Source organism: Adiantum capillus-veneris, chromosome 5 (assembly GCF_014529385.1).
Source record: "Adiantum capillus-veneris isolate H3 chromosome 5, ASM1452938v2, whole genome shotgun sequence".
Lineage (NCBI taxonomy): Eukaryota > Viridiplantae > Streptophyta > Polypodiopsida > Polypodiales > Pteridaceae > Adiantum > Adiantum capillus-veneris.
The window spans coordinates 4,265,789-4,387,684 of NC_140935.1; the positions used below are offsets into that span (position 1 = coordinate 4,265,789).

A 121,896-nucleotide genomic window follows, 5' to 3' on the forward strand; every position below is an offset into this window, starting at 1 on the left:
CAAGCAAGAATTCAAATCTTTGCTCTCCAATATTGATGAAGCGTTCTTGGAAGCAGTTTCTTATCTACAAAAGATCAAGGTCCGAGAGAAACCACTGGTAGAACAAGAGAAGCTTACGGCAGAGACAATCTTGAAGAACACCTTCCAACAAGTGTCCCTCTATGACATGCTGCGGCTACATGCAAGTTTTAGAAGTGACACCCTTGCAGTTATTCAATCACTTTACCCCCGGAGGAGAGAGAGAGAGAGAGAGAGAGAGAAGAGAGAGAGATGAGATTATGATGATTATATCGTCTTCAAAAAAGGCCTAAATGACCTATGAGACCAATCTGTTACATACTAGTGAATCTGATACCATGTCTAAGTACAAAAAAAGAGATACTAAAATGAATCTAGAACTATGTAGGGTATGTGTGAACACTGATACAATGGGTGCCCAATACAAGAGAAAGATACAATGGGTGATGAATCCATCCTCATCTGTACTCTAGATGTCCAAATAGTATGGCTCGAATCCTCTGTTGTAGTCTCTGTCAATGTTGTGAAGCTCCTCTCCTCAATCGCGCGCGTCTCGATCTCCCTAGCTCCAATGTTCGATCAATGAGAGTACCACGGGTGAGAGTATCAGTAGCTGAGCTTTGCAATGGTGGTTGCTTCTCTGTCTATCCACCAGTGTCTGGTGTGAAGAAATCGGTAATCTGTCTTTGGGATTGTCTCTCTTGAGATCTACTCAGTAAACTATATTTGTGTCTGTGTAACTAAAGTAGATATAGTCCAAGACATCTCTGGTCTTGATAGTCGCATGACTCTGGAGAAGGGTCCAAAATCCTTCTTTGAATAGATAGTGGAAACAACCCCGTATCTCGCTCGTAGCTCGTACTACATTATGCACTGACATATATAATGCATCTCCGTCTCTCGCTATGTATGGCATATGCGGCATATCATGTTAGCTGTTGATATCCCTCTGAATCTACCAGTCTCAATCTCAAGCTGGTGGGAAGATGTTCGTATCTAACCAATGGCACACCCTAACCCATGAGATAGATGTGTATCCATATTGATGGGTCTAACCACAAACCCATCCCCTGTGAGTTGGAGAGGATGCTCTCTATAGACAGCCATCTTCGTGCCCAACTCCTGTGTCCGCTCTATCCATGTCCTCCTGGTGTGCAACTGGTCAGGTACTGGCGAATGAGTCTAGTAATCTCCATTTGTGTAAGAGACAACGATGGTCATCAAGGGAGTATTGGAAGGAAAGCAAGATATCCATGCCAAAGCCATGTATTTGAAACCATGATGACATATGTGCATACCAGCATGATCTGTTCCTGTAAAGCTAATTGTTTGGAGGACTCAAGGGCCAATATGACATATCTGTCGCTAGTAGTATCCCATAAGTTGTGTGTAAAGGAGACTGATCTGGTAAGTGTCTCTATCTCCATGGGGGGGCTTCTTGTTGAAGATGATGAAACAGGAAACAGAAGGAAGATATCAACTCAGAGTAGGAAGAAGATGGAGAAGGAGAAGACACAGAGCTTGCGTACGAGATCTATGTAGTCTATCTCTCTGTATTAGAATACTAGAGTCTATACAAACTCAGAGCTAAAAAGCTTATATGAGACCATAAGAGATAAGGTGTCCTTTCACACCAGATGTCCAAGGGGAAAAACCCAGTGGGAGAAAAGTGCCCCTGGTGAAGCGCGTATACACACTAACACTACTACATGTCTACAAATCCCCCCTGTAGTGATAGTGTGAATCCGTACAAGGTAGCAGATCATCATGTGTATGAGAGTAAGCCCAAAGCTTTTCGGAAAGCTTCAAACTTTTCTCGTAATAACGCCTTCGTAAATAGATCTGCAATGTTATCCTATGTAGGACAGTAAGTTAGTGTGATCTCCCCTGCATGTAGCCTTTCCCTGACATAGTGGTAGTGAACCTCTATGTGCTTTGTTCTTGCATGAAATATTGGATTCCTTGCAACTGCCATAGCACTCTGACTGTCAGTGAAAATGGTAGTGGGTGCCTGTTGACACTCACAAAGCTCTGCCAATAACCTGCGTATCCATACACAATCAACTGTTGCCATGAAAGCTGCCCTGTACTCAGCTTCACAAGTTGATGTAGCCACTGTGGGTTGCTTCTTGCTTAGCCAAGATATACATGCATTTCCCAAGAAAAAACAATTCCCACTTGTGGAATGTCGTGTGTCAAAATCACCAGCCCAATCTGAATCGCTGTAACCAAGAAGCTGCATAGAATTGTGCTTTCCATACATATCCCCCCTTGGAAAGAACATGGAAGGATTAGGGGTACCTGAAAGGTAACGAAGTATGCGCTTCACAGCCTGCCAATGATGCATACCTGGGCTGTGCATAAATCTGCTTGCTTGTGAAACCCCAAATTGAATGTCTAGACGAGTGTTGTCTGCCAAATATATCAAGCAACCAACCGCTGCTGCATAAGTATATACATCAAAAGGTTCTCCAGCATCGTGCATGCTCAACTTTGATCCAGTTTCTACGGGTGTAGAGATTGGTTTACAATTTTGCATACCAAACTTGTCCAAAATTTTATGCAAATATTTTTCCTGCAACCTGTATATTCCATCCTCTGATTGCACAAACTGAATACCCAAGTAATAATGTAGCAAACCAAGATCAGACATCTCAAAGGTTTTTCTCAAAGCATCTTTAAACGCTTCAATTTCATCTGCAGTATTGCCTGTAAGAAGCATATCATCCACATAAACTGTTAGCATAATGAGAAATCCATCTCTCTTTTTGACATAAAAAGTACTTTCTGTTGGACTATTCTGAAATCCCTGGCCAATCAAATAAGTATGTATCTTCTCATACCATGCTCTTGGAGCCTGTTTGAGACCATACAAAGCTTTATGCAATCTACATACCTTTTGCTCTTGACCTTTTACAACAAAACCACTTGGTTGACTTACATAAACTTCTTCCTGCAAATCACCATTCAAAAAAGCAGTTTTGATATCCAACTGATGCACTTTCCAACCATGATGAGCAGCAATTGCAACTAGTGATCTAATTGTGGACACACGAGAAGTAGGAGCAAAGGTTTCATCATAATCTATGCTTTTCTGTTGCGCATAGTCTTTTGCCACAAGCCTTGCTTTGTACCTGTCAACAGTACCATCTTGTTTCCTTTTTACCTTAAAAACCCACTTTGTACCAATAGGTTTTTAACTTGTAGGCAAGTCCACTAGATCCCATGTATGATTCTTATGAATAGAATCAATTTCTTGCTGCATAGCATCTTTCCACTGAACACACTCTAAAGCTTGTTCAAATGAATTAGGCTCATCTGCATCACAAAGAGTGCTAAAGTAAGCCAAATCTACTTGCTCTCTGCCAAAAGTAGTACCAGCACGTGTTTTTTGTGGCAACGGTGCATCCAACTTGCTATCCTGCAAAGTTTTTTGAACCCATTTAGGCAAGGTTCTTTCTTCCCTGAGAACTTCTTGCTCTTCACGCACAATTTCCTCTACATCATGAGGTGTCACATGCTGATCAAAAGATTGATCAAGATTATCAACCTGTTGTGATTCTTGATTCTCCACAAAAGAAGGAAGCAAACCTTCAAATACATCATGTGGCTGCATATGAGGTACATCAAAAGCAACCATAGGTTGAGCAGTAGTTTCTACAAAAATTACATCACGACTTTCAAAAATCTTGTTTGTAGCAGGATTGTAAAGTCTATAACCTTTACTTCCACTATTGTACCCCACAAATATACATTTGATTGCCTTATCATCAAGCTTCCCACGTAACTGCTGAGGGATGTGAGCATAAGCAAGACAACCAAAAACACGAAGATAACTGACTGAAGGTTTTCTGTCATACCAAGCTTTATATGGAGTAATGGTCTTCAAGGCACGAGTAGGACACCTGTTCAAAACATGTGTTGCACAAGCAACTGCCTCCATCCATAGCTTATGAGGCAAACTCTTAGCCTTGAGCATACATCTAGCCATCTCCGTTAAAGACCTGTTCTTCCTTTCTGCAACACCATTCTGTTGTGGTGTGTATGGCATAGTGCATTGGTGTTTAATGCCTTTCTTTCCCAAAAAATCCTTAAATGCACTTGACATGTATTCACCTCCTCGATCGGTACAAAGAGTCTGTACTTTGCAACCTGTTTCATTTTCAACCATGGCGACATAATGTTGAAAAATTGCAAACACATCTGACTTTGCTTTGAGTGGATACACCCAACAAAACCTGGAAAAGTCATCAATGAAGGTCACAAAATAAAAGTTGTTTCCTATAGATGGCATCCTCATAGGACCACATACATCACTGTGTACAAGCTGCAACTTTCGTGTCCCTCCAACTGAACCATCCTGCGAAAATGCAAATCTGTGCATCTTTCCAAGAACGCAACCTTCACATACATGTCTTGGTGGCATCTCCAATAAAGACAAATCATGCACCATATTATGACGTTGTAAAGTCATCAAACTGTCATAACCAACATGCCCAAATCTAGCATGCCACAACTCAGCATCCTGCATGGCCTGAGTCTTTGTTTCTGCAATACATACATGAATCTGCTTTTCATAACGATCTAGCACAAATAGTCCATTTTCCAGCGTACCTGTAGTGATAAGAGAATAACCATTCTCTCGATCTCGTACAACACATCTGTCATCCTCAAAAATGACCCGAAGACCATTTTTTGCAAGAGAGGATACAGACAACAAATTCTTCTTGATCCCTGGAACATATAAGACATCTGGCAAGCATAAATCTGAACCATCTGAAATGGTAATCAAAATCTTACCAACGCCTTTGATTGGATAAGAAGCATTATTTGCACATATCACCTTCTTTCTTGCTGGAGCTGCATCCAATGAACAAAACAAATCCTTCCTTGAAGTAATATTCCTGGATGCACCACTATCAAAGTACCAAATCATTTGTGTCTCGTCAACACTGTAAGCAAAAAAATCTGAACATACTACGAAAGCATAAGAATCCTGCACAAAGTTTGCAGACTCTTCTTTAGTTGTAGAAGAATCACCAGAAGCTGAAACAACCAAACTTAACTCTTTTTTCTTTTCTTTAGCAATTCTCTTTTTACACTCACTAATGTAGTGACCAGGTTTCTTGCAGTAGTGACATGTACCTTTCTTCTTGGACTTGTCAGAATCACCTTTAAACTTCTCTGAAGACTGTCCTGCACCAGACTTGCAGTGATGAGCACTCTCTTTACCCTTGTTTTTGTTCTGTACAACAAGAGCATGATCCATACCATCCACCTGTAAAGACTTGTTCTTACGTGATTGATCCTCCTGCAATAGCAAAGCCACTAACTCTTCAAAACGAAGAGGCTCAGGATTAGCTCGCAAAGACAGAGTCAAAGAAGTCTGAAAAGTCAAATAAGATGGTGGTAGTGAATTGAGTGTTTTGGAAACCAAGTCCTTCTCTGGAATCACTTCATCAATGCTAAGCAATTTCTCTTTAAGATCCCTGATTTTTGTAAGATGCTCGACAATATCGTCACCTTCGTCCATCTGTATTTTGTCAAGTTGTTTCTTCAAAAACTCTATTCTGGCAGCGTTTCTTCCTCCAAACATAGCTTGCAGAGTGTTCCAAGCATCCTCAGAAGTTCTGCAAGATCTGATATGTGGTGTGATTGTCCTCTTTATGGTTAAGGCAATCACAGCCATAGCCTGTGCATCTTTAGTATCCCATCTCTTTTGCTCTGGAGTGACTTGTGAGGGTCCTGCACCAACAGCTGCACCACGACCAGGCGTGGCAGGTGCAATGCTACTTGGACGAACTTCATCTCCAGATACATAATCCCACAATCCTTTACCAACCAAAACATTTTTGGCCATAAAAGACCAAAGAGAATAGTTGGTACCATCCAATTTGTCTTCGGATGTAAACGTACCAAAAATCTCTTTCTCCGTAGATTGAGCCATACTGTAGATGCACACAAGAGAGCAAAAGAACCTCCAAGAGATTCACAAATCTCCTCTCCAATCCAAGCAAAACTCTACACAAAATGTCAGCACAAAGCTAAGACAAGCTGCTTCCCAAAAGAACTGTTTACCTGAAGAAAATCTGTCAAAAAGCACACCCTCTTTATCTAAACGCCTCCGAAAAGTAACTTCTGCTACGCTGCTCAGAACAAAATTCTGAGGGCTCGAACGGCTTCGAAAGGGGGGTAAAACCTCAGGTCACCTGTTAAGAATACTCCCGGAACGTCGAGGATGCTCCCACGAGCAAATTTTCCGAAAACTGCCTGAAAACTGCAATTGCACACGCGGACGCGAAAACGCAAGTAGAGGCTCTGGAAATCACCTTGCTCTGATACCAATTGTTGAAGATGATGAAACAGGAAACAGAAGGAAGACAGCAACTCAGAGTAGGAAGAAGATGGAGAAGGAGAAGACACAGAGCTTGCGTACGAGATCTCTGTAGTCTATCTCTCTGTATTAGAATAATAGAGTCTATATAAACTCAGAGCTACAAAGCTTATATGAGACCCTAAGAGATAAGGTGTCCTTTCACACCAGATGTCCAGGGGAAAAAACCCAGTGGGAGAAAAGTTCCCCTGGTGAAGCGCGTATACACACTAACACTACTACATGTCTACACTGCTAACTCCGCTCTAATGATCTCGTGTGGCACAGAGGCCTTGGCTCTAATCAGCCAAGAGATCATAGATAACAAGGGCCTCTCCATACCTCTCCACCTATCCTCACCCACAGAGAGAGAGAGAGAGAGAGAGAGAGAGAGAGAATCTTTGCTGGATTTAGTTAATAGGTAGAAGGTGATGGCTCATAGGATAGACAAACAGTAATTTCATTGCATTTTCCATCTCGTCAAAGTAGTACTAGAGTGGAGTATGCTTGGTCCCCTCCTGCATGGCCAGGGCTAGGGCACTTTCCTAAGGGCTATTAAAAATCAGCACGGACTCCGGTCAGTGAACCATCTTCATTTCTCTCTCTCTCTCTCTCATCTTGTTGGTGCACCTGTGTGTGTGTGTGTGTACGCGTGCGCGTGCGTGCGTGCGTGGGAGGGGGGAAGAGGTCCCTTGTGAAGCATGGCCCCATCATCTAGCTTGTATAGAAGAACTTGTCTTCAAGGATCATTTCAAAGATTTGTTTTTGCTTTTCAAGAGTGAAGAAAACGTTCTTGAGTTTATTGGTAGATAGCCTCGTCTTCGAGCATGTCTGCACACGGGGGTGCTATCCTTGCCCACGTCAACAACAAAGCTTTTCTCTTTCACTTTTGCCGATGTTGATAGTAGCATGACTTGAAAAAATGATGCATGGTGTCTTTCAATGGGTCTTTTGCACTGAGAACATCTACCATGTCATCTTCACCAATCTCGAAGCCCCTATTTGCTATCCAAAAGTGATTATATGTGATAAGCCATAAGAGTTAGGCACTTTAGGATTTTCAATTATAACAAAAAGATTTATATTTCCATGTTATCCATTAAAAAATTCCTCAAATCCAAGCCCAAAATGTTAGACATTGTTACTGCTTTCTTGAATGGTGATATATTCGAGGAAGTTTATGTAATGTAGCCTCGCGATTTTATCATTAAAGGGTAGGAAGATAAAGTGTGAAAATGTGAGAAAGGTTTGTATGCGTTGAAGCAATATCCTCATGCTTGTTGGTATGAGAAGGCTGACATTCATTTGGTCAAACGAGGCTTTCGTAACAGTCCAATAGAAAGCACATTGTATGTAAAGCGTGAGGGTGATTTACTTCTCATTGTCGTTCTCTATGTAGATGATTTGTTGATCGCTAGACCAAATGAGACACATATTGCTGAATTTAAAGCTGATTTGAATGCTACTTTCAAGATGAAATATTTGAGGCTGTTGCAATCAGTAGCTGGGCATACAATTAAAGCAGTGTGATGGTGGTATTTCCTTGTGTCAGACAAGTTACACAGAAACATTGCTATGTAAGTTTGGACTTGAGGATCACAAAAATATTGCCACTCCCATGGAAACAGGTTTGAAATTGAGTCTTCATGATGCTGGTGATCCCGTCAATGTCACTCTTTACCAAAGAGTTGCATTGTATCTGCGAGATTTTCATTTCGTTGTTATAAAAAGAAAGCACCCTTTTGCAGCTTTTTGGAGAGAGAGAGAGAGAGATCGATAAGTCACCACAAAACGAAACTTTCAAAATTTCAAGACCAGAAGTGTGTATCTTAACCTAGAACTTTTCATGAATTGTACTTAAAAAACCAATGTGTACCCTAGGTCACCACAAAAAGAAAGCTTCAAAATTTCAAGACCAAAAAGTGTGTATCTTAACCTAGAACTTTTTATGAAATGTAAGAGAAAACCAATGTGTACCCTAGTAAAAATACAACAGCATGGCTTCAAGAGGTTGAAAGAGGAAGGGAAAATCTTGCTCCTAAATGAAAAAAGGTCCAAGCGCTACAACTCGTCGTGCAAAATTCGACGTTTGTACCGACGCAAATAAACGTGGTTTAAAATTAAAATGCGTCGGAATTGTAGCGTCGGTATACTCGTTGGTATAATCACTTTCTATACCGACGCTCATACCAATGCCTATATCGACGCTCATACCAGTGTTGTACAGACGCTCATACCAACGTCTATACAAACGCTTATACCAACATCTATACAGACGCTTATATCGATGCTTGTATAGACACCTGTACCGACACCTGTAGAGACACTTGTACAGACGCACATACCGACGTCTATACCTGCAAATTTTTTTTAGGAGAGTGTAGTGCCATTTGTTGCTACATGTGCTACAATAACAAAGGCACAATCTCTTTACTCAAAAGAAGAAGGCAAATCTAATCGCACTTTGCATTAATATAGATTGATAGTGCATCATAAAAAAGTAAAGAAGTGTCTATCAAACGACCATAAATATGAAATTAGAAATTGCAATAATCAAAACCATGATAATTATAACTATTACCATTGCCATATATAAACACAAAACTATAAGTATAACCGTAATGATAACCGTAAGAAAAACCATAACCTTAAAATTAAATATAATGATTACCTTAACCATAAAAAACAGATAATCTTAACCAATGCCAATGACATAATTATAAAAAAAATAATGACCACTGTCACTATCATAACCATAAACATAAGCATAAGCATAACCATAAAAGGGTGTCAAAACCATAACCATTGCCACTGACATAACCATATAAATATCATATCCAAAATTGTTGTTAACACCATAACCGTTGTCACTATCATAAGCATAAACATAACCATAAAAGAGTTATCAAAACCATAGCCATTGTTGCTAGCATAATAAAAAATCAACAATAACCAATGTTAGTGACATAGCAAAAAATAAAGCATAAGCATAACAATAAAGGTATTGTTAGAACCATAAACATTTTCATTATGTGCATCATAAGCTTAATCATAATCATAAAAAGTTATGTGTGTGTGCATGAAAGAAAAAGAAGAAGCACTCACATTTAAAGAACGTGAGTGTGCGAGAAGTACAGAGAGTCAAGCAAATACGTGCAAAAACAAAGCATAAACATTTTTACCCACACATAGCAACACAAATATTTATGTGTGTGTGTGTGTGTGCATGAAATAAAAAGAAGGAGCACTTACATTTAAAGAATTGAGTGTGTGAGAAGTACGAAGGGTCAAGCAAATACCTGCAAAAATAAAGCATAAGAAATTTGTTATCCACACACCCAAACACAAATTTTCTCACACAAATACAACGAAAAAATGTACCTTCTTTGTGTAGAAATGTGTGGAACCATAGATGAGAAGTCGGAAGAGGCAACTCCATGAAGGTCTGCAAGGAGGGAGGAGGAGATGGGGAGCAGCTATTGAAGGAGTACGAGCGGAAACGCGACGCGAGAGAGAGTGCGAGAAGAAGAGCATGAGGATATGGTGAACTCGCTCTACTGTAATGTGTAGAGCATAGTGAGTTCTTATTAGGTTTTTACAAAATAATATGTGTACATACCTGGCGGCCCGCCCACTTACCTGGGCGACCACATTGGGCTTTATACCCCAACAACCTCCCACTTAAAGTCCAATGTGGTACTTTAAGTGTGAGAGAAGCTACTATACAAGCTAATATACAAGAGATGTAGAGAAGTGATGTACTACCCTACACCTAACTGCTTGCGAAAATGCGCAAAGCTCTCTGAGGGAAGTCCTTTTGTAAGTAGATCAGCAGGATTTTCTGTGGTGTGAACTTTGACAAGCTGAAGTTGCTTATCCTCGAGCATTTCCCTGATGAAATGATACTTCACATCCACATGCTTTGTCTTTGAGTGATAAACTCGATTGCGAGCCAATTGTATAGCACTTTGACTATCACAATATAACACAGGCATCTCTTCTTTGATTCCCAAGTCTGTTACTAGTCGATTAAGCCAAATTGATTCTTTGCATGCCTCTGATGCTGCAACATATTCAGCCTCTATAGTAGACTGAGTAACACAATCTTGTAATCTAGAACGCCATGATACTGCTCCACCAGCCAATGTAAAGACATACCCTGATGTAGACCTTCGGTTTTCTAAGTCACCTGCATAATCTGAGTCTGTAAAACCCTTTACACTTAGCTCCTGACTCCCATAGCATATACGCATACTCTTTGTAGCTTTCAGGTATCTCAATATTCCTTTCACTGCCTCCCAATGTTTCTTGCCTGGGTTTGACATGTATCGACTTACTACTCCCACTGCAACTGCAATGTCTGGGTGAGTAGCAATCATTGCATACATCAAACTACCCACTGCATACGCATATGGAATCTTATCCATTTCAGCCTGTTCTTCCTCAGACATGGGACAATCTTCTTTGCTAAGTTTCACATATGGTGGCAATGGAACACTCAGTGGCTTTCCCTTCTCCATATTGAAACGTTGCAAAACCTTGTCAATATACTATGTTTGAGATAACCAAATCAACTTCTTTGATCTGTCTCTCTCGATACGCATACCAAGTATATGACTTGCCTCACCCATGTCTTTCATGTCAAATGATTTTGCCATCTTTGACTTCAAAGCTGAAATTTCTTCCAAGTGCTTGCCAGCAATCAACATGTCATCCACATACAAAATAAGGATCAGCCAACTGCCATCCTTAGTCTTCTTTGTATATAGACAGTGATCGAACTCACTACGTTTGTAGCCTTGAGAAAGCATAAACTTGTGGAATTTATGGTACCATGCCCTCTGTGATTGTTTTAAGCCATAAAGACACTTTAACAACTGGCATACCCAATCTTCCTTGCCTTTCTCAACAAACCCTTCTGGCTGCTGCATGTAAATTTCCACATCCAAATCACCATGCAAGAACGTTGTCTTGACATCCATTTGGTGCAACACCAAATCTAATATGGCAACCAATGCAAGAAAGTCATCTTGACCACCGGAGAGAAGACTTCATCAAAGTCAATGCCTTGTTCTTGCTTAAAGCCCTTCGCAACAAGCCTTGCTTTGTACTTTGGCTGACTATCATGAGCGGTGATCTTATACCTGTAAACCCATTTACAAGGTAGAGCCTTTTTGCCCTGTGGTAATTTAACTAGCTTCCATGTCTTGTTTTTATGCAGAGCTGTCATCTCTGACTGCATGGCCAATTGCCAATTCCCGGAGTCCTTCATTTGCACTGCTTCCTTGTAACATGAAGGCTCATTGCAATCAGTCAACATGACATAGTTCATAGATGGAACAAACCTATCAGGAGGTCGCGTGACACGTCCAGATCTACGCACAATAGGTGGCTCAGGCTCAGCCACAACCTGTAGTTCCACTCTATCCTGTCCTTGCTCCTCTTGAGCCCTGACATTTTGTCTTGCACGTGCAGGTCCATCTTCTTGGAAGACAACTCTTCTAATCTCCTCAACCCTCTCTGGTTTAGAATGATATTTGGATTCATTAAAGTGAACATCATTGCTGTGGACAACCTTTCTGGATTCGAGATCCCAAAGTCTGTACCCCATCTCACCAGAATTACCATAGCCTAGAAAGATGCACTTTCTACTCTTTGGCTCAAGTTTGTTCCTAAATTCCTTTGGAACGTGAGTATATGCCTCACAGCCAAATACTCTGAGATGCTTGTATGAGGACATTTTGCCTGACCATACCATCTCTGGCACTGAATCCTTCTGCAAAACCTTGCTAGGAGATCTATTTACAAGATGAACAGCTGTTGATACAGCTTCAGCCCAAAACCCATTTGGCAGCTGTGCATTAGACAACATACTTCTGACCTTCTCTGGTATGGTCCTATTCATCCTCTCAGCAACACCATTTTGAGGAGGATTGTAAGGAGCAGTAAGTTCACGTTTTATACCTTTTGACTCACAAAAGTCCTGAAAGGCCTTTGAAACATACTCTCCACCATTGTCAGTGCGTAAGCATTTAAGCTTCTTGCCACTCTGATTCTCCACAAGTGTCACAAACGTTTTGAAAACACTAAACGCTTCATCCTTGTGCTTGAGAAAGTAAACCCATACTTTCCTCGAGTAATCATTTATAAATGTCATAAAGTAAGAAGCTCCCCCTAGAGATAGGTTAGGCATAGGTCCACACAAATCACTATGAACAAGTGCCAAATGTGTATCTCTTCTACTGCTTCTATGCTTATGTGGCTGCTGTGTTTGCTTACCATACAGACAATGTTCACAGAATTCAAAATCATTAAATGAAAAGCCAGGGAAATAACCAGAACGAGACAAGATTTCCATTCCCTTCTTGGACATATGTCCTAACCGGCTATGCCACAAAGAAACGTTCGGCTGCTCGGTTACATTGATTACATTTTTAGAGACATTTGATACATAAATCATGTAAAGTCCTCCAGACTTTACTCCATGTGCTACTGTCATAGAACCCTTGGATATCTTCCACATGTTCTGTCCAAAAGTGGTGACGTAGCCAACATCATCAAGTAAACCTGTGCTGATCAAGCTCTTTGTAATTGCGGGAACATGTCTCACATTCTTCAGCATGAAAGAAGAGCCATTCTGAAACTTCAATTGAACATCTCCAACACCTAAGATCTCACATGTATGCCCATTGCCTAGCCGAACATGATCTTTAGTGGTCACATAAGAAGTAAACCACTCCTTGTTTGGAGACACATGAAGTGATGCCCCTGAGTCTATAATCCAGTCACTCAGTGCATTTCCATCAGATGCTATAAGAAGAGCTGAGTCCATTGTATTCTTCAAGAAGTAGATGTCTCCTGACACTAGACTGTCATCCTCTGCAACAGTGTTTGTCACATTTATTTCTTGAATCTTCACTGAGGACTTGTTCTTCTCACCATGGTCTTCAGCTTTCTCTTTGCCTTTTTCTGCTTTACATTCTCTGCAGTCTCTTTTCATGTGACCCTTCTTGCCACAATGGTAGCATTCTATGTCATTCTTGCCTTTAGCACTGCGGGACTTGCTACGAGACTGATTCCTCTTTTCACCTTTGTACTTTTCTTTGGTCCTTCCCTTGACAACTAAGGCTGTTCCTTTGCCTTTGTCCATTGTCTTTCTATTGGTTTCTTCAGTAAGCAGACTTCCTTCTACACCTGCTATGTTCAAACCATCTGGAGGTGCAGAATTACTCAAAGCTGTGCGAAAAGTGTCCCAACTTTCCGGCAATGTGATCAACAGGAACATAGCTCTAACAGGTTCATCAAACTTGACACCTTGAGCTGACACCTGACTATAGATTGTATTGAATTCATTCAGATGATTGGACATAGGTGTCCCTTCTTTCATCTTCAATTCAACAAGCTTCTTAAGCCAGTATAACTGTGAAGCTGCACTCTGCTTCTCATAAAGATCACTCAGCTTTAACCATGCTTGATAAGCCGACATCTCGTCTGCTACATTGAAGTAAACGCTTTCTGCCAAAGTCAGCATAATGGTAGAAAGTGCCAATTCATCCATTTCGTTCCATTCATCTTCATCCATATCTTCTGGTTTTATCCCCTTGAGATTTATAGGTTTTATCTGCTTCTTTTGTACCAACACATGCCAAATCTGCTTCTTCCACAATGGGAAATTGGTTCCATCCAGCTTCTTGATATTGTAAAGAGCAGTGTCCTGTGATCCAGCCATAGCTACGCTTCACAGTAGTTTACTTTTTTGGGAAAAATTCGGCAGAGTTTCCCCTGTAAACTGACCTCTGAACCAATATCAACCTGTCAAATGAACCAAGAAAGCTTCAGATTATGCAAAAATTTTGGCAAAGTCTCCTTTGTAAAATGGCTCTGGTGTACTAAAAACAGCTCAAAAACCCACTGTCTCTCTAACACTGTAAGCTGTGGGTAAACCTGTCCTGAACCTGTACTGTCTCTCACTGTCCTGTCACTATCCTGTAAGCATAGACTGCGACAATGCCTCAACGGCAGTAAAGCAAAGATGCAATCCCAACTGTCTAACTCACAGTCAATACATCCTAGCTGCCTATCTAAGGGTGCTCGAGGGATCGCTCCAAGACCTGTATCACCGAAAGGATCTCAACATTCGAGAATCCCCCAGCTCAATAAAACCTCACTCGACCCTCAACAAAGGCTGCAGTAAATCTGACAGTACATAGACTTCCCACAAAGTCATACATCCACAAATTTCCCACTGTATGCTGTAACCGCTGCGGCGGTTGTTTGCTGCGTGACTCACAGCCAGCAAACCCTCAACAAACATACATCATCTCTGACAATACATCCCATGTGGAAGTACCTGCAATGTCAGGATGAAATCTGGAATATCAAGCAGCAAACACAAGCTACCTGATGAACTAGTCAATGTCGCCTACAGTCTGTGTGTAGATGCGCCCGTGTCGTATGTGACACGCCTCCAAGAACTGTGAGCTGTCCTTCGATGTGTAGACAACCACAAATCAACACTCTGGGAGTGTCGATATCCTCAGCACCTACAGTCGTAGGCCGAAAACCCCAAATTTGCAGAGTCGGATCTGCACCCGCTGAGACCACGTAGTCGAAAATGGCCTGCGCAGAACGTTGTCGAAGCCGAACGGTGACCGAGATGACCTCAGAATGAAATTCTGAGCACACAAAGCCCTACGGGTCTACGCACAAGATTTGGGGCCGTGTCTTTGCCTGTCGAATTTCACTCCAATCTGAGCTGGTGACTCTAGCCTCCTGCAGTGCTGCCCCGAGCCTCAATCTGAGTTCTGATACCAGTTGAAGGAGTACGAGCGGAAGTGCGACGTGAGAGAGAGTGCGAGAAGAAGAGCACGACGATATGGTGAACTCGCTCTACTGTAATGTGTACAAGATAGTGAGTTCTTATTAGGTTTTTACAAAAGAATATGTGTACATACCTGGCGGCCCGCCCACTTACCTGGGCGACCACATTGGGCTTTATACCCCAACAGCTACGGAGGCGGCCGCGGTGTGGAGAAGAGAGAAAACACAAAAAATGAGCTCTTGGGTATTCTAAAGCAGCAGGTCGTCGAAACAGATGTCTATAAAGGCGTTGATATAGACGTCGGTATACACGTGGTCCATACATCGATTAAAAAAAACGTTGGTATAGCTGTCGATATGAGCGTTGGTATATGCGTTAGTATTGGCGTCGATATAAGCGTTGATATGAGCGTCGGTATACGCAACAGTATACGCGATGGAACTTCAAATTTGAATTTTGAATTCAGCAATGTCTCCATCTTTATCAACGCTTATACGGACGCCCGCCATCGACGTCGAAAAAATGGCGTCGGTAACCAAGTGATCCCTTGTAGTGAAGTTTAAAAAGAATTAAGACAAGGAACAACATCCATATGCTTGCATGTAGAAGCATTAGCTGTTGTCATGGACTATGGAAAAACACATCCAAGCTAGACGGTGGCATTGATCCCAGTGAGGAAACTTGAAGGAATTCCTCTAGGTGGAAGCACTCACCCCAAATGAGGAAATTTGAAGGATTTCCTCTTCTTCAAGGTCATTGTTTTGAACTTGCTCCATGAGCATGAGAAGGATGCTAATGGCCATCTTTAGAAGGAAAAATAAGGTCAACAATTCCTCACCATTGTTGGATGGGGGAGTAGGTAGACGATCCATGGGAGTGTGGTTTATATGAAAAATGTGGGTATTACAATGTTTGACTGCAAAAAATTTGATTGAAGATGTTAGATTGATAACCATAAGATAAAGAAAAATGCAATCCATTCTGTTGTATAGTCCTAAATGGTAGGAGAAGGTTTGGAAATATCCCATAGGATATACAAGTCAAACTAGGATGAAGGAGAGGATAGACATCTAGTGCAAGAAAAAAACTGAACAGAAGGTCCTTCATTCCAAAGCTTAAACTATAGAGGGACTAGGGTGTTTAAACAGAATGGCAAAAATACATTTCACCTAAAATTGTGAGGTCAAAAGGTCAATCAACGATTAATGCGGGCCAGAAGCATTTTAGTAATGGCCAAAGGCACTAGGCAAAGGTGACAAGGTAGTAAACTAGGGTTCATAACTACAAAGTTTGATTGAGTGCTCATGGAAGATGCATCATTGACAAATATTGCATCCTTGAAGAAGCTCTATAAACGATAGACATCCAGAAGCACCAAGGGGAAAGAGGCTTTATTGACACATACAAGAGTTGACATGCAGTGAGCACGTTGAGTGCTCATGGAAGATGCATCATTGACAAATATTGCATCCTTGAAGAAGCTCTATAAACGACAGACATCCAGAAGCACCAAGGGGAAAGAGGCTTTGTTGGCACATACAAGAGTTGAGATGCAGTGAGCACGCGAAGTAGATTTTTATATATAGTCTTACCTTATCTTAGTTAAATTTCATTACAACCTTCTATTGGAGCACTAACAGCACTGTAACGTTAGCTGTGTACAACCGTAGTCGAGGGCAAACACAACCACCATATTCTTTCTATGTAAGAATTCGTGATTTGTTGATAGACTTACAATGCAATTCCTATATTGCAAAAATTAGATAAATATATTAACTCCTTTAAGTCTAAGACTGTGTCTATGGCAATGCTCTCCTCCAACATGCCCATACTACATGCTTTTTACCATATAGAGTTGATTCTACGTGAACGCCCTCTGTAGGGTGAGCTACTCCCTGCTCTCCATACCCGGTTGTGTGCTCAACTCAATGCTCTATTGCAGGCGCATGAACCACATGATGCCTGTGTTTCTACTCCTCTCCTTCCTTCTTGTGTCTGCCAATGTGTATCTTCTCGCTAATCTTCTCAACAAAGTTCAACATTGTCACATGCACACTCAAATGAATCTCTCCCTCTCTCTATCAATGACCCCTATTGCACGCTTGTGCTTGCCCGCTATTGTGCTGACATGGGCAACGGCATGCTCTAGCATTGGAGCTCAAAACAAAAATTATTTGGGGACCATTCAGGCTTTTATTTTGATGTGCATTCCAACCAAAATGAGCTGCCAATGCCATAGAAAACTCAGAGTAGTCATACGACAAGTGGGCACAAAAGTCCCTTCATAATCTATGCCATTTTGCTGTGCATAGCCCTTTGCAACCAGTCGAGCCTTATAGCGATCAATCTCACCATCCGGCTTGCGTTTCAACTTGTAAAACCACTTCGTACTAAGTGCATCATATTCAGATTGCATGACAGACATCCAATTTTTTGAATTTTGTGCTTCATCAAAAAATAGAGGTTCCTCAACATCACATAAGCTAGACACAGTCAAAGCATAAGAATCTACTGCATAAGATGCATGGTGAGAACCTGAACGAGTACAACTAGACCAAGGTGCATCCAATTTACTTTCACACAAAGTATGCACCATCCATGTTGGCATAACTTTATCCTACTCATTCTCAACCCTTTCCTCATTAAGTACATCATGTACATGTACACCAGTAATAGGCTGATTTGTAACATTTTCAAAAATCCTCATAGGTTGGTTGTACATTTGCCTCATTGGAACTAACATTCGAACTTCACCACTGAAAAGAGACAACAATGGCATAAATGTCCTATGAGCTTGCATTATTGTCTCTACTAAGTGACAACAAGGGCTACTTCCACAAACAAAACATCCTGTGAGACCAAGATACGTTGTTTGTGGATGATACAACTTGTAACCTTTGCTTTTAGCACTATAACCAACGAGCTCAACAACACCATTTTGCTGAGGTGTATATGGCACTGTACAATGGTGTTTTATCCCACGACTAGCCAGAAATGTGTTAAATTCATGAGACATATACTTCTACATTTCGAGACATTTTCAGCTTAGCCAGAAATTGCTTCAAGCACATAAACACTTCGGACTTAGAATAAAGTGAATACACCCATGCATGCCTAGAGTAATTATCAATGAAAATTACGAAGTAAAGGTAGTTGCCCAAGGACGGAGTTTGCATGGACTCACAAACATCACTATGCATAAGTTGTAACCTGCATGTGGCCCTAACTGAACCATCCTTTGGAAACTTCGAACACTGCATCTTACCCAAAATACAGCTTTCACAACATGTTTGACAAGGGATTCAAGAGACAACAAAGAAGAAACCATATCAGATTTTTACAAACGCAGCAAACTCGCAAAATTTAGATGTCCAAAACGTGCATACCAAAGTTTTGCATCTAAAACAACCTTTGAATCCACAACAGAATTTGCAAAATTCTTCCCACACTTGTCATACAAAGTGAGCTTGAATAGCCCACCACATAAAATGCCATATGCAACAATTTTATCATCAAAACTGAGATCATATACTGTACATCTGTCATCCACAAATTTGACTACAAGACCAAGTCTAGCAAGTACAGACACAGACAAAAGATTCTTCTTGATCCCAAGTACATACAATGCATCAACAAGTGTGAAAGAACTATCATTTGTAGCAATAAGCACAATATTTCCAACTTCCTGAACCCGATAAAAGGCATTGTTGGCACAAGTGATAGTATTCCCAGGAGCGACAGACTCAAGAGAGGTAAATAAATCACGATATGACATAATGTGTTTTCTAGAACCACTGTCAAAATACCACACCTGTGAATCTATAGCAACTGACATGCATGCATCATGGACAGCACGGTCATAAGTACATTCTGCACTAAAAGCCCATTCTGCATCAACATCAGCATCACAATCTCCTTTCAAAGAAGACCCTACAATAGCTACACTTGTATTGGACCCTGTAGTTGATCCAACATCTTTCTTCTTAGCCTCTCTTGCCTTCAATTTTGGACATTGCTTGATCAAGTGATCATTACCTTTACAATAATGGCAACACACCTTCTTTTTCTCCTTATCACCAAAATTCCCAAACGAAGGCAGAACCATTAGGAACAAAGCATTTTTCACTCGTAGAAGAACCATGAGAAGTGGTTATATTGCTGTTACCACCTTTTCTTTGAGCAGCAATAAAAGCCTGTTCAACAGCAATGTGCATAATGCATCAAACTTAATAACTTCAAGATTTCCTTGGGAGAAAAAGTCTGGTACAAATCTGGCAAAGCATCAAAAACAATCTGCATAAGTGTGGCGCGGATAATGTGTCGTACTCTATACAGTGGGTGGTCCTCAGTGCAATGTGCATGACAATCTCACTCAAACAAACTGAAAAGAAAGGAAACAATAGACATCAATTGAGCTCACAAAAACACAACAGCAGAGCAGAACATATGACTTCACTATCTCAAAGAACTGATACAGACTTTGGCATGGCAGCACACTCAGCTCCAGCCCAGGACTCATAGGTACAATGGGGGTGTCGAGGCTCAGATATGCCGGGATGGTGAAGACGTGCTCTGTGTATAGACTCACTCTAGACGACTACGTCCAGATCAGATGTAAAGAAGATAATCATCCTAATGACCCAAAACGACTACTCATATGTACAATCATAAAGAGCCACCAACGGCTCATAAATGTACAGTCAACTAAGTCTATCTCCAAACTGAGTGGTGGTGGTGACCTGGCCACGATGTCCACTAGAACACTGTCGGTACCTTGCCACGTGTCACTCCCCAGCCCAGAGGGTCCGTCCAGTGTGAACCAGACTAACTGTAACCAACTGTCAAAGTGTCTGTCCTATGAAGTGACACTGTAGCCCTGCTACAATAAGGGAACTGTCACAAATGATTTTGCCTACAGAAATAAGTTGCTCATTTATATCCTTGACACCAGCAAGCAAAGTGTCCATTTCATCTTCCTCATACATAATCTTTGATTCCAGCTCTTTACACAACAATGCAATTTTTGCCTCATTGCGACTAGAATAAAGACCAACCAGAATATCCCAACCTTGTTTTGCAGATTTTTCTCAACAAATGTGAGGAGTATTAGTGCGCTTCAAAGACAACACAGTCAATGCATGAGCCTACGTATCTCTTACATCCGAACCAGCTTGCTCAACCGTAGGCAAAATAACTCTGGCAGCAGCAATCCTGCTATTAAAATCTGCAATATCCTCAACATTGCCTACATCCTCATAACCAGGACGTACATCAATGCCTTGCACAATATTCCAGCCACCCTTTGACACAAGGACATGTCGCATCATGTAAGCCCACATAGGGTAATTGTCCCCATCCAATCTATCATCGACAACAAACATCTTGAAAACATATGTGTAAAAACTTGATGTAAAAACGACCCGAAAAGAGGAGAAACAAAGCGAAAACAACACGTACTATATAGCACAAACCGTGGAAGACTATAAGGAACCTGTTATGCAGAGGACGGCACTGACAGAAATTATGCACAAAATGACAAAATAGCCTACACAAGACTGTTTATAGTGGAAACGTTGGCCGAAATGAGCCCGAATCGAAAATCTACGGAGATTAAGCTCTATGAGCAGTCCCCAAGTATTTGTTGACCTGCTGACACTCGCTAAAGTTACTGGTGATTGTGCCTAGGACGACGGAGCCTGCTTTGATACCAACTGTTGGAATTAGGGTTGTAGTAAAAACACACGGCTTGCAGAAGATGAAGGAAGCTCAAGGCACACAACCTAGAGTGTATTACTTAATGTACAATGGAATGATAAGATAGCCCTAGAGTGATGGACGTATACACAAATGTGACTCTCTTCCAAGATACGTTGGCTCTCTAATTCCCACTATATACACATCCTTTGTGAACACATGTTCTGCCCACTCATGAGCTCTCACATTCATACTTTGGGGTACATGCCATATTTGGAAAGAAGCAAAAGACTTTGACAACGTCCTCACTTTGAGCTTCATGCCTTCTTGATTCACCTTCCATGTACCTTGAACTTGGTGCACAATCCAACGTAGCATCACCTTTGATTAGAAGCCTCCTTACATGTCTCTTGACACATTCTTCCAAGCCCAAACAGAGGCTTGCATACTCAGTCTCAATATTACTCTTTACATCCACTTCTTGGCTTCCAAATCAATGTTCAATGCCATCTTTATCCACAAACACATAACAAACAGTACCCTTATTAATGCTCCTTTTGAAAGCCCCATCAAACAAGCTAAGACTAGTTTAAGCTATGCTTGAGTGTGTGCTATGCATTAAGCTTGAGGGGGAGTTTTTGAGATATCAAGCTTAGCACATCCATCTTTATCCACAAATACATAACAAACAGTACCCTTATTAATGCTCCTTTTGAAAGCCCCATCAAACAAGCTAAGACTAGTTTAAGCTATGCTTGAGTGTGTGATATGCATTAAGATTGAGGGGGAGTTTTTGAGATATCAAGCTTAGCACATGGTATGCATGGATGACTATCACTTATATTGATCACTTGGATGAAGTAGCGTACACAAGGATCGTTTTCAATGGTATTAGAAATGATCTTCACTGATATGGTTTACCTACCGAGGATTATGGACACGTCTCCTCCCAACTTTCTTACTGGTGGTTTCACATTGAAAGTTGTACATAGTCTCTTGTTATGTATTTACAACTTAAGTTAGAATGTGTGTGTGTGTGTGTGTGTGTGTGTGTGTGTGTGTGTGTGTGTACACGCGCTCATTAAGAACGCAAAACTAGAGTATAGCTATACGAAAAGGGTGCTATCTTACAAAGGATTTTCAAGCTGCTTGTATTGCCTCTCTAACCAATAAATCTTAATATACGGTTTAACATGTGAGAATTAACATAGTCTTTGCTATTATTGCAAAGTTCAAAAGTAGCTATTTTTGTATTGGAAGATGAACACTCATGATGAGTAGCTAGATTATTTGGACTCGATCTTGATTGTGGAGTAATCTTCCATTAGTTATCTTTGAAGACCCCACAAGACTCGAAAAATATGTCTTGCTTTGTGCTTAATAGAAGCCCAAGTTTAAACTAATTTACGTGTTTCAAAGTTCTCAAGTGTAATTAGCCCAATATGAGTTGAGCTTTGTAGTGTCAATTACTATATGCTAATTTTTATATTTATTTGTAAGCTTGAAATAAGAATAACCATCAAGTGGTCCATCCAAATGCATATATCCTTAAACTTTGATTCAGTTGTATAGTTGTTAAAATTGTGACTATACCACCACAATATTTGCATTAATTGCACGGTTTATACCTGCATTTCTACGTGCTCATAGTCATTGGACCATAGCCACAAATGTGACGAATAATAACCATTGTTAATATTTTCAAAGGTGCTAACTATCCTATTTGTAGAGTTTCTTGTTAGTTTCTGGCTCCAACATGCTACTAAGTACTCATTCTCATAGTACATAAAGTGGCTCATTCTTTGTTATAATAAAGTGGCTCATATATAAGGATTGGGGGGACTAAAAAGTTAATACATTAAAGTTCATGAAATTGTATGTGTGACTCGCAGTCGACAGCCGCATGGGACTTGCATATGAGATGCTATGTACATCAAATGTGTTATTTGTTTTGTTGCAGTCTGAACTTCGGTGCTATTTTCGTTTCGTAAAAAGGCTCGAGACCAAATGCTCATCTAGGAGGAACTGGGCATGCTTGATATTGTAGATTTGAAAGTGTTGTTTCAAGGTTTTTCTCTCAAAGGGAAAATGCTTGTTTTAAGTGGAATGCAAGAATCAAGTTTGAAATTGCATAAGTAACTCACCTATTCTCGTGAAATTCTGGACAGACTTGTGCAAAAAGAAAATTCCTTTACTGGCACTATCCATAGTTGCCACCCTCAATGTTTCTTTCGTCTTGCCATAGCAAGAGATGCATTCCAAGTATATTCATAGTGCATTTTAGCGAGTCCCATCCCAATTATCACTCGATGTCGAAGCTCCTGCAATGAGGATTGCAAGCTTTACATACATTTTTGGTTTTAGAGCATTGTGCAAAGACTGTCGGCATCTACAAACCATTATTGTAATGCAAGATGTTACATTAATCTTCAATGGTAACATCATGATGCATGGCACTCAAACCACCAGAATCTAGAAGCATGCAGGCTCAATACATAACAAGAGATAGATTACAAAGGTAAACCACAATGGACTGCTAAATAGTGTGAAGAGCTGCTTACCCCTATCTGCAAACTCCCAGGTTGCACGTTGGATTGCATAAGAGAACTTGATAGTACTATAAAAACACGGCTCGGATAGTGCAATTTTAGGCAAATAATAGCGAGTCCTATGTACATATAGCTATTAGTCTTGAATGACAATTAGTCTACTATGTCAATTGCTCATGAGATTTATGCTAGGGTGTTCATTCTTCTTTTTGGCAATAAAACAAAGTTTGAAATCAAAATTCACAAATGCAGTAGAGGATAATGCATCCCCAAAAAGAATCTGAATACAGGACATCATTATAGATAACTAATAAAGAAAATCTTCTTTGCAAGAAAAGTAACGCAAACCATCTGTATCTTGTCCGCCATCGTTGTAGAAAAACCCCGAAACATATCTAAAAAGGGACTTCAAGATCTCATGGCAACCAGAAAAAAATGACATTTTCGTGCCTGAAAAGCTGACTAAGCTTGCTTGGCATTGCAGGGGTGGACATGCCACCAAGAAAGGGCTTGGCCTATGACAATGATTCTATACATCCATTTAAGCCAAGGATGTGATGAGGTATCATGGTGACAAGCATACAACAATACCTGCAAAGACAAAAAACCTTGTCAGGATTGGCAAAAGATGACATCAGCAACAATGAATCAAACAAAAACTAGCCTGCAAGGTTCTGTTTTTTGTAATTTAACGCCTATAAAGAATATCTTGTTTTACAAGTGTCCTTAACAGACCGCATATGTTTTTCAGCTTTGCCATACAAAACTCACCGCTTTAATATTCTTCCTTGTTAACTCTCTGTATTTGCCCTAGCCAGTTTTCTCAAACTTAAGGTAGTGAGGGACACCTTGTGCTCACCTGGTGTTCACGTTGCTAGGGCTCTCGCCCTTGGACACTCGAGTGCATCCTCCTCCTGGGGTGGGCCGAGGAGGAGGTTCCTAGCTGGTTGCCACGAGTTCTCTTCGTCGTTCCCAACACGTGGTGCACCAATTAGGTGGCCATGGGGAACACGGAGGGCTCGCTGCTGCTGCTCTCACTCGCGCTCGCCATCGCCATTGCTCCTATCTCCTCAGCTCCCCCCTCGCGCTGCCCTGTCGCTTCCAAATCAGTGTTTCATTCGTCCCAAATGGGCCATCTTGCGAAGGCCTGTCCACGGAGGAGGCCCCGACCTTCACCTCAGGCTTAGTCCCAGCCTACTAGGACTGCTAGCAGCAGCAGACAGTCACATGGTACTCAGGCAGCCTCACCCTTCGAGCTTGGGGCTTAGGCAGAGGAGGGCTGGCAACAGGTTCGTGGTCGGGACTCGGCATCGACAGGGGCCACCACGCCCGCCTAGCCCTCCGGGTGGTCACCAGGCTCCAGCTTAGCAACAGTGGGTCGAAACGGTTCCCTGGTGGACGAGATCCCCGCTCCTCCCTTCACCTTAGTCTCTCTTTCGACAGTCCCTCCTCCCCTGGAGTTTCCTTCCGCCCCTCTCCCCCCGTCCTCTTCCTCCTCCACGTCTCCCCCCTCTCCTTCCGCTGCTCCCCGCCCCTCCATCCCGCACTACCCCCCCCCCCCCCGGGGGCATCCTCCTCTCCTCCCATTCCTACCCCACAGCCGATCCATGGGGTAGGACCTTTCTGGACTGCTAGGAGATCTCTTGGCAACGCTTTTACCACGAGTCGCTTGGCGAGAGAGGGACAACCTTTCTTACGTAACCCCCTTCAGGTGCAAACGTATTCCTTTGCAGAAGTTTCTCGTGGACTTACGAGCTTTGACATTTGTCGTAGGTGGGACTTCTTCGCCTATGACTTCACTCAGTTTCTTTGACCATATCTACTTGAGACACATGGAAACCACGACAAGAATAAATCTAAAGGACCATAGTTACAAGGACGCGAACAGAACCCCTGTGGAGGAGTTTGATTCCGCTACGATAGCAGGATCAGAACTTCCAACATGGTTAGGTAAGCCTAAAGAACTATGGATATATGGAGCTTCGCAATGCAGAAGCTTAAAGCGAGAGGAATGTATCCTAGAAAGAGCGATCGAAGATAAGGATTATATCCCAAAACCATTTCCTGAAGAAGCATTAGAATCATTAGCATGGGAATACATCTTGGCTACTCGGGATGTGTGCGCTATTCAAGACGATCCAACAACGAATTTTTGTAATGAAAATGGATCTTTGATTTGGATAATCATCAAACCATGCATTAGTTAAGGTTTCGTTCATGTCACCTGCTGTGTTGTCCAGATTTCCATAGTCGGTATCTTCTTGAAGCTCCAAGTGTTCTACGGAGTCATAGAACTCGTCTTCTTCTTTGTCTGCTAATTCGCAACATTTTTTTGTTTGCTTTTTATTTCGGGAAATTGTCGATGTCTGGTTCTCTTCGTTTGCAATGAGTGTGATCCAAGAAAACGAAGAGAACCAGACACCGACAATTTCCCAAAATGAAAAGCAAACAAAGGAATGTTGCGAATTAGCAAACAAAGAAGAAGATGAGTTCTTTGACTCTGTAGAACACTTGGAGCTTCAAGAAGATACCGACTATGGAAATCTGGACAACCCAGCAAGTGACATGAACGAAACCTTAACTAATGCACGGTTTTACGATTATCCAAATCAAAGATCTAGCAACCAATGTCACTGCTACAAGAGTAAAGTGCATCAAAAGTGGATTCCAAAATCCCCAATGGTGACGCAACCAAACAAGCATCCTCATACGTGGCTCCTATACAGGAAGAAAAGACTCAACCAAGAAGAAGACGGCTGTGTCAACGAGCTCACAACGTTCTAATAAATGGGCTAGAAAATTCCTCCTAGAAACAACAATCCAAGAGCAAACAGATAGTAACTTTCTATAACCAACAAACCACCAAGGGAAAGTGCCAGAATTCGACCTTACTTTGCTGAGGATAGTAGCGACAGTGATGATTCTTATGACATCCCCTACGAGAGACTCAAGTCATCACTATCACTAGCAGCTTCTGTAACAACCATAGAAGGCCAAAAGAAAAGAACAAGTCAGAACCAAAAAGTTCAACAAATCTGGATACCAAAGAGCCAATTCGGCCAAAAGTAGGTATGGATCAAGAAGATGAAGATATCTGATGAAAAATCACAAGATCCAACACCAAAAGTAAAACATTCGAAATGTGCAAGAATGGCTAAGAAAATTACACAGTCACAAGCTTTTGCAACTCAGATTTGGGTTCCATAGAAGTTGATTCAAGCACAAAGAGGTCAGGAGTTTATTTGGATTCTGAAACGGTTAATGTATCAAATCCCAAAGTCTGAATCCCGTCCCTAACCAAGCGTACAAGGGCCGAAGCAAAGACTGTTTTGCGGACTCACACAAAGACACGGGTAGCGGAGATAATGTGTTGTGCCCTCTGTAGTGGGTGCTCCTCAATGCAATGTGCGTGATATCTCACTCCACAAAATGAAAACACAGAAGACAAGAACAACAAAGCAACAACAGTATGACTCAACAGATCATGAACAGCAGAAACATCGACAAACTCAAAGAAACCGATACAGACTCTGACATGGCAACACACTCAGTTCAGCCCGGATCTCATAGTTACATTGGGGGTGTCGAGGCTCCACTGTGCAGGGATGGTGCAAACGTGCTGTGTACAACTCTGATGAGAGACTCCAGATGAATCACCACAAAAAAGTAGGTAATGATGTGCACAAGACGACTGGAACCAACCACTCATATGTATCTCCCAAGAGCCACCAACAATTGGCAGATATCCCAATCCAGCTAAGCCTATCTCCTAACTGAGGTGGGGGTGATATGGCCACGGTGTCCACTAGACCATTATCCGTAACACTTGCTCTGTGTCACAACCCAAGCGAGAGTCCGCCCAATGTGAACTCAAGCCCAACTGCAACTAACTGCTTGTCCCATGCCAGTGACACTGTAGCCCTGCTACAGGTTGCCGGCCACACGACCACGCACCGTCTCGGTGAGATAGAACAGCTAGACTAGAGAGAACAGTGGAACACCAAGAAAAACGCAGTACACTCTGAAGAAGGTGATGTTTGGGGAAGATTTTGAGTTCCTAGGAGGAAGTACCAATGAAGCAATGCTGATATTTTCAAGATATGCTGAAGAAGCAATGACCCCGGCTCAATGAAGTAAGCTGACCAAAAAGTAGAAACTGAAGACTGATCAATTCGTGCACATCACTGATTCTCGCAGAAAATTCATTCGGGGCTTCTACGTATACGCGGACTTCACTCTAGAGGGGAAGAGGTAGGTAGGGGAGGGGTGAGGGGGTTGGGCTAGATAGGGGCGAGGGGGCTAGATATGGACGAGTGAGAGGGTAGGAGCGAGAGGGGAAGTGGGGAGTGGGTAGGGGCGAGAGGGGAATTGGGGGGTGGGTAGGGGCGAGGGAGAGAGGCGAGGTGATTGGGGAAGATACTGCAAAGTATGCTCATAGAGCATAGGGTTTCTGGTGGAGAAGCGAAAGCTGCTATTGCCCAGTGTGGGCAAGCAATACTTTTGGTGGTATAGCAATGCCAGACTGAGCAGAATATAGACTGAGTAAAAGATAGTCGTACACACACTTGACTTCCCAGAATTTTGACACCCAGCGCTTTCAAAACAATCTGCTAATGAGTCTACACAGACCGCAGCAATTGTGATTGACTACTCTTTATACGGTGTTGAAAGGGCACTGCTGAAGATTTGCACTGTAGGTTTGGTGGAGGGTAGTATAGCAGACACGCATGATATCTTTGACTTGGTCGAAGAGTCAGACACGGACGGGGTTGAGGTGAAGGCTATTACTGGCGGCTAGGTCGAATGGCGCACTTGCTGTTGCTAGCTCAGGGGACTTACTAGGCTCAGTTACAGTAGAAACTTTGGAGAGGAGAATGCCTCTTGAGATAGAGATTGAAAAAAAGACCCCATAGCAAGGCATAGACTTGGTAGTTTCCAACCACTCCAGCAGATCTTCATCTGACATGTCAAGTGGAGTAGGCTGATCTAACTGAGCATTGGTTTCCATTGACAAAGAACTATACTCCACCACAGGAGCCATGCCTCCTTCTAGGCGAATGGGTTGCATTGGGAAGCTAGGAGTATGATCTACCTTGCGTCATTTCCCCAATCATGCAGTGCTTTAGTATGTCGTAGCCATGGTCTACCGATGAGCAAGGGAAATCCTCCGTCAACGTGGGGAAGACGAACCACAACAAAATCCAAGTTAAAGTTGAAGTCTTGTACCTGTAGAGGCACTTTGTCCACTATGCCCACTAGGTAGACTGTCCCTTGGTCGGCCAATGTAATTGTGAAGGGAGCAGGGCGAGTAGGCTATAGACCTAGAGCTAACATAGTGAACTTGGCCATCAGGTTGATGCCAAATCCACCATCCACTATCACTATCACTCCTGAGAATTGCCACCCCCAAAGATGGACACGCTGAGACGAGGGCTTCTATAATCAGTGAGGGAAGCAACGGGATGAGATATCATATAGGACTCTGATGGTTGTACTAGGAGGTGCCCACCACTAGGACTTGCTCCGGGGTAAAGTGATTGAATAACTGCAAGGGTGTCACTTCTAAAACTTGCATGTAGCCGCAGCATGTCATAGAGGGACACTTGTTGGAAGGTGTTCTTCAAGATTGTCTCTGCCGTAAGCTTCTCTTGTTCTACCAGTGGTTTCTCTCGGACCTTGATCTTTTGTAGATAAGAAACTGCTTCCAAGAACGCTTCATCAATATTGGAGAGCAAAGATTTGAATTCTTGCTTGTCACTGGGTAATGGCTTGTCAACAGCTGAAGGCAGGGTATCCACTGTTGTGAGAATGTGTGGGGAAGTTGAACATGCGGGAATGCTAAGACCGAGAGCGGGTCTCTGGGCTCGAGTGAGGACGCCCGTTGGCTCCTCGACCAACTGCATCTATCTTGAGGGGTAACCACATGGACAAAAGGGGGCAACTGAGGAATGGTGCTAACTGCTATCAAATTGAGCATGGGAAAAGTGAACTCATTCTGGCCTTGACTTGGGTTCGAAGCCATGAATGCAGGAAGTTTAGGGCAATCCTTACAGTAGTGATCCTTCGTTTCAGGGCAATGACGGCAGGGAGGGGACCATTTGGGCAAGGGACATTTGCTTTGGTAATGACCATATTCCCCGCATCTGTAGCACAAAATGGGCCGATTGAATGGGCGAGTCAAAGGGCGAGGTGGTCCTTGCTCCTAGTGCATGGAGTTGGAGGTGGAAGCATAGAAGCTTTGAGGTGATGAGGGAGCATGGGTATGATAAAAGCTTTGGGAGGGAGTGCTCTGCATACCTTGCATAGGAGGGACTGTCAGCAAAGGTGGCATGTGGTTTGGATGGCCATAGGGGGAAACCATGTTGGATGCAAGTAGTGGCTCTTGTTTAAGAGTAGGACTAAGACACTGCTGTATTTGTCCCATCCCTTGAGGTAGTAGCAATGCTTGTCCTCGTGTCCCGACTTTTCACAGAAGTGGCAATAAACCCAAAGGGGGCATTCATGTGGAGGGTGCCCTTGAGAGCGGCATGAGCTACACCAAACCATAGCCTTAGTCTCTTGCTGAGACTTGAGCTCTTCTAGCTCGCGCTTGATCTGTTCCAATGCCTCGTGATGTGGAGGCTTCTCCTGTCTAAGAGAGAAGGACCTCTCCTCTTGAAGAGCTCGCTGTAACTTTAGGGCTTCCAATTCCCTGCGTAAAGAAGTTAACGGATTAGAAGGACTTTCCAAAAACACTGAGGGAGTCTCTACCTGACGGGAGTTGGTGAACAGCTTCCTAGCTCCTTCTATCCTAGTAGCAGCCGCGACAAACTCCTCCAATGTGGCGTCAGGTCAGAGATCCCTCGGAGTTTTTGCAAGGAAGTTTTGGGAAGAGCCTTCTCCACCCACTTCTTAACCATAAATTCACTCGGTTGCTGAGGAAGCTTGGCCACCAGAGAGTTTGTTCTGGTCATGAGCTCTACAAAAGTCTCATTTGGCTGGAGCATCAGGTTTGACAACTCATCCAGGACCTTCTCCTGAAAGTCCCTTGGTCAGAAAGCTTCACAAAACTGTTGTAAAGTGGCCCAAGTCGCAAAGTGGTTCTCTGCAAACTGGCTGTACCACTTGTCAGCTAAGCCATCCAAGGTAGATGGGAAGAGTACTAAGTAGGCATATTCACGGTTGAGGCCACGACCTCTGCAAAGAGAAACAAACCTCTGGGCATGGTCGTCAGCATCCTTTGTGGAGAGACCCTTGAAAGTCGGAAACTTAATATTCATCTTAGCAAGAACGCTTGTGAGCTCCTCCATGGTTGTCTGTGCAAGAGCTTGTTGCACTGGAGCTTGTTGTAACACAGGGGATGAGAAGTTTATTGATGGGGGTGACTCGGGAGGTGTAGAACTGGTTGAGGGACTAGTTGTAGGGGAAGGTCGAGAAGGTAGGGTTAATGGGGCTGGTGGACTTCTACTTGGCACGAAGGGTTGATCCTTCCTTTGGTGATACTTCAGAGGACTTACTAGTGGGCTTTGTCGCTCTTTTGATTTCCTTGTGTGTGTCATGCAGTAACCAAAAGCCCACCCAAGCTTTGGGCACGAAGACCTTTAACCTGCTGAAAACTGGTCCAATCGCCACTAGACCAAGGCGAGAGAGAGATTATACCACTTGGCTGGACCTGGACGAGAGAGACTAGACCAACGTGAGTGACTAGACCACTTGGGTGTACCTGGACCAGAGAGACTAGACCCAACCTGGCTAGACTTGGACGAGAGAGGACTAGACCCAACCTAGAGACTGCTAGACCAGGACGAGAGACTAGACAAGCAGGTCTAGACACACAGGTTGAAAACTAAGCAAGTTGAGGGAAAACCAGACGGGACCAAGCTCAGACCTATGCGAACGAACAAACCGAGTGATACCGAGAATTGAAACCAGGTAGCTCCTCGACTCGACTTTCGACGGAGTGAGACTTCTGTTGAGGTCCCACTAGGCGTGCCAAAAATGAGAGCACCTGTAGCGAAGATAATGTGTCGTGCCCTCTGTAGTGGGTGCTCCTCAGTGCAATGTGCGTGATATCTCACTTCACAAAATGAAAACATAGAAGACAAGAACAACAGAACAACAACAGTATGACTCAACAGATCATGAACAACACAAACATCCACAATCTCAAAGAAACCGATACAGACTCTGGCATGGCAGCACCACTCAGCTCCAGCCTAGATATCATATGTACAGTGCAAGTGTCGAGGCTCAACTGTGCAGGGATGGTGCAAACGTGCCCTGATGAGAGACTCCAGATGACCCACCACACAAAAGTAGATAATGATGCGCACCCGACGACTCGAACCAACCACTCATATGTATCTCCCAGGAGCCACTAACAGTTGGCAGATATGCCAATCCAACTAAGCCTATCTCCTAACTGACGTGGTGGTGATTTGGCCACGGTCTGAACTGGACCACCATCCGTAACACTTGCCACGTGTCACAGCCCAGGCAAGAGTCACAGCCCAGACGAGAGTCCGCCCAGTGTGAACTCAAGCTCAACTGCAACTAACTGCTTGTCCCATGCCAGTGACATTGTAGCCCTGCTACAGTGGATCCCATAGAAGTCTCTTCAAACACAAATGAAGCAGGGACAAGCATGGGTTCCCAAACAAGCATCATCAACGAAACAGCCAATAATCACAAAGAAGTGGGTCCCAAAGGAAACCAATGAAACTACTCTCACTGCACCACCCCTCGGATTCTTTCAATTCGTGATACAATTACAGTACAGTTAGAAGCAAGCAAGTCTACTCTAATACCTACTTTTTTTTCCGAAAAAAAAAATCTTCTATTAGTTATTGAAACTTCCCATAGGGCTACAACCACCTCTTCAAGAGAGGGCTACAACAACCATGCTGGGAGACTCTCCCAATGAAAAAACCAATATATGTACAATGGGGCTAAATCAAGAAATAGGGGGAGGGAAGAGCCACACAGGTGGTCGGTAATGCCATCGGAGTACACCCTGGACCATGGTGTAAAAAGGCCCAGGACGCCAAAGTCGAAGGAAAGCCTCTCGACGCTCCCGCATGCGGTCGGAGCTGGCCTGGAGTCCCTCAAGCTGTCCTCTGAGAGTATGGATCAGCTCTAGCCAAAAATCGCGAACAGTCTCTGCTAGTGGCACAAGGCGAGCCTCAAAGATGCAGAAGCAACGGGCCCGCCAAATGAACCAGAGTGTCAGGCCACTGATGAGCTCCCAACACTCCTCTCTCTCACTGCACCACTTCTATGGAGTAAGCTCTGCAGCAGGCTGGAGTGTAGGTCGCCCCTCCTGCATCACTATTATCCTGCTGGTGGAAGATAGCTCAAACTGAAGAGCCAGGCCCGTGAGGGTGGACCAAGCCGCTGCTCCCCAAGTGTAGTGTCGAGCCGTGGAGAGAGCAGGCATCAGCCCAAGAACTCGTAGCCACACCTGCTGGGCCGAGGGACAATCCCAAAGACAGTGACGGTGACTCTCCATCAAATGGTCACAAGCTGTACATGCGGCCGAGAGACCACTATGCAGTAGCCAGCTCCCAACTGCTATAGCTCTGTGTGCGACCAGCCACTGAAACAAGGTGACTCGCCTCGACTGTCTGGAGTCCCACAACCTCTCCCAAAAGGCTGCCAAGAACTCAATTGTGAGACCCTCCTCCTGCCAATGAGGTGTTGCAGCGGGGCGGGCCTCTCTCTGTGCAACTAGTATATGACGTCCCAGTCGAACAGTGTACTGAAAGAAAGGGACTCCTGGATGGTCTGCAGAAGAGAAGGGATCTCTCCATAGCCACTCACCAAGATCCCACTGTACTCGTGCCAATGGATAGCACTCCCAAGCCCACAGCCTCCAGTGTTCAGTCTCAAGAGCTGCTGGGTTAGGGTCTATGACACAAGTCCTCCCACAAATGCCGACTACTCGGATCCTCTGAAAACAGCACTCTGCAACCTGTGGAGCCTCTACTGTAACTTTCTGTAGGCGTCCCCCATGCTGAAGCTCGAAGAAAAGGATTGGGACAGTCTCTGAGCAAACCCTGACTAAGATGAGAACCTCCGATCGTGTGAACGCTCCCATCCACCGGGGTGCTACTGGCTCGAGAGGCGTGAGTCACTCAACAGGAAGTGACTCTGAGATGTCTTGACACATGCTCTGCACCCCTCTCATTGTAAAGTGTGAGCTTTGTCCTAAAGTGAGTCAAGGAGAAGAGAGTGGATTTATCCCACATGCTATGAAGCAAGGCTGTAGAGCTACTTAAAGCTCATTTTGAATGAATAAACAGCTTCATTTTGCACTACATGTTGTCCATGGTGAGCTTGTGCTAAGCTAAGTCAATACTCAAGATTGTGTTTATGAGTCCAAGCAAATTCTATCTTGGAACCTAATTCACTTGAGTGATAACCTTGCTTACACACACACTCACGCATTGACACTATGTTTCTCTTTCATCCACCATAGCTAGCACGATCCAATTCCTAACACTCATGCCCTGTAGCTGGAGACCCTGCACCTCCTCTAACAAACCTGTGAACTCTAGCCAGTCACCTAGAGAGAGCGTTGGACCTGCTGCAATGGGACCCCAAGAAACATGAGGCCGACTACCAACCAAGTGGCCTCTCTGAGTGCTAACCATGGGGTTCTAAACGAGGGGCTTCCATAGGCGCTCCTCCGTGCACGTAGACTCTCTGCTCCAAGCCACGCCGCAAGAGCTCCCAAGATCGAAGCAAACTCACAGCGAAGCGGTCCTCCAATCTCCTGTTGAAACCAGCTCTGTGCATCTCTATAAATATCCATCTGGTCGAAGGTTGCCAAGGGCCTCCTACCAGAGGCACCCTAGCACGAAGCCTCTGCAACAAGAACTCCTTCCAGTGCTCCTCACCTGGAAGAAGTCCTTTGACAATGAACTTCTCAAGAAGGGCTTTGCTCTGTTGTGCTGGATCAATGGTCCCAAGCCCTCCCTGTGAGCAAGGAAGAGTGATGTCCTGCCAAGCCACCTTGGCTCGGGCTATCAGAGTGTCACATCCTGACGAAAGGAAGTTCTTGATCAGCCTCTCTACCTGGCTGATACAAACCTTGAGAAGATCCAGCAGGAAGTGATGTACCACATAGTCGCCAACAACACCTGGTTGGCAACTACTACTCTGCCAGCCAAAGAAAGCCGTGTTGAGCTCCAATGTAACAACTTTCTCTTGATAGACAGGAGAAGGGGAGCAATCTGCTGCTCGAGAGACAAGTCCAAACCAACCTGACAGCACAAGTACCGAACTGCAGTCCCTGGGGGAATCCATCTAAAACCCTCTCCTGGCATCCAATCTGACACAAGAGCACTACAAACCGAGAAAGCCACTGTCTTTCTCCAGTTGATCAGTGCGCCGGATGCACAACAGAAGGTCTCCAGAGCCTGCTCTCACCTGCGAAGGCTGGCCTCCTTGCCATCTAAGTACAAGGCTGAGTCGTCAGCAAACTCAGCGTCCAGTAGCTCCTCTCCTCGAATAGGGAGTGCTAAGCATTGTAGACCAACCTGCTGCGACACCAAAAACATGCTCATCGCCTCCGTATAGAACAGAAAGAGGAAGGGGGCAAGAGGACAGCCCTGTCTGACCGAGCGTGTAAGCATGAAGGGATCACCTCTACCTGCTGCCAAAAGAACTTGACTATGAGCCTGTCTGTACAAGGCTGACACCCCTCTGATCCAAGCATCTGAGAAGCCAATTGTGCGTAGAGTGCCCTCTAGAAAGTCCCAGCCAACTCTATCGTATGCCTTCTCAAAATCGAGAAGAAGAATCACGAGGTCCTAACGTCGGAGCCGTGCCAGGGGAGAAGCCTCCCAAAAAGTAAAGATGTTGTCAAGGATACTACGTTCCTTGACAAAACCTGTCTAGGTCCCATGTATAAGGCTCTCTAGAAGTGGTTGAATCCTCAAAGTCAGAGCCTTGGCAAGAATTTTGTAGGCTGAGTTGAGGATGGTGATGGGGTGCCACCCTCCTTGAGAATGAGGTAGATCAGGTCCTTACTCATGCTGTCAAGCAAAACTCATGTGTGTAAAATGTACTGAAAAGGACTACAGAGATCTGGGCCAAGCAGGTCCCAGTACTCCAAGAAAAAACTGGGAGTCAACCCATCCTCACCTAGACAGCTACCACGGGGGAGGGCCCTAAGAGCCGTGTGCAACTCCTCAAGCTGAAGTGGCAGCTCAAACCTCTGACACGTCTCCTTAGTCACAAGACAAGGCATCTCTGCCCAAACCTGCTCCCTGCATGCATCCCGACGCTCTGGCTGGATGCTCTGCAGACAATAACTCACGGTAAAAGTCAGTAGCAACTGCACGTATATCCTCGGGCTCAGAAGCAACTGACCCGTCAGCCCTCCTCAACTGACTGACATTGGCATTCGAGTGTCAAGGTCCCACTGCCTCAAAGAAAGCACCAGTCACTCTGTCGCCCACCTGGGTCAACTGAGATGCCTGTCGGTGAAAATCAAACTCAAGTCGCCTCTTCTATGTGCTAGCAAGCTCCTGTCGAGCCTGCTATAACTGCTCCTCCAACCAAGGATTGTTTGGATGTTGCTCCTGCATCCTTTGTAACGAAGCAATCCCCCGTCTCAGACGCTGCTCCACCTCTCTCGTTGCAACCCGGTGAGCCAGAGACTCCTAGAGAAAAAAATGGCTAATCTGAGCTAGGCCTGAGGCCACTCTGTCAGCAAGAGAATCCTGCCTATCCAAGCCCTCTGTCCAGAGAGCCTCTACCCTCTCTCTGAGTGCTGAGTCCAACAAGACCCTCTCTGGGATGCGAAGCATCATGCTCCCACCCCTCTGCCTGTCTGCCACTATGAGGATCACTGGTGCATGGTCCGAGAAAGAGATCCCTACCAAGATGTCCACTGACCCTCCCAAGTCACTGAAGTGGTCACTAGTGTAGCAACGATCTATCCGCGATAGATTCACTCCTTCCACTCTGCAGTCCGATCGAGAGAAGGCAAGACTCTGTCTGTGGGCTTCACAAAACAAGAGTGCGGCCACGCATTTGAGAACCTCAGAGTCATACAAAACCTCTCCCAAGCTGCCAACTCCACTCCATGCACAGTAGCATGGCTACCACCAATCCTGTCAGAAGGGTCCTCCAACATGTTGAAGTCCCCTCCTATGCACCAATCTTCTGCCTGTGGCAGAGACTCAACTATCTGTGACCAACACTCTGCACGAGCACTCGCCACATTGGGCACATAGATGTTCAAGAAACCCACTAGGCCACCATGAACCTGCATAGTAATCCACTAAGACTGAGCCCTGTCTGGCACAATAATCCGTCTGCCCACAATGGCTTGCTGCAAAGAGTCCGCAATAGTCATACATACCCCACCCTAGATGCCTCCAGGTCCAAAAGTAGCTGACCAAAAAGTATCAAATCATCCACGCAAGAGCTGACCACAACGTCTAATGCTCTCTCACACAGATGATGCTCCTGAAGCATAAGGAGATCAATCTCTCCTCCCACAAAGCAACGCTGAAGCTCCTGACGCAGTGGGGCCCGCTGACGCTGAAACTGGGGCCCACCTAGTCCCTGCACGTTCCATGAGATGATCCTCATGGGGAACGAGAGAGAACAGATGCTATCGCAGTAGCTAGACGGGCTATCTTCGAGGCTGGCTTGGATGGGGAGTAGTCCCCATCCGAGCGTCCTCTGGATACGCGTGACTGCAACGAGTGTCTGGCCCAAGCCCAAGCAGAGCGAGCCGTACGTAAAGCAACCTCCTCTGTCCAAGAGTCCTCATGAATGTATACATAGCATGGCAAACATTGTGTATCAGCAAAGAAGTAAACCACAATGTGCCTACATCGTGCTGAGTCTGGAGATGTCACCACAAACTTGGCCAATGGCCACAAAATCTGGAGCATGTCTGTAACTCCTAGTTCTCCCATGTGGTGAGAGAACTCTAGTACATGTGTGTGCAACCATCCCAGGCCCTGCCGCAAAGGGGGAAGGAGAAACCAACTGCTGAGTCCAAGGCCTCTGTCCCCCTAGCGGCAAGCAATAGAACATGGACCCTGAAGCAGGCTGCCTCATGGTCTGCTGAGGGGTCGTCGAGAAAACGAGTGAAGCCGTAGTCGAAGAAGTCCCATCGACGTCGGTTGTTAATGCTCGTCAGACCACGAGGGATAGCTGCAAGGGAGGATGTTTGTACCTGCAGAGGGGGCCGTTAGAAAGGCTGTCCCTCTCTCGCTAGGCGACTCGTGGCAAAGGCGCTGCCAAGAGATCTCCTAGCCGCCGGAGAAGGCCCTGCCCCCTGGATCGATTGTGGAACTGGAGCAAGAGGGGGGGGGGGGGGGGGGGGGGGGGGGAGGGGGGGGAGATGGAGCTGGGGGAGCGGTGGAGAAGAAGGGCGGGAGGGGGCAACAGAGGTAGGGGGGCGGGGGGAAGAGGCGGAGGCGAATATGAGGAAGAGGGGGGGAACTCTGGGGGGGAGGGGCTCTCGAGGGTGAAGCTTGGGTGGGGGCTGGAGCAGGGACCTCCTCCTGCTCAAGAGGACCAAAACGGTTCCCCGTAGGAACCCACTGCTGCTGAGTAGGCGCCTAAGGACCACTCTGAGTGCGAGGCTGACACTGTGGCCCCTGTCGTCGTCTACCACGAGCCTGCTGCCATTCCTCCTCTGTTGGAGCCCCAGGCTCAGAGCGTGGCTCTGCATGTGTGCGTTGTGTCTCTGTCTATGTCTACTGGCCAGCCCTTGCAGGTTGGGACTGAGACTGTGGTGTAGGTCGAGGCCTCCTCCGTGGACAGGCCTTCGCAAGATGGCCCATCTGTCGACAAATGAAGCACTGGTTCGGGAGGCCCGAATACTCCACACTCTGTCTAAACCAACCCCCACTCACCCGAGGCAAAAGAATAACCTTCGGGAGGGTGTGGGTGTCTTTGACCAAAACACGAACTGGGGGAATGCCAGCCGCCTTGGCAGCTACTGAGGCTGTCGTGCGAGGTGTCTCACGGACAGTCCCAATGGCTGAGGCGATCCTGGATAAAAGTAGTAAGTACTCCCTCCGCAAACACAGAAGCAGACCGAGATAGGGATGTCTGCCTCCTCTACTAGGACATCCGAAGCAAGGTCGAAACCATGTCTCCACTGTCGAAAGAGGGCACGTGCTTCTCGGATGGTCAATGGACTCATGGCGATGACCTTGGACGCCATCTCAGAGGTCTCAAAATCGATTTGATAGTAACCTCATCCGAGAATCTGTACGTCCAAGATCTTGTCCACCTCTGCAAGAAGGTGGGCCTGGAGAAGGTCACACAGCTCTCCTCTGCTAGGTCGGGTGCCGAGAATCTTGCAAATGACCGAAGTCGCTTGCAAACGCTTTACCTCTGTGGCTAGGCTCGCTTGCTCTGTCGACGAAAGAGCAAGTCGAATGGTGGGCTCGGCGGAGTCGAGCGAGGGGGCTTTGGAGGAGTCCCTCTTGGGCGGAGCATAAGCCTCCATTAGTGTCTACTGCTCTGAAGGAAAAGGGAGGGCGAGAAGGGTATCGCTTGAGAACTCGGCAAGAAGAATCCAATGGTGAATCCACTGCAAGGCAATTCAAGCGAGGCCTTCAGGGGGGAGGGGCAAGAGGATAAGGACAACTGGAATGGCGTGGACAGCGAACGAGGGGGCAGCGGGCGGGACTACACACTGGCTGGGTGCAGGCTCAACGGCGCTCATGGGGCAGACAGCTCGCAGGCAGGGGAGAAAGCGGGGGCAGCGCGTGGCAGGGGCAGCGCGAGGGCGAAGGCGAAGGGAAGGAGAGGAGAGCAATGGCGGGGGGGGGGGGGGGGGGGGGGGGGGGGGGGGGGGGCGCGCGAGAGCAACAGCGAGCTATAGAATCCTTATTGCTCACTCTCATACCTACTTAGCTATGCCCTATTTCCTAACAAATTCAATGCTTCTCCTTCTTCTTCTTCTTCTTCTTCTTCTTCTTCTTCTCTCTACCAGGAGCAACTTAAGTTAGACAAATAAATGGATAGGAATTTTTTTTTCTACTTCTCCTTCTTCTTCTTTTGTATAAAGCTATGGCTACAAAATATATAATATATACAATAATTAGTTTTCTTAATCTAAGCCTTGCTCCTTATTATCTTCTATTATTCTTCTCTCTAACAACCCAAGCGGGCCTAGCCAACACCCTAGCTACATCCTATTTGGCATGATTGTTTGCCCCTTCTCTATTGTCAACCTTTCTCAGTCCAAGATTTCTAGCCCCAAAGCCAAGTCCATAATTCTATGATCATCCTCCCCAACCAAGGCATTAGAACGGTCCCAAATTGAGTCCATTCTCAGTAAAAAATTGTTGTAAAAAAATGTTCATCATTTTTTCTCCCTAAGGGGATAAATGTGGAGTGTGTGGGTACCAGCTAATCAGAAAGGCCTTAGCGTGAACGTCCCATTGCAACCACCTATGCTAATATAAAAAGCTATCTCTTGAGTCTAGGGTAGGCTATTATGGGTTTAATCTTGCATATGACATGCGTGTCATAGTATCATTGTGATTCTTTTTCTACAAGTATGCATCACCACATTGAAGAATCTTTTTCTCAATCCAACAATCTTGTCAACAATATCATTAAAGATTGGTTAATAATTTTTCATTAGGACAAGCATAGAATTCAATTTGATGATGTCTACAGACACTCCTACAAGAAGCTCGTTGCGCATTTATAATTCTTAATTCATGCTAGGATAAAGTTTGCACGACTCCTTTACTATACATACATAGGGAAGACGAAGCCAATCTTGGCTCCTTTCGCAATGACTAGCAAACCGCAAAGTATTTGGAAGAACTACTCTCTAAGCAGCACCTGACATCCATTATCTCTTAACTGTCTCACGTAGATCAAACTATATGCAATCTCAGGAACATAACGCACATGTCGTAGCATATAAGATGCACCACCGGGTAATGACAAGCATACATCTCTTGCATCCTCTATGTCATATTATGATTCGTCAACATGACCAAGGCTTCCACTAGAAAAAGTATTAAACCACTCATGACATGATGTGACGTGGAACACTGCATACTCATCTAGTAGCCTTTGAGAGAAAGTGGCATCTCTAACAAACATAAAAGCAAGAGGAACACTAGAGGTACGTTGTCACGGATGCTTGAGGGTCAATCTTCTTGAGTGTCCTACAAGAGAGCACTAAGGAGATTGTACAAAGTCTTGGAATATTTTGAAAGAAACTTGTGGAAGATTCTAAAAGTTTTAGAAGGTTCTAAAAGATTCCACAAGCGTCTACTAGATTTTAGAAGATTCTTAAAAAGTTTTAGAAGTTTGAAGAAGAATCTAGACGTTCCTAGAAAGTTCTAAAAGTTTGAAGACGAATTTAAAATTCCCTAGAAAGTTTTAGAAACTTGAGGAAGGACCTAGAAGGTTCTTAACCTCCTTAAACTTGAGAAAGAACCTAGAAGTGTCAAGTCTTTTATCAAGTTATCTCAATCAAGTATTAAGTATTGTAATCAAGATTAAGTATAATAGTAAAATCTTAAGATCTTGCGAATTGAGAGCACCTCCTCTCACTCTCTTCTAGCTTGAGATGTTCTCATAATAGTTTGGCAAGACTCTACTTCTTAATTTCGCCAAGACATGGAGTCCATATAGGAACGTTTAGCATCTATCTTGCAAAAGTTGCAACAACAAATTCAGTAGCTACATCCACGACGAGAAGAAGAGGAACCACATTTTCAAAGTCCAGAGGTACAAGACCTTAAACAACAAGTCTAAGAACTATGTAAAGCCACTATGTACCAAAATCCACCCATGAATTTGGCTAGTCTAGTGGAGCAAGTAGAGCAACCACACTTCCTAGGTCCAATGGTGCAAGAGCTTCAACCCTAAGTGCAAGAACTCCATAAGGCCAATATATGCCAAAATCTACCCATGATTTCAGCTAGTCCAATGGGGCAAGTAGAACAACCACACATACCAAGTTCAGTGGTGCAAGAGCCTCCTCGCCCAGTCCAAGAACCACGTGAAGCCAATACGTGCAAAAATCTACCCGTGGTTTCAACATCTAGTCCACCACAACAAAGGAGGAAGCCCAAAGTCAACCCACCTAAAACGTATGATGGGAGAAGATCAAAGTTTAGAGGCTTCTTTCAACAAGTGGATATGATTATATGCATGCAAGCTATGACAAGGCTATCACCCTTCTTCATTCATTTGGGAAATAATGGAAAAACTTATTCTTAAGGGTATTTACCACTTTCATGGGCTTCCAGAACACATTGTTTCAAATCAAGGACCATAGTTCATATCAAGCTTTTGGAAAGGTTTGTTGAAGCGTCAAGTAGTAGAGATTAACTTCTCTTATCCAATCATCCACAAAGTGATGGGAAAGCAGAGGGAGAGGATCAAGTCTTACAGCAGTATCTTTGATGCACAATCAACTATCATAAAGACAATTGGGTAAATTTGATGGCCCCGGCTGAGTTTTCCTACAACAACATTATTCATGCTTCTACTCAACATATCTCATTCTTTGCCAATTATAGTCACTATCCAAGGATGGATGTCCACATGAATCGCCAAGTGAAGAATCCAACTGCCATAGATTTTTCCACATAAATAAAGCATTCATAAAGAATTGACAAAGAAGACATTCTTATTGCAGAAAAACACCAAATGAAACAACTACCATGCAAGATTAGGGATTGAGTGTGGCTTCCCTACCACAAGCTACGTACATTTTTCCCTTTTCAAATGTTGGATTATCAAAGACTTGGACGATTCAACATAATTGGTGTAAGGACATGGGTCCTACGGGCAAGGCCACCGGCACGGTCGAACAGTGTGTACGCTAAGGGGAGGCTATAGAGATAGCACGGTTGTGTGGAGACTAGCACACGCATTACCACCGTCCTTTCACTAGCATCCGAGCTATTTTTGGAAGAAAAGAAAAAGCGGGTTGCATGCGCATGCGACGCGCTGCTTCTTTCACACATTCTACAGACAGTGACATCTCCGCTGTGCAGCAAGAAGAAGACAGGCAAAGTTTCCTGTGCGTAGCAGCGCGCGTGGACACAGTGACAGTCGATCGCGGCCGCCCCACCTAAGTCCTCCATGACGGGCCACCAAGGCGGACCAAGGCAACCTCGACCGGCAACTCGACGACACCAAGGCTCCGAAGGCTTCCGTTGGCTGCGTGCGTAGGAAGGCCCGCTTAGCCCTTGCATGAAGGAGGGTTGAACCCACCCCATGAGGGTAAGAGGCCAACACTTTACCATCAAGCTATTGACCCTTGTTGTGTATAACAAGGAAAGATAGCATACTTGTGTTGAAAGGAAAGCTAAAAAGAAAGGGAAAGCTTCAAACTTCAAGGAAGTAGTTTCAACCTTCCTTTTCACTTCTTGGAGGAAGGCAAGTTTTCCTCCAAAAATTCTTTTTTCCTGAAGGAGGTAGCTTCAAAGTGAGCAAAAGCCTTCACAAAAACGATGAGTTTCTGTGAAGAGGCAACAAAGGTGTTCTTACGACGATCGAGACGTGAAGCGCTACAATTCCTGCAAGGCGAGGTTCGCATGCAACAACACAAATCGCGGAGCGTACAAAACACAAAGACTTCAATTTCACAAGGTACAAGTCGACGCTTTTTCTCTCTTTACATTAGTGTGTGTTTACCATGGCCAGTGAGAATATCCCACCTACACACAGTTTTGATTTTAAGCACCTAAATCAAAATCAGAGCACCACGGGTGTTGCTGACACTAATATGCATGATGATGATGATCTCCGAGATCATGGACTTGTAGATATGGCTTCTTTCAAGACTTTGGAACATCGCCAAAGCGTACTTGAAAGCAACCTCTCTGCACTCGATGCAAATGTTACAATTTTATGGAGTTACTTGTGAAATTTATGAATTCACAGACGGCTCAAGGAGCCACAACTGGCACGGTTCAAGGGAACCAAGCTCGCGCGACTCAAGGAGTCCAAGAGACAAGTGTTGCAGAAGATGCAGAACGTAGCAATGCATTAATTAAGAATATCACCATTCCTGAGTTTCACGGGGAAGAGCGTGATTGCAACAAGGATGCAGTCAATACGTTGTTACACAAATGGAGTGATATACATACATTGAGACACACCCCGGATATAAAGACGGTTGTGGAAACAAGTCTATCTCTTATAGGCAAGGCCTATAGGTGGTGGATGACATTTCCAATAGATGCTCGTCTTCCGTCTTGATCTGCGTTTCAAGCTTCTTTCTCCAAAGAGTTTTTAGACTCTAATGAAGAAGATAAGAATCAATTAGCAAGGGATGCATGCCGCATGTCTCGCCTCTCTCTCACACGGTACCTTTTGAAGTATCAAAAAATCATATTAAAACTAGAAGGTCTAGATGAATTCCAAAAGATACGGGGTTTTAATAGGGGTCTTGATAAAGACTATTGTCTTCATGTCAAGACTCAACATCCAAAAACTTTGGAAGAAGCCATCAGTCATGCCCAAAGATATGATGATGACCAAGAGAGGAAAGGAAATGTTCCCTACTCTAAGAATACTTTTGCCAAAAGCAATGTGGCTAAGAGCCAATGACGAGGTAGATCTCCCACACGTTCCAAGAGGAATAAGAGACAATCTACCTCTCCACGCCCACAAGAGGCTAAGAAGCCTAAGCACCCACGAGATACTCCACGTGGATCTCTCAGCACGGCTGATTTTGAGCGTGCAAAAAAACACAATTTGTTTTTTAGATGTCTTTTGGACCAACATAACGAGAAAGATTTTCCTCTTTTGCAAGGCAAAGAAAAGGCCATGCACACGGTGCAACGCCTCACATTAGATTCATCTCCTAAATATTGTGTTGTAGAGGTTCTTCATATGGAAGAAAAGCAGAAGTGTTGTGTGCTTGCTTCAATGTGGCAGTCCACCTTTGGCCCCCATGATTTGATTTGCATGCATGGCACTATTAACGGACAACGTGTTCGTATTTTAGTGGATGATGGTGCAACTCATAACTTCTTGAACTATAAGCTAGTCAAGAAATTGAAGCTTACAAAGACGCCGTGCTCTCACAAGTATGTGGTGAAGCAGATGTCTGGGAATGATAAGGAAGTATGGGACACGGTAGTTCAAGGGGTTGAGCTTATTGTTCAAGATCATACAATTACCCTTGACTTCCAAGTTATGAACATGGACCGTGCTGATGTAGTTTTAGGACGGGAGTGGCTGCATGGTTTAGGAAACACATTGCACACTAGTTATGAACAGAACTCCTTATCTTTCATAGCCAATGGTAAACATGTGCTTTTGCTTGGTGAGAAAAATATACAATCTGCACCTCTTATATGTACAGCCGCTTTCTATTCTGCAGAAAGCAGATTTAATAGATGAAGTCTTCTTGTGTTACTGCTTGTCTCCAAGTCTTGTGAATTCTCAAGTGCAAAGTGTGATGAATTCTAGTAATGGTATACAAAGTGCAAAGAATTATAATGATAAGCAAACAAATCTAACGAGCAAAGTGCTCTCAATTTTACTCCTATAGAGCAATGTGCAACTGTTGTAAAACAAACATATCACGGATATATTGTCTATAAAATCCAACCATGCCTAAAAATATTTGAAGCTCCTCAACCATGTTTGGATCAAAGAATGGCAGCGACCTTGTCAGTGTCCATTTGATGCCAAAATAAGAGATCACATGACCAAGGTAATGTATCTCTATTTAAAAGAAATCACACTTGCTTTGCTTAGCATACAACGCGTGAGCTCGTAGATGTTCGAACACTAATCGTAAGTGTTCTATGTGCTCATCTTCAGTCTTACTGTAAATGAGAATGTCATCAAGGAAAGCCACAACAAATAGGGACGTAAGACACTATCCATGAGTGTGATAAATGTAGCTGGAACATTGGTTAGACCAAGAGACATAACCAAAAATTCAAAATGCGCGAACCATGTTCTAAAGGCAGTTTTGGAGATATCTTGCAAAAGGATACGCACCTGGTGGTATCTTGAACGAAGATCTATCTTTGTATAGTATCTTGCCATGTTGATCAAACAACTCATTTACTCGAGACAAAGGATACTTGTTCTCGATGGTTATGGCCTTTAATCCGCGATAATCTATGCACATGCATATAGTACCATCTTTCTTTTTTGCCAATAGCATTGGCGATGCCCAAGGCGAAGTGCTAGTTCTAATGAAACCACAAGCGAGATAATCAGCCAACTGACTCTCAACCTCCTTGGCTTCTTTAGCACTCATACGATACGTGGTTTACTCACCGGTTTAGTGCTTGGCAAGACATCTATGCCATGCTGTACATCATGTGTAGGGGGTAAATCTGGCGGTAAATAACTTGAGAATACATCACTATACTTCGTAAGTAAGTCAGCTTTTGCGGTGCAAAAGAAGAAACTAAAGTAGAGTTATGCTAGGGTGGAGAATCTTGTATTTCCTGTAATGTTTGTTTCACAGCAGTTGCACGTTGCTCTTTAGAATAAAAATTGAGCACTTTGCTCGTTCAATTTGTTAACACTTTGCTTATCATCAGAATTCATTGCACTTTGCATACCATTACTAGATTTCACAACACTTTGCTCTCGAGAATTCACAAAACTTGGAGACAAGCAGTTACACGAAAAGACTTCATCTACTAAATCTACTTTCTGCAAAATAAAAAACTCAATTGTACATATAACAGGTGCGGATGGTATATTTTTCTCACCAAGCAAAACCACATGTTTACCATTGGTCATAAAGGATAAGGAGTTGTATTCATAATTAGTGTGCAATGTGTTTCCTAAACCATGCAACCACTCCCAACCTAAAGCAACATCAGCACGGTCCATGTTCATAACTTGAAAGTTAAGGGCCATCGTATGATCTTGAATAATAAGCTCAACCCCTTGAACTACCGTGTCCCATACTTCTTTATCATTGCCAAACATCTGTTCGACCACATACTTGTGAGAGCAGGGAGTCTGTGTAAGCTTCAATTTCTTGACTACCTTATAGTTCAGGAAGTTATGAGTTGCACCTTCATCCACTAAAATACGAACATGTTGCTCGTTAATAGTGCCATGCATGCGAATCAAGCGAAAGGTGGACTGCCACATTGAAGAAAGCACACAACACTTGTACTTTTCTTCCATATGACGAACCTCTACAGCACAATATATAGGATTGAATTTAATGTGAGGCGTTGCACTGTGTGCATGGCCTTTTCTTTGCCTTGCAAAAGAGGACAATCTTTCTTATTATGTTGGTTCGAAAGACATCTAAAACACAAATTGTATTTCTTTGCACTCTCTAAATCAGCAGTGCTAAGAGGTCAACGTGGAGTATCTCGTGATTGCTTAGGCTTCTTAGCCTGTTCTGGACATGGAGGTAGATTTTCTCTTATTCCTCTTACAACATGTGGGAGATCTACCTCACCATTGGCTCTTAGCCACATTGCTCTTAACAAAATTATTCTTAGAGTAGGGAACGTTTTCTTTCCTCTCTTGGTCATCATCACATCTTTGGGCATGACTGATGGCTTCTGCCAAATTTTTTGGATGTTGGGTCTTGACATGAAGACGATAGTCTTTGTCAAGACCCCTAATAAAACGCCGTATCTTTTGGAATTCATCTAGACCTTCTAGTTTCAATATGATTTCCCGATACTTTAAAAGATACTGTGTGAGAGAGAGGCCAGACATGCGGCATGCATCCCATGCTAACCGATTCTTACCTTCTTCATTGGAGTCCAAAAACTCTTTGGAGAAAGAAGCTTGTTTCCACAACCGTCTTTATATCCGGGGTGTGTCTCAATCTATGAATATCCCTCCATTTGTGTATGAACTTAACGCATCCTTGTTGCGATCACGCCCTTCCCCGTGAAACTCAAGAATTGTGATATTCTTAAGTAATGCATTACCACCTTTTGCATCTTCTAAAGTACTTGTCTCTTGGACTCCTTGAGTCGTGTGAGCTTGGTTCCCTTGAACCGTGCCACTTATGGCTCCTTGAGCCGTCTGTGAATTCATAAATTTCACAAGTAGCTCCGTAAGATTTGTAATATTTGCATTGATTGCAGAGAGGTTGTGTTCAAATACGCTTTGGCGAGTTTCCAAAGTCTTGAAAGTAACCATATCTACAAGGCCATGATCTTCTAGATCATCATCGTCATGCATATTAGTGTCAGCAGCACCAGTGGTGCCCTGATTTTGATCTAGGTGCTCAAAATCAAAAGTGTGTGTAAGTAGGATATCCACACTGGCCATTGTAAACACACACACTAATGTAAAAAGAAAGAAAAATGTCAACTTGTACCTTGTGAAATTGAAGTCTTTGTGTTTTTTATGCTCCACGATTTGCGTTGCATGCGAACCTCGCCTTGCACGAATTGTAGCACTTCACGTGTTGTCCGTCATAAGAACAACTTTGTTGATTCCTCACAAAAACTCGTCTTTTTTGTGAAGGATTTTGTTCAATTTGAAGCTATCTCCTCGAGGAAAAAAGAATTTTTGGAGGAAAACTTGCCCTCCTCCTTGAAGTTTGAAGCTTTTCCTTTCCTTCTAGCTTTCTTTTCAACATAAGTATGATATCTTTCCTTGTTATTCAAGGCAAGAGTCAATAGCTTGATGGTACAGTGTTGGCCTCTTACCCTCATGGGGTGGGTTCAACCCTCCTTCATGCAAGGGTTAAGCGGGCCTTCCTACGCGCGCAGCCTACGGTGCCAACGGAAGCCTTCGAAGCCTCGATGCTGTAGAGTTGCCGATCGAGTTTGCCTTGGTCGTACACTGTGGAGGGCGTAGGTGGGGCGGCCGTAGTCGACTGTCGTTGTCTGTCTTCCCACACAGGAAACTGTGCGTCCCTTCTCTTTTGCTTCACAACGGAGACGTCGCTGTCTGCAGATCGTGGGAGAGAAGTAGCGCATCGCATGCACATGCAACCCGCTTTTTCCCTTTCACAAAAGTAGCTCGGATATAAGTGACAAGGGGGTTATAATGCGTGTGCTAGTCTCTACCCAACCGTGCTATCTTATAGCCTCCCCCTAACGTACACACTATCCGGCCATGCCGGTGGCCTTGGCCATAGGACCTATGTCCTTACACTCAAATTGTCAGATATCGTGTTTCCAACGATATATAGAAGGCCAAGAATAGTCCAGTTTTTGATAGCGATCTCTGTGGCTAGCTTCTCAAAGATTGTACAAGAAATGAAGGAGTCAATATATGTGGTAGGTAAAAGGCATGACCCAAATGATTGGCTTAGGGTGACCCTCGCCATCCGATCGAGCCCTGTTTTTTAGACAATTGGACTCTTTGTAATAGCACGATACTAGGTACTATTAACTAAGCTTGGATGTAACCCTCTATCCCTTGAGGCTCGGCATCAGCTTGAGGCTGATTTATATATTTCTTGATGACATCTTCATACAATCATTAATTAATTAGTGACCGTGATTCTTGGAGAATCCTCAACTTCTAAATGAAAACCATCTCTCTCTCTCTCTCTCTCTCTCTCTCTCTCTCTCTCTCTCTCTCTCTCAACAGAGGAGCAAGCTCAAATCTGCAATGCAACATGCACCTCCAAATGGCACGCCTCCTATCAACACTACGAAAAAAAGTATGTCTTTCCGTATGCTTTCGCCTGCACATGGCATCTCTTTCTCTTTCTCCCCCCTCTCTCCTCGAACTACTACTCTCGAAACTAGCATCCCATATTGTTTCACCTCAAATTCAAAAATTCCAAGAGCTTCCCCAATACTTTGTTATAAATTCCCAAAATGCCGCCTTAAAAATTTTTTACAATTGCCAAAATACCCCGGTTGTGAGATAAATCTTCAAAGATAGGAAAAATTGTAGCTTTTCATAAGAAGGTTGATTGACTATGAATACAAGATCATACAAGAAGGGATCCTTTGGGGCTGCTCGGCCTGCCAATGGAGATCATCAAAGCTATACTTCCAAGTTCCAAGTGCTATGAGTTCTAAGGTGGGCGTGCATGTGTTGTGTGGGGTGGGGGCTACAATGATAGCGACACAATTGCAGGCGCATCTCTCTCTCTCTCTCTCTCTCTCTCTCTCTCTCTCTCTCTCTCTCTCTCTCTCACACACACACACACACACACACACACACACACACACACACACACCGTTGCTTGCCCAAGTGTCAATAAGTGACCAGTTTTTGCTCATGACTCAACATATTGTGGTGGGTGCAACATGCTATGGTTGCCTACTAGCATACATGAGGGATAGCTCCATGGCAACACTCTGGTATCCGACAACAGAGGAGTTGTCCAACAACTCCTGGTAGTGATGGCGGTTGCAACATGCTCATTGGCACTTCAACAATGCTCTGGTAGTGATGGCAAGCCAATCATAACCTATGGCGGTGGTTGCAAGAGCGCAACTTTGCAGCATGCCTTTGAAAGCATTTAGCACCACATGGCAAGAAAAAGTGACTGCAAGCGAGCGCACACAGAACTGCAAGGGAGAGGGAGTGTAATGGCGAAGAGTAACAATTAGAAGCAACTCGTGCAAGGAGACATATTGACCAAGGCTGAAGCTTGCAATTGACTTGCTCCACAGGCGTCTCTCTCTCTCTCTCTCTCTCTCTCTCTCTCTCTCTCTCTCTCTCTCTCTCTCTCTCTCTCTCTCTCTCTCTCTCACGCCGGGCTGCAAGGATCACTCACCGAAGAAAAGAGGTGATGACACGTGTCCGAAGAAGGGAGCTAGAATCCCTTCCCCCATTATAATAGCATAGATACACACATATTGTGCGTTCTACCCAAAAAAAAAAAAAAAAAAGGGTAGAAAAAGAGATGTATTAGTTTCTTCTAGTGATAACTTAAGAGAGTAGCAAATGCAAAAGATACTAGCCATTTTTTCTCTGGACACAAAGAGTATCTCTTCTAATTCCCTTTAAAACAAATGAAGCAAAAGCAACAAGTGATCTTTGTTTATTTGGTAGAATCTCAATAGATTCCCTTGAGATCTTTTGCACTACAGACTCAAAATTGAGCAGACCTACCCCTTGAGATCTTTTGCACTACAGAGGCTCGTGAGACTGCCGATAGACTCCGGAAGCGCCGTCAGCCGCCCGCACCCACGGAGGTCGAGGCGGTCAGGCTCGTGAGGCTGCCAATAGACTCCGGAAGCGTCGTCAGCCGCCCGCACCAACGGAGGTCGAGGCAGGTGAGGCTGCCAATAGACTCCGGCAGCGCCGTCAGCCGCCCGCACCAACGGAGGTCGAGGCTCGTGAGGCTGCGTAAGCGCCGTTAGCTGCCCGCACCCACGGAGGTCGAGGCGGGTGAGGCTCTTGAGGCTGCCGATAAACTTCGGAAGCGTCGTCAGCCGCCCGCGCCAATGGAGGTCGAGGCGGGTGAGGCTCGTGAGGCTGCCGATAAACTCCGGAAGCGTCGTCAGCCCCTCGCACCCAGGGAGATCGAGGCGGGTGAGCCTCGTGAGGCTGCCGATAGACTCCAGAAGCGCTGTCAGCCGCCCGCACCGATCGAGGTCGAGGATCATGAGGCTCATGAGTCTGTCGATAGACTCTGGTACACTCTCCAGGTGTTCACAATTAGACAAATCCAACTTCTCTAAGTTTTTGCAAGAGACACCGAAATCAAGAAGTCCTTTGCGAATAAATTCGCAATCAGTGAGTATCAGTTCCCGCAAATTCTGCAAAGCAACCAATTGCAAACAATATTCCCACAAGAAACCTCTTAGCAAATGGGTACGAGAAAGGCACATGCTTTGCTATTACCTCAAACTTGTGACCACCTTGAGAAAGTCAATATCTGACTCTTGCTCAAGTCCAAGACAACAACCTTCCTGAGTGTAAGCTGAGAAGGAAGAAACTTAAGGGGACACCTATGCCACTGAAACCATCTGAGCTCCTTGGGAAACGAGTTGAAATCCCCTGTGATGTGACCATTCCCAGATAGCACTAGAAACCGTAGAAAATCCATGCCAACAAAAGACTTTACACCCAATTTATCCTTGCCTTCCTCCAAAGTCAAAAGCTTTACCCCACGCACCACACTTGTTCCCTACACCACTTAGGAATATCAGTACCAACATGTCACATGGAAAAACACACAACTTCACACCAACTTTACCTTTCCACGTTCCAGAACAACACGCACATCATCCTCATTCCACAAATGGCTACATTCCCATACATTCTCGTGGCTACGTTCTACCACTATTTCTCGCCGCATATCCCGAAGAACGTCGTGCATAGTAAGCTTTCTTTTTTCATCAATCTTGACCAAGCACTTAAGTCTAAGGGTCTTAAGGTAGATCACTGTTGCATCCGAATATTCACTGCACCATAGTCTCTTAGCTCGATCCTCATGCTCTCCAAGCATGAAGCACACGATATCAAGGAACATTAACGTCTCTTCCCTACCCAACCCATCGAAGCTGATTCTCAAAATCTCCGTCACTTTCCTCTGTGCAAGTATGAGGGTGTGCCAATGGCCTTCAAGGACATTCACTGTTGCCTCCCAAAAACCCATGTCCTGACCACTTCACCACTGCATGTTGCACAAGGCTTACAGATCAAGAGATAAAGTGAATGCACAGGAAAAGCTCGGAAGAAAAATAACTAGAGGCAACCAAAGAGGAAGTCCAAATCTCTCTACGACCTTCAATCAAGCAAACGGTACAATTTTTAATTGCCTAAGCACGACACATACCCTTGATGATACCCTGTTGTCCGGGAGGACTCCAAATAGGAGGGGGGGAGCGATTCTAAATGTGAACCTAATATTATGAAGATTAGAGGGCAATCTTTTGTGAGTTTCATTGGATTTTTGCGTTTGATTGTGATAATTTTTTGACAAAACTCAGAGTATATGCCCTCATAATAGCGTTACAAGAGGAGTACGGGGACAAAATCCATATATGAGCCCCTAGGGACAAGTGTAAGGTGTACATTCTATTCAAATGATTTTGCTTTTTGTTGGCTTGATTTTTGGTTGTATTTAGTTATTTTTTGAGATTTTCTTGAGAAAAACAAGAAAATAAAAAAACCATAATCCCGATAAAGGAAAGACTGAAGAGATGCCTGAGCAGTACAAAGAGAAGAAGGTACAGGAAAATGACGAAACTTCACGAGCTATGTCTCAAAAGCCATATGCACAAGGCGATAATGTCATTATGAATATTAGAGGGCAATCTTTTGTGAGTTGCATTGGATTTTTGTGTTTGATTGTGATAATTTTTTGACAAAATTCAGAGTATATGCACTCATAATAGCGTTACAAGAGGAGTACAGGAACATAATCCATATATGAGCCCCTAGGGACATGTGTACATTGTACATAGCGTTTAAAATTCTATTCGAATGATTTTGTTTACATATGTTTACGGAGGTGCACCAAAGGGACCACAGATAAGGGATCTTCAAAAAGGTGCGGAGATAGTCACAGCCACACCCGGCCGCTTGATTGATATGCTCAATGGTAGACAAACCAACCTTTGCAAGGTTACATATCTTGTCCTTGATGAATTATCTCCTAGATTCGGCCTGGCAGACAGACTTTGTATTAGAGTGAAACTTGGCCTAAGGAAGTTGAAGGTTTAGCTAGACACTTTCTACAGAATCCTTACAAAGTTGTCATTGGTTCACAAGATTTAAAAGTTAATCACCAGACAGACTTTGTATTAGAGTGAAACTTGGCCTAAGGAAGTTGAAGGTTTAGCTAGACAATTTCTACAGAATCCTTACAAAGTTGTCATTGGTTCACAAGATCTGAAAGCCAATCATTCAATCGTACAGATTGTAGAAGTTGTTTCTAAGAATGAGAAATACTCAAAATTGGCAGATTTAGTAGAGCATGTGATGGATGGAAGTAAAGTGATCGTACTTATGGGAACAAAAAGAGGTTGTGATCAAGTTCCTTGACAACTTCGAATGGATGGATTTGCAATTTTATCTATCCATGGTGATAAGAGTCAAGCTGAACGAGATTGGGTTCTTTCATAATTTAACTCTGGCAATAGCCCCATAATGAAAACAACAGATGTTACAATTCGGGGCTTGGATGTGAAGGACATAAAGTTCGTCATAAATTATGATTTTCATGGGTCATAGTTCTTGTTGTGGTTTGACAAATGTACAAGCAATGGAGCCAATAAAAGCAAAAACGACAACAAAGACCGCATCGACATTGACAATCAGGTCATTCAGGGACGACATGAATTTGGAGGGGGGGAGTGTTGACCCATGGGTGAACACTACGGCATAACTCAATTTTCGTACCAAAGTCTTATTTTTTAAGAGTTGTTAAATGATGCGTATTCTGGTTAAAAACATCATTTGTAATGAGTAGCTATTCTAGTTGTAGAGCCAGTGTGCAATGGCACTTCCAAATTGTAAATACAAAGCCATTGATCCATTGAACTCCATTTTTGGTATAACCTATGGTAGCCTTAGTATATAAGGTACCTAGGTCATTTTGTAAGGAGAACTTTATCTTAATCAAGGTTTTGTGTGAGAGAGAAATTGAGAGAGCCTGAGCTTCATCACGATGCTACTTCCTACTCTTTCATCACATTGGAGATTCGATTGCACCATTGCGATAGGCTCGGAGAGAGCTATGCAACAACGCCAAGCATTCCACGTGAAACAGATCACACGCGCTAACGCATCTACGAGCTATTTGTGGTCGCAAGTGTATCAAAAGATGTCTATTTCCTGTGTGCAAGTAGTCGTTAGAATCGTCGCGACATGAGCTACACATAGGTACTCATAGATTTCAGTTTTGGGCACTTTCGAAATTCTGGTCTATCTTTATATACGTTTTCCACAGATGCGTTTGGAGTGAGGATTTTGAATGTAGAGGCTTTGGGACAGGTGTATGCTAGTGAGGGGGTGGTGTTCCTCAAGTTTCGTACGATTCTGGTATGATTTGGTGAGTTTCCTTATGTTTGTGTGTATGTGGGTTGGGTGGTGTAGTTGAGAGCAGTGAGATTCCTGATTTTGGTTTAGTTGGCCTTCCAGAGTGTTGTATGTGTGGAATGGTCTCAGCTTCACAAGCTATAGAGATTGCCTCCGTGCGCCTATCGTGTCATCTAGTCTTGGATTGACATTATGTTGATCTAGGTAGTGTTCCATGCACTTTATAGATGGTGTGATTCGCTCTCGCAACAAAGCTTTAAATTATAAACTAACCCTATCATCTCTCAACAAAGAAAAAGTAATTTGAGTAGAGTAATTGCTCGTCAGTGGTAAATTTTTTAAGCTTCAAATTTATAGACTGACCTATCGTCCCTCAACAAACAAAAAGTAACTTGGGTAGAGTAGAGCTAACGGATGATAGATAGAGGGTTAGTTTATAATTCAACATTGTTCAAGGCTTAACAAAATTTGTAATTTATATGCAGATGTATATCACCACATATAAAATAGGTATATATGTGGATATATACTAGAATGGGGAGAAGTAACGTACTTGTCTTTTGGAGAATGTTTCGAATAGTTTAATCATTGAAGCCCCTTCTTCTTGTGTTTCGTCTGCATCTGCGATTTCGACGAGGGTAAGATCTTGGAACCTTGTGTGCGTGTGCATTAGTGTTTGCGTATATCTTCAGTATGACAGGTAAGCCGTGGAAAGAAAGTATATTGTTGAGGGTAAGATGTATCTTCTAGTGTGTGTGTGGGCTCTAGAAAGTCTATTGATGAGGGTAAGATATGTCTTCTATTGCGTAGGCTGCATGTGTGTGTTTTTTTTTTTTTTTTGGGACGGGGGGGACATGCTGTCATATTATCATCTCTGCATTTGTGTGTGTGCATGCAAGCACCTGTTTTGCAGGTGAACGATGCAAAGTCTTTGCCAACACATTGAGGATAACTTTTTGAAGCTCAAGGGAAGTGAAGACTTTATCAAGCTTGAGCATTTTTGGCCTGAAGAAGGCCATAGTGGGGTGAGTGTATTTTTGGTGCAAATTTTGGACCGTGGATGCAAGTCGATCGAATGGAGAACACATGTACAATCTACTTGTTTTTTAATATTTTTTTTAGGTTTTTGTGAAAGGTGTTGACAATTGTGTACCTCTTTCTTTAAAGAGGACCAATGAAAATTGGGTCACACACAATCTTTTTCGTCCTCTTTCACCTATTTTCTGTTATTTTAGTTTGTGACAAAATTCCTCTTATTTAAGAGCATGGGCTCCATTTCATTAAAAAATTTATATCCCAATCGATTAAATTGTTTTTTGGCTTTCTATAAGAAACCTTAGTGCTGTGTTGGGTTAGGGAGACTTTCATTGTTTTTAGTGCCATGATGAAGACTTACCTTTCATTTCACATCTCGACATGTCTTTACTTTTCTTGCGTTCTATTGCTTTACAATGCTAAAGTGAAGCTTCACCTTGCATAATTTTAGTAAATTTCACACACACAAAAACACACACATATACATATATGTTTATTTTTGCATTCTATTCTTTTAGAATGCTAAAGTGAAGCTTCACCTTGCATAATTCTAATGAATTCTATAGACACACACATATTAATTTAACTAAAGATTCCTTCTCGTTAGCTTACCAAAAATGTAATCTGTCCTTTCTTGCATGTTCTTGCGCAAAGAGACTCCTGCCTTCTGCCCCTGCACATACGCATCCTCACCAAGCTCTTCGTATTCATCATGAAGGCCCCCTCCCCACCAGCAAGTCCCTCCTCTCTTCACATGCTCCTATCCCCCCTTCCATTGGACAAACATGCTCCTACCCGCCCTGCTCTTCAACGTTATCCTTACCACCATGATGTCCAAGTGCGAGGTTTTGTGCCTGCACACAAAGTTGCGCAACAATCTCTCTCTCTCTCTCTCTCTCTCTCTCTCTCTCTCTCTCTCTCTCTCTCTCTCTCTCTCTCTACTAGGTGCCCTGTGCAGTTTTCCCACTCCATTCACTAAGCAGGAAAGAGCACATGGCAACACCCACCCCGCAAGATCGCAGGCTCTATCGAAATGACATCACTCTCCCCCCCCGTCCGCTGCCCTGTTCTCCATTATCAGGACGAGGTCCAATACACACTGCAGTTGTGTTCCCTGCTGCTTTGAGACATCATACAAAGAATTTACTTATGTCCCCTTCTCGAAGCAGCAAGAAACCTGCGTGCAAGAATTGCCTGATTCAAACCTGCGAGACCATGACACCCTGCGAACCCTGTGCGCTCATGTGCTACAAGAGACAAATAAAGCGATCGCCTACACGGACTTGCATGAGAGCACAACACAATCCTATTTTGAGAGAGAGAGAGAGAGAGAGAGAGAGTCAAATGATTTGCATTTTGAGCTTGTTTGTGCGTCATGATCAGCTCTTGTCTGCGATTCTGATAAAGAGACGGAGAGAGAGATAACAATACCATGATGAGAGAGAGAGAGAGAGAACAATACCATGATGAGAGAGAGAGAGAGGTCACAAATGACGATGTCTCTATTTACTGTTTTTGCCTTTCTAAAAGAAACCCTTAGTGTTGTGTTGGGTTAGGGAGACTTTCATTGTTTTGAGTGCATTATAGAGACTTAACCTTCATTTCACATCCTGACATGCTAAAGTAAAGCTTCACCTTGCAAAATTTTAGTAAATTTTACACACACACACACATATATGTTTTTTTTTTGCATTCTACTGTTTTAGAATGGTAAAGTGAAGCTTCACCTTTCATAATTCAAATAAATTCTACACACACACACACATATTAATTAGTTCTTTTGATTTCACCTTTCATTTCACAAATTCACATGGCTTTACATTTCTTGCATATTATAGCTTGATTCCCATCAGTGTTAACATTCGAGAAAGTCTCTTTTATTAAGCGGCTATTGATCTAGTTTCCTCCTCACAAAGAAGAAAACCAAAAATACTAGCATAAATTTTGAGATTTGCAAAATTTTTGGACGACTTTCTCACATATTTCATCGGTTTTTCTTCCGTTTACCATGGTTTGCAGCTAGCTAGTCTCGATTTTCAATTGGCTCCAGACTAAGCTAAGGCAATCCTTTCCCAAACACTGATACCAGTTTAATTCAACCTAACAATTTTATCACTTTCTTATTGTTTTTGAAAGCTGACCCTTTCACGTGTTGTTGATAAAAGCAAAGCAAAAATGGGTTCTCTGATCTGTATTTTAATTCCCATTTTGAGAAAAAGAGAGAGAGAGCAGACGGGTCACGAATGACGATGATGTCTGCACATGCTATACTGCTTTTGTTGATTAGGGCAAGGTTAAGGTACATGTGAAAAATGAAGGTTTTTAATAGAATCAAATAGTACACTAGCCCTTATTTTCATCATTATTTTAGGAGATGTGCATGTGCCGGTCAAGGCGGTCACCAGCTTATTTGTACATATCTTGGATTGATCATAGTAGTTATATACACCAGCTCAGCTTTTGCTTTACTTGCCGCGATCATCTCTTCTTCTTCTTCTTCTTCTTCTTACATAACGTTTCTACAGGAAAATCTCAATCCTAGTGATATGATGATGCTCACTGTATTTTAAGTCCAAAGCTCATCTTTTGCTTAATTACTTCATGCGGCCTTGCCATCGTCTCTTCTTCCTCCTCTAATTCAGCTTGTTCTATATTGTTTTATGCACGAAAATGATATGATGCTCAATATCGTTATATATTGGGCTCCAAAACTCATCATCTTCTTTTTGACATCGATCTTTTGCAAGCTATACTTATTTAAAAGCCGCTCTAATTCCTCCCCCACCATGAAGAAAACTCATGTCAAGTGTGCTATCAGATACCTCAATGAGAACTTCCTGGAGATTGTATCCCATATGTTCGACGACCTCTTTGCGAACTTGGTGAACGTTCAGCTCGTCAGCACGTGGTTGATCCACACATCTGCATTTTCTACTCTTTAGCATTTCTCCCCCTGGACACATCCACACATTGGATAAGATGCAGAAAAGAAAGCACACACAGAGAGATGCATATCCACTCCATTAGCACCAATATGCTTGCATGGACAGCATACTCAAATTTAGAATGGCACATTTTATCTGCACGCATGTCAGATGTATCCGTTACGGGTGTGCTGAGATTGGCATCTCTTTAATGTTCCGACCTGCATGACAAAATGATCCCATAGTGTAAATAGAGATGTAGATCCACTCCATTTGCACTGATGATGGGCGTGGACGGCATGCTCAGATTTTGCATGGCAGTGTCTATGCACATGCAAGTTTTTCAAGTGTGCAAAATGTATCCCTCACACAATGGGTGCAAATTTCGTTTTTGTTGGCGACGGAAAGAAGTCTGAAACTTGTAGTGGCATGTGTCCTAAGCATACATCATGTGATTGTAGCTGAGGTTCGCATCTAGTTGTTTGCATTGACAACATGATCTCATTGAGAATGCACATGTCTTCACATTATTGTTGGCATGCACCTATGAGGGATGCTCTTTTGTGAGGTGCAGACACAAGTACGGGAAAAGTGAGCACAGTGTCGAAGCTCAGGTTGTGGGGAAGTAAGGATGAGGGTCTTCTTTGCTTATCAAAGTGGGCGAGGACTTTCGGAAGCCTGCCGCTATCCTGTTCGAGAGCTTCTACTCTAGCGAGTTTTATACCAAATCCTACATCACCTTGACTTTGCAAGACAGCTCTACAATTTATTTTTTGTGCCACACATGGATTAATCACACGCTTCTACTTTGGCAAGTCTCGAATATATGCTAGAGCTTAGGATTCTATTTCTCATTGTTGCTTTCTAAATTATGATGAAGTAATTGCTACTGTAAGTATCACAATGTTGTGCTAGTAAGGGTTTCATAGTTTCAAGCTGCCATGGCTATGGATTAACTTGGTGTCAGAAGTTCAAGCATTAATACAAGCTAATGCTCATAAATCTACACTTTTGTGACAGTTTTTACATTGATGCTTGATTTATGGTTAACTGGATATACTTTATTTATGCTTTGGAATATATGTAATTTAATTAGTTCATTGTTACACTTCTTTTCAAATAACATAATATTTTATTATGATATCATATGTTTTAAAATACTATTGTCGCAATGAAAGTCTGAGGGTAACGCGATGTTTGCATGAGGGGGTCTCATTGGACGTCTGAGGGTTGTGCTGACGGTGTTGGGTTCGGAAGCAAGGGCTTGAGTGACTGTGTTGAAGGACATTAAAAAAGAAGTCCGCTTCAACTACCTTGGGCCTTACCTTAAGCTTGCTTCCTTAGCGGCGACTAGATCTCGCTCTCCTCGAGTGCCCCGGCAGTGGTTGCAACTCTCTCCTGCTTCGGGTGTATTCGCGATTATTGTCTTGCCTCAACCTTTCTGGCTATTGGCAGCTTGCGATTATTATCTAAGCGATTATTATCTCTTCTAAAAAATTATTGTTTTGCTTCTTGTATCCAGCCTACAGTTATTTTCAAGAAAGCATAACTCCAAGAAAGCGATTATTGTCTAAGAGATTATTATCTCTTTAAAGCTTTTTTGCCCTAAAGGTTAATCAAGTATTGTAAGTTTGCCTCACTTGGTAATGGAGCTCGACGATATGGCCGTAAGCGAAAATATTGTCGCATTTTCACAAATGTTAACGACAGGTAAAATACCCGAAATGGAGTTAGCCGTGCCAATGGATGAAGGCGACGGCTTGGTCTTGAGACCGTTGTATGATGCGAAAATGTCAAGCCCCAATTCGCCAAAGGCTTCAACCATTAAAGAGGACAAAACTATTTCGATTGAAAAAGTTCCCTATGACGAAACAAGAGAGAAAATGGGCTCAATTCAAGGGTTCAAATTCGAGGTAAAAACCCTCAAAGACGGGGTTCCTCAGGGTCCCATCTGTACGAACGTAAATAAGGTGTGAAGTGCATCTGCAACTCGCAGGCCAAGCATCTCGTTTGCTAGCATACTAAGGGGCCTAACTCTAAGGATTGTGGAAAAGGCTCATCAGAAGGGTTGTCGAGTGAAGGAGATATCGAAAAACTGCAAGATACAAGAGCTAGACTTCAGCAAGAGCTCAAGGAAGTCAACAAAATGATTGAGTCCGGCCCCAACAACAATAAAAGAACTTGCTCCCAAACAGATTACAGTTGGCCGGGCAAGACGGGTTGGTAGATCGGGCCTTTTCTGCTTTAAAAAAGTCTTTGCCACAGCATGTGGAGGTTGCCGAAGCTATTACTGTAGTGATTCCACCAGCACTTACTAAAAAACAGTTATACAGGCAAGCTAAGCTAATGCTTGTATTTCGGTTCAGTGGAAGAATCCCGAACAGGTTTGAGATGATTCAATGGCTTCAGGGCCCTCAAATTCTTGGTCATGGAGGAGCAGTTGAAAGTACTTTTTACCTAGCTAAAGGATTTTGTTCAATGATATTCAAAGAGGCCTCCGATGTGGAAAAGATCCTTGACAAAGGTCCCCTAGTATTTAATAGAACTACGGTTTGTGTGGTGTCTTGGGAGCCAGTGTTCGACTCAATTGAATCTCTACAAGGGTTTCATCCGGTCTGGGTTGAGTTTGTGGGACTGCCTAGCTGGCTGTGGGAAAATCTCAGGATGCTTGCTAGTCAACTGGGCACTCCCTTATTTATACCTAGCAAGAGAGCGTTTGGAAAAACCTCAAACAGGGTTTGTATAGGCTGGGATGTGTCTAAAACGCCACCTAAGAGCATGGTAATCAATGTCGGAGCTGGGATTGTACTATTCCGCTCAACTTTGGAACATACTTTGGAGCATGTTTTGAATGCAACAACTTTGGACACTTCGCAAAGGATTGCCTCTTGAAGTCTAATGGTATTGTAGCTCCGGTAGCACAGGCCCCTAGTGAAATGGAAACCCCGATGGAAGGGTTGGAGAAGCAAGGAGGCAATAACGAAGGGGCAAATGCAGGGAAAAATAAAGAAGGTATGATGGATACAAAAATGCAAGAAAAGATTGTGGAGGAATCGATTCTCATACAACGAATTTCCGAAGGTGCATACAATAATAATATGATCATTACTCCCGTTGCTACCCCGAAACTTATGACAGTGACAACGATGATGGCTTTTCAAGTCCCTGGTCTGAAAAGAGCCAAACGGGTGAAGGTAGTGGCAAGAAACTCCAAAGTGCTTCAAGTTGCAAGAACATTGGAGGTGAAAGAATCTAATCCATCCTCCACCCCTTTGAAAGGAGGGGCGTTCACTGTCCCACTGCACAATCCATTTGCAGCATTGCAAGAAAAGAGATCCCCCGACTTAGAACTCCCGGATTCTCCTGAGACCAAGGAGAGGGGGGCGGGCGGGCGGGGGGGGGGGGGGATGATTCGGATGCTAAAGAATTCGTTCCTCTATCCCAATGAACCCCTCATTAATGATGGAGTCTCTTACTATCCAATCTTGGAACATAAAGGGGTTGAAAACCCGTAAGAAGAGTACCCTATTCTGGGAGGAAATAGAAAAGGAGAAGGCAGTCAACTGATGGGCCATCTAGGAACACCACTTAGATGCCCATAGCAAGAGAAAGCAGGTGGAAAGAAACTAGTATTCTATGGAGAAGGAAGTAACGGTTTCAGTGGTGTCCTCAACATTCCAGACAGGCAATTGGAGCCGAAGTTGATTCTAAACCACCCATCCAGAGAATCCTGGGGATTAGAATCAGATGGGAAGGGCATCCCTTCACCATTGTGAATGTGTACGGCCCTAGCCATGCAAAAGATAGAGCTAAACTATGGATGCATCTTAGAGATGCTCCTATTGAAGATGAGTGGTTGTTGGTTGGCAACTTCAATATGGTAGAAAAGAGAAGGGATAGAACAAGATCCTCTAGTATGTTGGCTAGCTTGGAAAGGTCTAAATGGCAAAGTTTGTGCGAAAAGTGGACGATGATCGACATATGGGAAGTCGGCCATGAAACAGCACGCTTGGTTTCACCTAGACAACCCTCCAGTATGCCCGCATTGCCTCTAAGCTAGACAGATGCTATTGTTCACAGCACGCTAAGTAGATACCGTCGTTGATGGAGGTGAAGGTAGTCCCAACAAAAAGCCTTTCGGATCACATACCTCTCTGCACATACGGTTTAAGAAGAATACAAGGGAGGAGCTGACCCCAAGAGGTGGGAAAAAACTGTTAGTAACAAGGGCACACCTATTCAAAGACCCTCTTTTCAGGAATCTAACCAAGAAAGCATTGGGTAAGCTCAAAAAAGATGTCGACCTCAACAAACACAATGCGTGGAACCTCTTTGCTCGTAGCATCCAGAAAGCAATCAAAACCTCGGGCCTCCAAATCAAGAAAGTTAGGGAGAGACACCTTCTGCATCTTACAGCGGAGGTACAATTACTTACCTCCATAAAAGCCAATGGGCACTGAGGGTGAGCACAAACGATGGCTCGAAGCCAAATCTAACCTTGCTAATGAGCAGTTAGAAGATATCAGAAAGGCAAGGCTTCTCTCTAAGGAGACTTTCCTTCAACTTGAAGCCTCTAATCAAGCTCAATTTTGTAGGGCTTAAAAAATCAAGAAGAGCCGGGCCACGTCCGCTCGCTCTATGGTGAGAAAGGGACAACAGTTCATAACCAGGATGAGATGGCTGGTCTGATGTAGAGCTATCTTAGTCAAATCATTAAACGGCCAGAGATCCGGTCCCACAGAGTGGAAGAAGCCAGAGAGACCCTACTTCAGAGTGTCAAGAAGAAGATTCCCCACTCAGAAGCTAATAGCTTGGAAAGGGCATTTTTCGAAGACGAATGTTCACTAGCATTGCAAGCCCTTGGCAAGGAAAAGTCCTCTGGTTGGGATGGGATGACGGTGGAATTCTATAGAGAATTTTGGGATGATCTCAAGTTCCCAATCACAAGGTTGGCAAATAAAGCCATCGTCAAAGGGTCGTTGGAGATAAAAGTAAAGAGAGGGCTTATCAAACCCATCCCAAAACAGATCTGCTGTTCTCAATTGAAACATTGGCACCCTATAACGATGATGTCGGTGGCCTACAAAATTATTGCTAAAGCAATAGCCCTCAGACTTGCCCCCTTACTAACCAAGATCATCTCTCCCCATCAACATGGGTTCATCAAAGGAAGGTCCATTTACGATAACATCTTGGCAGCAATGGTGGGCATCGAATACGCAACTATCACAAAGCAAGAGTGCATTCTGCTGCAGATGGACCTGGATGAGGCTTATGACAGAATAACATGGACATATATAGAAGCTGTCATGGAAGCTCTGGGCTTTGGGCCTCGCCTATGTCGTCTGGTACGTGTATTGGGGACTGGAAGCCAGTCAGAGCTCCTATTCAACGATAAAATTGTGGGCTCTTTTGAGGTCAAAAGGTCTATTAAGCAGGGATGCCCTCTGGCCGTCCTGCTTTTCGCCATAGGATCACATCCTTTAATCACGACGCTTTAAGCTAGTGCGAAACAAGGGGAGTTGCAAGGCCTGGCTTTACCAGGAAATAGCCAACTCCTAGCAAAGCTTTTTGCGGATGATTCTCTCCTATTCTTGAATGCGTGCCCCAAGGTCATCAGGAAAGCTCTAGAGATTGTACAAATATTCTCAATAGCTTCGGGGTCCCAATGTAATATAGAAAAGTCCAACTGATCTCCCTATCAAAGAATGACTCATTTGACCCTTCTGACTGGTCGGTGAGTATGCTCGTCTCCCATTCCCAAGTCGGATAAAATGATAAAAGCCTTAATGATTCCTTATATTGCCTTCACTAGCCCGCTTCTCAAGATGGTGAAGTGTCACTGGAAAGAGTTCTTAAAACCAGTAAAAAGGTTCTTATGGAAAAACAACACGAAATCCTCCAGGCCATGGCAATGGGCCCGTTGGGGATCAGTTGCTCCGCCGCTAAATCAAGGAGGCCTCGAAATTCTCAACCGTGTGGCCCATGCAGAAGCTTGTTGCGCCAAATTTTTTGTTTCCTTGACTAAACAGGATCAAGTTTGGGCTGTCATGATCAAAGATATGATATTAGCAACTAAACTTGGCTCGAAAGGTGGAATGTGGAGAGGGGTAGAGATTCATGACAAACTGCTAGCCCCGACGTGGTCTACCCCTAAGACTGGGGCGGCTCAGGAGAATTGGTAAGAAAATACAATAGAGCAGCAGGAGTCTTAAAGTGGGGGGAAGAAACCAGATACTTCAAGAACTCCATTTTGCATTGGTCCCCCTGGCTTCCCAAAGTTGTAGATCTGCCACAAATTCCCTATTGGATAGAGACAGCCAGAAAGATGAAAATAAAGGTCTGAATCGACTTGGGCACTTCTGCGACAGCGACAACAAGAGTTGGAAAACCCCATCCTAAAGGGGTCTTCTCTGCCACTTAAAGACCACATGTAGTCAAGAAATGGTCTCAATCAAGAATAACATTTGTCGAGATGAACCGCTAGACCCGCAAACCAGCATAGACCAGGCTAAGGGAGCCGTCCATTGCCCTCTCCAAGAGGAGGTGGGAGGTGTGCAACTCCCGTCCACTCAAAAATCGAAGTCTAGCACGGAGGGAGCAAGAGATGAGCAAGCCAACCAGCTCGGCCCCTCACCCCAGAGTGAACCGTTGCAACAACACCAAGCCTGACAATCCCCAGCAAGATAGCCCTGCCACAGGTGCACCTTGGTCGCATGGTCTTTGCGGCGGTTCGAAGGGTTTGTGCTTGGGAGGTCATACAGTTGAAGCTTTGTCTGCTTTCGGTCCTCTTGGCCGACTTGCTCCGGACTGATCTGGTCGTGATCTGTGAAGGTTAGGGACATGCGTCTCTTTGGTGGCAACAAGAGGTGCATGGTGGCACCCTCTTTCTTAATGGCTCTATTGGTGGTTCGTGGTCGTGCTGGTCGGTGGATTTTCTCGTTTGCTCGGTTTTAGCCTGCAAGGTGGACATGTGGTTGGGGTGGCAGCTCTCCCATCATGGCGGCATCCCCCTACAAGTACTGTCAATGTATGCTCTCAGATTTACTCAATTATGGTTTGCACAGGTGGCACCCTGTAAATCCGAACTCTGCTAATGTTGTCTTATGCATCCATGGCTCGCTTTGAGCATGGACTTCTATGTAATTCTTTTTTGTTTTCTTTAATATATATTTCCACTCATACTTTGTGAGTTTTGCCAAAAAAACAAGGTGAAGAATCACGATGGCCTGCTAAGGAAATGTAATGCAAAAGTAGATGAGAGTTGTAAAAGAACATTCACATTATAAAAGGAAGATAAGATTTATGTAACCTTCCTTTTCAATCAAAGAGGACATTCGTCCACCATCAAAAACCTCTATATCAATGGTTCAAAAGATTCACATTTTCTCAACCTTCCCCTATGGCTTTTTGCAGGCTAAAAAAACTTTATTATTACATTGACTTCTCTTAGCTTTCGTCTCTTTGCACCATGCTAAGATATCTAATCTATATAATCAAGCTTGGTAGCATTGCTAGACCAAGATAGACCAAAAGCAAGACTGACTCTCTCTCTCTCTCTCTCTCTCTCTCTCTCTCTCTCTCTCTCTCTCTCTCTCTCTCTCTCTCTCTCTCTCTCTCTCTATATATATATATATATACCCCAATAGAAGTAGAGTACTCCTAAGTTTTTTGAACAAGGGCTATCACCTCATGAAAAATAATGTCTATGAGAAGCTTCCAAGTTTAGTATCAAAGAATGCTTTGCAGTATCTTACTTATATTTATGTTTGTTGCATCTTACATATGTTTATGTTTGTTACAATCTATCAAGAGGTTGTGTCATGCATCATATTAAAAAATGCAATAATAGGAAGAGAGTATTGATAGTGTTCCACTTGGAAAAGAAGATAGCCCTACAAGAATAGAGGCAATGTTTCTTTGGCCACAACGACACGCGGGTCACATACTAGTACATATTGGAAAGCTAAAAACTTTCAAATGTTCCCAGACAAATCCTCCCCATTGTGCATTTGTTTAGTTAGTGAATGGATCCTTCGTTAAATGAACTACCTTGACAATTTGTTTTATTGTTATAAAATGCATAAAGTACCTTTAGTATTTTGTTTTATTACTATTTTTTATGAGATTAGCATTGACGCAAACATATTATATAGTAGAAAGACAAAAAGTTTAAAATGTCCACAAACACGTTTCTCAATGTTAATCTGCATTTGTTAGGGAAACGGATCCTTCATTAGTTAAATGACTATATGTATCTTTTCTAGAATTCGTAAGTTAGGTTTCACCTTATTAACTACACAAGCCGAATGTTGAACATGAAACTAAATTCCGATGAAATTATCATCATGATTTTTCACTTTCAATCAAAAAGTTGAGCTACAAATGCGGATATGCAAGCACTCGTCCCTGGCCCACCACGTAGTGGTCTTGCCTCACATCATCCGAGACTAACCCTATTATAGACGGCACCCTACTCCTCAACAAATTGATGTGCTACATCCCTGCCGGGTGCCGCTAGAACAACCTCTGCAAGTGGTCCCATCCGATCGGGAGTGATCTCGAGCCGCGCCGCCAATTCCGATGAAATGAAGTTAGCCTTGGCTCCTCCATCAAAGAAGATCAAGGCCTCTTGGTCTTTCACTTTGCCCCAAGCTCGACAAAGTTCTCATCCAACGCGCTGGGATCGGTACCCATGCAATCTAGAACCAGTCCTGTTTTCATTTTTCCTTTTCTTCCACGTTCCTCAGCTGCTCTCGAACTCTCAAGCCTTTCTTTGTCCTTATCGTTTTGTTCTTTCTGTGCATTTTTAGGGCACTTCGCGGAGATATGTCCAGTTTCCCCGCATCCAAAGAACTTCCTCTCCCTGATGAAGTGAGCCCGTTCCTGAGGAGTAAGCTTGGGTCGTGCATCTTTCTTTTCTGAGATGCTCTTTCTCTTTCTACTTTCATTTGTCGAAGTCTGTTCAGCTCTTTGCGTCATGATCTCATCGGTGGGGTAAGTCAGACTGCCAGAGTGGATGATTTTTCACTTTCAATCAAAAAGTTTAAGCTACAAATGCGGATATGCAAGCACTCGTCCCCGGCCCACCACGTAGTGGTCTTGTCTCACGTCATATGAGACTAACCCTATTATAGATGGCACCCTACTCCTCAACAAATTGATGTCCGTATGATTTTTGTTGTGCGATTGATTTTGTGAATGTGGTTTGAAGTATGTGTGGACACACTTTTTCTTAATTTTCTTAACCATGTGTGTATTGTAAGACATAATGTGTCAACTATGTGGCGCTCGTAGACTTAAGTGCGAATTGTGTGTGAACTCTCTCTGAACAAGACCCACCTAATGTGTAACACGATGGTAGAGCAATGATCTCTCAAATGGAGGTGGTGGGCTCAAGCTCCTCAGGCCATCATCTCCAAACTTCACCCCACAAAAAACAAGGTAAAAATTAACTATGGTCTACGTAAGGCCATTGAGGGGTATTCCATCATAATAGGCTTCTTTGTGAGAGAAAAAAATAGAAAGCGACAATAGTTTTTTTTTCTTTTTTTGCAAAACTCACAATTGTGAGTGAATTATATTGATCAACCCAAAAAATTACAAGGTCTTGTCATGCTCGTGTTGAGCCATAACATCATCCAAGGACCAAAATTACATCGGCTAATAGGGCAGCCACTCCTACCAACCCGTCCCCTTATTCTTGATACACAAGGTCCATTATCATGTTCTTCTGATATCTTTTAATTACCAATGGCCAAGATTTTCACCCGTCCTAAGCATGCCATCTGCTGATAACAAGCCAATCCTCCGAGTGTTACTTGCATCTTAGCGTCCATATTAGCACTTTGCTTTCTTGTATAATTTCTGCGAAGCTTGCCACCTCAAAACCTCCTTCAAACACACGGCGGTTCCTTGTCTGCCATACATTATGTAAAAAGTACCTAATGATTTGAGTGCTGATGAGGAGGGTAGGACTATCTGAATTCTTCCCTCCAAGGAATAGATCAATCTTGAAAAAAACACTTCTCCATGTTCTCTGGACCCACTTGCATATTTTCCCTGCGAGGCCTTCGATAGTTGGGCAATCCATGAAGAGATGGGCCAAATCTTCACTAGCCACCCTGCACCCCAAGCATCGATCTGACCCAATCCCTCTCTCCTGAATCTTCACCCCCGTCGGTAGCACCCCAAATTACCTTCCATAAAAATACCTTCATGTGCTGCGAAACCTTTGGCTTCCAGATGTTCTCCATTCTTGCTCCCGCCTTTCCTCCGGCCATTGTTTTTTCCATATTTTGTTAAGGGGGCTAGACCAATTCTTCTTATGTATCATTGTATGATAAATGTCTGAGCCCCCCTGCTCTCGTACCCTTGCAGGCTACACAAAGCAACGGCCGCCTGCTCCAGAACATTACAATTACCTTAAGGTAACTATTGATTGAGGGAAATTTTAAAGCATGGAATTCATGTATGAGTTACGACCTGTTTTCGGCTAAACGAAGCCACATGGGGCGAAAATTGTTAATAAACGTTGGATTGCCATTAAAGATCAGTCGAAAAATGCGACTAAGGACCCCCCCCCCCCCCCCCCAAACGTTGCCTTCCAGCCGTCGTTGCCCCCCCCCGTTGCCCTGCCTGCCCTCGCGCCTCCCCTGCTCGTCCGCACGCTGCCCCCCCTGTTGCAGTCGTTCGCGCCACTGCCGCCCCCCTCCCGCTGTTGCTGCTGCCCTCGCCCGCCACTGCCGCCCCCCCCCCCGTGCCCGCCTGCTTTCTTTCCTCTCGATGGATTCCTGCAAGTCGGCTCCTACAGCACTGAGTCTTTTTTGGGGCAGTGCTCTGTGCGCCAAGTTGTAGAATCCTCCCACCGCCCTCTTCTTACGCCACAGCAGTAGACACAGATGGAGGCTCCAGCTTCACCACAGAGGGACTCACCCGAAGCCCCCTCGCCCGACCCCGCTGAGCCCACCATTCGACTTGCTCTTTCGCCGACAGAGCAAGCGAGCCTTGCCGCAGAGGTAGAGCGATTGCAGGCGACTTCGGTCATCTGCAAGATTCTCGACACCCGACCTAGCAGAGGAGAGCTGCGTGACCTTCTCCAGGCCCGCCTTCTCGCAGAGGTGGGCAAGATCTTGGATGTACAGATTCTCGGACGGGGTTACTATCAGATCGAGTTTGAGACCTCCGAGATGGCGTCCAAGGTCATCGCCATGAGTCTACTGACCATCCAAGCAGCACGTGCCCACTTTCGACAGCGGAGACATGGTTTTGACCCGGCTTCGGATGTTCTAGTAGAGGAGACAGACATCCCCATCTCGGTCTGCTTTCGGGGTTTACGGAGGAAGTACCTACCACTTCTATCCACGATCAGCTCAACCATTGGGACTGTCCAGGAGACATCCCGTACGACAACATCAGTAGCTGCCAAGGCGGCTGGCATTCCCTCAGTTTGAGTTTTGGTCAGAGACACCCACACGCTCCCGAAGGTTATTCTTTTGCCTCGGGTGAGTGGGGGTTGGTTTAGACAGAGTGTGGAGTATTCGGGCCTCCCGAACCAGTGCTTCATTTGTCGACAAATGGGACATCTAGCGAAGGCATGTCCACGGAGGAGGTCTCGACTTGCACCACAGCCTCAGCCCCAGCCTGCCAGGGCTGGCCCGCAGCCACAGACAGAGACACAGCGCACACATGCAGAGCCACCCTCCGAGCTTGGGGCTCCAACGGAGGAGGGATGGCAACAGGCCCGTGGTAGACGACGACAGGGGCCACAGCGTCAACCTGGCACTCAGAGTGGCCATCAGGCGCCTACTCAACAGCAGTGGGTTCCCACGGGGAACCGCTTTGGTCCTCTTGAGCAGGAGGAGGTACCTGCTCCAACCGCCACCCCAGCTTCACCATCGACAGCCTCTCCCGCCCCCCCCCCCCCCGAGTTCCCCCCCTCTTCCTCATCTTCCCCCCAGCCTTCTTCTCCCTTCGCCTCTTCACCTCGCCCCTCTACCTCTGTCGCCCCCTCCCACCCCTCTTCTCCACCGCTTCCCCCAGCTCCTTCTCGCCCCCCTCCTACTCCAGTTCCACACTCGACCCAAGGGGCAGGGCCTTCTCCGACGGCTAGGAGATCTCTTGGCAGCGCCTTTGCCACGAGTCGCCTAGCAAGAGAGGGTCAGCCTTTCTTACGGCCCCCTCTGCAGGTACAGACATCTTCCCTTGCAGCTATCCCTCGTGGTCTGACGAGCATTGACATCCGACGCCGCTGGGACTTCTTCGACTACGGCTTCACTCGTTTTCTCGACGATTCCTCAGAAGACCATGAGGCAGCTTGCTTCAGGGTCCATGCTCTGTTCCTTGCCGCTAGGGGGACAGAGGCCTTGGACTCAACAGTTGGTTTCTCCTTTCCCCTTTGCCGCAGGGCCAAGACAGAGTGGACTCTCGACTCAGTGTTGGGATGGTTGCATACACAGGTCCTAGAGTTCTCTCACCACATGGGAGGACTAGGAGTTACAGACATGCTACAGAATTTGTGGCCATTGACCAAGTTTGCGGTGACATCCCCAGACTCAGCAAGATTTAGGCACATTGTGGTTTACTTCTTTGTTGATACGCAGTGTTTGCCATCCTATGTATACATTCATGAGGACTCCTGGAGAGGAGGTTGCTTTACGCACGGCTCGCTCTGCTTGGGCTAGGCACTCATTGCAGTCACGCCTATCTAGAGGACGCTCGGATGCGGATTACTCCCCATCCAAGCCACCCTCGAAGATAGCCCGTCTAGCTGCTACGGCAGCATCTCTTCTCTCTCGTTCCCCATGAGAATAGTCTCATGGAACGTGCACGGACTAGGTGGGACCCAGTTTCAACGTCAACGGGGCCGATTGCGTCAGAAGCTTCAGCGTTGCCTTGTGGGAGGAGAGATTGATCTCCTTATGCTTTAGGAGCACCATCTGTGTGAGAGCTGCATCCGACGATGTGGTCAGCTTTTGCGTGGACGATATGATACTTTTTGGTCAGCTACTTTTGGACCTGGAGGCATCCAAGGTGGGGTATGTATGACTATTGCGGACTCATTACAGCAGGCCATTGTGGGCGGAGGGATTATTGTGCTAGGCAGGGCTCAATGGATTACTATGCAGGTTCAAGGTGGCCTTGTGGGTTTCCTGAACATCTATGCGCCCAATGTGGCGAGTGCTCGTGCAGAGTTTTGGTCACAAATTGTTGAGTCTCTGCCGCAGGCAGATCATTGGTACATAGGAGGGGACTTCAACATGTTGGAGGACCCTTCTGACAGGATTGGTGGCAGCCATGCTACTGTGCATGGAGTCGAGTTGGCAACTTGGGAGAGGTTTTGTATGACTGAGAATCTCGGATACATGGCAACACCCTGGTTTTGTAAGGCCCCCAGACAGTCTTTCCTTCTCTCGATCGGACCGTAGAGTGGGAGGAGAGAATCTATCGCGGATAGATCGCTTCTACCTAGTGACCACTTCAGTGACTTGGGAGGATCAGTGGGCATCCTGGCAAGGACCTCCTTCTCGGACCATGCACCAGTGATCCTCACAGTGGCAGACAGGCAGAGGAGTGGGAGCACGATGCTTTGCATCCCAGAGAGGGTCTTGTTGGACTCATCACTCAGAGAGAGGGTAGAGGCTCTCTGGACAGAGGGTATGGACAGACAAGATTCTCCTGCTGACAGAGTGGCAGCTCAGATTAGCCATTTTTTCCTTCAGGAGTCTCTGGCTCGCAGGGCTGCAGCGAGAGAGACGGAGCAGCGTCTTAGAGTCTTAGACGGGGCATTGCTTCACTACAGACGATGTAGGAGCAACATCCAGACAGTCCTTGGTCGGAGGAGCAGTTACAGCAGGCTCGACAATAGCTTGCTAGCACAGAGGAGAGGCGAAATGTGTTTGCTTTCCACCGACAGGCATCTCAGTGGACTCAGCTGGGTGACAGAGTGACTGGTGCTTTCTTTGAGACAGTGGGACCTCGACACTCGCATGCCAAGGTCAGTCAGTTGAGGAGGCCCGACAGGTCAGTTGCTTGTGAGCCCGAGGTTATGCGTGCAGTTGCTACTTACTTCTACCATGAGTTACTGTCTGGAGAGCCCCAGTCAGAGCGGCAGGATGCATGCAGGGAGCATGTTTGCACACAAATGCCTTGTCTTGTGACTGAGGAGATGCGTCAAAGGCTAGAGATGCCACTTCAGCTCGAGGACCTTCACACGGCTCTTAGGGCCCTCCCCCATGGTAGTTGTCCATGGTGAGGATGGGTTGACTCCCAGCTTTTTCTTGGAGTACTGGGACCTACTTGGCCCAGATCTCTCTAGTGCTTTTCAGTACATTTTGCACACAGGAGTGACGCCTGACAGCATGAGTGAGGGCCTGATCTACCTCATTCCCAAGGAGGGTGAAGATTCGACAATGGCGTCCCATCACCATCCTCAACTCAGCCTACAAAATTCTTGCCAAGGCTCTGAGTTTGAGGATTGAGCCACTTTTAGAGAGCCTTATACATGGGACTCAGACATGTTTTGTCAAGCAACGTAATATCCTTGACAACATCTTTACTTTTTGGGAGGCTTTTGCCCTGGCAGGGCTCCGTGGTGAGGACCTCGTAATTCTTCTTCTCGATTTTGAGAAGACATACAACAGAGTTGACTGGGACTTTCTAGAGGGCACTCTACGCAGGATGGGCTTCTCAAATGCTTGCATCAGAGGGGTGTCAGCCTTGTACAGACAGGCTCACAGTCAGGTACTTTTCGCAGGAGGTAGAGGTGATCGCTTCATGCTTACACGCTCGGTCAAACAGGGCTGTCCTCTTGCCCCCTTTCTCTTTCTGTTCTATGCGGAGGCGATGAGGAGATTTTTGGTGTCACAGCAGGTTGGTCTACGGGGCTTAGCACTCCCTATTCGGGGAGATGAGCTACTGGACATTGAGTTTGCCGAGGACTCAGCCTTGTGCTTAGATGGCCAGGAGGCCATCTAAGTACTTAGATTGGCCAGGAGGCCAATCTTCACAGATGTGAGCAGGCTTTGGAGACCTTCTGTTGTGCATCGGGCAGACTGATACACTGGAGAAAGACAGTGGCTTTCTCGGTTGGTAGTGCTCCCGTGCCAGATTGGATGCCAAGAGAGGGTTTCAGGTGAATTCCCCCGGGGACTGAAGTTCGGTACTTGGGTTGTCAGGTTGGTTTGGACTTGTCTCTTGAGCAGCAGATTGCTGCCCTTCTCCTGTCTATCGATAGAAAGTTGTTACATTGGAGCTCAGCATAGCTTTCTTTGGCTGGCAGAGTAGTAGTTGCCAACCAGGTGTTGTTGGCGACTATGTGGTACATCACTTCCTGTTGGATCTTCTCGAGTTCTTGTATCAGCCAAGTAGAGAGGCTGATCAGGAACTTCCTTTGGTCAGAATGTGACACTCAGATAGCCCGAGCCAAGGTGGCTTGGCAGGTCATCACGCTTCCTTGTTCTCAGGGAGGGCTTGGGATCATTGATCCAACACAGCAGAGCAGAGCCCTTCTTGGGAAGTTCATCATCAGAGGACTTCTTTGAGGTGAGGAGCCCTGGAAGGAGTTCTTGCTACAGCAGCTTCGTGCCAGGGTGCCTCAGTCGGGAGGCCCTTGGCAACGTTCGACCAGATCGATCTTTACAGAGATGTGCAGAGTTGGTTTGAGCAGGAGACTGGAGGACCGCTTTGCTATGAGTTTGCTTCGATCTTGGGAGCTCTTACGACGTGGCCTGGAGCAGAGACAGCCGACGTGCACGGAGTAGCGCCTACGGCAACCCCTCGTCTAGAACCCCATGGTTAGCACTCAGAGAGGCCACTTGGTTGGCAATCGGCCTCATGTTTCCTGGGGTCCCATGGCAGCAGGTCGAGCGCATTCTCTAGGTGACTGGCTAGAGTTCACAGGTTTGTCAGAGGAGGTGCAAGGGTTCCAACTACAAGGCATGAGGGGTGCAAAGCATGTGTCGGGACATCTCATAGTCAATTCCAGTTGAGTGGCTCACGCCTCTCGAGCCAGTAGCACCCCGATGGATGGGAACCTCCACGACTAGAGGTTCTTATCTCAGTCAGGGCCTGCTCAAAGACTGTCCCAGCCCTGTTCTTCGAGCTTCAAGGTGGGGGACGACTACAGCGAGTTGCAGTAGAGGCCCCGCAGGTAGCAGAGTGTTGTTTTCAAAGGATCCGAGTAGTGGGCATTTGTGGGAGGACTTGCGTCATAGACCTTGACCCAGCAGCTCTTGAGACTGGACACTGGAGGCTATGGGCTTGGGAGTGTTGTCCATTGGCACGAGTAAAGTGGGATCCTAGTGAGTGGCTATGGAGGGACCCCTTCTCTTCTGCAGACCACCCAGGAGTCCCGTTCTTTCAGTACATTGTTCGACTGGGACGTCATATACTAGCAGCACAGAGAGGCCCACCCCGTTGCAACACGTCATTAGCAGAAGGAGGATCTCACAGTCGAGTTCTTGGTAGCCTTCTGGGAGAGGTTGTGGGACTCCAGACAACCGAGGCGAGTCACCTTGTTTCAGTGGCTGGTCGCACACAGAGCTACAGCAGTAGAGAGTTGGCTAGTGCATAGTGGTCTCTCGGCCGCATGTGCAGCTTGTGACCATTTGGTGGAGAGTCAGCGTGACTGTCTTTGGGACTGTCCCTCGGCCCAACAAGTGTGGCTACGAGATCTTCGGCTCATGCCTGCTCTCTCCACGGCTCGACAGCACACTTGGGGGACAACGGCTTGGTCCACCCTCACGGGCCCGGCACTTCAGTTTGAGCTATCTTCCACCAGCAGGATGATAGTGATGTAAGGGGGGGCGACCTACACTCCAACCTGCTCTACAGAGCTTACTCCACAGGAGTGGTGTAGTGAGATAGCGTGCGCACATGCAGTGCGGCCGACGTCTCAAATGGTGAAAATGGGGTCATGGCCCACTGCCAGCACTGCACGCTTCTGCCCGTTTGAATCGCAAAAGCCATCGGCGGCTCACCCTCGCCATCGGAACTGAGAGGAGCTAGTCCCAACGGTCACTACCGGTGCTTCACTGGTTGCTTGGCGGGAAGATCTTCCATTGGGTTTCAACGTTCTGCTGTCTGTCAAGAAGGCACTTTTAGCTCTCTCTCTCTTACTTTCTCTCACTACAACACCTCAAAGGCGCTTGCATGTGCTCGAAATGCGACAGTAGCCGTCGACAGTGGGGCAACCGTTTTGACGCCGGTTTAGGGTGCATGTGCGTAGTCTAAGAGAGAGGAGTGTTGGGAGCTCATCAGTGGCCTGACACTTTGGTTGATCTGGCGGGCCTGCTGTTTCCGCATCTTTGAGGCTCGCCTTGTGCCACCAGCAGAGGCTGTTCGTGACTTTTGGCTAGAGTTGATCCATACTCTCAGAGGGCAGCTTGAGGGACTACAGGGCAGCTCCGACCTCATGCGAGAGCGCCGCGAGGCTTTCCTTCGACTCTGGCGCCTTGGGCCTTTCTACACCATAGTCCAGGGTGTGCTCAGATGGCACTACCGTCCACCTGTGTGGCTCTTCCCTCCTCCCATCTCTTGATTTAGCCTCATTGTATATATGTTGTTTTTTCATTGGGAGAGTCTCCCCATCATGTTTGTTGTAGCCTTCTCTTGCAGAGGTGGTTGTAGCTCTATGGGCAATTTTCATTAACTAATAGAAGGATCTTTTTCTCGGAAAGAAAAAAGGTCGAGCATGCTGACAAACACAAACGTATTGAGAGAAACAGAAGCAATAAAGAGATTTTATCTGCACTTTATCCAGTGGTCAAGGCTAACAAGCAAGAGGAATCGGGCAAGGCTGGTAAAAAGCGAGAGCGCTCTTGGGGGAGGCTGTGCATTACCTAGGTTTCTCACAGGAATACTGGTGGCATTTTCTTGGATGGGGAATTTATGGTCCGAACTCCTGGCTTTGACTTCTGAATTTGTCGCACAAGACCCTTTTTCTTAAGCTTAAGAGTAGATGTGGGTGATAGTAGTCCATGTATTTTTGTCAAATCTACAGTTGTAGCATCTGTTTTCGGTTTATGCCATCTGAGATATAGGAGCCAAAAGTTTCTTCAAATGTAGTGCATGCTTGGAGATGTTAGTCAATGTATGTGCCCTCATCCTTAATCTTTTGGCAGGATACTTGCAGGTTTCGGCTATATTCATCTGCAGCAAAGATCTTCCCATGTACTTTGAGTAGCAAGGGACTTTTTGATCTTCCCTCCATCACCTCAAAAGGTGCTTTTCCCGTGGAAGTATCTACAATGTTATTGTAAGCATACTCCACTAAAGGTAACTACTTCTCCCATTGGGACTTTTGATCTACTTCTGAGACAAAAGCTTTTAATAGATCAAGAATTGTTAGGTTAGCTATTTCACTTTGGCCATCCATTTGGGAGTGATAGGCAGAAGAGAAGTTTAGCCTTGTACCTAAATTCTCAAAGAGACCCTTCCAAAAATTACAGGTCATTCTAGGATCTCTATCCGACACTATGGACTTTGGCAAGCCGTGGTACTTGAAGATTTGTGATATAAAGAGGGTTGCCATTTGATGGGCCTTGATAGTCTTTTTGCTAAACCCGTCCACTATCGTCCATATTCGGACAGACTTGGGCCATCCAAAGATAAAATCCATGGATATGCTCTCCCATCATGAATTAGGGATTGGCAAAGGTTGAAGCAGTACAGGTTGCTTTCCTCTATCAAACTTGGTCTTTTGGCATACCACACATTTTGAAACATACTCTTGTATGTTTGCTTTCATGGCAGGCCAATAGAAGTATGTTTCTATCCCTTTTGGGGTAGATTGAATCCCTCTATGCCCCGCATAAGGAGGAGCATGAGATTCATACATTACTTTCTCACGTAGTGAGTTAGTAACGCATAGCCTGTTGCTATAGAGAAGATAACAATCTTGTAAGGAAAATGGTTCTTCCTTCTTCCCCAGTACAAGGACTGAAATCACATCTTTTTTTTTTCCGAGTAAAAGATCCTTCTATTAGTTAATGAAACTGCCCATAGGGCTACAACCATCTCTTCAAGAGAAGGCTACAACAATCATGATGGGGAGACTCTCCCAATGAAAAAACAACATATGTAACAATGAGGCTAAATCAAGAGATGGGAGGAGGGAAGAGCCACACAGGTGGCCGGTAGTGCCATCTAAGTACACCCTGGACCATGGTGAAGAAAGGCCCAAGACGCCAGAGTCAAAGAAAAGCCTCTCTACGCTCCCGAATGCAGTTGGAGCTTCCCTGGTGTAGCACAGATAGTGTGCCGTGCTCTCTATAGTGGGTGCTTCTCAGTGCAATGTGCGTGACAATCTCACTCAACACAGACTGAAAGCAAAGGAACAATAGACAACAACTGAGCTCACAAAGACACAACAACAGACCAGAACATATGACTCGACTATCTCAAAGAACTGATACAGACTCTCTGGCATGGCAGCACACTCGGCTCTAGCCGAGGACTCACACGTACAATGGGGTGTCGAGGCTCAGATGTGCAAGCATGGTGAAGACGTGCTGTGTGTATAGACTCGCTCCTCCAAACAATGCCCCTAAACCATATATCTAGAAGATGATCTCTATGACCCAACAAATACTACTCATGTCCCACCACAAACAGCCACCAACGGCTCATACATGTCAGCCATCTAAGTCTATCTCCAGACTGAGTGGTGATGGTAACCTGGCCATGATGTCCACTAGAGCCACCGTCATATTCCTGCCACGTGTCGCTGCCCAGCCCAGAGAGTCCGTCCTGTGTAAGCCAGACCAAACCAACTGTACTAAGTGTGTGTCCTGTGAAAGTGACATTGTAGCCTGCTACACCTGGAGTCTCTCGAGTTGTCCTCTGAGAGTATGGATCAGCTCTAGCCAAAGATCCCGAACAGTCTCTGTTGGTGGTACAAGGCGAGCCTCGAAGATGCGGAAGCAACGGACCCGCCAGATGAACCAGAGTCTAAGCCCACTGATGAGCTTCCAACACTCCTCTCTCTCACTGCACCACTCCTGTGGAGTAAGCTGTGGCAGGCTGGAGTGTAGGTCAACCCCCCTGCATCACTATCATCCTGCTGGTGAAAGATAGCTCAAACTGAAGTGCCGGGCCCCTGAGAGTGGACCAAGCAGTTGCCCCCCAAGTGTACTGCCGAGCTGTGGAAAGAGCTGACATCAGCCGAAGAACACGAAGCCACACGTGCTGTGCCAAAGGACAATCCCAAAGACAATGACGTTGACTCTCCACAAGATGGTCACAAGCTGCACATGCGGCCGAGAGACCACAATGTACAAGCCAACTCCCAACTGCTGTAGCTCTGTGTGCAACCGGCCACTGGAACAAAGTGACTCGTCTCGACTGTCTCGAGTCCAATAACCTCTCCCAAAAAGCTGCCAAGAACTCTGTTGTGAGACCCTCCTCCTGCCACTGAGGTGCTGCAGCAAGGCGAGCCTCTCTCTGTGTTGTCAGTATGTGACGTCCCAATCGAATAGTGTACTGAAACAAAGGGACACTTGGGTGGTCTCCAGAGGAGAAAGGGTCTCTCCAAAGACACTCTCCTGGATCCCACTGTACTCGTGCCAATGGACAGCTCTCCCAAGCCCACAGTCTCCAGTGTCCAGTCTCAAGAGTTGTTGGGCCAGGATCGTTCCCATAGATGCCCACCACTCAGATCCTCTGAAAACAACACTCTGTCACCTACGGGGCGTCTACTGCAACTCAGTGTAAGCGTTTCTCACCCTGTAACTCAAAAAACACGAAGGGTACAATCTCTGAGCAAGCCCGAACTGAGATGAGAACCTCCAGTCGCGTGAAGGCTCCCATCCATCTGGGTGCTGCTGGCTCGAGAGGTGTGAACCACTCAGCTGGTACTGCCTCTGACATGTCCTGGCACGTGCTATGCACCCCTCTCATGCCTTGTACCTAAAAGCCGTGCAACTCCTCTGACAAGCCTGAAAATTGTAACCAATCACCTAAAGAGCATGTTGGACCCGTTGCCATGGGACCCCAGGACACATAAGACTGACTACCAACCAAGTGGCCTCTCTGAGTGCAAACCATGGGGTTCCAAACAAGGGGTTGTCTCAAGCACTCCTCCGTGCAAGTAGGCCGACGCTTCTCCAATCCTCGCCATACATGCTCCCAAGATAGTAGCAAACTCACAGCGAAGCGGTCTTCCAGTCTCCTGCTCAAGCCAACTCTGCGCATCTCAGTGAAAATCCATCTGGTCGAAGGTCGCGAGGGGCCTCCAACCTGAGGCACCCTAGCACGAAGCCACTGCAACAAGAACTCCTTCCAGGGATCCTCACCTAGAAGGAGTCCTCTGATGATGAACTTCCCAAGAAGGGCTCTGCTCTGCTGTCCTGGATCTATGATCCCAAGTCCTCCCTGAGAACAAGGAAGAGTGATGACCTGCCAAGCCACTTTGGCCCGGGCTATCTGAGTGTCACGCCTTGACCAAAGGCGGTTCCTGATCAGCCACTCTACCTGGCTGATACAAGAACTCGAGAAGATCCAACAAGAAGTGATGTACCACATAGTAGCAAACAATACCTGGTTGGCCACTACAACTCTGCCTGCCAGAGACAGTCGTGCAGAGCTCCAATTTAACAACTTCCTCCTGATAGACAAGAGGAGGGGAGCGATCTACTTCTCTGGAGACAAGTCCAAACCAACCTGACAACCCAAGTATCGAACTGCAGTCCCTGAGGAAACCCACCTGAAACCCTCACCTGGCATTCAATCAAGCATAGGAGCATTACCAACCGAGAAAGCTACTGTCTTTATCCAGTTGATCAATGCGCCAGATGCACAACAAAAGGTCTCTTAAGCATGCTCACACCTGTGAAGGTTGGCCTACTGGCCATCCAAGGACAAGGCTGAGTTGTTTGCAAACTCGGTGTCCAGTAGCTCATCTCCTCGAATAGGAAGAGATAAGCCCCGTAAACCAACCTACTGCGACACCAAAAACCTGTTCATCGCCTCAACATAGAACAGAAAGAGGAAGGGGACAAGAGGACAGCCCTGTCTGACCGAACGTGTGAGCATGAAACGATCAGCTCTACCTCCTGACAAAAGTACCTGACTGTGTGCCCGTCTGTACAAAGCTGACACCCCTTTGATCCAAGCATCTGAGAAGCCCATCTTGCGTAGAGTGCAATCAACTCTGGCGTAGGCCTTCTCAAAATCGAGAAGAAGAATCACCAGATCCTCACCACAGAGCCGCGCTAGGACAGAAGCCTCCCAAAAAGTAAAGATGTTGTCAAGGATACTACGCTCCTTGACAAAACCTATCTAAGTCCCATGTATAAGGCTCTCTAGAAGTGGCTGAATCCTTAAACTCGAAGCCTTTGCAAGAATATTGTAGGCTGAGTTGAGGATGGTGATGGGACGCCACTGTCCAATCTCATCCAAGGAGCCACCCTCCTTGGGAATGAGGTAAATCAGGCCCTCACTCATGCTGTCAAGCATCTCTCCTGAGTGCAAGATGACCTGAAAAGCACTATAAAGATCTAGGCCAAGCAAGTCCCAATACTCAAAGAAAAAACTGGGAGTCAAGCCGTCCTCACCTGGACAGCTACCACGGGGGAGTGCACTAAGAGCCGTGTGCAATTCCTCAAGCTGAAGTGGCAGCTCAAGCCTCTGACGCATCTCCTCAGTCACAAGATAAGGCATCTGTGCCCACACCTGCTCTCTGCATGCATCCTGACGCTCTGACTGAGGCTCTGCACAGTAACTTACTGTAAAAGTCAATAGCAACTGCACACATGTCCTCTGGCTCAAAAACAATAGACCCGTCGGGCCTCCTCAATTGATTGACCCTGGCATGCGTATGCCGAGGTCCCACTGTCTCAAAGAAAGCACCAGTCACTCTGTCACCCACCTGTGTCCACTGAGATGTCTGTCGATGGAAAGCAAACTCATAGCGTCGCTCTTCTGTGTTAACAAGCTCCTGGCGAGCCTGTTGTAACTGCTCCTCCAACCAAGGACTGTCTGGATGCAGCTCCTGCATTCTCTGCAAGGAAGCAACGCCTCGTCGGAAACGTTGCTGCTCCTCTCTCATTGCAGCGAGGCGAGCCAAAGACTCCTGAAGAAAGAATTGACTAAGCTGAGCTAGTCCTGAGGCCACTCGGTCAGCAAGAGAGTCCTGCATGTCTAAGCTCTCTGTTCAAAGAGCCTCCACTCGTTCTCTGAGCGAAGAGTCCAGCAAGGCCCTCTCAGGGATGCGAAGCATCGTGCTCCCCCTCCTCTTCCTATCTGTCATTGTGAGGATCATTGGTGCATGATCCGAGAAGGAGGTCCCGGCTAGAATGCCAACTGTCCCACCCAAGTCAAAGAAGTGGTCACAAGTATAAAAGCGATCTATCCGCGATAGATTCACTCCTCCCACTCTACAGTCCGAACCAGAGAAGGCCAGACTGTCTGGGGGCCTCACAAAGCTAGAATGCTGCCACACAACCGAAATCCTCAGTCATATAAAACCTCTCCCAAGCTGAAATCACATCTTTAAAATCGGGATCAATAGCGTACTCACCTATCATAGAAGATAGATCATTGTGAGTTGCTATGGATACCGCATTCACTCTCGATCGTCTTGAGAGTGCATTGGCTACTTGATTATGCTTGCCAGTAATGTGAGCAAATATGAAAATGGAATTGCGAAAGGAAATTTACCCACCTCATTTTTTGTTTGCCGGAGAGCTTGGTCTATGTCATGAAGTACTTGGCTTTGATGATACGTTCGCAGAATGATAGGAGTCCCCGATCAATAGTGCGTCCACGAGTCTAGAGCATGTAGAGCTCCTAAGGTTCCTTCTCATATAGACCTAGAGCTTTCTCAACAAGGTCGAGCCTTGGACTTTCATAGGCTACGAGGCTACGGCGTGCCCTTCTTGGAGCAAAACAGCTCCAAGGCAATCACCATAAGCATCGCATTGGACCTCAAATGGCTTTGAGAGATCCGGCAGTGTAAGCACGGATTGAGAATAAGCTTTTCGAAAGCATTGTTTTCCTTGGTGGACAATATATACCTAACGTTTTTCTTTGTTAGGTAATGTAATGGTCTCGCTATTTGTGAGAACTTTTCTATGAAGCGTCTATAGTATACACACATACCTATAAAGCTTCTTAGTTCATGCAGATTCCTTGGATTAGGCCATCCTTTTATTATCTCTAACTTTGATGGATCCATTTGGATGCCATCTTGCGAGATGATGTGACCTAAATACTAAATCTCTTGTAAGAAAAAATCACTTTTCTTTCGATTAATATAAAGTTTATTCTCATAAAACTTGAAATATTACCTGGAGGTGTTGCTTGTGTTTGTCTAATGAATTAGAGTAGATGATTATATCATCAAAGAACACTCAAATAAAGCTTCGATGAGGCTTGAATAGCTCCTTCATCAGGTGATTAAATGTGGTTCGTGCATTGGTCAAGCCAAAAGGCATGACAATGTAGTGCGCAATGCGGTCTTTACAATGTCTTGATTAACTATCCTTATTTGATGGTAGCCACTTTTTAGGTCAATCATATTGAACTAGGTCGACCCTTGTAGCTTGTCAAATAGGTCTTCTATCCGTGAAATGGAAAACCTATTCTTGATGGTGATTCTATTTAATGCTTATAGACGACACACATACGATATGCCATCTTTCTTGTGCACTCATAACAATGGTGAACAAAATGGAGATGAGCTAGACTTAATCATGCCTTTTTCAACCAACTCATGCACTTACAGCATAGTCTCCTCTTGTTGAGCTTGAGAAACTCGATAAGGAGGTTTATTAAGCGGTGAGCTTCCTGGACGAAGTTCAATTGCATGGTCGTCATCCCCTCGTTTGGGAGGTAGGGCACAAGGGATGTCGTCAATAAAAACATCTTGGAATCCCTTGAGGAAATTGGATAACTCTAATTCCTTTTGATTGCTTATATCTTCTTTTGCTAAAATATTAGGTTCATCGTTAATTTGGAGAATCTTTTAACAAAAATAATGTACATGGAAATAGAGCTCTTTATTGACTTATTGAAAGCTTGCTTATGTACAATGGGTATGGTGCTACCCAACTCCTGAGCATCTATGTACATATATTTTTCCCTGTACCTAAAATAGATTTGTCTTTCAAGGAATTTAACATTTGCAGCCATGCGATCAAACTATGGTGCCCTTAGGATTACATCCTCATGTTTGAGAGGAGAGATAAAGAAATCCTCCTTGTCCACATAGCTTTGGACATGGAGCCTTAATTTCCCAATGAAGGAAGTGACTGAGGCTTCTTGTCCCTTGAAAGCACCATCGGCAAGTAGGACATCTCCCATCTCATAGGCTTGGATGCCTAGCTTGGTGGCCAACTCTGTGGATATGAAATTGGGAGTAGAACCAAGGTCAAAGAGAATAAAAGCATCATGTTCTCTTACCTTTTCCCAAGCATGACATAGAGGAGATCCTTTGTTATGAGCATCCTCTTCTTGAATTTCGACTAAGGAAGCTCTAGGAGGCTCATTACGTGTATTCTTGTGGGGGAAAGCACGATAGGCATGCCCTTGCTCCCCGCACTTGAAACAACGGTTATCTGTTCGATAACGCTATAGCTCTTCAAGAGAGTTCATTTTTGCCTTTCCACCCTTCTCCTTGGCTTTGTTGTTGTTGGAGTTGCCTTTGGGAGACTTTTGGACGTTGTCCTTCCCCTTAGGCTCATTACGATCCTTGTTTTACATGGGCTTAAGATTTCTCTTAGTCCCTTGTTGGAAGTTGATTCTTGAAGCCACCATGGTATGGTGTATGACCGCAAATATGGTGCGAGGCCTTTGGGAGTTAACTTACTCCGCCATATCCTCCGCACAAAATTGTTGTTTTTGCTCTCCAACATCCATCTTTTGGTAGACAATGGCTTTGAGATGTAAATTCCAAAACTTGCCTACATATTTGTGAATAGATTCATAGAAAGAGAGCTTCAAGCTTTGCCATTCGGTGAGTACTTTGTCTTTGGTATCGCTAGCCAAAAACTGCTTCATGATGGAAGCTCTTAAAGCTTTTCATGTTCGTGGAGCTTCATCGTTTGCTCGCACGCTAGACCACCATTGCATGGCGGACTTTTGAAAATGCATAGCTACATGACATAGCTTAAAGGACTCCGTGAAGCCCTCATCGCCAAATGCCGCATCAAATTGTTGGATAAAGGCCAAAACTTTGTCCGTAGCACCAAAGGTACCATCGTAGGTAAGGAAAGAGATGTTCTTTCCTCCCTCTTGAGCTGCACCATCACTTTCTTCAGAAGAAGAAGAGGATGAGGAGGATGGAGAAGAGGGTGACCTCTTTCTCGCCTTTTTCTTCCCTTGTCCCTCCTCTTCTGCACCATTACTTTCTTCAGAATCGGAAGAGGATGAAGAAGAGGGAACCTCTTTCTCGTCTTTTTCTTCTCTTGTTTCCTTTGTTCTCTCTTTGAATTATGGTGAAGAGGAGTATGCGATGGTCTTCTTCGTTTAGGGGGTGTTGGAGAGCGTTTTGTCGTGGTCTTTGTGGAGCCATCTCCGCCGAGGTGGTAGGAGACTCGCTTCTTTCTCGTTCTTTCGGTGGGGCCTCTACCGTTGAAACTTGGGCTCTCCTTCGTGAGGGAGATGCCTCATCGAGTAGTAATTTTTTGAGCCCTTCATACGGATCCTTTTCTTCTTCCCTTATCGAAGAGAGTCTCTTTTGGAAGTCTCACCAGGAGCTTCATAGGTACTCTCTCTTCTTGGTGGGGAGTTTGGAGAATACCATGGGTACGCAATTGCTGTAGCACTTCACCTTGGAGGGATGGATTGCCCAAGGCTTGTTGAAGCCTAGAAACAAGATAAATTACAAGCATGGGGGCATCATTAGTTGCTCTTTCATTAGCAAAATCAAAGCTATCAAGATTCATTTCAATCTCTTTTTCCTTGTCAACCATACTAGCAAATTTTAGATGTAAATTTTTACTTGTACTTGGGCACTTCAAGCCCTCGTTGCTACTCCTCTTTACCTTCAAAGATAAGCACTCAAACATCTATACCCGTGGCTCGAATATTATTAATTGCAAGTAATAGAAGAGAGGGTTTCACAGAGCCAAGACAGCACCGGTTCCTGTCAAGCTTCTAATAGCTCAATAATGGTTAAGCCATAGGCAAGCCCCGTAGGACTCCATTATTAAGACCATAGCTCTCGACAGTATCCCCGTTAATTGCATAAAGCAGGCGTGCTTCAAAGATGAAAAATCCCTTTTCTACTTACTCTTTTGAAATTAATAACACCACCCATTTGTAGCAAGCTTGAGGACCTCTCTTCTTGAGCAAGAAAAGAGAAACCAATAGCTCTGATAACAATGTAACATTTAATGCATTAGTAACTTGTGTGTAGCGGAAAATGATAACATAGTGAGCATTCCATTAAGAATAAGTTCCAAATGAGTATAGAGAGAGTACTTCATTGGAGAAAGCAACATAGCAATTTACACCTAGCTAGTTTGGCAAAGACATACTTGAAAAGAGAGAGAAATAGAACAATTGATAACAATTGAGAACCTGATTTACATGGAGCTGGTCCCCCCTCCAAAAAGACTTTGTTTTACAGCTTCTCCCGTCAAAGGAGACTTTTGTACAATACAATCTTTGTATTCCTTGACAAAACTCCTTGATGCAATGAAGATGGAAGCTTCACGCACCAAATTATGCTGAAAAAAACACCTAGTAGACCTAGCCTTAGTCCCAAGACCTCACACACCTTCAAAAATGGTGAGAGCTAGCAAGGAATGAGAAAAGATTGACAGGAAGAAGATGTATCTTACGAGAAAGAAGTATTCTCCTCACATAATCACTCTAATAGCATAGTTGAGCTTAGTAATTAGCATCGTAGAGGAGATGAGCGTGCCATTGAAGCTTGGCTCTTGGTTGGATTTGCATTCCATAGCGAAGAGTTGTTGGTGTAGGCCTCCACTTCTCAATGCTTGGAGAAGGGGATGGAATTTATTGCTCAACACATGAGTTGTGTGTGTGTGAAGCAAAAACTAGATAGGCTAGGATGCCAACCTCCCTCTCTCTTGGTAGACCCCTCCTCCCAATTACTCTTGCTGGCTTCCATTGGCTCTTGCAAAGCTTCTCCAATAACAATTAAGAAGCATAATTGATAGCCTTGTGACATGTGTCCCCCTTTCCCCTTTTGTGAGAGCTTTAGGTAATTAAAATAATTTATTTAAACTCTCATTGGACCTTTTAGTCTTCTGGCCAATAGGAATCAAGCAAGCCATTGGGCTGCTGGATGCTCATTGGACCCCTTGGTAGACTGTCCAATCTCCAATAGTCTTTTAGGGAGCTTAATTTCTATTGGTTCTTTTATCAAGCATATTTTTAAATTGATTAGACTAATTTTATTCTAGCCTAATTCTCATTGGTCCACCTCTATGGCCATCCAATAGGATTAGAGTGGAGATTGGGACATCTGGACCAGGAGCCTGCCATGTGTCCATATTTCCTTTGTGTAAAGCATAGTTCCCCGGAAGGGAACGGGAGGGTCCGGAACGAGACGTGAGCGGGGAGGAGGAGGGGGGCCGGAATGGGAACGGGGCTGGAACGGTCCCCTAAAGTAAGGATTGAATTACCTCCATTCAGCTCAGTCTCAAATAAACTCCTAAACAACCCCAAATCTGCCCCCTAACCTGCCCTCAAACTGCACCAAATATGTTCCTCGAACAACCCTAAATCTGCCCCCAAAAGCCCACTTTTTTTTCCCCAAATGCCTACTTTTGCCCGTTTCGCTGTTCCACCTCATGTTCCGCCCATTCCGGAACACCGTTCCGGTTACACCCCGTTCCGGAACAGCGTTCCGTTCCCATCTCCGTTTCGGGAACGGGACTCGTCCGGAACGCCGTTTCGGAACGTTTGTGTTGTGTTCTCCCCATTCCCTGTTATAGTGGTGCAAAGGGGAAGCTTGGGAGTGTGTGTGTGTGTGTGTGTTTATCTCTCTTCCCCTACCTTTAGGGCTCGCCCCCTCCTTCCTAGGGATGTGGGAAGACTTTTTAGTCTTTCCATAACCATCCAATTTTTCCCACTTTTGGCCATTGGACAATTTAATTAAATTTAGGAACTTTAGCCTATGGAAGTCTTAATGGAGCTGAACCTTAGGTCCTTAAAGCTCCATTGACGCACATTGCTCTTTTGCAGACTGTCCCCCTTTGGATCCCTATTTTCCCTCCTTTAGATCTGTAGCAGGTTACAGTGTCATTTCACAGGACACGGTCAGTACAGTTGGTCTAGGCTGGTTCACATTGGACCGACCCTCTGGACCTCTGGCCTAGGAGTGACACGTGGCAAGGTACCGACGGTGGTCTAGTGGACCTCATGGCTAGGTCACCACATGGCTGACATTTATGAGCCGTTGGTGGTTGGTGGCTCTTTATGGTGGTGCATATGAGTAGTCGTTTGGGTCATTTTGGGGATTATCTTGTACGTAGTCGTCTTGGTAGCGAGTCTTACACAAAGCACCTCGGCACTCACCCGGCACATCTGAGCCTCAACACCCCCATTTGTACCTGTGAGTCCTAGGCTGGAGCTGAGTGTGCTGCCACGCCAGAGTCTGTACATGGTTCTTTGAGATAGTCGAGTCCACATGTTCTGGTCCACTGTTGTGTCTCTGTTGTTCTGTTGTTATCCATTGGTTTTGTGTTTCATTCTGTTTGAGTGAGTTTCCATTTGTTGAGTGAGATTGTCACGCTCATTGCACTGAGGGGCACCCACATTGTAGAGAGCACGACACATTATCCGCGCTACAGGTGCTCTCATTTTGGCGATCACAGTGGGACCTCAACTGAAGTCTCACTCTGTTGAGTAGCTGGTTTTCTTCGCTTCGCCTGTGCAGCTTGTTGGTCTAGTCCAGTTTTACCCTTGACAGCTTAATCTAGCTGGTCTAGTCTCGCTTTGCTAGTCTGGTCCTCTCTCGCCCTGGTGCACCCAGTCCTCGTCCTGGTCTAGTCCTTCCTCGTCTTGGTCCAGGCCAAGTGGTCTAGTCACTCGCCCTGGTCTAGTAGAGTCTAGACCAAGGTTCAGCCAAGTGAAGGTCGTCTTGCCCAAGTGAAGGTCTTCTTGCCCAAAGCTTGGTGGGGTTGGCGGTTACTGCATGACACATACAAGGAGGTCATTGGAGCGTCAAAGTGCACTACTGAGTCCTCTGAAGTACTACCACAGACGGCGTCAACCCTTGGTGCCCAGTAGAAGCATATTAACCCCATCACCCATATCTACTCATACGGCTACCTCCATTCCTTCGACCGGTTCTACATCCTCCAGGTCACCTTCTCCGGTAAGGCTCTCCCTCATTTTGTTACAACAAGCTAGTGAGCAACAGACTCAAGAGCAAGAGGCCATGGAGGAGCTCACAAGTGTTCTGGCAAAGGTGAACATCAAGTTCCCTACCTTTACGGGTCTCTCCACAGAGGATGCAAACGACCATGCTTGGAGGTTTGTCTCTCTTTGCAGAGGTCGTGGCCTCAACAGAGAAGACGCATACCTAGTGCTCTTCCCGTCCACCTTGGATGGTCTTGCAGATAAATGGTACAGTCAGTTTGCTGAAAACCACTTTACTACTTGGACCATGTTAAGACAACAATTCTGTGAAGCTTTCCGACCAAGGGATTATCAAGAGAAGATTCTAGATGAGTTGGCCAACTTGTTGCTCCAACCCAAGGAGACATTTGCAGAGCTCATGACCAGAACAAAGTCCCTGGTCGCCAAGCTGCCTCAGCAACCAGGGGAATTCATGGTGAAGAAGTGGGTAGAGAAGGCTCTACCTAAGACTTCTCAACAAAAGCTCAGAGAAAGCCTCCGTCCTGAAGCCAGTCTGGAGGACTTTGTTGCTACTGCTACTAGAATAGAGGGAGCAAGAATGAAGTTCACTGACTCTCCTCAGTTAGATATTGCCCCTATACTCGTGGACAGTCCATCAGACCCCTTCACTTCTTTACGAAGGGAACTGGAAGCCCTTAAGTTACAGCGGGCCCTTCAAGAAGAGAGATCCTTCTCTCTCAGACAAGAGAAACCTCCACATCAAGAGGCTTATGATCAACTTAAAAGAGAGTTAGAAGAGCTCAAGTCTCAGCAGGAGACTAAGGCTATGGTATGGTGTAGTTCATGCCGCTCTCCAGGACACCCTCCACAGGACTGTCCCCTTCGCTCTTATTGCCACTTTTGCGAAAAATCGGGTCATGAAGATAAGGATTGCTACTATATAAAGGGATTGCACAAAATATAGCAAAGTCTTGGTCCTACTCTCCAACAGGGGTTAGCACCAACATCCAACATGGTTTCCCACTACGGCCATCCCAACTACATGCCACCTTTGCTCAATACCCCTGTTGTCCAAGGTATGTCAAGTACTTTCCCGACTCAAAGTTTTTATAATGCTAATGCCACCTCAACCCCTCAAAGCTTCTACACTTCAGCCTCCAACTCCATGCAGCAACCACCTCGTCCCCCGTTTCGTCCTTCCAATCGGCCCATACTCTGCTACAGATGCGGAGAATATGGGCATTATCAGAGCAAGTGTCCTTTACCTGAGGGGTCCCCTCCTTGTCGTCATTGACCTGATTCGAAGGATCACTACAGTAAGGATTGTCCCACGCAAAGGGCATCCACGTCTTCAAGCTCAACTCAGAACCAACAAGAATTCACCTTCCCAAAGATAAACTTGATTACTGTGAACACCGTGCCTCAACCATCACCTGCTACTCATGTGGTTAAGCCACTGCAAGTGGAGGAGCCTACTGGTGTCCTTACTCGGGCACAAAGAGCAGCTCTTGGTCTCAATCTGCCCACGAGTCCACCTCGCCAATCCCCACTTCCTCAATCTGGTCTACCTGACCCAAAGGACGAGTCCTTCAAATTGCTCAGAGCAAACCAACTTCCCTGTTATCTGACATTGATGGAGCCTTCTTGGAAGCAATGGCTGACTTGGAACAGATTAAGGTCCCAAAGGGAGCCCAGTTCGAAGGCGCCAAGCCCACAGCAGAAGCCATTTTGAAGAATACTTTTCAACAGGTGTCACTATACGACATGCTAAGGCTCGACGCAACACTCAGAAGTGACACCCTGTCAGTCATTCAATCTTTGTACCCGCGGGGTTGGGCCTAGTGGCGGGCACCTCCCTGTACAGCCCTCAGAGTCTTATTTGATTTCCTATCCAACTGCTCCCCTCACCGATTATAAAAATCCTCGTCTCACTGTATCTATTCTTGGGCACCAGCTATCCGGCGTCATCGTTGATGGTGGATCTGGAATCAATTTGATGCCCGAATTCACTATGATGTCCTTAGGTCTACAACCTACCCGACCTGCTCCTTTCACTGTTACATTGGCCGATCAAAGGACAGTCTACCCAGTGGGCATAGTGGACAATGTGCCTCTGCAGGTACAAGACTTTACTTTTAACTTGGATTTTGTTGTGGTTCGTCTTCCCCAGGTTGAGGGCGGATTTCCTTTGCTCATTGGAAGACCATGGCTGCGACACACTAAAGCACTTCATGATTGAGGAAACGACGCAATGTGGATACATACTTCTGGCTCCTCGATGCAACCCATTCTCTTAGAAGGTGGTATGGATCCCGTGGTGCAGCAAGTTTCTTTGTCAATGGAAACCAAACCTGAACAAGAACAGCCTACTACATTTGAAGGGTCAGATGAAGATCTGCTGGAGTGGTTAGAGGCTACCAAATCTATGCCTTGTTATGGAGTCTCTATTCACTCTTTGCATGAAGGTACACCCTCTTCCATTGTTTCCACGGTAACAAACACCAATGAGCCACCTGAGCCAGCTCAAAGGTTGAAGGCCATTGAAAAAACTCTGGATGTGCCCTCGGGGGAAGTCTTTGAATTTGGTGAACCTATGGAGGAAAATATAAGTGGGAAGAAATCTCCTCGACAGAAGTTCACCCAACATCAAAAATCAGCCCCATTGGTGTCTGCTTCTCCCAGAATAAAGCTCCCTTCACAGAGCTCGTCCTGCCTGATGAATTCCATTCTCTTTATAGTTGTCCGGCTCATTGTGGCTGCGCTCTGTAGCATCTCCTCTTTCAACCAGGGGACCATGGATTTCATCTACTGCCCTAGCCCCCCTCGCCCTACCCACCCCCTCCCCACTCTCGCCCGTACCCACCCCCTCCTTCACCCTCGCCCCTACCCTCCCCCTCAACTTCCCCTTCCCCTAAACAGCCCCCCTCTCCACCATCAGCAGCTGAAGCTGATTTGAGGCCAAAAACATCAGCAGCTGAAGCTGATTTGCTGACAGAAACCAGTCAATACATCTAGAACAAGACACAATCCATCCATCCTCTATGGAGAAGAAGGAAATCTCGACCACAAGAGTTCACCACCCTTCAAACATCAGCCTCAGAGATGTCTGCTGCTACGACCAAAACGAAGCTTTGCTCTGGGTCTGGCAAACTCCCTTCACAGAGCCCGGCCTGCTTGACGAATTCCTTACTCTTGATAATTATCTTGCTGATGATAGTTCGTTTTGTCCTTGGCCCTTACCTTGCTCATCATGGTCTGTACCTCTTCTCCCTTTCCCAACTCCCAACTCTACCCAACTCGAACCTACCCACCCCCTCCCTTGGCCTTTGCCCTAGTCCCCCCTCACCACCTACCCACTCAACCTCACACCCTCACCCTAGTCCCTCTCCCTCTCCATTGCCCAGCTCTCTCCCTATTCACCCCACCCCCTCCCTGCCCTCGCCCCTTCCCTCCCCCCACCCCCTTGGCTATCCCTCTCGCCCCCTGCCCACTCGACCTCATCCCCTAGTCCCTAGCCTCCTCACCTACCCACTCGCCCTCACCCTCGCCCTCACCCCTAGTCCCCTAGTCCCCTAGTCCCTCGCCCTCACCCCTAGTCCCCTAGTCCATCGCCCTCGCCCCTACCCCCCCCCCTCACTTACCCTCACCCCTACCCTCCCCCTCTCGCCCCTACCCAACCCCTCCCCCTCACCTCCCCTCGCCCCTACCCACTCACCCTCGCCCCTATCTAGCCCTCCCTCTTGAACCTCCCCTCACTTCCCCCCTCGCCCCTACCCCCCCCTCACTTACCCTCACCCCTATCCTCCCCCTCTCGCCCCTACCCTCCCCCTCACCTCCCCTCGCCCCTATCTAGCCCTCCCTCCCCACCCTCGCCCCTACATACCCCCTCTCGTCCCTACCCTCCCCTCCCTTGCCCTCGCCCCTACATACCCCCTCTCGCCCCTACCCTCCCCTCCCTTTCCCTCGCCCCTAACCAACCCCCCTCGCCCCTGGTCAAGCTGGCATCCAAGTCGGGAATGCTTGCTGGGAGCTCTACTGCCTCGAGCATGGCATCCATCCACATGGACAGATGCCCAGTAACAAGACTGTTGGTGGCGGTGATGATGCCTTTAACACCTTCTTCAGTGAGACGAGACGGGAGCAGGAAAGCATGTTCCTCGAGCTGTGTTTGTTGATTTAGAGCCCGCTTTGATTGATGAACCAACCTGGTTATTTACCCCAGAATTCACTTCATGCTTTCATCATATGCCCCAGTGATTTCGGCAGCTAAGGCCTATCATGAGCAGTCGTCCGTTGCACAGATAACCAGCAGTGCATTTGAGCCATCGTCAATGATGGCAAAATGTGATCCTTGTCATGGTAAATACATGGCATGCTGCCTCATGTATAGAGGCCCCTACCCACCCCCTCGCCCCTATCTAGTGCCAATTCGGCCCCCCACCCCCACTGTCTATCCTCTTCTCTCTCTCCTGCAAGGAAATGGAGACCTCCTGTAATAAATAATCAATCGTCTCTTTGGCCTTGTTTCCTTCGTCACGAGAGATGGCCAGAGACACAAAGGGGAGAGCAATTTTGTGTAATTCTATCACAGCAGCAAGCTTAAGAGCCTTCTTGGCTGTTTCCTTGGGGCTTTCAAGCATTCACCTGGTTGCCATCACAATGCCGTTAATGCTTTTCGTTTTGCCATTAAGATGGAGCTTAACCGCATCGCATTATTACTCGAGCTTCTGATCATCCCTCTTTTCGACAATTTCATCTGCAAGTGAGGACCGGGTCATTTTCTTCTCACTATAGTTAAGGAGGATAAAGATGCGTTGGATCCAAACCGAGCAGATCTCTTTGCTGAGGAGCCTCAGTCTGTTTTGCCAATTGGGATTCTTGGACTATGCAATCATATTGGATTCTTGCCTATTCAAAGGCTTAAGGCGTTGCAAGCAGGACAGTATTTTACTCCACTTTTGAGGCATGTAAGGTCATGGTTGGACCTAGCACCTGCTTCAAGAAATGTACGGATGCAGCACCTAGTGGTTTTCTTTTGCAGTTTTTTTTCAGTATTCCTCTCACCAAGACGGCGAGTGGTCTTGTGGCGGGCAACCTGTAGCAAGCAACAGTGTCACTTTCACAGGACACGGTCAGTACTGTTGGTCTAGGCTGGTTCACACTGGACGGACCCTTTGGACCTCTGGCCTAGGAGTGACACGTGGCAAGGTACCGACGGTGGTCTAGTGGACCTCGTGGCTAGGTCACCACATGGCTGACATTTATGAGCCGTTGGTGGTTGGTGGCTCTTTATGGTGGTGCATATGAGTAGTCGTTTGGGTCATTTTGGGGATTATCTTGTACGTAGTCGTCTTGGTAGCGAGTCTTACACAGAGCACCTCCGCACTCACCCTGCACATCTGAGCCTCGACACCCCCATTTGTACCTGTGAGTCCTTGGCTGGAGCTGAGTGTGCTGCCACGCCAAAGTCTGTACATGGTTCTTTGAGATAGTCGAGTCCACATGTTCTGGTCCACTGTTGTGTCTCTGTTGTTCTGTTGTTATCCATTGTTTCTGTGTTTCATTCTGTTTGAGTGAGTTTCCATTTGTTGAGTGAGATTGTCACGCTCATTGCACTGAGGGGCACCCACACTGTAGAGAGCACGACACATTATCCGCGCTACAAGATCCTTGCTTAGACCGGTCTGGCAACCTTACCAATATTCTAGCTTTTACTCCCCTAGTACGTCCCCATATTAAATGATCAATTTAACTCATTTGGGAGAATTAGATATTAGTTTGTATGACAAAGGGACTTCCGATAACTCGATGGAAGATAAAACATCGCTTTGCATGTTTCAATGATCACATTGTTGGTGTCAAATGGCTTATTTATTGCTCTAATTTTGGCCAAATGGACAATAGATTATCTTTGGAATAGGATGCGAATCGGACGTACAATTTTTCTCATGCTCCCCCATCATAACAACATTATTTGATCAACATTTTAAAACTTGGTTTTGGTTTTTGTTGGTTTTGGATTTTTAGAGCTTCATGAAATGAGCAATTTGTTCTTCTCTAAATAAAGCACCCCCATCTTTAGTGAGGGTGCATTAGAAGGCATCAATTGGGATTCCTTGAGTCAATTTAAAAAGTGAAGGAAAATTAAGTTAACGTTTGTTAACAAATCAGGTGGGTCTTTTTTTCTCTCTCAGTCATATGTTGTCAGAGCTCTATCATCAAGGATGTGTGCTTTTGCATTACTACCTTTCCTATATTATATCTAGGGATGTCTCCAAGTGCATTGCTTGGCTCCCCTACCCACACGACTCGAGTGGTGAAGCTCTTGGAGGACCCGTCTATTGCTCGCATGCGATAGAGCTAGGATGAGGGTTTTGCAATTTAGGCTTCACAATATGCAAGCTATGAAGGTTGCGTTGCGCACCCATATAAGGAAACGGTAGTTAGCTGAGAGTGCGCCAAGAGTAGGTGCAGAGTTGGGAGCGGAAGATGAGGGAGGGCAAGGAAAAGGTAGTAAATGAGAACGTGTCAAAAGTGTATGCAGAGTTGGAAGGGGGAGATGAGGGAGGGCGAATAGATGAGTAGGTGAGAGAGCATGCGAAGACTGTAGATGGAGATAATGGAGGGCGCGTAGGTAAGAAAGTAGTCCATAGCTTTTGTTTGAGTAGAGGATTAATTGTGGTTGTACCAAATGAAAAGTTTAAGTAGTGGGAAGGAGAAGACCTTAGCGTCAGTCTTAGGGAAGAATATTAGTAATTGGAGGGACAGCCTCTCAAATGATTAGGCAATGACGATGTTTATTCCTTTCATTTTGTTTGTTTTGCTTGAAAAATAGTGCAAGATTCTTGTATTTTATGTTGTCTTGTTCTATATGAGTTTTTTGGCTTGCTATCGAGGGGCCATATATTTGTATTCCCTTCCGATCATCTTTATCTGGCATTTCCTCGTAGGTAAGCTAAGACTTATCAAGACCTTCATTATGCAGGAGGTGAACTATCCTGACATTTTTGAAGGGATCAAAGACAACAACAATGACATTTATTTGAGCCAGAGCGTGCTTTTGAGTGTGTGTTTTGGTGGATCTGGCTCATTTTGTCTTGCATTCCTTGCCGTTGTTATCACACAAGTGCTACCGATGTTGCTATGACTCGGGTATTCCTCTTTTGCAACGCAATAGCCCAAGTAGGATAGTCGGCTAAGCATACCCTTGTCACGAGCTCGTTTGATGAAAAACAACATATGGACAATGAGGGCTGAATCAATAGATGGGAGGGAAATGCCACACAGGTGGACGGTAGTGCCATCTGAGCTCACCCCGGACCATGGTGAAAAAAGGCCCAGGGAGCCAGAGTCGAAGGAACACCTCTCTATGCTTCCGCATGCAGTCAAATCTGTGCCTTGAAGTCTCTCGAACTGGCCCCTGAGAGTATCGATCAACTCCGACCAAAAATCTCTAACACTCTCCGCTGGTGGCACAAGGCATGCGCCTCGAAGATGTGGAAGCAACGGGCCCGCCAGATAAACCAGTGTCATGCCACAGACGAGCTCTCAACACACCTCTCTCTCACTGCAGCACTCCTGTGGAGTAAGCTCTGTAGCAAGCTCGAGTGTAGGTCGATCCCCCTGGATCACTATCATCCTGCTAGTGGAGGATAGCTCAAACTGTAATGCAGGGGCCGTGGGAGTGGACCAAGCAACTGTCCCCCAAGTGTACTGTCGTGCTGTGGAAAGCGTTGGCATCAGCTAAAGGACCCGAAGCCAAACCTGCTGTGCCATGGGACAGTCCCACAGACAGTGATGCTGACTCTCCAAAGGATGGTCACAAGCTACGCATGTTGCCAGAAGGCCAGTATGTACTAGGTCGCTCCCCACTGCGGTAGCTCTATGTGCAACTAGCCACTAAACCAGAGTGACTTGCCATGGTTGTCTGGCATCCCACAACCTCACCCAAAAGACTAACAAGACCTCAAGACCCTCCTCCTGCCAATGAGGTGTTGCTGCAAGACGGGCCTCTCCGTGTTGCGAGTGTGACGTCCCAATCGAAAAGTGTACTGAAAGAAAGGGACCCCTGGATGGTCAGCTGAAGAGAAAGGGTCCCTCCAAAACCACTCTCCGGGATCCCACTGCACTCGTGCCAATGGACAGCTCTCCCAAGCCCACAGCCTCCAATGGCCTGTCTCAAGAGCTGTTGGGTCAGGATCTATGACACAAGTCCTCCCGCAAATGCCCACTACTCGGATTCTCTGAAAACAACACTCTGCAACCTGTGAGACCTCTACTGAGACTATGTAATCGACCCTCGCCCTGTATCTCGAAAAACATAGATAGCACAATCTCTGAGAAAGCTCGAACTGTGATGAGGACCTCTAGTCGCGTGAAGGCCCCCATCCACCTAGACGTTGCTATCTCTAGAGGTGTAAGCCACTCAGCTGGTACTGCCTTTATGATGTCCTGACACATGCTCTGCACCCCTCTCATGCCCTGTAGCTGGATGCTTTGAAGCTCCTCTGACAAACCTGAGAACTACATCCAGTCACCTACAGTGCGTGCTGGACCCTTTGCCTGAGACAACAGACTCACAGTAAAACGATTTTCCAGTCTCCTGCTCAAACCAACTCTGCGCATCTCTGTGAAAACCCATCTAATGGAAGGTCTCCAAGGGCTCCTGCCTGAGACACTCGAGCTCTAAGCCGCTGAAGCAAAAACTTCTTCCAAGGTTACTCCCCTGGAAGCAGTCCCGTAAGAAGGGCTGTTCTCTGTTGTGTTGGGTCTATGATCCCCAACCCCTCCTGAGAACAAGTTAGAGTGTTGACTTGCCAGGCTACTTCGGCCTGGGCTATTTGAGTGTCGCGCCCTGTCCAAAGAAAGTTCCTGATCAGCATCTCTACCTGGCTGATGCAAGAGCTCGAAAAGATCCAGCAACATGTAATGTACCACATAGTAGCCAACAATACCGGGTTGGCCACTATAACTCTGACTACCAAAGTCGAGCCGAGCTCCAATATAACAACTTCCTCCTGATGGACAAGAGGAGGGGAGCAATCTACGGCTCAGGAGAGAAGTCCAAGCCAGGTGACAGCGCAAGCATCGAACTGCAGTCCCTGGGGGGATCCATCTAAAACCCTCACCTGACAGTCAATCAGGCGTAGGAGCACCGCCAACCACTGTCTTCCTCCAATTAATCAGTGCGGTTGATGCACAACAAAACGTCTCAAGAGCCCGCTCACACTTGTGCAGGTTGGCCTCCTGGCCCTCCAAGTACAAAGCTGAGTCATCTGCAACCTCAACATCCAGTAGCTTATCGCCCATAATAGAAAGCGCTAAGCCACGTAGAGAAACCTGCTGTGAAACCAAGAATTTTCTCATCGCCTCCGCATAGAATAGAAAGAGGATGGGGACAAGAGAACAACCCTGTCTGACCGAACGTGTGAGCATGAAACGGTCTCCTCTACCTCCTACCAAAAGCACCTGACTGTATGCACGTCTGGAGAGAGATGACACACCACTGATCCAAGCATCTGATAAGCCCATCCTACGTAGAGTGCCCTCCAAAAAGTTCCAGCCAACTCTATCATAGGCCTTCTCAAAATAATGCTCTCTAGAAGTGGCTGAATCCTCAAGCTCAGAGCCTTGGCTAGAATTTTGTAGGCTGAGTTGAGGACGGTGATGGGCCACCACTGCCGCATCTCATCCAAGGAGCAACCCTCCTTGGGAATGAGGTAGATCAAGCCCTCACTCCTGCTGTCATACATCTCTCCTGTGCATAAGATGTATTGAGAAGCGCTACAGAGGTCTAAGCCAAGCAAGTCCCAATACTATAAAGAAAAACTAGGAGTCAAACCATCCTCACTGGGACAGCTACCATGGGGAAGTGCTCTGAGAGCCGCATGAAGCTCCTCTAGCTGAAGAGGCAGCTCAAGCCTCTGGCGCATCTCCTCAATCACAAGACAAGGCATCTGTGCCCAAACCTGCTCTCTGCATGCATACCGACGCTCTAAGTGAGGCTCTGCTGACAAGAGATCACGGTAAAATTCAATGACAATTACACGCATGTCCTCTAGCTTTGAAGGAACTGACCGGCCACGCCTCCTCAATTGGCTGACACTAGCATGCCCATGTCGGGGTCCCACTGTCTCAAAGAACGCCCCCGCCACTCTGTCACCCACCTGGGTCTACTGAGATCCTTGTCAATGGAAAGCAAACTCATGACGCCTCTCCTCTATGCTGGCAAGCTCCTGGCCAGCCTGCTGCAACTGCTCCTCCAACCAAGGATTGTCTGGGTGATGTTCTTGCATCCTCTGCAAGGAAGCAATGCCCTGTGGGAGACGCTCCTCTCTCACTGCAACTAGACGAGCCATAGACTCTTGAAGAAAGAGTCAACTAAGCTGAGCAAGTCCAGAGGCTGCTCTTTCAGCAGGAGAGTCCTTCATGTCCAAGTCCTCAGTCAAAAGAGCCACCACTCGCTCTCTGAGATCTGAATCCAACAAGATCCTCTCAGCGATGCGAAGCATCGTGCTCCCCTTCCTTTGTCTATCTGTCACAGTGAGGATCGTTGGTGCATGGTCCAAAAAGATGTCCCGGCCAGAATGCAAACTGACCCACCCAAGTCACAAAAGTGGTCATTGGAATGAAAGCGATCTATCCTAGATAGATTCACTCCTCCCACTCTACGGTCCGAGCGAGAAGGCCAAGCTATATGGGCGCCTCACAAAGCCAGAGTGCTGCCAAACATCTCAAACCCTCAAAGTCATACATAGCCTCTCTTTAGTGAAGATAATGTGTCGTGCTCTCTATAGTGGGTGCTCCTCAGTGCAATGTGCGTGAGATCTCACTCCACAGAATAGAAACACAGAAGGCAATGAAGAACTGAACAACAATAGCAAGACTCAGTAGTGAAACCTGAACAGTATGAACATCGACTATGTAACAGACTTGGACACTCCAAGTCAAGAATCTACCGCGACAGCACTAAATAACCACTTCAAAACAGTTCACAACTGATTCAACACTGGCCCAACAGAGTTCTGTGCCTAGAGATATTGGCCCCAAAGACTGGCGCCCCTTTCGGTATTTCTTTTTGTATTAATCTGAGTTCAAACTACAAGAGTGCAGACAGGCGCTCACACTCAAACTCTGCGTTCAGATGCCCTGAGTTGTGAGAGGCCTGCTCACATATTTAAAGGTACAAGGGATGCCAAAAGCAGAGCCCCAAAAGCTGAAAATCAAAAGCTCAGAAGCTTTGGTAAAAAAAAAAAAAAGCAAAAGGTTTTATTTCTCTCTCTCTCTCTCTCTCTCTCTCTCTCTCTCTCTCTCTCTCTCTCTCTCTCTCTCCCCCATTGCGTAGGAAAAAGTAATGCCAAAAAGCTAGGCCCAAAAACTGCCGCAAAAGCTGTCGTACAAAATTCCGCAAAACACGGATCCGTACAACTGCCACATGGCAACCGCCACGTCAATAAATCAGGGTTAGGGTTTTCCAACAAATTAGGGTTTTTGATTTTTTGCAGTTAGGATTAGGGTTTCAATAAATTAGGGTTTCTGATTTTCTGCATTTAAGGTTAGGGTTTCCTACAGAGCGAGCAACCACGTCATCACTTTGTGACATACCCCCCTCTTGAACGCATTGTAATCACCCTCGATTACGCCTGTAAAACAGACAGAGGCCATAATCTGTCTTAGCAGACACTGATTGTTAGTACCGACGCACTAGGAACACACATCTAGCACATGTACCAATCGACAGTCACATCACACGACATCACAGGACATCACTCGACATTCAACATTCATTCAAATCTTAGACCATGATATATCGGCAATGTAGCTAGCAATCGCATCTAGATCCACTCAAGACCTGATCGATGCCCGATTGACTAACCCCTATTGCAACCATGTCTATTCGACATCAATTAGACCAAAATGCTGCAATCATTTCATCTATCAATTCCTGCATTAAAAAACAAGTCAAGAACAGATCAGTTTCATATTCAGGAATTCCATTTTATAAAGTCATACAGCAGAATACTAGCAGCTCTCAGTATCCCTGAAGCTCAAAGAGACATCAACGACTCTAGTATTCTAAAAATCAAGGCATCTGTTGACAAAGGAGCGGAGTAACTCCCCTCTTGTGCATCCCACTGCACCAGATCTGCAACCAAGCTGAATTTTGGGTTCCATTTGGAGTATACTATGCTATATCAAAAGCTTCGAGGTAAAGTTTCACAATTTGAGGAGTATCTGCTAGGTCCTCCTCCTCCATCTACTTCGCATCCAATGCAAGATAGTTCTTGAATGTAAGCAAGAACCGCCTTCGTACTTTATCCTTATTCTCTGTGTCCTTATGTACCAAAATCTGTTCAGGAACAAGGATCTCCTCGTTTTCCTCCACTTCAGGTTGCTCATCAGGCTCCCCATCATTAGGCACATCGCCTTTAAAAGGTTTCAAGAGACTCACATCAAATGCATTGTGAATCCTCCAAGTGTTAGGCAGTTTCAATCGGAAGGAGACATCATTGATCGTTTCAAAGATGTGGAAAGATCCGTAGTATCTCATACTAAGCTTTGGAAAAAGCCTCTCCTTTCCTTTCTTCTTTCTCAAGCGTACCTTCTTAAAACGTAAGAGCACCCAATCATACTCCTTCAATTTCAAATCGCGACGATGGCGATCCGGTGCCTTTTTCTATTGTTCTTGAGATTTTTGCAAAGCCTCGCGAACCTTGGCAAAAGCCGTGTCTAAGTCGCGCGTATACTCATCAACTTCAAAAATCTTATCTTTTGTTCTTAGAAAGGGTGGGACCTTCGCAGCACCTTCAACAATCACAAATGGCGCCTTCCCCGTCAAAGAGTGTATCGTGTTATTATAGGCAAATTCCACCAAAGGTGGATACTATTCCCATTGAATCTTCTGATCCGAGATATAAGACTTCAATAAATATAAAACCACTGAATTGGCAATCTCAGATTGCCCGTCAGTCTACGGGTGAAAGATGATGAGAACTGCAACCGTGTGCCAATGTTCTCCCAAATTGCCTTCCAAAACTAGCTCGTACATCTGGGGTCCCTGTCGAAGACAATTGTCTCAGGCATGCCATGTAATCTAAAAATCTGGGCCACAAACGAGCTCGCTAAGTGATCCGGCTTGATTGTTTTCTTGATTGGAATGAACTGAGCCTACTTTCTAAATCTGTCAATAACAATCTAGATACCATCGTGACCACTCTGTGTTCTCAGGAGATCAAAAATGAAATCCATTGCAATACTTTCCCAGGGGTGGGTGGGTATGGGTAAAGGCTGTAACAATCCCTGTGCTTTATGCCTATCAAACTTGACCTTCTGGTATACCAAGCAACTGCACATAAACTCATCCACATTCTTCCTGAGTTTCGGTCAAAAGAAGTATTTCTCAACCCCTTTCAAGGTGGTATCAATGCGGCGATGACCCGTAAAAGGTGGACAGTGGCATTCAATCATAACCTTTTCTCTTAACGACTGTGTAACGCACATGGTTTTCCTCATCAAGTAGCCATCCCGAATGGAATACCCCGCTACTGTCTCCCCATTCCGTACTCGTATGAAAACGTCTGCAAAATCTGGATCTGTGGCATACTAGTCGACCATATCCTCGAAGCTCCTATGATGTATCGCAAAAATAGCCAAAACCAACGGCTTCCAAGACAAAGCATTTGCCACCAAATTCTTCTATCCCTAAACATGGACGATCTGGAAGTGAAACTGTGACAAGATATTCGCCCACCGTATCTACTTTTTCGAAAGTTGCTTCTGTGACAAGAAGTAGCGCAAAGTCTGATGGTCTGTAAAGACAGTAAAATCCGCTCCGAGTAGGTAGTGCCACCACTAAGTAAGAGCATGGATAACCGCCAAAATCTCTTTCTCATAGATCTGTGCTGTCAATTCCGACCTTAAGAACAATCGGCTCGTAAGCAATGACATGGCCTTCTTACATTAAGACCGCACCCAGACTACGACCACAAGCATCACAATATACTTCAAATGACTTCTGCAAGTCAGACAAAGTCAAAACTGGTCCCGTAGTCAATTTCTCTTTCAAAGTCTGAAAGGCAGTCACCTCTATGGGTCCCCACGAGAAAAGGGACTCCTTTCTGTGTCAAGATATGCAAAGGGTAAGCAACCTCTACAAACTTTCAAATGAACCGCCTGTAGTACAAACACAGTCCCAAGAAGCTTCTAACTTCCTGGACATTCTTCAAATCGGGCCAATCACGGATAGTCTCTATCTTGGCCGGATCCATCCGCACTTCTGCTGCTGAGACAATGTGTCTCAAAAAGTGTATCTCTGGTAAAAAAAAATTCACTTTTCTTTGAATTAATCACTAACTTGTGATCTCGTAATGCATGAAAGACCTGAAGCAAATGATCTCTATGTTTTGGCTCATTCTTGGAGAAAACAATGATATCATCAAACAAAGTGCCAACAAATAGCCTGTACTCTCAAAAAATCATGTCCATCATCCGGTTAAATGTCGCAGGAGCATTGGTTAGGCCTAAAGGCATCACCAAAAACTCAAATAACCCAAAAGTCGTCTGAAAGGCTGTCTTGTAGACGTCTCTCGACGCGATTCGGATCTGATGATATCCACTCTTCAAATCAATCCTACTAAAGCACGAGGATCCCTGTAATCTGTCAAGTATATCATCGATCCTAGGAATCGGAAATCTGTTCATGAAGGTGATTTTGTTGAGAGCTCTATATGTTGGAATTAGGGTTGCAGAGAAACACACACAGCTTGGAGAAGACGAAGGAAGCTCAAGGTACACAATAGAGAGTGTATTCCTTAGTGTGCAATGGAAAGATAGATAGCCCTAGAGTGATGGGCGTATATACAATGCACGGGGGAAAAAACCTCCTAAAGAGGGAAAAAATGCCCCGGCGGTCCTAGTGTGTTCACACACATCACTACCACATGTATATGGTAACAAATCCCCCCTGGAGTGATGCGGTGAACGAGAGCTGGCACATGAGTAAAGGGAAGTGCCATGCCCTGAGGACAGGATCAGTCCACAAAGGGGAGTAAGCCCAAAGCTTTGCGGAAAGCTTCAAGCTTCTCACGAGACAATGCCTTTGTGAAAAGATCTGCAAGGTTGTCCTGTGTTGGCACATAAGCCAAGCTGATCTCTCCTGCTGAGAGCCTCTCCCTGACATAGTGGTAATGCACCTCAATGTGCTTTGTGCGAGCATGAAAAACTGGGTTCCTCGCAACTGCCAATGCGCTCTGACTGTCAGTGTAGATAGTGTTGGCAGTGTCCTGTCCAACACCCAAGTCAGCCATAAGGCGTCTGAGCCATACACACTCAACCGTAGCTGTGAAGACTGCCCTGTACTCAGCCTCACAACTCGAAGTGGCCACAGTAGGTTGCTTCTTGCTCAACCATGATATACATGAACTGCCAAGCATGAAACAAAAACCACTTGTGGACACTCGCGTGTCAAAACAACCAGCCCAATCTGAGTCCGAAAAAGCATGTAAGTCTGGCGGCAATGATCCCCCCTTGGGATAAAACAAGCCAAGATGTAAAGTGCCACTAAGGTAGCGGAAAATCCTCTTGACAGCCTGCCAATGCTTAGACCCTGGGCTATGCATAAATCTGCTGACCTGCGAGACTGCAAACTGAATATCTGGCCTCGTGTTGCATACATAAATGAGGCAGCCAACAGCAGTTTGGTAAAGAGTGACATCAGCAGGATCGCCAGCATCATGTAGACTCAACTTCAAACCTGTTTCCATGGGAGTGGCAATAGGTTTGCAATCCTCAAGTCCAAACTTACATAGCAATGTCTCTATGTAACTTTTCTGACACAAGGTAATACCACCATCACACTGCTTAAACTGTATACCCAAGTAATGATGCAACAGCCCCAAATCTTTCATCTTGAAAGTAGCATTCAAATCAGCCTTAAATTCAGCAATATGTCTCTCATTTGGTCCAGTGATCAGCAAATCATCAACATAAAGAACCACAATGAGAAATACATCATCCTCACGCTTTACATACAATGTGCTTTCTGTTGGACTGTTACGAAAGCCTCGTTTAACCAAATGAGTGTCAGCTTTCTCATACCAAGCACGAGGAGATTGCTTCAACCCATACAAAGCCTTCTTACATTTGCACACTTTGTCCTCTTGTCCTTTTATGACAAAACCGCGAGGCTGCGTTACATAAACTTCCTCAAATATGTCACCATTCAAGAAAGCAGTAACAATGTCTGATTGATGTACATCCCAACCAAAATGAGCTGCCAATGCACATAGAAAACGCACAGTAGTCATACGACAAGTGGGAGCAAAAGTCTCTTCATAATCTATGCCTTTTTGTTGTGCATAACCCTTTGCAACAAGTCGAGCCTTATGGCGATCGATCTCACCATCCGGCTTGCGTTTCAACTTGTAAGCCCACTTCGTACCAATGGCCTTTTTGCCAGGAGGCAAATCACATAAAGTCCATGTGTCATTCTCTATAAGTGCATCATATTCTGATTTCATGGCAGCAATCCAATTTTCTGAATTCTGTGCTTCATCAAAAGACAGAGGCTCCTCAACATCATGTAAACTAGACACAGCCAAAGCATAACAATCTGATGCATAAGATGCATGGCGAGAGCCTGAACGAGTACGACTAGATAAAGGTGCATCCAATTTATTGTCACGCAAAGTGTGCACCAGCCATTTTGGCATACCTCTAGCCTGCTCATTTTCAGCCCTTTCCTCATCAAGTACATCATGTACATCTGCATCAGTAATAGGCTGTTCTAAAACATTTTCAGAAACCCCCATAGGCTGTACATTTGCCTCATTGGAACTTACATTCGTATTTCCACCACTGAAAAGAGGCAACAAAGTGTCATAAATGTCCTGTGAGCTTACATTAGTGTCTCTAGTACATGACAGCAAGGGTTGAACAGAATCTTCCACAAACACTACATCCCGTGAAACCAAAATACGTTTTGTTTGCGGATGATACAACCTGTAACCTTTGCTTTCAGCACTATAACCAACAAAAATACATTTGACAGCCTTATCATCCAATTTTCTGCGCTGCACTTGTGGCACCAAAGCATATGCCAAACAGCCAAAAACACGCATGTGCTCAATAGAAGGTTTTCTATCATGCCATGCTTCATATGGAGTAATAGACTGCAAAGCTTTCGTAGGACACCTGTTAAGTACATAAGTGGCACACATGATGGCCTCAAGCCAAAAAGAATGCGGCAAAGCTTGACTTTTGACCATACATCGTGCCATTTCCGTTAGTGACCTGTTTTTCCTCTCAGCAACACCATTTTGCTGAGGTGTATAAGGCACTGTACATTGGTGTTTTATCCCACGACTAGCCAGAAATGCATTAAATTCATGAGACATATACTCCCCCCCTCGATCGGAACGGAGGGTGCCCATAGTACATTTTGAGACATTTTCAGCCATAGCCAAAAATTGTTTGAAGCACATAAAAACTTCGGACTTCGCTTTAAGCGGAAATACCCACGCATGCCTGGAGTAATCATCAATGAAAGTCACGAAGTACAGGTAATTGCCCAAGGACGGAGTTTGCATGGGCCCACAAACGTCACTATGCACAAGCTGCAACCTGCATGTGGCCCTAACTGAACCATCCTTTGGAAACTTAGAACGCTGCATTTTACCCAGAATACAGCCTTCACAAACATGTTTGATAGGTGCTTCAAGAGGCGGCAAAGAAGCAACCATATCAGATTTCTGCAAACGCAGCAAACTGGCAAAATTCAGATGACCAAAACGTGCATGCCAAAGTTTTGCATCTGAAATAGCCCTTGAATCTACAACAGCATTTGCAAAATTTTGTCCACACTTGTCATACAAAGTGAGCTTATACAGCCCACGGCACAAAAGCCCAGATGCAACAATTTCATCACCAAAACTGAGATCATGAACTGTACATCTGTCATCCACAAATTTGACTACAAGTCCAAGTCTAGCAAGTGCGGATACAGACAATAGATTCTTCTTGATCCCAGGTACATAAAGTGCATCAACAAGTGTGAAGGAACTGCCATTAGCAGCAGTGAGCACAATCTTTCCAACTCCCTGAACTGGATAAGAGGCGTTGTTGGCACAAGTGACTGAATTCCCATGAGGGACAGACTCGAGAGAGGTATACAATTCACGATGTGAGGTAATGTGCTTTGTAGCACCACTGTCGAAATACCACACATGTGAATCTGCAGCAACTGACAAGCATGCATCATGGACAGCAGGATTGTAAGTGCACTCTGCGCTAAAAGCCCATTCTGCATCAACATCAGCATCACAATCTCCTTTCACAGAAGACTCAACAATGGCTGCATTTGTAGTGGAACCAGCATTTGCAGTGGAACCACCCTCTTTCTTCTTAGCCTCTTTGGCCTTCAACTTAGGACACGACTTGATCAAGTGATCATTATCTTTACAATAATGGCAACGCATCTTCTTTTTGCCCTTATCACCAGAATTGCCAGACGAAGTGCTGCCAGCAGAAGCATTAGGAACAGAATTTTTGCCACTCGCAGCAGAACCATAAGAAGTGGCTGCATTACTGTTACCACCCTTTCTTTGAGAAGCAATAAAAGCCTGTTCAACTGCACGCTGCCTAGTCCTGTTTTTTCTAGAAAGTGACTCTTGCAACAGCAATGTGCATAATGCATCAAACTTGACAACTTCAGGATTTCCTTGGGTCATCAGTCTCCAAGTACTAGCAAAAGTCTGGTAGGAATCTGGTAAGGCATCAAGAACAGTCTGCACAAGGGACCTTTAAGAAATGACTTCACCTGCAGAAATGAGTTGCTCATTGATATCCTTGACACTAGCAAGGAAAGTGTCCATATCATCTTCCTCATGCATAATCTTCGACTCTAGCTCTTTACGCAGCAAAGCAATTTTAGCCTCATTGCGGCTTGCATAAAGACCTGCTAGAATATCCCAAGCCTGTTTTGCAGATTTTGCTGAACGGATGTGAGGAATAATGGTGCGCTTCACAGACAACGCAATCAATGCATGAGCCTGCGCATCCTTAACATCCCAACGAGCTTGTTCTGCTGTAGGCAAAACAACTCTAACAGCTGCAATCCTTGCAGCAAGACCTGCAACATCCTCAATATCGCCTACATCTTCAGAACCAGGACGTACATCAATGCCCTGCACAATGTTCCAGACACCTTTTGACACAAGAACGTGTTGCATCATATAAGCCCACATAGGGTAGTTGTCCCCATCCAACCTGTCCTCAGCAGCAAACATCTTGAACACATCTGTGTTGTTGTTGTCAGCCATGGTAAATGCTGCACCTGATGTGAAAACTGCTCGAAAATAGGAGAAATGGAGCGGGAACAACTTGTGCTATATAGCACAAACCGTAGAAGACTATAAGGCACCTGTTATGCAGAAAACGGCACTGACAGAAAATCTGCACAAAATGACGAAATAACCTGTGCAGTACTGCCCGTAGTGGAAACGGAGGCCGAAATGAGCCCAAATCAAAATTCTGAGCAGACCAAGCTCTTCGAGCTTTCCCAAAATATTTGTCGACCTGCGAACGCTTGCCAAAGCTCACTGAAATCGGAGAAAGTGAGCAAGCGTGTGCTGGAGCAGCTGGCGACTAAGCCCGGGAGGACGTGACCTGCTCTGATACCAATTGTTGGAATTAGGGTTGCAGAGAAACACACACAGCTTGGAGAAGACGAAGGAAGCTCAAGGTACACAATAGAGAGTGTATTCCTTAGTGTGCAATGGAAAGATAGATAGCCCTAGAGTGATGGGCGTATATACAATGCACGGGGGAAAAAACCTCCTAAAGAGGGAAAAAATGCCCCGGCGGTCCTAGTGTGTTCACACACATCACTACCACATGTATATGGTAACACTATAATCGATGCACATTCTCCAAGATCCGTCTTTCTTCAAAACCAACAACACTGGAGAGCAATACGGTGAAGTACTAGGCTGGACAAGACCCTTTTCCAAGACGTCTTTTCACTTGGTTCATAATCTCTTCGTTCTGGGCTCAGCTCACACGGTAAGGTGATCGGTTCGGTGGTGTGCTTCCAGGCGTTAGATCAATAGTATGAACTTCAGAACGAGCAAGTGGTAACTCGTCTGGCAAGCGCTCTCAGAAGCAATCGACATGAGAGTGGAGAAAATCTTGGTGTTCTTTATCAAGTTTAGACATTTGTCCTATCCTCATCACTCAACTCTTTCATAAAAATTGAGTAAACAAACAGATTGGATTTCAATAATTTAGAAATGGCCGAAGCCGATACAATAGGGACAGACTCGCCCTTCAGTTTAATGTCAAGTACAATGGTTCTTCCCTTCTCTGTAGTCAAGTCGCTTTTCTCGCCCGATAGTCGACTACAACGTTGTTCTTGTGGTACCAGCGAGTTCCCAAGAGAACATCACAACCTTCCAAAGGCATTATGTAAAAGTTCTCATGCCCCAAATACCCCTGACAATGCAACCGAAGTTTGCCAATGACAGGTGCAATGGCTACATCCCTGCCGGGTGCAGCTAGAACAACCTCCGCAAGTGGTCCCATCCGATCGGGAGTGATCTCGAGCTGCGCCGCCAATTCCGATGAAATGAAGTTAGCCTTGGCTCCTCCATCAAAGAAGATCAAGGCCTCTTGGTCTTTCACTTTGCCCCAAGCTCGACAAAGTTCTCATCCAACGTGCTGGGAACGTGCTGAAATGCCGGGTGCAGCTAGAACAACCTCCGCAAGTGGTCCCATCCGATCGGGAGTGATCTCGAGCTGCGCCGCCAATTCCGATGAAATGAAGTTATCCTTGGCTCCTCCATCAAAGAAGATCAAGGCCTCTTGGTCTTTCACTTTGCCCCAAGCTCGACAAAGTTCTCATCCAACGTGCTGGGATCGGTACCCATGCAATCTGGAACCAGTCCTGTTTTCATTTTGCCTTTTCTTCCACGTTCCTCAGCTGCTCTCGAACTCTCAAGCCTTTCGTTGTCCTTATCGTTCTGTTCTTTCTGTCCTTTTTACGGCACTTCGCGGAGATATGTCCAGTTTCCCCGCATCCAAAGCACTTCCTCTCCATGATAAAGTGAGCCCGTTCCTGAGGAGTAAGCTTGGGTCGTGCATCTTTCTTTTCTGAGATGCTCTTTCTCTTTCTACTTTCATTTGTCGAAGTCTGTTCAGCTCTTTGCGTCATGATCTCATCGGTGGGGTAAGTCAGACTGCCAGAGTGGATGGCAAAACCCCATTTCGCATGACGCATCAACTCCTGAATAGAAGCTAACTTCTGTTCCAAGCAATGATTTCGAATCTCTGTAGGTAGACCCAAGGTAAACCGCTCAATCTATTCCTTGAACGAGATCTTAAATGAAGACGCGGGGAGAAAAGAGCTCCAGAATCTCTCGCAATAAGCGTCCACTGTATCGTTCTTGGTCATCCGAAGACGGTTCAAAGCAGTTCGTATATCACGTTTATACTCTCAAGTCAGCCAAGAAGAAATAAAAAGCCTCTTTGAATTTCAACCATTTAGCTGGCGCAATCTTGCTTAATAGAAGCGTGGACCACCAAGTTCGAGCATTCTCCTTAAAGTAAGAGGCGACTCTCCGAATCTTAAGAGTGCTCTGAGTAACGTCCTCCCGCGAAAGCGATGTCAAACTGCTGAACAAAAGACAAAGCCTTCGAAGCATCTCTATATCCCGAAAACGTGTCAAATTCAATTGACTATCCACCTTCTTTAACCTCTCGGACTTTCTTGCTTTTGTCTTCCAGAAAGTCATACTGGTTGGCTTTGTAAAAATTCTTCCACTTTGCATAAAAGTTGTTGTCATCAGAGGCTAAACGGTCAGTAGATGAGTCCTCTATAGAATTGCCACTCACTGGGCGAGATTTAGACTTCGTTGCCTTTTTCTTGCCCTTTTTGAAGCGTTGTTTCTTGCTTCGCTTTTTGCCTTTTCGGTCTTATTCGCTCGAACCAGATGAGCTAGAAGAACTGTCAATAGAAGCACAAGAAGAAGAATTGGGTACTCCTTCAAATCGAACACGCTTCTTCTGTTTCTTTGCCTTTTGAAAGGTCGACTCACGACCCAAATAACCCGAGAAGTCAGTGCCTTTCTTCTGCTTTTTGTTGTGCTTTTTAGCTTTGTTTTGCGCGTCAAAAAGCTGAGCAATCCGTGCATCAACCACCTCTTCTAATTCCTTCTTTGAATACTTCTTGTGAGCAGAAGGTTTCTTGAGAGCGGGTTTTGGAGTGGTGTTGTGGTTTTTTGTCACTGCTCGTGCACCTCCTGAAAAGAAGTCTCGCATATATATTTTGCAAATTTTGGGTCCTTCGCAAAATTGAGCATCATCTTTGTTGCATCGCCAATCAATTGACGATGCTCCATCTCTGGACGCTCCACCTGAGTATACCGAGGCGGGCCATACTCCTTGCCGAAATCTTCGTTGTGATCCCTTCCCGCATCTCCGAATGTAGAGGGATTGATCTTTGCTGAAGCCATAGGTGCCGCGAAAAAAAAAAAATTGGGATCGAATTTCCCGTAGAAGAGTAATCGGCCGTGCTCTAGCCTCTAATACCACTGTAGACTTGGACACTCCAAGTCAAGAATCTACCGCGACAGCACCAAATAACCACTTCAAAACAATTCACAGTTCACAACTGATTCAACACTGGCCCGACGGAGTTCTCTGCCTAGAGATATTGGCCCCAAAGATTGGGGCCCCTTTCGGTATTTCTTTTTGTATTTATCTGAGTTCATAGTACAAGAGTGCGGACAAGCGCTCACACTAAACTCTGCGTCCAGATGCCCTGAGTTGTGAGAGGCCTGCTCACATATTTAAAGGTACAAGGGATGCCAAAAGCAGAGCCCCAAAAGCTGAAAATCAAAAGCTCAGAAGCTTTGTAAAAAAAAAAAAACAAGAAGGTTTTATTTCTCTCTCTCTCTCTCTCTCTCTCTCTCTCTCTCTCTCTCTCTCTCTCTCTCTCTCTCAATAAAATAAATAAAAGAATCTCTCTCTCTCTCCCATTGCGTGGGAAAAAACAATGCCAAAAAGCTAGGCCCAAAACTGCCGCAAAAGCTGTCGTACAGAATTCCGCAAAACGCGGGGATCCGTACAACTATCACATGTCAGCCCGCCACATCAACAAATCAAGATTAGGGTTTCAACAAATTAGGGTTTTTGATTTTCTAGGGTTAGGGTTAGGGTTTCCTGCAGAGCGGACAGCCACTTCATCACGTTGTGACAGATTAAATCAAAGAGACCAATACAGACTCTGGCGTGGCAACACACTCACCTCCAACCCAGAACTCATGATACAATGGGGTTGTCTAGACTAAGCTATGCAAGACGTGAAGACGTGTTGTGCATGAACTCCAGAAAATAGACTCAGACTACTGACCACATAAAAGTAGCTACTGATCTAAACCCACTACGGATATATACAAACATAAGAGCCACCAACGGCTGCAAAGTATCCACTCCAGCTAAGCCTATCTCTGAACTGTGGTGGTGGTGCACTGGCGACGATGTCGACTGGACCACCACCCGCATCCCTGCCATAGTCCGTCCAAAGTGAAACCCAAGCCAACTGTGACTAACTGTCTGTCCCATGCCAGTGACATTGTAGCCCTGCTATACAGGTTGCCCGCCACAAAACCACTCACCGTCTCAGTGAGAAACAATTGAAACTACTGAAACTGCTAAAAGATCGTAAGGCTGCAAAAATAAACCACTACTGCACTGCACTGCCATGGTGAAAAGACTGGCATGCACTCTCCCAAGAGAAAGAGTAGTCGCCACAACCGCACCCGAAGTATTAGTCTCTAGAGATGGAGCCATCAAATCAATGGTGGAACCCCACTGCTGGTCTAGAGGCTGCTGCGCTCTGCTGTCCATAATTGGGCCGCTTGTGAAGGAAACAGCCACCTGCTACTACAGGGCAGAGTGTAGCACTTGTAAGGTAGTATACTGAGGGCGTCGAGTAACACAACCATGGCGGTGTGCACTAGCAACACCGTCGCAACAAGGAACGTTCTACATGTGGGACAATGGCAACGATTGAAACTCCTCAGGATACTATTGATTGTAGTACTGAACTAGAGGCTGTGTGTAGAGTCCCATAAATTGTTGAGGACCTGTTTGCGACGGTCTGCATTGGTGTACCTCATCCAGTCCATCCATACTCCACGCCCATTGGAGCCTGGGTAGCCCTATTTTCATGTAGAAGCATTTCTTAAAATCCTTATACCTGAGCTTTAAGGTCATCAATCATTTAGGAGTTTATCTTCAAGGCTTATTGTAGTGCGAAAATAGTAGCATCCCGATCGACGATGGCTCTCTCAGTGACTCGCAGAGATCCCTCCATAGCTGCGCAAGTAGCGGAGTGACGTTGATGTGTAGTCGCTAACTGCTCTGTTCCTAACTCTATGGTGGTATGCTAGAGGACGCGTAGGAGCGGAGTGATGCTGGTGTATAGTCACTAACTACTCTGTTTCTAACTCTATGGTGGCGTGCTGGAGGACGCGCAGGACCACGTGGCACTGCTGGTGGGCTAGGATTAGGTATGGGTGAAGTGGTTACAACAGGTGTAGTGGTACATTTGGGATGGTTGGTGTTGATGGATGGGAGGAATATTTACTAGAGGGGTGATATGGGAGACAAGGGAGAAGATGCTCTGAGGGAGAAGCGGCCGAGTCGTCACAAGGAGTGGAAGTAGACGCTGGCACAGTAGAACAAGGAATGGAAGTAGACAAAGAGCGTCCCGTAAGATGTGTCACCCTAGTTTGTTGGCTATCTGACTCTGGCAATGAGCGTAGAGACTCTAATGAGTCCTTAACCACCTTGGCTTTTATCTTTTTTTTCTTCTGATCTTTCTGATCAATCTCAGTAGTTAGAGATTTTCTTTTCCATACAGGCATGCAGTCAGGTACTTTTGTCAAGTGGTAGAGGTGATCGTTTCATGCTCACACGTTCGGTTAGACAGGGATGCCCTCTTACCCCCTTCCTCGTTCTGTTCTATGTTGAGGCGATGAGCAGATTTTTGGTTTCACAGCAGGTTGGTCTACATGGCTTAGCGCTCCCTATTCGAGGAGACGAGCTACTGGATTCTAAGTTTGCAGATGACTCGGCTTTGTACTTAGAGGGCCAGGAGGCCAACCTTCATAGGTGTGACCAGGCTCTTGAGACCTTTTATTGTGCAACAGGCGCACTGATCAACTAGAGAAAGACAGTGGATTTCTCGATTGGTAGTGCTCCTACGCCTGATTGGCTACCAGGTGAGCGTTTCAAATGGATTCCCCTAGGGACTACAGTTCGATATTTGGGCTGTCACGTTGGCTTGAACTTGTCTCTTGAGCAGCAGATTGCTCCCCTCCTCCTGTCCATCAGGACAAAGTTGTTATATTGGAGCTCTGCACAACTTTCTCTAGCAGGCAGAGTTGTAGTGGCCAACCAGGTGTTTTTGGCTACTATGTGGTACATCACTTCTTGTTGAATCTTTCCGAGTTCCTGCATCAGCCAGGTATAGAGACGGGTCTCTACTGAAACTCGGTGTAAACAACCCCCCACAAGTGACAATGTTGTTTTCAAAGAATCCGAGTTGTGGACATATGTGGGAGAACTTGTGGCATAGATTCTGAACCAATTGCTCTTGAGACTGGGCACTCGAGGTTGTTGGCTTGGAAGAGTTGTCCATTGGCACAAGTGCACTGGGATCATTGAGAGTGGTTTTGGAGGGACCCTTTCTCCTCAACCCACTATCCAAGTGTCCCTTTCTTTCAGTACACTATTCGACTAGGACGTCACATACTGGCAGCACAGAGAGAGGCTCGTCCTGCTGCAGCACCTCATTGGCAGGAGGAGAGTCTCGCAGTTGAGTTCTTGTCAGCTTTTTGAACGAGGTTGTGGGAAGCCAGACAGCTGTGGCGAGTCACTTTGTCCAATGGCTGGTTGCACATCAAGCTACAGCAATGGGGAGCTCGCTTGTACATAGTGGTCCCTCGGTAGCATACGCAACTTGTGACCATCTTGTGGAGAGTCAGAGTCATTGTCTTTGGGATTGTACTCTGGCACAACAGGTTGGTTTCGTGTCCTTCGGCTGATGCCAGCTCTTTCCACAGCACGACAGTACACTTGGGGGCAACTGCTTGGTCCACTCTCACGGGTCCGGCACTTCAGTTTGAGCTATCCTCCACCAACAGGATGATAGTGATGGGTCGACCTAGACTCTAGACTGCTATAGAGCTTACCCCACGGGAGTGGTGCAATGAGAGAGAGGAGTGTTGGGAGCTCATTTGCGGCCTGACACTCTGGTTCATCTGGCGGGCCCGTTGCTTCCGCATCTTTGAGACTCGTCTTGTACCACCAAGAGAGAGTTCGAGATCTTTGGCTAGAGTTGATCCATACTCTCAAAGGACAGTTCAAGAGACTCCGGGGCAGCTCCGACCGCATGCGGGAGCGTAGAGAGGCCTTTCTTCGACTCTGGTGCCCTGTGCCTTTCTTCACCATGGTCCAAGGTGTGCTCAGATGGCACTACCATCCACCTGTGTGGCTTTTCCCTCCTCCCATATCTTGATTTTCTTGATTTAGCCTCATTGTACATATGTTGTTTTCATTGGGAGAGTCTCCCCCTTATGATTGTTGTAGCCCACTCTAGTAGAGGTGGTTGTGGCCCTATAGACAGTTTCATTAACTAATAGAAGGATCTTTTTCTCGAGAAAAAAGAAACAAGTACATGGTCCTCGTCGTTAGGGGAACGCTCGCCATCATACAAGCCTCCCTCTCACCCACCTACGTCAAGTCAACAACATTGGGTTCCTACAAGAAACCGGCTTGACCCTCCACAGCATGACACACCTAAGTAATCTCCTACCTCAACCTCACTACCACCAACCCCCGCCTGTCAACTCCACTGCTCCATCTCCTCCTCCTCCTTCCCTACCCTCCCCGCCCGTCTCCCCCTCTAGACCCTCAACCTTGTCTCTCATATTCCACCATCGATTCAGGAACAAGACACTATTCAACATCTTGGAGATTTCTTGGCAGTGCTTTTGCAACGAACCATTTGGCTCGAGAGAGACAACTCTACCTGAGAATGAGACTTTTGGTGCAAGCTTCTCCTTTTGCGTCAGTCCCTCGCGGGTTGGCCAACACACATGGCTTGAATATTGCATCCTGACAGCACGGAGAGAGGCTTGACTTGCTGAAGTGAATCATTGGCAGGAGAAGAGTCTCACATCAGAGTTCTTGGCAGGCTTTTGGGGACACCTGTGTAATAATTGACAATCAAGGAGTCACCATGTTCCAGTGGCTAGTCACCCATCGAGCTACTACAATTGGAAGTTGAATGTTGCATATTGGCCACTCAACGACATAAAAGCAATGGTATCAAGGCTATTTTTAGAAAAGAAGGGACGTGGTCTATTTTGAGGCTTGCATGTGCACGCCAATCGTGAAGAAGACGGAGGAGGATTTGCTCGAGGAGCACCGTGGACACGATCACTTATGGGAGAGAGGAGAGCAAAGTCAAATCACTCTCTTTGTGTGCGTGTGGCTCCAAGGAAGCATTTTTGTTTCGAGGGGCAAATGAGCACGCAATAGCTCTCTCTCTCCTTCAAGCTCTGTGGCATCATTTTTTCGAAGCCCTTTTCAAAGGGTGAACACCCAAGGGGCAAAACTAAACCCCCAAACCCAATTAAAGGAGCATGCCCACCCCGAGCACACCTCCAATAGTCAATGTTGTGAAGAGATTCTCAAAAGTAGCTTTGCAAGAAACGAGAACCGACAACCGACCCTACACGCTCCATTGTAAAAAAATTTGAGTTGCAAAAAATTGCAGAACTTGTCAATCACAAGTCTCTATATTTTGATATCGTATTCTCACAACTTCACAATGACCAAACATAGCAAGCAAGATCTTCTTGTTGCATCGGAATTTAAGGATTGTTGTCAATCGAAATTGGCAAATCAACTCCTATGACATTTCAAGAATATCTCATCGATAGAGATTGGCCTCTCCAAGGCTTTTGCTTCAATAGAAAGTACATCACATTTGACAGTACCAAGCAGAAGGGCTCTCGCCTCCTTGACCTCCTGAGAGCAATCTTTTGGCTGACCAATAATTTGACTAAGATGGTCGAGAATGAGCTTGGCCATAGCATTCTAGTCTCTTACTGTGCTCCCCTTCTCGTCAGTGATAGCTGTAATAGAATCCCTTCTTTTAACTAATATGTTAAGAACATAGGGAAGATTGGCTCTTAATGCTTCCATCATTTTGCACGCATGTGACGAGCGAAGAAGCTCTGGTTATTTTCAGCCATGTGAAGCAAGGTCATTCTCCCTTAACACTTAGCTTGAACCTATGTACAGAGGAGCTTGATGGGAATGGGATAGTGCTAGCTAGGGTGTATGAAAGAGAAACATTGTGCACACAAGTGAGTGTGTATTTGCTAGATTATCACTGAAGAGAATTAGGTTCTAAGATCAATTAACTTGGACTCATAAACACGATCTAGCTCACCATAAACAAGGGAGATGTAATGCAAAAAGGGGGCCCTGTATGGGCAGACCCAAATTGGGTTTAAAGGTGGGCTTACCGCCCAGGTGAGATCCGCTACCAGACGGCCAAGGTTCTTAGGTGCGTCGATCGCGGCTAAGTCAGTCAACAAATTGTGGTAAGCGATGACAGTGCATCGTTGGACGATGATGAAGACGCAAGCAACCGGTTCCCAACAGGCCAGACCCGACAAGGGACTTCAAGGTAGTTTTGGGAGGCTCCTCGGTGGACGCCCATCAATGTGGCCGAGTTGCGTATGTCCCCTCACAAAGGGGTGGTCAAAAAACCCTAAGAACAAGGTGTTCCCACCATGTGCATAGTTGATTTTGAGACTATTTGAACTTGTTTTTACACAAGGGTGTGGTGAGCATTGAGAGCTTTTTTAGACGCACACACACATACTTTTTCAGAGCTTCAGATGTGCAGGAAAAGCAAAGAAAGCTCTTTTAGACGCACACACATACTTTTTCAGAGCTTCAAATGTGCAAGAAAAGCAAAGAATAGAGCTTTTCAAGCTTTAAGTTTGTTCAAGGCATTAATTAATGAAGTCTAGCTCAAGATTTGTGGTATGGGCTTAATTGAAAGCTCTCAAGACGGACTATGCACACACATTGATGGGCGTCCACCGAGGAGCTATTGAATGCAAATGCAAGTTCCTAATGGCAAATTAATAAACTCTAATGCTAATTAATCTTTCAAATAGCCAGTGAGTAGTGGCCCAAGAAGTTTTTAACTTAAGAACATGCTCATGCTAGCCAATGGAATACTAATTAGGTATGCGATATTCAATAGAAGAGCAAACCTAATGGCTCTAGCTAGTGATGACTAAGGAATGCTAATCGTACTAACACGCAAATTCATAATAGCAAACCTAGCTAGCATACCCGTGCTTTGATACCACTTGATGGGAATGGAATCGTGCTAGCTAGGGTAGTGAAAGAGAAACATCGTGCACACAAGTGAGTGTGTGTTAGCTAGATTATCACTCAAGCGAATTAGGTTCCAAGATCAATTAACTTGGACTCATAAATATGATCTTGAGTATTTGTTAAGCCATCACAAGCTCACCATAAACAAGGGAGACAATGCAAAAAGGAATGATCTTGTTTATTCATGAAATGAGCTTTAAGTAGCTCTACAACCTTGCACCAATATATGTGGGATAATTCCACCTTTTCTCTCCTTGACTCCTACTCTAGGACAAAACTCACACCTTACAGAGCTTCTCTCTCTCTCTCTCTCTCTCTCTCTCTCTCTCTCTCTCTCTCTCTCTCTCTCTCTCTCTATATATATATATATATATATATATATATATATATATATATATATATATATATATATATATATATATATACACACACACACACACACACACACACACACACATACGAATGGATCACACCTATGAATGTAAAGGACAAAATTTTACCACAAAAATCATGGGGCTTTAACAATCATAATTTTGATGAACTTATTTGAGTTCGTGGAAAAAATAGGACATTTGTGGTCTAGAAATATGTAGTATGGGATTGACCTAGAGAATTTGTTGGTTTTGCTTAAATGCAATAGTCTACCAAGCCCAACTAGTGGAAAATTTCAAAGTTTGCTTATTTTTACCATTAGAAGTGGTCTTTTAGCTTCAAGCTAAAGTAGCAATTTCCAAAAAATAACGTCTACTAGGAGTACTGGATTTCTTTCCAAACACTCCAAGGACACTTTTTGTCACAAATTACTGACGTGTCAAGCCCTGATGAATGGAGCCAACTTGCAAATGTCGGTCGACGGGCCTAAACCCTAAGAAGAATAAGCGACAGAAGAAGAAGTCCTACCAACTTATTGGACCCCGTCCGATGGGGCCCCAATGACATAAAGGAAGTAAAATAAAGCAAGACCCACAAAGCACTCACGTAAAAACTGATGACGTGGCAGTTGTACAGATTTTCGCTTTTTACGTTGGCAACTTTTTGGCATTGCTTTTGGACCAGAAGCTTTTGAGTTTAAAGGCTTTTCATGTAAAACTGCTTTTGGGGCCTAGGGCCTTTAAATATGAGGTTAGAGCTCATTCTCTAACATGCTTCCTGGAGAAGGTGCAAAATCTGGAGTCCCGGCTTGTACTGAGTTTATGCAATATAAAGAAATACCGAAAGGGGCGCCAAGGTTTGGGGCCAATACTCTCCGGTGTGGAATCCCACCACTCCGTGTCACGTGTCGTCTCTCTCTTTCAGTTCAGTTGTTGCTAAAGGTCTGTTCAGTCTGTTCTTTTCTATTGACACGTGGTGTCTGTCTTGTGATACTTTTCTGTCATATTAGGTTACCACACTAGGGTTAAGAGATACAAAACTCTAGAAAATTCTTTGGTTGACATGTAGACCAAATGTGGTGAATCATGTAACTCAAACAATATCACCGAGCTTCCTGCTCTGTAATGTCATCTTTTGGAGTGTGTTCAAGATATGCCTAGCAAGGACATATCCTTATGTGCAAGAAATCGATACGGGTGAGAAAATTGATAATAACATTGCTGGGAACAAATCTTTAAGGACAGGGCATACATGTATGACAAATGTAGTATCCCTCAAAAAGGGCGACTGCTTGATGAGCTTCCTATCAGAGATGCATCTCTTGGAATGAAGTCGTTTCCTACCATGAAACTCAAATAATCAATGAGCTTCCTAGGAGCCTTGTAGTGTGATCTTGAAAATGCTTCAGTTGGCATGTAGATCACATGTGGTGTACCATGAAACTCAAACAATCACCAAGCTTCCTACCCTGTAGTGTGATCTTTTGGAGCTCACTAATTGCAAGCTATTCCCTCCATGAAGCTCTATAATACGCGATTTTCATAGGATGCAAACCCGAGGCTTCTTTACATTCACAATCACCTATGCTTGCATCTTGGAGGCATGGGATCTTATGCAAGACTTTGACATGGATTAGAAAAATTGATAAGAGCATTGCCTGCATTTATATTCTTTAGTGTGGTTTGCAACTTTAATAATAGTTTCAAAGATATTCTACTCCTTCATTTCAATGGGAAATGTAAACAGTATAATCATAAATATTGCATGTTTAAACTACTGTTTGACAACTTTCAAGGAGTTATTTTTCTTTGCCCCTTGATGACACTTTTTCCATACACTCTCAGCTCAAGCAAGAAAGACACCAGAATAGAAAGTCTAAAGGCAAAGCTTTCAATCGGATAACCTTGAAAAGAAGTTTCTTTAAGGATTTGCGTTGCAGTAAGGCCAAAGTCCAAAACAATGTAAGGCAAAAACTCACCATGAATGGCAAATGATTTTGCAGTCCCACAATAAATTAAATGCAAGATGTACCCATGGTAGCCAATCCCGAGTGAGAAAAAATATTCCTCACCTTCCATTCATGTTTAAGCCGTGGGTACCGTTGCGACGCATTGCAGGTTCAACAGCTAGTGCTTGGTATTGATAGATCAAGAATTTAAGCGGAAGCTGATGAATCAAAAGGAAAGGCAATATTCAAAGAACAACCCCATTGGAACAAACTTAAACACAAATTAATAATGGAATTACACTAATTATATAGACAGACATGGCTTACAACTTTGCAAAGTGCGCCGCTCACGCGAGATACCATCACACCCACGGATTCAGCTGCTGAGCCCCTCTCTTTGGCTAATCAAACTTTTCAATCCTGGTTCGTTTAAGCTGCAGCTACGGCCTCTGCAAATAGGATGCGAAGTTTAGTAAGCTTTCTAAACCGGAGCTCAACGCAAGCAAAGAAATAGTTAACACGCAGGCGGGACTCGCCATAGAGAGAAGTTTGGTTTAATTTCGGCCCAACATTTCATTCCCGAGAGTCGAGACTCGAGCCTGAAGACTGAGAGTAGGATGAGAGAGAGAGAGAGAGAGGTTTGCCACCGTGCATGCATGCACTGCGTGAAGTTATTGCGCCTAATTTAACACGTGCTTTAGCCTGAAGTTTAAATTTGAACTTTGAAGTCACAACCTCTTTCGTTCAGAAGAAATGATAGTTAAGAATGTCCCACAACTACTGGCTTGCGAGTAAAGAAATTCAATTTCTTTACTAGATGCTGCGACAATATTCTCTCCCCACAACCCCCAAAAACAAATCCATGTCAGATGCCCCCTCCCTCCCACACGTCTCCTAGGCCCCTCTGCTCGATCGCCCTCCCTCGCCCTGCTCCTAGCCCCGCCCTGCCATGCCCGCCACCCCCTCGGCTGCAGCACTGAAGGAACTCTCCCCTACGACGATCGACACAAGAAAGAGAGCGATGAGAGAGAGAGAGAAGAAGAAGAGTACGCTCTGTGCAAGTTGCCCCCCCGTGCGCCCTCCCTCCCGCTCCTCTCCACCAGCTCACCGAGACTGGCCTGCATACACAGTCCGAGGCCCCACTCTTCCCTCCCTCTGCTCTGCCCTCCCTCCCGCTTGCATCCACAACACTCATCACCGTCGTGTCCGACAACAGCCCTAGAGAGAGAGAGAGAGAGAGAGAGCTTGCCCTGCTGTTCGCAAGCCCCACACACAGATTCTCTAGCCGCCCTTCGGCGAGAGAGAGAGAGAGAGAGAGAGAGAGAGAGAGAGAGAGAGAGAGGTTCGCTGGCATCACACGGGGAAGAGAGAGAGAACAATGTCATGCTGGCCACTTCTATGAGAGAGAGAGAGAGAGAGAGAGAGAGAGATGAAAAGGAAAAGAGAGGGGCATGCCCTGCACGTGGCATGTCCCCTCTTTCCTCCCTCACCCTTCACTTTCCTATATACCTCTCTCCCTTCCCTTTTCTAGC

General features: G+C 45.3%; 1 long non-coding RNA gene and 2 pseudogenes across 1 annotated transcript; 1 reads left to right on the forward strand and 2 right to left on the reverse strand.

Moving 5' to 3' along the window:
* Window positions 1-23,763: 23,763 nt before the first annotated feature.
* Window positions 23,764-121,035, reverse strand: LOC147456806 (uncharacterized). The gene is made up of 4 exons (XR_015188264.1): window positions 120,901-121,035; window positions 120,692-120,813; window positions 120,488-120,582; window positions 23,764-24,046 (listed from the first exon to the last, which is right to left on the reverse strand). It is a non-coding gene; the product is annotated as an uncharacterized LOC147456806 (long non-coding RNA).
* Window positions 50,440-52,709, reverse strand: LOC147456807 (disease resistance protein RPP2B-like; annotated as a pseudogene).
* On the forward strand, window positions 52,766-53,515 carry LOC147456808 (DEAD-box ATP-dependent RNA helicase 20 pseudogene; annotated as a pseudogene).
* Window positions 121,036-121,896: the final 861 nt, after the last annotated feature.